The sequence below is a fragment of the Peromyscus maniculatus genome, chromosome 15 (genome assembly GCF_049852395.1).
Source record: "Peromyscus maniculatus bairdii isolate BWxNUB_F1_BW_parent chromosome 15, HU_Pman_BW_mat_3.1, whole genome shotgun sequence".
NCBI classification, from domain to species: Eukaryota; Metazoa; Chordata; class Mammalia; order Rodentia; family Cricetidae; genus Peromyscus; species Peromyscus maniculatus.
In genome coordinates, this window is record NC_134866.1 from 72,787,750 (window position 1) to 72,931,928 (window position 144,179).

General features: G+C 44.3%; 1 protein-coding gene across 3 annotated transcripts; it reads right to left on the reverse strand.

Moving 5' to 3' along the window:
• Window positions 1-828: 828 nt before the first annotated feature.
• On the reverse strand, window positions 829-94,250 carry Scamp1 (secretory carrier membrane protein 1). 3 transcript variants are annotated; one of them, XM_076552075.1, is made up of 9 exons: window positions 94,121-94,250; window positions 60,765-60,842; window positions 28,527-28,625; window positions 27,498-27,606; window positions 25,987-26,115; window positions 21,660-21,819; window positions 14,161-14,262; window positions 10,892-11,009; window positions 829-3,609 (listed from the first exon to the last, which is right to left on the reverse strand). In XM_076552075.1, exons 3-9 carry the CDS (start codon window positions 28,602-28,604, stop codon window positions 3,445-3,447), a joined length of 861 nt encoding a protein of 286 aa, XP_076408190.1. In that variant the 5' UTR covers window positions 28,605-28,625; window positions 60,765-60,842; window positions 94,121-94,250; the 3' UTR covers window positions 829-3,444. The 3 variants fall into 3 exon arrangements, with proteins under 3 accessions (XP_076408190.1, XP_076408189.1, XP_042117574.1); XM_076552074.1 differs by lacking the exon at window positions 94,121-94,250 and adding an exon at window positions 93,549-93,724; XM_042261640.2 differs by lacking the exons at window positions 60,765-60,842; window positions 94,121-94,250 and adding an exon at window positions 50,295-50,433.
• Between the last annotated feature and the right edge of the window lie 49,929 nt (window positions 94,251-144,179).

The following is a 144,179-nucleotide window of genomic DNA, read 5'->3' on the forward strand; positions in this document are numbered from 1 at the left end:
TACTAGGAAACTGTGAAAATCCAAACTTACTTTTTAAAATGAAAAATGGAAAATAGCGATTCTTATTTTAATTCAATGTATATTTCTCAAAATAAGATGCGCTGTGAACATGACTTTAGGTTAAACGTTACATCATCTTTAGTTTCCAGGTGAAAAATCCAGCACACAAAATAGAAGATCCATCCGTCACAGAACAGCAGCAGTAAGCGTGGTCAGGGAACAGAGCACAGGGTTAGCAGATCAATACAGTCCTGGTACAGAAGCACCCATCTGAACCCATGAAGACAATCCTAGGCCAAAAAGCTAAAGGACTTCTAGGTGATCTTGCCTACCTCAAAACAGTCATCATATTTAATGTAGTAAAGCTCACATTCAACAACCCATAGAGGTCTAATGCAATGGAGAAATTGCCAATGTGTATTGGGGAGGACTTTAAATCTTTTATACTGTGTTTAGCACATAATAAAATGGTGCAAAGATTGTTTTTAAAAATCAAATGTGAGGGTGCTTGATAGCTAGCTCAGCAGTTAGGAGCAGCAGCTCATAACTTCCAGAGGACCCAGGTTCAATTCCCAGCACCCACACGGCAGTTCACATGGGGTTTGCTTTAGACCTGAGACAATTCCTCTTCCTCCTCCTCAATAACTCCAGTTCCAAGGATCCGACACCCTCATACAGACATGCATGCAGGCAGAACACCAATGCACATGATAAAAATAAAATAAATTACTTTAAAAGAAACAAATGTGAAATATCTATATCAAAGCTACAAGTATAATTTCTGCCTTTCAACTGCTAATACAGTGTTTAAAATTATGCAAACAAACATCCAGTAAACATTATTTTATTTTATGACACTCTGCATTAATACAATAAATATACAAAACTTCCAAACCACTGAAAACATGCAACATGAGAGGGACATACGGAGGGCATTTACACAGAACCGTGACATTCGCCATGAGGGCAGCGCAGCATAACACACCAACAAAATACACAAACATCCCTAGAGAAAGAAACCAAGCCCCAAATCACAAATCACCAAGCAATGATTTTCCAGTGTTCAGACCCTAGTTTTAAATAAAATAGCCACCATTTAAAATCAAAACGGAAAAGTGACATGGATGCCTGTTCCACATGAAGTCACTTCATGGCTGTGGTGCCAGGTAACATTGGGATTCAACAGGAAACACTAACCATCTTTTACCGAATGAAACTGCACTACTGGCCGGCTGTTGAGAGAACAGTGAGCCAGGAATTTCAAGACACTTTCAACACTTGACCTAGCCGCGGGCAACGCTGTCATTTTGATGCGCCTTTGTGTTTTCAAACAACATAATCTCTTTCAGACTTGTATGAACCCAAACAACTGGATTGAACAGCTGCATTTTCCTCTTCATACACAAAAACATAATGTGCTGTAACTATTCTTTGCCATTTAATAATGCCACATCTAGGGACCTCTACAGAATGGAGAGGGAATGTTCCCATTTTTGAAGGAAAGTATTTTTTAAATCTCTGATGTATCCTTTATTTGCACTTCAAAGACAAATAAGCATGAATTTGAAAAATAAGTACATGGTATATATGTGTACTTTCATAGTCTTAGTGATTTCAGTGCCTATAAAATCCATCCTTGATAAAGCACTAGCTTCACCATGTCTCACTGAGACCTCAGGCTCTCAACTCCAACTGAGCTGGGTAAGAATGAAGGGAGATAACGCTAATCAGAAGTGTTCATAAAAAAACTTCAAATTCATATTCGGAATCCTACTTCCTTCTAAGGAAAAGAAGTATCTTCAGTAGTCAGTGAATTCCCAGTATCCCACAGACCTTCTTACTGTGGACATGTGGGCCAGTATCCCACAGACCTTCTTCATAAAGTCCAAGAACCATGCCCCAGCCTAGCACGAAACTCCCTGACTCCAGATTTAGGGAAAGAATAAAGTATCTCAACCATTTAAGCCATTTTTTAAAGATACCCTGTCTCGGCGGCCATCCTTGCTTAAAATCAACTTGGATAAATCACAATGTGTTATTCTGTAGTCTAAAACTAGTAAGACTTTCAAAATAAAAGAGTCTGACTTACAAATGTTCTTGAGACATTTAATCATTATTAAAAATGATTAAAAGTCTGAACCCACATCGGCCTGTGCTGCATAGTAACCATGCCAATATGATTATATTAATAATGAACACATTTAACTGGACTTGTACTTTCTTGCTTGGTGCGATGTTTTACATGTATTTAGTTTGTCTCAAAAAGTAAACGACAGACAGGGACATTAAAAAATCAAGTACATTAGAAGTGCTAGGGTCTTTTATTTTTAATGCAACTAAAAGTGAGAGGCTAAAAGAGAAATCCCTTAAATACTGTATGTTCTTTTTATTCAAGGGTTAGGCTAGCCTTTTATACCTGTGCCAAAATAACTCTCTCTCTCTCTCTCTCTCTCTCTCTCTCTCTCTCTCTCTCTCTCTCTCTCTCACACACACACACACACACACACACACACACAGCTGCCAAATACAATCCCAGTTCAATTAAAAAGATTAGCCAGAAGAATATACCAAAGTTTCCATACAGTAAAATTTTACTATATGAATACTGAAAATGAAGAGGGCAGAAAAGAATTATCACTATATTCTATTGCATCAATTCACTACCTTCTCTTTTGGATAATGCACTGCACATTATATTAAAGTCTTTATACTCCAGTAAATTTTTTACTTAAAAGAAACTATTACAGAAAATGATTTCTGATTCTATAAAGAGCCCCAGCTCCTACCACTATAAGCAGTACAGAACCCAAAATACTAATTCGTTTCACTTAAGAGACATGGTACCCATGCAAGATACAAGATTGTTATCAAAATATTAACTAGTCTAAAAATAAAATAAAAGAAGATAAAATATACATTATCTACTACAAAGCACACAGGCTCTTCACTGGTGACCGAACCTCATAGAAAGCAAGCCCATTTAAAAACACTCAAATCTTTGCTGGCCTCATTCCTGCAATATTAATAGAGAAAAAAAAAAAAAAAGAAACAAACGTGGTCTCATTTCCAATGTATAATCCTTATCTCTACTGACATTTTGAAGAACTACTGTGGTTAGTATCGGGTGCTTTTTAAATCTTAAGTCACATACTCATTTCAGTGTGTCACCACTGAAATAATCTGAGGAACACCATCCCCCAAAAATATGGAGAATATTTATTTAGCAGATAATAGTTTTCTTCTGTGAGGGGCGTGGAAATATTTAGAAACTATTAGGCAAAGTAATAAGACGAGGAAGTTTCTCTGGTTTTAGACCATGCACATGTGAATAGGAAATACCCATGCTGTGTGTACTGTGTGTTTCCAACATAAAAATATCTGTAGAATACAGTAACCGGAGAAAAAATACAGTCAAAAGGTAACAGTGCGCTGCTGCGAGGCTCTCTACATCTGGTTACCCTTGAAGGCATTCTGCGCCGCACTGGTTGCTGCAGTTGAAGCTGCATTTGCAGCCGCAGTCTGGACAGTCTTGTTGGACATCACTCCCGTTGCAAACTCTTGCTGGGCCTTCTCAAAGCTAGCACCTGTTGTGCGATACAGTCCATGGACCTGCAGAGGCAGACGTCAACGAGAGAGGTAAGCAGTAATCTATTTGTGCCCTGCCTGCCAGCTGAAGTTAATCCCACCGTCTCGCACAGTGTGAAGACCAGATGGAGGGCAGAGGGGAAATGGGAGAAGAAAAAGAAAACCATGTAATCAGCAAGAGAGATGAACAGAGTGGGATTAACAGCAGCGTAGTGCTTTCAAAGAGAGTAACTGCCACCTTTGCTATAACTAGACTACCCTTTATATACAATAGAATATCTTCACAAAGCATCTGCTTTAAAATGACAAGTTAATGACTTAGTGGGACTTATGCATCACCATTCTGAATCATATGCTTCCAACTCCACACTCCCCACAAATGAAAAGAACATCTGAAGATAAGACATTTCAGTATGTTTTAAAAATTAAAGCACTTAAAGCTTATTTTTTTACATAAACTTGGTTTTTAAAGTGAAATAACTTCAAAAAATTCTTTTGAAATGCAGAAAGTCCTTAGTAACTAGCATATTAATGTGGACATGAATATTTATGAACCAGTTCCCAAATTCCATAGAAAAGATAATGGAAAACAGGTTCCCAAATGAATACAAATTGTTTACTATCTGTTGCTTCAACATTAAATAATTTGAACTAATTCAGAAGTTAAGGAAAGGGCAGTGTCTGGAGGTTCTGATGGCTTTCTGCTGTTCATAGCTTGCTATGGGACTCCTTCAGAACATCTAACACTGTGGCCCTGAAACGCTAGCCAGAGCTTTCTAATAGTTCACTGCGGAAACAGAACATTTAACACAATTACAAACTATTGATAGGGCCAGGCGGTGGTGGTGCACACCTTTGATCCCTGCACTCCAGAGGTCTCAGAGGCAGGCAGATCCCTGAGTTCGGGGCCAGCCTGGTCTACAGAGTGAGTTCTAGGACAGCCAAGACTACACAGAGAAACTGTCTCAAAAATACCAAAGAAGAAGAAGAGGAGGAGGAAGAAGAAAAAGAAGAAAAGAAGGAGGAGGAGGAAGAAAAGGAGGAGGAGGAGGAAGAGAAGGAAGTAACACAGACATGTAAACATGGATAGAAATCTGGCCTATCTGTGGAAGCTAAGGGTTTCTGCCTATGACGCAGCTCAGGAGATAGAAATTCTTTCAGCATCCCAAATCTGGGCTAAGAAACACCAGCATGGCAGAAACCAAGGCACAATGAGCATCCAAAAACCAACACCGACCAACTCTAATTGTGTAAGATTTCAGAGTAATAACGAGTTCTCAACAGTACATTCATTTTCATCCAAACAAATACTGACAGTGTATTTAGCAAGGGGTGAAGGGAGGAAAAGCCTGGCCAAGCCACAGTCTAGGCGGGAATTACATACACAGACCTTCCCCAGGGCACGCACCATCATGAAGAGCCTGACCCCTAGTGGTGATACACTAGGGCTGCATACTCCAACAAGGGTTTTTGTTTGTTTTCTGGCTGTTTATTTTTGATAATTTGTTATTAGTTTTTAAGTCAGTGTTGAAGAATCAGTTGTTCTCGGGTCTCAGTTTACATCAGAGTTAGAGAAGATATGAGGACTGCTGATTGGTTCAAATTATAATTTAGTTTATACTACCATTTATTCAGGACATGATACAGAAAATCATTCATCTGAGCTCCTCACTTCATAGGTAAGAATGAGACAGCACCGACGGATGGGGAACACATAAAAGAGTCAACTAGTAACTTTAAATTATGAGTTGAAAAGTTAACTAAAATATCAGAGTATGCACAATGCTGACAAATACTTTGATCTTATTTGGGAAATAAACATTTATTTTGAATGCTTGCCATGTGAATATAAGCTTCATTATGCAACTGTCCCTTTCATAGAAAATAGTCAAAACAGCAGGGAAAGGAATTCCTGACTGCAGTTCGGAGCCTGCACGTGACTGTCTGATACGGCCACTGTGGAAGGAGAGCTTCCTCCATGCCCTGCCTCCCACTCTCTTCTCATGTTGGAGAGTTCTGGAGTGTTCTGCCCTTGGCCCGCTTCTGGCTCTATGCTTCTATAGGCTCTCTCAGGCTTCATCCACCTCAGGAAGCCAAACCTTCCCAATCTGAAAACCCAGTTTGAATTTCTTTGCTTACGTCTCCTTGTCTGTCTAGAAGTCTACCACACGTATTCATACTAGTACTTCAAACTCCCCACAAAACAGGAGATCACTTTGACCTCCACGCCTGCTCTTTTTACTTTATCTGGTGCATGTTGGGGTATGCCATCAGCACTCCTGAGGTCAGAGGACAAGTGCCAGGTCTCCTTCCGCTGGGTGAGTCCTGGGGTCAGTCACAAGTACCTCTGCCCACTGAACCATCTCACCAGCCCCAAACCTGTGCTTCCTAAGTGGCCCGTCCCCTAAAACATATCCTGGAGCAGAGTCCAGATCAAACGAGGCTAACCTTCTCATAATGGGTAACTCAGGCTACCATCTCTGTTGGCTTCCTGTCTTATTTTTAAGTCCTCCACCCTAGTCCACAAATCCTGTATCTACTTCAAGATAACTCTGCCCAAACTTGTCACATCAACCCAATTTCTCTGTGCCTCCTTTGTGAACCACCACTTTTTGGAGAAGATTAAAACTTTTTAACAAGGTCTAGTTTTCCAGGCCCTGCAGGATCTAAGGATACGGATGTGTTCAAGCTCATCTCTACCTTCCACCTAGTATTTTCTCTGCTTCAACCTATGCTCCAGCTGCTCCCCAGCCCATGCAAGCCCTTTCCAAACCCTTGACCTTGCCACATTGTATCCTCACAACTGGACCCTGCTTATCCTCTATGCCCCTCCCCCTTTCATCTTCCCTTATGCAGACGATGGTAATGATGGGCAGTCATCACTGTATCTCAGCTAAGGCTTGCTGGCACCTGTCTGTATCCCAGCTACCCTGAGGCTGGCAGGGAGGGGACAGCTAAAACCCAGGAATTGAGGCTAACTTAGATTATATAGCAAGAACTTAATTTTCAAAGCCAAACACTAAGAGAAAAACAAACCTAGACTCCCAAACCTTGGCTATGCATTCCCTAGGTCCCTACACTTCCTTCTGTGACAGCCACGAAATGACGGGATTGTGGTACACATTCTCTCAACCACAAGGTGAACCAAGGGCTCGTGCCTGGCATAGGGCTTGGCACTGTTACATGCCTGACCGCTGGTTTTACAGGAAAGAAGTGCACAGGATGCCACAAAGCCTCTACAAGACTCTAAACCTGCTGTGTTTCTAGTTTTAGACAACATACCCAACAGTAGGTGCTTGCCTAGAAAGGACGAAGCCCTGGGTGAAAACTGAGTGTGGCCATGCACACCTACAGTGCCAGCACTTGGTGGGGAACAGAAGGATTAAGCGTTCTTACAGGTCTGAAACAATAAAGGTATTATTAATGGTGGCTAGGCCAGAGTTCCCAATTATTAAACCAAATGAAGGTATTTTGTAGATGAGAACCCACTGTTAGTTAATATAAGTGCAGAGCATTCTAGATAATATTTATCTGACTAGACCTAAGAAAGGCGGGAAGTAGGGCTGGAGAGATGGCAGTTCAGAGTGCTTGTTGTCTTTCATGTCGGACAGCACCAGGGGATCTGATGCCCTCCACTGGCCTCTGTAGGCAACCCCCCCCCACACACACACACAAGGCTCCTCTAAGGAAGGAGCTCCGGCCTGCCCCTCTCAGTGCTTGTGACATTTTACTGTCAACTTAACACAACCCGGATCAGACTGGGCTGTGGCCATGCTGTAAGACACCGTGTTGACTGATGGTTGATATAAAGAAGGCCCAGCCCACTGTGGGCAGCACTATCCATAGGCAGGTGGCTCTGGGTTATATGAGAGAACTAGCTAACTTCGTACCTGTAATTTTGCTACTGTTATGAATAGTAATGTAAATATCTGATAGGCAAGGTTTCTGATATATGGCCCCGAAGGGGTCTCCACCCACACGTTGAGAACTGCTACTCTATGGTTTCTGCCTGAGCCCCTGGCCAAGCCTCCCTCAGCGGTGGACTGTGACCTGGAAGTACAAGCTGGAATAAGCCCCTTCTTCCGAGTGCTGTGGTCATGGTGCCTATCGTGGGACTGGAAAAGCAAACTCAAACCCCCTCTAAGAGTCTGCCCTCCACTTTGGACTCGCCCCAGCAGCCCTCACAACTAGATACGCCGGTCCCCGCCAGCAGTTCCCTCCTTCTGCTCTGTTCTCTGATGGGCTAAACCAAAACAGCAGACCCCCATCAGACTCAGTGTTAAAGGGTCAAGATTAAACAATACAAACCATGGTAATTGTGGGGGGGCTCTTGCAATTTACGTTACTTTATCCTCACGCCTCTCTGGTTTCATTCAGAAAGCATTTACGTGCCCACCCCACAGTAATCGTGCCCGTGACTGCTCGGTGTGAGGCTACGAATGAAGAAGGCACACAGGTCCCTGGGCACAGGCAGTCAGTGAACCCTCGGGCGGTTGGTTAGAGAACCCTGTCTGGGGCACAGCAGCACAGCAAGGCGTTCGTTTCAGAATGAGCTGCATGGTGCAAAGCCAGGTCCCTGGCCCTCTTGTTTGAGGCCGCTTACCAAACCAGGCACCATGTGAACCACGAGACCTTCATCCTGGCACATACCCCAGGCCCCTGAGATCCCGCGGAGAACAATAAAAACCCTAAGTTCCACAAGAAGACAGAGAACTGCCCCCAGACACATGGGTAACAAGCAAGACTGTGAAATGGTCGGGATGGTCTGAGCAAAGGCTTGAAAAGGCATGACTGGGTCTTCAAGCGGCAGAAAGGTGAAATCGCATGGCGCAGCAAACCGACAGGAAACGGCAGAGCAGTCCGAAGAGAGTGCAAGCCCTTCACCACGACCCACTCCTCAGCCCCAGTCCACACAGCGCGCTGCAAACGGCAGCCGTGACGGCAGCGGCTGCTGTCCTTCCATTAACGCGGAGAACATTCCAAATGTGCCGAAGCCAGGGAGGAGTGAGTGAACTGTAAAGGCTTTTCTGGTTGTCAGAGGTTAGGAACGGAAGTAAAAGAAAAAACAAACAGCAGCAGCAAAAGCCCACGTCCGTATTCTAAAAAGGCCACTGAGGGCAACCGAAGACAAGTCACCTTCAGAAGTCACCCAACAGCGGTGACAGCACTGACCGTGTAAACGGAACTGCAAAGGTCTCTTTTCCCATCTCAGGCCCACGCGTGCTCTCAGAGCTTCTACAAACAGCTTCGCTGACGGAAACTGTACACTACGTCACGCACCCCTGTACACTGTGCAGATGTCTGGGTTTGTACAAAACATGCTCTCTTCTAGTCCAAGACTCTCAGCCATCGAGGTGTGGGAGATGGAAGTGATGCCGGAAGGTGAAAGGCCTAAGCGAGCTAAGTACAGCTCAGGACAGGGAGCCAACTGCGTTCACAACCTTCACTGGCCGGACAGAGAAACGGGAGGGCGGAGCCTCGGAAGAACCTGCTCATAGAGGCCTGGGGAGTCAGTGTGTGACGGAGACCACAGCGGGGCAGGATGGACCTAAAACAGGCTGGGGAGTCAGTGTGTGTGTGACAGAGACCACAGTGGGGCGGGATGGACCTAAAACAGGCTGGGAGTCAGTGTGTGACAGAGACCACAGCCGGGCGGGATGGACCTAAAACAGGCTGGGGAGTCAGTGTGTGAGTGACGGAGACCACAGCGGTGCGGGATGGACATATAACAGGCTGGGGAGTCAGTGTGTGAGTGACGGGGACCACAGCGGTGCGGGATGGACATATAACAGGCTGGGGAGTCAGTGTGTGTGTGACGGGGACCACAGCGGTGCGGGATGGACATATAACAGGCTGGGGAGTCAGTGTGTGAGTGACGGAGACCACAGCGGTACGGGATGGACATATAACAGGCTGGGGAGTCAGTGTGTGTGTGACAGGGACCACAGCGGTACGGGATGGACATATAACAGGCTGGGGAGTCGGGGCTTCACAGAGTTTCAGCGGCCCCTATGCTTGGGGCAGAAAGTTCAAAGCTTCTAAGAGAAAAAGCAGCAGCAAAACCAGGAACTCGGACAGGAGGAGCAGAGCCAAGCACACGTCCCCGGACAGGAACGCAGCGGGCAAAAAGCTGACTTCAAGGGCAAAGCGCTCTTCAAGAGAATGGACAAAGTAGCCATTTCCTTTTTTCCTTTTTTTTTTTTTTTGGTTTTTCAAGACAGGGTTTCTCTGTGTAGCCTCGGCTGTTCTGGAACTAGCTCTGTAAACCAGGCTGGCCTCACACTCACAGAGACCCTCCTGCCTCGGCCTCCCCAGTGCTGGGATTAAAGGTGAGCACCACCACCAACTGGCCCAAAGTTATTTCTGTATTACTTGTACATGTTCTGAAACTACCAGGCAATATAAAGAAAATGGTGAAAGATATCTAATGCTTAAATAATTTAGTGTCTTTAAATTTTAAATATGGACAAAAAAATGTCCCTTGTGCAATAATTTCACCTGTATTCATTCACCAAGCTAATAAGCTTCATACTGAAAACAGCACACAAAGGTCCGATTTCAAAACCGACTTTGAGGCTCTAATTCACAATGAAGCTTTCACTGACTGTATTTAAAGTGCGTGCTCAGGAGCCTCATCCGACGTGCTTGGCACCAAAGACATTCTGGTTTCTGAATACTGCACACGTGTCATGAGATGCCCTCGGAAGGACTCAAGTCTAAACATAAAGTTCATCTTTTACACATACCGTCCGTATACATATGCCTCCGTGTAGTTAATGTGTTTGCCTTCCATAACTATAATCTATAATCTCTCTGTGGGATCAGGTAGGAATTTTCCTCGTATGGTACCAAGTCCATGCTCAAAAAGTTTCTTTCTTTTTTCTGTTTTTTGTTTTTTGTTTTTTGTTTTTTGTTTTTTGTTTTTCGAGACAGGGTTTCTCTGTGTAGCTTTGCGCCTTTCCTGGAACTCACTTGGTAGCCCAGGCTGGCCTCGAACTCACAGAGATCCGCCTGCCTCTGCCTCCCAAGTGCTGGGATTAAAGGCGTGCGCCACCACCACCCGGGTTCAAAAAGTTCTTATTGTTGAGCATATTGATGTCTAGATTTTCAAATCAGGGATGTTTTCACTTTTTATGTGAATCTTAAAATATGATACAAATTTTAATGTGTCTATATATAACCATAAACCCTAATCCTTGGAGAGCAAGCATGCAGAACCCCAGAAATGAGCTAGGGTCCCAATGGCCTAACAGCAGCACGGGCTGACGGGACCTGACATGGGGGTCGCTGTAACATGTCCACTTACTTTTTTAAACATGACGAGTGAGATAACTGCAGATGCTGTGAAGAGTGCTGCGATGATTATCATCATGATTCCAACTGGAATGTTCTTATTGAGACCAGTAAGGGATGAGATCCAACCACTGCGGAACAGCAGAAATGTAATCAGGCCACTAAGTTAATGCCCCTCTCAAAAACAACAACAGGGAACACAGGTCAGCACTCCTGGAGCCAGGCGATGTGAGCATTCTTTATATGGGATCATTTCTCAGCCTCCCATAGGAGGCTGCTTATTCCACAGCTAAGGGACTGACCTAGAGCTTCAGTGCCCAGGTCACACAGGGGAGAGCCTCAGTCTCAATCTGCCAGCAAACCCCACCCCTGAGCCCAAGAGTTCACCAGATTATTGTATTTTTAAATACTATATGTATTAAATATGTGGGCTCTTTATTATATTTTTAAATGCTCATTTTCAATTAAGGAAGAAAATATATGCAGACCACATTTCCAATAAGTGATTCATTTTTAGAATGCAGACTGAAATCTTACAGTTCAGCATTAAGGCTCAAATGTCACATGTGTGAGCACTGGGGCCCAGCAGGGGACAGTTTTGGAAGGTTGCAGACATCTTAGGAGCAGGAGGAAGTAGGTCCCAGGTCCCAGGCGCTGCAGGTTCATGACTCCTGGCTGCCTCCGGCCCCGTTCTCCACCTCCTCTTCAGCCATCCGTGGGAACCATGCTCTACGCTCTGGACTGACAGACCAAGGGGCTCCATGCTCTACCTTCCCTGCCAGATGGACTGAAATTCCCTGAAACCATGACCTATGACCTCAAAGAAATATTCCCTCCCTTAAAGTGCTTTTGGGCATTTTCTCACACTGATGAGAAAATACATCAGTCACATCAAAAACCAAAACAACAAAGCCGGGCGGTGGTGGCACATGCCTTTAATCCCAGCACTCGGGAGGCAGAGGCAGGCGGATCTCTGTGAGTTCAAGGCCAGCCTGGACTACCAAGTGAGTTCTAGGAAAGGCGCAAAGCTACACAAGAGAAACCCTGTCTCGAAAAACCAAAAAAAAAAAAAAAAAGAAAAAAACCAAAACAACAAAAAAGTACAACCCAACAAGTCATTTAGAAAATAGGCAAACCATGTGAGACATTTGAACAAGGGGACAGAACAATTAGGCAAATAAGCAATAAAAAGATGTCAACATATTAGTCATTAGGTAAAAGTAAATTCAAACCACACACACACACACACACACACACACACACACACACACACACGCCCCTATCAAAATGGCTAAGATAACAGATAGTGGTAATACCCACTGCACTGCTTCCAAGGATGTGGAGGCTGAATCTCTCACAACTGCTGGAGGGAATATAAAATAGAACATCCACTCTAGAAAGTTTGTCAATTTCTTTAAAAAGCTTAATATGTGATTTCTAAATGAATTAACAAATTATAACTATAGTATTAATCATAGGAATGAAAACTATATACCCATGAAAACCTGGCCCCAATGCTCATGGTGGTTTTATTTCTAATAGCTCTCAAACAGAAACAATTCAGGCATCCTTCAACTGGTAAGTGGTTAGGCAACTGTGGTACATCCATTCAAGAATAAAAAGATGGTTCTGGAAAGATGCTCAGTGATCAAGAGCACTGGTTGTTCTTCCAGAGGACCTGGCTTCAATTCCCAGCTCCTACATGGGAGTTCACAACCCTGTTAACTCTGGTCTCAAGGGTCTGATGCCCTCTTCTGGCCTCCATGGGCACTGCATTCACATGGTGCACAGACACAGACTCAGGCAAACATTCATACACAGAAATAAAAAATAAAATGCAAAAAATTAATAAAAAGAAATTAGGGCTACATGTAGCTGAGGGGAAAGCCAGCTACATGATTCCATTTATATAAGCATCTTATACTGTCGGAGTCACAGAAGTGACAAATAGCTTAGAAGATGCCAAGGGTGAAGGAGTGTGGCCATGTAAATAGCAACATGCATCTTTCAGTTCTGTCAACATCAGGGCCTTGTTTTTATAGTTTACTGTATTTTATGCTATTGGGAACACTGGGTGAAGGATGCCTGGGAATTCCCTATAGTCTTACAACATGTCAATCTATAATTACCCTCATTTTAATTATGATTAAAAATACCCAAAGTATACAAGGTACAGCTGAAAAGAGTATTTGTCCCCATTAGCAGACTCTGTGGTACCTAGGGACTGACTGCTAAGTTCGACTTTACATTCCTCCCTATGTTTATATTAAGAAGCTTGTGAAATTATTTCAACTTCTAAAGAAACACACACACACACACACACACACACACACACACACACACACACACCATTATAGCAGTGCATTTTTAAAACATTTAAAGCATTTTCTCTCCTTCACATGCAGACTAAGCACTATGTAAAATAATAATGAAAATAGCTTTTCCAAGAACTGAATCTGCCAGGAGCAGTCTGCCAGCCAGTCACCCACAGGCAGAGGCAGGGTACTAAAACTCAAGTGCTCACACACTCTAGCTCTGTGCTCACTGCAACTTCAGTTAAGGACACATGGCAAACAGCAATGCCATGCATGCCTGTGCATGTAGAAGCTGGAAGGAAGGCAGCTCACTATAAAGAAAGACAGGAGAGGCAAGTCTGTTAAAGACACATCCTCTTCCACCCACCCTCTCTCTCCCTTGAGGTTGTGCCCTCCATGGAGAAAGAAAATAACAGGTCTCGGTTACCATCTAGCCTGAACCCCAGATGTTCTTACTTCTACTAAATGAGTATCCCACCATGGTGAGAATAATTTTACTGTTCAAAGGCGTGTGTGCCTGTACATACACTCACTCTCACACATTTCCAAACACGTGTGTGTGTGTGTGTGTGTGTGTGTGTGTGTGTGTGTGTACACAACACAGCTTTACACTTAACCTGGACCCTTTCCCTTCAGATTCTTGAAGCTCCTCCCTCCCGACTCTGACTGCGTCCTCTCTCTGATCTCTTTAGTCTCCTTTACACAACTCCTTCCAGTGCCCATTGTACATGCTTTATTAAGATAGATACCTAGTGTGCTGGCTTTTTAATTGGGAGCCTAATGTTCGAAGAGAATAGCTTTTCCAAAGTTATGTTGTAGAGTGTTTTAAGTTGGTTTTTTTAAAGCACTTTTGTTTTTCTGTGTTTGCTTTTGCTAATCTGATTTTTTCTGTGTTTAACTCACGAGGATACACAAAATTTGTTACACAGATTTTAAATTAACAACTTAACAATAGTAAATAACTCACCAGTTTCCCCAGTTATGAAATCCTGCCGCCTGGAGCACATGTACAGCAAACTGACAAATGTACACGAAGAAGAACACAAAGAACCTGAAGGAACTGTCGCTCCTTTAAAAGAAAAGGGGAGAATGTCATTTTTTACATCATGCCCACAGCCACAAGAAGACTGACACCAAACCATCACCATCCCATGAAGACCCTCCACTCCAGCATCTCCCTGCAAACAGCCGTCACTATCCCATGAAGACCCTCCACTCCAGCATCTCCCTGCAAACAGCCGTCGCCATCCCATGAAGACCCTCCACTCCAGCATCTCCCTGCAAACAGCCGTCACCAACCCATGAAGACCCTCCACTCCAGCATCACCCTGCAAACAGCCGTCACCATCCAATGAAGACCCTCCACTCCAGCATCACCCTGCAGACAGCCGTCACCATCCCATGAAGACCCTCCACTCCAGCACCACCCTGCAAACAGCCGTCACTATCCCATGAAGACCCTCCACTCCAGCACCACCCTGCAAACAGCCGTCACCATCCCATGAAGACCCTCCACTCCAGCATCTCCCTGCAAACAGCCGTCACTATCCCATGAAGACCCTCCACTCCAGCATCACCCTGCAAACAGCCGTCACCATCCAATGAAGACCCTCCACTCCAGCATCTCCCTGCAAACAGCCGTCACCATCCCATGAGGACCCTCCACTCCAGCATCTCCCTGCAAACAGCCATCACTATCCCATGAAGACCCTCCACTCCAGCATCTCCCTGCAAACAGCCGTCACTATCCCATGAAGACCCTCCACTCCAGCATCTCCCTGCAAACAGCCATCACTATTCCATGAAGACCCTCCACTCCAGCATCACCCTGCAAACAGCCATCACTATCCCCACCTTACTCTGTTTAACTTCTAGCTACATCAGAATTCACCTTGACAGGAAATTCAGTTTTCTATTTTTAAAAAATGTTTTCCAGGGCTAGAGAGATGGCTCAGAGGTTAAGAGCACCGACTGCTCTTCCAGAGGTCCTGAGTTCAATTCCCAGCAACCACATGGTGGCTCACAACCATCTGTAATCAGATCTGGCGCCTTTTTCTGTATACATGATAAATAAATAAATCTTTTAAAAAAAATGTTTTCCTTGGTTTTGTGTATGGTTGTTTTGTCTGCATATATGTCTGTGCACCATGTGTGTGTAGTGCCCTTGGAAGCCAGAAGAGAGGATTGGATCCCCTGGGACTCAAGTTACAAATGGATTTGGGAGCTGGAAATCAAACATGGGTCCTGTGGAAGAGCAGTCGGTGCTCTTGACCACTGAACCATCTCTTTCAGGCCGAGTTGTCCTTTTTTAATGAACTACTTTGTAGAATTAGCACAACTACTGAAAACATACAATTTGTAAGTGTCGACGTGTATGTCTTTGGACTTCACCCCTTTGATACTAAGAACTTGTCTTAAGCTTCCTTCTCTCCCCGCTCTCCTCCCCTCCCTCCCCCAGTCTCCTGTCATCCTGGCTGGCTGCTTTGAGGATTACAATGCATGGGATGTGCGGTCCATTCTCTTTCTTGCCTGCTTCCTGCATTCAGCGGTTCTTCAGTCACCTGAGTGCAGGACTCCAGCTCCTCCCCTGTTGGGTACCGTTCACTGGTGGAGGGCAGGCAGGGTGCTGTGCCCAGCTTTTTGCTATTACAAATCATGCTGCTGGAAGTCTTCATAAAGACACAGACTTCCTTCTAAGGTGGGTAAATACCTCTAAGTGGAATGGCTAGTGTGTGTGGTAAATATACATTAACTGTTTTATAAGCTGCTCATTTTACACTCCTCCTGGCAGTGAATAAGTCTTTCAGGTCCTCTGCATCCCATTAACACTTGCTGTGGTCATGTTTACAATCCTAGCCATCCTAATTAACATGTGGGGCTGTACTAGTTATCTTCTTGTAAACTGGGCTGGGCTGACAGACATCTAGGAGAGATTAGTAAAGCAGACCTCTGAGACATTTCTAGAGAAATTAGATTGTGAGGGCTCTGAGCTAATGAACAGTTTAAGTCGGTCCTGGATTCAAGATCTGAGTGGACTGTTGGATTGAGAGGGGACAGAACTGTAGAAGGTGAGGCTTGTTTGGAGGAAGTAGGTCACTGGGCCTGGTGAGGGCGTTATCCTGCCTTTCCTGTTTCCGGTCTACTCTGCTTCCTGGCTGCTGGGATGCGGACTGCCCCCTCACACTCACCATCATTGAACCCAAACTGCCAAAACCAAAATCAGAACAAACCTTTCTCTTCCAATGCCGTCTGGCATTTTATTATATATTTATTATATTTATTAGCAACAAGAAAGCTAACAACACTTGACATGTTCTTAGTAAGGAATGCTGTTCAGAGACTGGTTATTTTATCCATAGATTTTTGTTTGACTGTGAAAATCCTGTTCTGGGGTTTTAACTAGATTTCTCCTCTTGTTCTTGACTTTTGAGAGTTTAAAAAAATATATATATTCTGGACAGACAAGGTACATGCTTGGCAAAGATCTTGCATCATGGGACTTGTCTTTTCAGTCTGTGCATATGTGTTCAGAAGCTGGGAGGGTCTGGGTGGTCCACGGTGTCAGGAAGATGTGAAGACATTTCCCATCTTTGGCCCTGCAGCTGCATCTCAGGCTCCGGTCAGTCTGGGGAGCCTCTAAGGACACTCCCCGAGGAGCCACAGAGTTCAGCCTTTACTTTTTCCATTGCTGACTTGAGTTTCAGTTTCCACTAGCTCAGTTGCTGCTCCCATGCCCATGGCTGGTTTCCTTCTTCGTTTTCTACAGACGGAGCACAGGGCCTACTGCATGGTAGACTGACCCTGCCGCTTTCTGTCCGACTCCTGACATGTCCTCTCCCACGTGTGTATGTGAGTAGGCTATAGAGTACAAGTCGCTAGTCCTTGATATTCTTTTTTTTTTAAAAGATTTATTTATTTACTTATTATGTATACAGCGTTCTGCCTGTGTGTATGCCTGCCTGCCAGAAGAGGGCACCAGATCTTATTACAGATGGTTCTGAGCCACCATAAGGTTGCTGGGAATTGAACTCAGGATCTCTGGAAGAACAGCCGGTGCTCTTAACCTCTGAGCCATCTCTCCAGCCCCAAGCCAGCTCTCCAGCCCAGTCCTTGATATTCTTAAGGCTCTACAATCTTTTTAAAGGTCATACAGACCAGAGTGTCAACACATTCCTACAGGTTATGCGCTCAGAGCTTCTGTACGTTCCTACCTGGAATAGTGTTGCTATTTCACGAAGGATCCAGGTAGTTCAGAGACCCCCTCACTGATTTAACTTACACTTGCATATTTACTTGTGTGATTTATTGTTTATCTCTTGAATAGTTGTATAAGTAATACATTTGATGTTATTACAAAGTTCTGTGCCAGCTAAGGGTGGGCAAAATGGATCCTGTTGCTCCAGTGGGTTTGGTAACTATTTCGAAAAGCAACACATTGTCCAGGAACAAAGAGGACTGTCAGGATTTCTTGGCAGAGCATATATTAGGACATGACAGTAACAAGATGGTTATAGTTTGGAGCAGCTGGAGCAGAGGGTGGGGATACACCCCCAGTCCTCCGGCCCACCCTGCATGGAGGATGAAGTCCATAGATGCACAAGCCACTGTACATTATTAGGACTTTTTCCTGTAGCAGATAACCCTCAAACCTTAGACGATCATCGGGTCTTGTCCCATAAATAAGCTTTACAGTAACGGAGGAGACAGAATATAGGGGAAAGATAGGAAATTGAGAAGCGGTCTAAGCCGGAGATACGACAGAAGTGAAGTGACCACCACTGTTGCAGCCAGCAGCAGGGAGCGTTTAAAGAAGGATCTGCAGGCCGGGAGCGGTGTGCACACCTTGAATCCCAGCCCTCAGGAGGCACTCTGAGTTCGAGGCCAGCCTGGGCTACAAAGCTTCAAGGACATCCAGGGCTACTCAGAGAAATACTGTCTCAACCTCCGCTCCAAAAGAGGATCTAAGTTAGAAGCAGGAAAAAAAAAATGAAGGTAGAAAATTGGTTTAGAATCCAAAGATTTCTTTCTTTCTTTCTTTCTTTCTTTCTTTCTTTCTTTCTTTCTTTCTTTCTTTCTTTCTTTCTTTCTTTCTTTCTTTCTTTTCTTTCTTTTCTTTCTTTTCTTTCTTTTCTTTCTTTTCTTTCTTTTCTTTCTTTTCTTTCTTTTCTTTCTTTCTTCCTTCCTTCCTTCCTTCCTTCCTTCCTTCCTTCCTTCCTTCCTTCCTTTCTTTCTTTCTTTTTGGTGTTTTCGAGACAGGGTTTCTCTGTGTAGCTTTGCACCTTTCCTGGATCTTGCTCTGTAGCCCAGGCTGGCCTTGAACTCATAGAGATCCACCTGCCTCTGCCTCCTGAGTGCTGGGATTAAAGGCGTGCACCACCACTACCCAGCAAAATCCAAAGACTTCTTGAGATTTAAGAGTTGTGTAGAGGAGGTAAGGTGTGTGTAGAGAAGCCAGTGAGAAGTGGGAGGTAGAGGTGAGAGTGAGAGATGGTTCTTTACTCTGTCTTCAAAGGGAAGCAGGAAGGTAGAGGGACTGCCACGAAAACACAGCCGCGAGGTGGCCCTGCTACAGGACGTGACTTCCTTATCGCAGGTCCTGCTCTACTCTCCGGTGTGCCTTTCAGTCTGTGCTTCCAAACTAGTCTGGTTCTCTCTAAAGTTACATACACTGGTTCAAAGTCATAGAACGGTGCGTGGGATTCTGCAGACAGTAATCCCCTGGCCTCATCACAGCCCTGCCACAGCTGCAGTCCCAGGCACCCGAGCGTCTCTCGGGTCCCTTTGGAGGCCACACCTGCTTAGGTGCCCCGCTGCTTCCTAACCCTGCGGGAACTGTGAGAGGTCTACCATGCCAGTAATGGAGACCCAGCTCTCCTTCAAATCGTGCCAGCTTCGGCCCCATCCCCGCAGTCTGACCCACATATCCTTGGGGTTAGCAGTCGTCCGGCTCACTTAACAGGCCGGACTGTGAGATTCCTGACTATAACGTACTATTCACAGCTGAAGCACAGTGATGTGCTGTTAACAGGATTCCTAGCTTGCATTTTGGTTTCCCTGGAGTTAGAAATTATCTTTTGTTGATGGCTTTTATACACACTTATCAGTACTTGACCACTAATTCTCTCCTTAATGTGTATAAAATCCTTTTTAACCTACTGAAATTAATTCTGCCAATTTTATCTCCAAGGAACTGTTTCTCTTAAAGCCTAACCAGCTGTCTTAGAGTTTCTCTTGCTGTGAAGAGACACTATGACCACAGCAACTCTCACAAGGAAAACATTTCATTGAGGCTCACTTGCAGATTCAGAGGCTCAGTCCATTATCATCGTGGTGGGGAGCGTGGCAGCGTGCAGGCAGACATCTTCATCAGAAGTAGACTGTGACACTGAGCGAACCTTAAGCAAAGAGACTTCAAAGCCCACCCCCACAATGACACGCTTCCTTCAGCAAGGCCACACCTCCCATATTGCCACTCCCTATGAGCTTGTGGGGGCCAAATACAAACTACCACACCAGCTTACACCTGCACTTCTGGAGCTGGGATGCAGGGAACCCGCCCACACAGAATACACCACTCCACCGTCTTCTAGTATCCTGTGCTGCTATTCAAAACTGATGTCATTCTGATTTATAAGTTACTCTAAAATAAGTTAAAGAAGTTTTCTACCTTATAGAGGGAAAAAACAAAGGGATGGAAAAATAGAAGGAAAAAAATGATTCCTCTTACTATATTAGCAAGAGTTTCATTTAAAAGATTAGAAACAAAGCAGAAAGAAATAATCAAAGATTGATACAATTTGATACAGTTAACTTTCTCCGAACTTAGGCTACACTGGGCAGAGTGTAAGATGTAAGACGGTCATGAAGATGAGCTCCTGGCTACAGCTCCTGAAGAGACTAACATGGCCAAGGGGATGAGTGGGGGAAATGGAAAGTTGGTTTCACATATAAAAGGGGTTATGACTCACCAGTTTAGAACAAAGGGGAAACAATCACATGGTCATGTCAACAGACACAGAAAAGCATCGAGAAAGCTCTAGCACCATTCATGATAAAAATTCCCACCAAGCTAAAAACAGAGTCCTCAAACCAACAATGGGGATATGCAAAACAAGTCTGCAGCTGAGCTGACATCACAGCTGATGCTGATTCCTTCCCCTAACACCGGAAACAAGATGGCCATCACCCCACCTTCCCTCTCACTATTCCAGAAACCGCAGCCCATTACTACGGCAACAGGAAGAGAGTAGCAGCGCAGAACGGTTAACGCTAAGCCGTCTGGAGGAAATGAGAAGCTATGCTACACGGGGTAACCTGGACCTCCGGGCTCAGGGGATGCTGCTGCCCACTCCTTCCCCTCAAGCAAGTGGGATGAAGAAGGGATGCGCCACCTGCCCTGGTCCAGTGTTCTCTTCTCAAAGCCACAGTCACACGGGGCTCCACAGAAAAGAACGGTTTCACGGTCACATCACAAGGCACACTAGGCACTTAGAGTCTAAACTGAAGGAGTTTGCCTAACTTTATTAACTAGCTATTCTAAAACTAAGCTAATGAACATTTTCCCCAATACCAATTAACATCCCACAGAACATTCACTTAGAAAATGCATTACCCAGAATGTTTAAATAGTGATTAATATTATGTAAAATAGTATTCTTCATTTTATAGCCCAAATAGGTTTTTAAATGTCACTGTCTTTGGAAAAACTAAGATGAATATACACTGAAAGTATCACCCGCTACTGAGTAAAAGTGTTTTGTATGTGTTCACCTTACCTGGATTTATCCTAAAATAAAGGCTGTAACAACCAGTTATAATTCATAACAATTTAGACATGTAAGGGAGAGAGGAGAAAACAGCAAAGATTTTCCTAAAGTCAGTTATGGTGCATGGCATAAAATGTTGCATGTTTAAATTTAAGAATGTTAATTTTCCTTTATTAACGTTCATGTCTGATTTTCAAATGAAACAATGAATATACAGGCAAGCTACAGTAGATGTTTCAGAAGGTATGCTATATTAACATTTTAATTTATATTATGTTTATATTTATTTTACTGGGGAAGGGGTGTGCTTGGCGTGGTGTCCACGTGGAGGGCAGAGGACGACCTGCAGGAACCAGTCCCTTCTTCTACTCTACTGGACCCCGGGTCAAACTCAGGACGCCGGGTTTGGCAGCCAGCACCGTTATCAACTGAGCCACCTCACGGGCTCCGATTTAAAAAAATAATGAAAATACACCAGCTTTCGCTTTGGGGTATAATACAGATGACTCATTTCATGGGGTGTCTGTTTGTGGCAGGGTCTTGCTCTGTAGGCCCAGCCTGATACAAACTATGTAGCCCAGGCTGGCCTAGAGCGATCCTCCTACTTCAGCCTCCCGGGTGCCGAGACTCCGGAGTGAGCCCCCGGCCACACACTCCCCAGGTTTTAAAGCACACGCATGAAATACGCGCCTACACTTACCTGAAAGCTCCGTACAGCGGTCTGTACCAACAGACAAATGAACAGGGGGTAAAAAGCAAGAACCACAGGATGCTCAGTCCAAAGTCAACTGCTCTTGAAGAATCGACACAGAACCAAGCCAGGCATCCGAAGATGTTTAGGAACAGCGTTACCGCGTGGACTGTGGGATCAGAAGACAGAATGGGCTGGTTACATCAAGTCACCATCGGACGAGAATTACAAATGAAAACACTTCTAAGACCATGTGTTCTTCCTGTGTTTCCATGGTGTGTTCTTCAAACACTGCCGTTTCTTACACGGGACTTTAGGAAAAACTCCTGCGGGTTACCTCTTCCTCCTAGGGCAGCTACATTTGCTAAATAAGCCCAACCCTTAGGGTTCGCTTTCCTGAGAAGACAATGGACCAAAGAAGAGAAGCAGTGCTTGTTAAAGACAAAAGCAAACAAACCAAACCCAGAGGTGGGGTCCTCAGAACACTATTTGTAAGGAGGGGACCACAGCCGAGAACTGGAGGACAATTAAAAAACAGTCGCAATTCTGTGACTTGGGGGGGGGGGTGTCTGTGAGGTCGGCTTCATCTTCAGGAGTGAGCTGGTTCTTTAATGGGGAATACTCTGATAGATTCACATTATTCCCCCCACCCCATAGAGGCACCACAGTGATCTCACCAGCAGCAAGACTTCCCTCTGCTGCTGGCATGCTGCGATCCCTGACAAACGGAAACCCCGGAATCTGAGTAACATCCAGCAACGCTGTGATTCGAAAGAGCCATGCTTACCAGTTATAACTTTTGTTTACATTTATTTTTATGCATTTGGATGTCTGCCTGCATACATGTATATGCACCATGTGTGTGCAGGGCACGTGGTGGCCTGAACTGGGGAGAGAGATGATGTGAGCCACCACTTGGGTGCCGAGAACTAGTCCTGGGTCCTCTACAAGAGCAGCAAAGCTCCTAACCCCGGAACCCTCTCTCCAGACCCCTACAGTTACAAGGTTTTTAAGTGATTCTGTAAAAATGTATTCATGAGTAGAATTTCATTATGGGAAATAAATTCCCATAAAATTAAAATACTGTAAAATGTATATAATCAATAAAAATGTCAACTATGACTTGGATTAGAAAAAATTAATTAAAAGATTATTAAATCTACTACAAACTCAATATAAATTAAAAACCAATTTCAAGTCTCTTTACAAATTAAAATAAAAAACTTATGGAGCAGGACAGAACCGCTCCCCCTGGGTGCCCTGGTGTGTTCTCATCTAAACACTACAGAAGTCAGCTATGGAGAAACAGCTCCAGGGCCTGGAAGCAAATCTGCTGTGGCCTTGGAGAGCTTTGATTTAAAATTCCTTTCCTTTCTGTCACAGAGGGAAAACTATCCTAATTACTCAATTACTACTAGGAGATTAATCCTCGGGAAAGCTGGCTTACTAATGAAATGCCTCAAAATCTCTTTTCCTCAAAATTAAGATTTTTGAGGGCTTAAAAACAGAACTAAAATTCCTGGGAAATGGGAAATTATTTTGTTGTTCTAAAGGACTCTGGCTGTCTTAAGTTTGGTGGTGGTGGTGGTGGTGGTGGTGGTGGTGTGTGTGTGTGTGTGTGTGTGTGTTTTAATGTTAGCACATTCTAACTTAAATTCTTCACAAGAATAATTTTTTAAAGTTTATTTTCTATTTCACTTACAGAAAATGAGGATATATGTAGTTAAATGTTTTAAAGCCCATAAAAATTCTTCAAAGGACAGAAAATATCAAGCTAACTTTCTGTGGTATGTTAGATTTTTTCCTAGATGTTTTTAAAGTGACCATGATCAGTGAGTCGCCATCTTGCGCTCAGTAAAAACCAGCTGTCTAGGGCACCTGGTGATGAAGCTGTCCACCTGTGCGGGGTTCAGGTAGCAGGCAAGGGCGATGTCCTCCACCATCTGTGCTGTTCATTTCAGTGTGTCTACGCTGGTGGATGCTGACTGAGTACAGGCCAAACACTGAACAAATCTCTAAGCCATTTTGTTCACAAGATTTGCAGGATAAGTTATACTTTTTTATGTGAAAACTTTATTTGCTTTAGAGGCAAATCTGGTACCAGGTGGCCTGAATTTGCAACTGCCAGTGCTATGTTATTCTTGATAAATATAATTACAAAAGGGATGGTTACAGGTGCACACATTTCCACTACCTGGTGGCTGGTGTCCACGCCTTTTTTTTTTTTTTCTTCTCTTAAATTCAAAAGCACATTCAAAAAGGTCAAGGTTCACTTCACAGTGACAATTCTAATTGCTTTGGTTCATTTGAAGTTTATATTACCTGCTTCCATTGAGGAACCTTTGAAAACACATCTTCATAGTATTCACTAAAATGGAAATCACTTCTTCATCTTGGTATTTTGTAGATGGCACACCAAAGAATCTAACCCTGGGCTTGAGAGCCCAGCTACCCAATAGCTGTCTAAGGTTGGACAGTGTTGGACAGGTACCCAATTCTCAAAGTTTTTGCTTCTCTAAGACTAAATAATGTAGCGCCTACTTGAGGATTTTCCTAAAGTCAGTTATGATGCAGGGCAAATGCCAGCTCTCACTATGATGATGAGGATCAAACCATCAAATTTCAGTCAGCCCTGAAATCCACACCAGGTCGATACTTTCCAAAGTACCCACTAATACAGTCTCTACTCTTCAAGTGTGGGCAAATTTCTGAACTGCTCATACTTCATTTCAAGCAACGCTTCTTTGAAACAGAACCCTGACTAGAATCTTGAGTCCATTTATAAAACAGACTGGCAAACTAAACAAGACTGAAAAAAACTGTAACTGCCCGCATTACTTCTGAGAGACTGAAAGTGATGCGTTCTGAAAACCAAACAAACTGACTTTGAACCGTCAGCTTCAGTTGTTAACAATGAATTTAAGTTAACCATCTTTCCCACCCCACCTCCGTTTACTAAATCTGCTGTCCAATTTTCTTTCTACCCCTTTACCATAAAAAATTTGTTAAGTTAAATAACTTATGCCTAAATTACTATGCCATTTTTAAAATTCATATATAAGAAACACAAAAGCATATATGACACGAAGAAATTTACTAACTAAATAAAACATTGAAACTGCTTAACATACACACATATATAATTATACCTTAAGTATCAAACACATATAGTACTACAGACAGCAAAGCCAAATCTCAACAAGAAACTAAGAGTCTGAATGTAATAGCCAGCTGGGTGTGGTGGTGCACACCTTTAGTCCCAGCACTAAGGAGGCAGACACAGGTAGATCTCTGAGTTCAAGGCCACAGTGGTCTATGTAGTAAATTCCTGGACAGCCAGGGCTACATAAAGAGACCCTATCTCAAAAAAAATTTTTTTTAAGTAATAGCCACTGTAATTTTTTGACTATGAGAGAAAATGTCCTTTTTTAAAACTATGACAAAAGTAATATCCATAAAAAACTGCTTCTCACATGCCAAGACGAAAAATGCTCCTAAGAGTCTGAAGAAAACGATCATATCCTCTTAGAGAAGGTGGGCCCTAAGGCCTCACTAAACAAACAGTAAAACCCACACTTTGATTGCCTACAAATTACCTACTACCCCATCTGTCCAGCCTTCCCTCCTGACAGAATGGCGTCAAACAGGGGTGAGACTATTTGAAATACAAATCAGTAAGTGGGAAGTCTGTGTACACAGAGCGAACCTTCAGCAGCTTGACATTCATTTAGTATCTCAGAGTTGTGATTATACTTAAAACACCATGCACATCCCCAGCTGAAAATACACTCTAGTGCTGTTTAATGAAACAGTCCTATATTAAGCAATTTCAAAAATAAAAGTATTCACAGCCACTTGAAAATGAAAGCACACTGTGCCCACAGTGATTTTTAAGGTGACAGTCACATTATAGTATGTCCTGTCTCTTTCTAAAACCAGCCATAGTGCTACATTTAACAGAATCTAAGTGCTACTCCTTTGCATAAAAGTAGTATGCATAATTTTGCCAAAACAAGTCATGCCTAGATAATGTTCCTCTAAGGAAAAGGATCTTTACAAAAATCCTACCCACGTGACAGACAAGATACCTTCTCAATCAGTCAGGGCTGGCATTCCACGTGCAGGCCTCTCTCACCCAAAGACTTGGATTGCTATCTGTTACATAGTTTTTGTATCTAAATATGATGTTCAACTCTGAAACTATGACTATTAAGATCTATATGAAAAGACAGTTAATATACATTTTAAAATATCACTTTCAAAAAGGTGTCTATCAATGAAAGTATTAACTCAGAATGCATTTATAGGTATATAAATACAATTTTTTGATACTCACACATCCATAAGTAGTACATAAGCTTTACTGTCTTTTGGAATTCTACAGGAATGTCTACAGAAAAATCTTGATAGAAACAAGGTCCCACAGGAAAATTGCTAGGAAGAGGTGGCCAATTATTTTTTCTCCCTGTAAGTTAAAAAAAGTTATTGCAACAAATACATTGTATTCTTCTTTTGTCTCAAAGTGCAGCGTGTTGTTTTGGTAGATGATACATAAAACACTAACACTGTTCCTCTCTGCACAACCTTGAAAGCCAAGCTCATGTTTTTTTAATATTTTTTCAGGCTAACATTTTAGAAACAATAAATGGTAAAATAATTTTCCATTGTCATATCGTACCATGTTTAACATGTCTATGTATAGGAGAACAAACCCAGAGACAAACCCTGAGAGCTGCCTAAAACAGATTTATCTCAGAGTCCCAGGCCTGGCTATGGCGGGGAAGACCATCCAGTCCTTAAGCTCCCAGCCATTCGCTGTCTGTGTGGAGTAAGAAACTTAACCTTCATTTCTTCAGAAAGTTAACGACTGGGTCGCACTTCCCAGGACGGTGCTGAAGATTTACTATTAATTAAAAGGTAAAAAGTACTACAATGTACTAGTACGCTGCAAAATTTAACTATTAAAGTCTGTCCCTTTGTTACTCTCTTTAGCAAAACATCTTTCATCTTTCACAGACGTAATCAGTGTCAGTCAGCACTAAGGAAACAAGAGACATTATCGTTAGTGATCTCTCTCTCTCTCTCCTATAGAGGCTATCTCTGATGGAAATGAGCAGGATAAACATGTCCTCGAGAGGCCCGAGTCCTAACCCTGGTGAGAGAGGGAAGAAATACTGAGTATTATTGCCATCCTTGTCTGGGGTTGTACTGCCATTCTAGCCACCCAGCAATGCCTCCCCTGACTCCCTCCTGCTCCTGAGGCTGCTGACTTTCCCTCACAGGGTCTTAGAATCATCTTTAGCACTCAGAGCCTGAACAGAGTCCTCAGCAAGTAATTAATCATACAAATACTTTCTTAACGTTTTCTGGCAAGTATGATGTACCTGTGAGGATAAGACCAAGAATCTGAACAGGTCAGAGTCCAAGGTGGGACACACTCAAAGGTTCCACTGAACTATTGAGAAGCCCACACCCATGCTCTCAGGTGACCTTCCTTTCTTCTAGGGCCTCTCACTCTACATTAAGATATTTCTTTTATGTCCTAGCTCTTTTTTGAAGAAAGAAAGAAAAGATTCGGTAGAGCCCAGTGCAGAATCAAAGGCTCCTGGCTTGAAATGGAGCAAACGTATCAGATCTGTGTCTCACTTTCTCTGTGAGGAAGCCAACACTCTTCTAGTCTATCAAAAGACTGTGCTATCGGGTAGGATCAGAGAGCTGAGGGATCAAGTAAGCCATCTGCTGTGTCTGACCTCTCTGCTAGAATCAGAAAACAAGGCAGAGGTTTATCACCAAACCCAGGGGCTCGGAGGAGGACAGGCATTTTCCTGCCAGCCCTTCGGATACTACCGTGCTGACTGAGGCTCTGCATCTCCCGTTCCCGGCGGTCGAGCTCTGCAGCCTTTCTCTCCAGCTCTTCTTGACGCTTGAGGAGTTCAGCTTGAGCCAAGGCATGTTCCTAAACCAGAGGACCGACACACACAGGTCACCGGACCGTGGAAATAGTCCACCATTCACAGGCCCGCTGAGAGCAACCTCGGTTAAACCCACTCTCAAAACACAAGAAGGCTATAGCTTTGGAAAAATACTAAAGAGATATTGATTCATTTTGCTCTTTTAGTTATGGAACCCCTCAGAGGCAATGCTGAGTCCACAGGAAAGAAGAAAACAAACAAAAACCCACCTCTCGTTAAGAATAGCCAGAGCCTGGGGACAGAGAGATAGCTCAGCAATTCAGCATGTGTGCTGTTCTTGCAGAGGACCTGGGTTCGGTTCCCAGCATCCACATCAGGCGGCTCATGACCACCTGTAACTCCAGCCTCCACAGGCACCTGCACTCATGTGCACACATCTGCACGTAGACACACAAGTAAATGGCATTGAAAACAATAAAAATCAGTCTTTTAAAGACAGAGTAGCTACAGTCTAGGTGAGCCTGTGTCTAGGAGAGTGAGAGTGGAGGTGAGGGAAGAGCTGAGGAGAGACGAACGGAATAAAGAACAACTGAATTAGCTTGGATAAACAGAGTCCAACGGAGCAGTAGGCTCCAGAAACACAAGAAGAGTTCAAAACATCTTAAATGCCCTGAGATGCTGAGGGGACAGGGATGTGCTCATGAAACTCTGCTCTCTAACTCCGTGTGTTAGAGCTGCCAGCTTTCATTTGCTGGTTTTCCTGGACATTTGCCATCTGCTGCTTCCTCATACTGCCCACTGAGTAGTCACTGAGCTCTCTCCCAGTCATATTTATTATCCTATTATTGCTACTGCAGTGATATTATGCACTGAATCAAGGGCAATAAAAATTACACTATATAAACTGTACATCAAGATGATATATGAACTTCCAGATCAATCTACACAGTTAACATGCACTAACCTTTGTGATCTGTGTGTAAGCTGGATGTTCCTCTGTTGGCTTCATTATTGCTGGCTGGGTGTTGGGTACATTAGGCATTTTCACACTGCCTGGTGGAGGCTAAAAAGGTAAAGACAAATTATGTAACACAAAGAGCCAACCTTTACTTACTTCAAAAGTATCACAGACAGCACAACCCCGAGACCTGCCTGTCTCATGGCCTCTCACGGCCGTGGGGTAAAACGCTGCTCAAGCTCTGCATTAAAACGTTTTACAATGCTCAGTAGTACACCACGAAAGAAACAGGGCATGACTGTTTCTTTACCGTAAAGCACAGACACCATCAGACTCAAGAACTACACAGAATAGTGGGGTAGAGAGCCATCTGCTTGTATTAGGGAGGCTAAGGCAGGAGCCCAAAGGCTCAGGAGCCTGAGGACAGAAGGAGATGAGAGGAAGGAAAAGAGAGAAAGGAGGAGGGCAGGAAGGGAGGGAGGGGGAGACATGAAGTTTACAGTCAGCTCTTCCCTCTTCAGACAGACACATGTCCATGGCCTGAAGACGTTACATTAGAACTGTGGTGGTATCATGTTTCCCAAAATATTGTGCACCCTAATAAACCTATCTGGGGTCAGAGAACAGAACAGCCACTAGATAGAGGCCAGAAAATGGTGGTACACACGCCTTTAATCCTAGCCTTCTGGAGGCATGGATTTCTGTGAGTTTAAAGCCACACTGGAAAGAGCCAGGCATGGTGACTCACACCTTTAACCCCAGGAAGTGAGCCTTTAATCCCAGGGAGTGATAGCAGAAAGGTATATAAGGCGTGAAGACCAGAAACTAGAAGCTTTTAGCTGGTTAAGCTTTTAGGCTTTGAGCATCACAGTTCAGCTGAGATCCATTTGGATGAGGACACAGAAGCTTCCAGTCTGAGGAAACAGATCAGCTGAGGAATTGGCAAGGTGAGGTGGCTGTGGCTTGTTCTGCTTCTCTGATCTTCCAGCATTCACATCAATATCTTGCTCCAGGTTTGTTTTTATTAATAAGACCTTTTAAAATTCATGCTACATCTGGCGCCCAACGTTTGTGGTATGAATTCATGAAAAAGCCGCTTGCCTGTGGCCTCATGGGCCCCAGCTCTGCCCCTAGCTACACTCAGCCAGTTGTGGTGGTGCATTCCCATAGGATTTGCTGAAGTAGGCAGAGGCAGGAGGATCCCCAGTTTGAGGCCAGCCTAGGAGGCTTGTTAAGGAGAAGCTTTGGCCGAGCCACAAACAATGGCGGTGGGATCATGGAGGCAGTGGCTGCTGCTCCGAGTTGCCAGCTCCTTCTCATCGTGTTGGTGACTGCAATGATGCTGCTACCTGGGACAAAGGGTTTACAGCTGCTTGTTCAGAGAAGAATTGCCAGGACCATTGTGTTACAAGAAAGCATCTGCAAAGGTCAGTTTGGAAAAGTTTGGCAAGACAAATGGTGTGAAGAAATTGCTGTGAAGATTTGCTCTTCTAAGGAAGAGCATTCATGGTCTAAGAGACATTTATCAGACTGTGAATGCTCCAAACCAGAGGAGACACACACAAAAAAAAAGAAAGAAAGAAAAAAGAAAAAAGAAAAAAAAAGTCTGCAGGGAACCATGACCACGCCTAACAGCGACTTTGAAATCTTCAAAAAGATGACAGGAGACCACAATGACGATTCCACATGGACTATGGTAAAGCCATTAAGCTGATTAACTGCTGCAGGCCTCAGGAATAAGAACTCAGCTGGTTATGGCAAAGTCACTACCTGGAGGGATCAAGGATTTCCTCCAGAGGAAGCCAAATTCCAAGGAGCTTTTGGTGTTACTTGGCTTGTTATATATCAGCTGTATTCTGTTATGAAAATCATGTGTGCCTTCATAGTTTTCCCAGTTGATTTTTCCCTAAGAAGGGCTAACAGTGTGGACTGATCACTCTCTGTACATACACATTCCAGGTATTTGGAGAACAGCCTCAGGAAAAGCTTTCTCTGGAATCAGATCTCTCCCTTGGCCACTTTCAAGGACTAGCAGTAATAACAATCCACATGCAAGTCTCCTGATTTAAGGTAAATTCCACAAGGAGATACCACCTAGGTCAGGTGGACGTTAAGTAATAGCTTTACACAATTTAGCTCAGACACTCCTTTCTTACATCCTTACTAACTTTATAGACCGCTAACTCCTTACCTAACCACCTCTAGGAATATTTAGATAACCTTCTGCACTGACAGCTATGATCAGCCAGAACCCCAGTTCAAGCCTCCCTGTAATTATCATCATTGGCAGCATCCGGCCAGGTCCATCCCCAGATGGAGGAGAGTACCTTATCAGAGATACCTCTGTACTCTCTAAGAACAGACTTAAGCATCCAGGCTACCCGTTTGAGAAGGCCTGGTGGATGTGCTAATTAAGCTTAACTTCCTCCTTTCCCAAACCTTACCTCCAGTTCCAGATCTCCCTTTAACTATCACCAGGGGCATCTAGCTGTACACAGGTTGCCTAGCGACTGAGCACACTTTCCCCCACCCTTCAGAAAAACAGCAGATAGCTTGGACAGATAGGAGCCATTGTTTTATTTTCTCCCATTGACCTAGCAACGTATAGATTCTTAACATTTTCTACTAATCACGTTTAAGACTATAGTTGAGCACCTAAGATCCCTCTTAGATATTACCCAAATTTAGCCTTTAGTTAATTCATTTCCCCATTGGTCACTTCCCTTTGGGGTTGCAAATGATAATTAATGGTTATTGCCTCTCAATGTGATTCTTATCACCCCTCAGTTTGACCCTGGAAGCCTGGCTTTATATACCATGACTTCCAGGGCACTGGGGGACAGGGAAGAGAAAGAATGGAAAAACTAGATGGGTAAGAACTTGAGAAAACAAACTGAGATGGGGAAGAACTAGGTTGAAGGGCTAGAAGAGAGTACTAGAGGAACGAGATGGAAGATGAGGAAGAGCCAGATGGGGAAGTCCTAGCTGGGTAAGAACAAGGTGAAAAGGACCTAGATGAGGCAGAATTAAGATGAGAGAATTAAGACAGAACTTAGAGGGAGCAATAGATAAGTATAGAGAGAAATCAGGCAAGAAAGGAGCTAGACATGAGAACAGAACTGAAGCTGTGTATAAAGGATGTTATGCCAGAGGAATTAAAGCAAGTGGACTATAGAGCTCAGTGTGTTGAGATTCTATTTCCTGAAAATAGTCCTCGCCGTTAGTAGTTCTCTCTCCTGAGCCCCTGGGATGTATAATATTAAGGCTGGTCCCTCTAATATTATACAAGAATTAACACCATGGAAAGATCAACTTTGGACTACAAACTGCTTAGCAATTTTGAGATGGCTAGCTGAGATGATCCAGCCTGACAGACTACTTGAACAAGGACTTGAAGCAAGCCCTGCACTTTCTCATTATGCAGCGACTGGACAAATGATACAGGACTTGACAATTAACCCCAAAATTTTCTTTTCAGGATTCCCTAAAGATGTCTTCACCCCCAGAAAACAGAAAGTAATTTTAAGAAAACGATGCCCACATTCCCAAGATGTAAGATGGGAAATTTTGGTTATTTAATAAGTTATTGATACTGTCGCTGTTTATGATGGTTGGTTACAAGTTGTTAATTGTTAATGGTCAAGAAAAAAGCTGAACAAGGGGATTAGATTCAGAGTTTTTGTTTAAAAAAGAAAAAAGAAAATATAGATATAAGGTAGATCACTGAATCTACTCTAAGAAAAAAGATAAAGAAATAAAAGAATAAATGGGTAGATCATTGAATCTACTCTAAAAAGAAAAAAGAGAAGATATAAAAATGACAAAAGGTGGATTATTGAATCTATTATGAAAAGAAAAAGAATATGGATATGATAAAGGGTCAATTATTGAATCTACTTTTTAAAAGGAACTACTTGTTTTAAATAGGTAAATAATGAAAACTTTTTGTCTGAGTTTATCAAATGTTACTGGACTGGACACTGTTAATATATATAATGGAGTTTTTCGTCTGAATCCATCAAATGTTAATGGACTAGACATCGTTAATGTAATTCTTGACTGTATATATATTGTATATACTTATTGGATATAGTTTTTCTTGTATTAGTTATAAGCTTTTTTAAATTTTAGACAAAAAAGGGGAAAGAAATGTGGTGGGATTGTGTTCCCCAAAATATTGTGCACCCTAATAAACTTATCTGGGGTCAGAGAACAGAACAGCCACTAGATACAGAGGCCAGAAAATGGTGGTACACACGCCTTTAATCCTAGCCTTCTGGAGGCATGGATTTCTGTGAGTTTAAAGCCACACTGGAAAGAGCCAGGCATGGTGACTCACACCTTTAATCCCAGGAAGTGAGCCTTTAATCTCAGGGAGTGATGGCAGAAAGCAGAAAGGTATATAAGGCGTGAAGACCAGAAACTAGAAGCTTTTAGCTGGTTAAGCTTTTAGGCTTTTAGCAGCAGTTCAGCTGAGATCCATTTGGATGAGGACACAGAAGCTTCCAGTCTGAGGAAACAGTATCAGCTGAGAAGTTGGCCAGGTGAGATAGCTGTGGCTTGTTCTGCTTCTCTGATCTTCCAGCATTCACACCAATACCTTGCTCCGGGTTTGTTTTTATTAATAAGACCTTTTAAAATTCATGCTACAAGAAGCCTGCAGCCAAACCTCACTAACAAGTCCACAAGTGACAAGACAGACATAGGTCCATCTATGAGGAGTTGGTAAACTACTACATAACACCTAGTGTGGACTTCAAAGAGAATGAGTCATCATCTTAGAAGAACGTGGAAAATGGTCAGTACAGAGCAGAACGATATCAGTCAAGATGAACACAGATCTATACAGCAACTCTCTTTTTTTTTTTTTTTTTTTTGGTTTTTTTTCGAGACAGGGTTTCTCTGTGTAGCTTTGCGCCTTTCCTGGAACTCACTTGGTAGCCCAGGCTGGCCTCGAACTCACAAAGATCCGCCTGCCTCTGCCTCCCAAGTGCTGGGATTAAAGGCGTGCGCCACCACCGCCCGGCTATATACAGCAACTCTTATCGAAGGAATTTTATATACTTCTCTAGTATTTGCCTCCCCCAACAGATACATCATACAGCACATTTTTCTTTTTGTTTTTGAGGCAGGGTCTCCTAATTAGCCCTGGCTGGGCTGGAATTGGCTTTAAACTCAGAGATCCGTCCGCCTCTGCTTTCCGGGTTATGCACCACCATAAAGGTATGCTCCACCATACCCTGCAATATTACTTTTTAAAGTTAAAAAGCAATCTGGGACCAGGTGTTATGGCACATGCCGGTATCCGCAGCCCTCAGGGGGCAGAAGAATTACTGTAAATTCAAAGATGGCCTGATCGACGAATTGAGGTCCCGGCTAGAGTGCCCTAGAGAGTGAGAGATTCTCTTGAAAGAGAACAGAACAAAACAGTGTGTGAGATCCTAGCACTCAGAAGGATCACAAGGTTGAGGCTAACCTGGGCTAAATACATAACATGGCATACAAGTGAGCGAGAGAACGGGAGCGCCAGAGCCAGCAGCTTGGCAGCACAATTCAGGACAACACAAAATCACCCTGGAACTCAACCAGCTAAAACCCTTACCAGCGCTCTGCTGCCTTAGACACCAAGCAGTGTGAGTGTAAGAAGTCCGGAGTGAGGGTGAGATGGGGCATGAGCCACAAGGCCGACATCCGAGTCAGAGGTACCGAGACAGGCCCTGCTCACAAACACCAGGATGTGCAAGCCACCTTCACTCACAGCTTCTTCCCACTTGCAGATGTTAGCTAACTCTCAACCCAGCTTTTGACAGAGTGTATCTTCGACTGCAGGACACGTGGCCACCTCATGCCAAGTGCAACTCTGGAGAAGACCTTTTGCCTAATTGCTATGACAACGGTTCCTAATTCTCCTACATCTTCACCTCTGATGCAAGAGCAGTAAAACAATAAGCCACTCTTGCAGGTGTGTATGTGAGTATATATACATGTGTGTGAGTGCCCATGGAGGCCAGAAGAGGGTGTGTGTATGTGAGTATATGGACACGTGTGTGAATGCCTATGGGGCCAGAAAAAGGTGTTAGATCTCTCAAAATGCAGTACAGGCATTTGTGAGCTACCCACACAGGTGTTGGGGTTCAAATTCTGGCCCTTATGACTGAGCAGCAAGTGGTCTTAACCACTGAGCCCTTCTCCAGACCAGGACTGCCATTCAGCCACATGGCAGACCATATATTTGTAGGGAACCATAGTATACAGTATCTAAAAGGCTAGTTCAGTGTTCATGTAAAGAATATGCCAAATGCACAGCTAAGACATCCTGACGGGCAGAGGGAAGAAAAGCTAAGGTCCAAGAAGAAGAGCTCTGCTGGGTGGCCATTCTCCAGTCTGCTGGGGTTTAGAGACAGAGGCTGGCACTGGTGTGCAGAGTAAGGCAAGCTTGCAGAGAGCCAGGGCAGCTGAAAGCAATACTCTCAGTCAATGAGGGACAAGAAAAAATAAAAACAAACCACACAGAAATGTGGGAATATTTACATGTACTGTGCTGACTCCTCAATACAGAAGGAGGGAAAAGAAAACATCCCTGAAAATCTCTGAGCATAAAGCTACCAAGTAAAGATCTGGGGCAGAATCCACACTATTCACCCATACAAACTATCCTATGGTTAAATTTTCACTACAGGGGATTCCATGCTTCCCCAAAGTAAAGGAATGTGCCTTATAATGAGGCTTCCTAGAATTCCCACAGAGTTCTAAGAAGTAACTGGGTCATGATTTAAGCATACAAAAAAAAAAAAAAAAAAGGTCACCCTTAGCCAGGACCAGAATTAAAAAAATTGTTTAAGACCTGAAGACACAGAAACAAACAAATACCAAATAAGGATGTTTAATAAATATGAGGTTAGTAAAAACTTAACTAGGGTAATGATGGTCAAAACTTATCAGATTGGTCTTTAGATAATTTGGGAAGCTGGAAATGCCTTGAGTGGATGTGTACAGGGTGGGTGAGTCCTGAGTGGATGTGTACAGGGTAGGTGAGTCCTGAGTGGATGTGTACAGGGTGGGTGAGCACTGAGTGGATGTGTACAGGGTGGGTGAGTCCCGAGTGGATGTGTACAGGGTGGGTGAGTCCTGAGTGGATGTGTACAGGGTGGGTGAGTCCTGAGTAGATGTGTACAGGGTGGGTGAGTCCTGAAGGAAGGGGCACTGATGACGTAGGCATGTTAAGGACCCAATGCCTCAGCCGATGGGAAGGGCGAAGCCTCTCCCGGATGAGGCTAGGGATGGAAAGCCTTCCTCTGGTGTTGTTCTGAAGACTGACCAATGTGTGAAAGAGCAGCAGCTGTAGCTGCCTCCTCCTCCATCCTCCCACTCCTCCTCCAGAGACTACCTCCCCTCTGGTCTTCACTCAGTGGACTAGCCCAGGTTACAGGCGGTTTCACAGCTGGTGCTCAGCCCATCAGCGTGAGCATGGCCCACATGACCCCAGCATCTCTGTACATTTGTCTGGGTGTCTGTTCTTTCTTCATCCCCTCGTGGCTGAGCTGTGCTGGACCTGGCAAAATGATACAGGTGGAATCTCTAGAACTTCCTTCAGTGAAAGGGTTAAGTATGACAGACAAGTTAGCTACTGACAATATGAAGATGAAGGCATAGCTAAGAAATGAACGTGGGTCAAGGAAGACACAGAACAGTGCAGAGAAACAAAAAACAGACTATAAGAATGGCTGTAAGCTTGAGGATGGGGCCCAGGGATCTGACAACTGCCACCCAGGGAGGAGACCAGAGAATAAGAGTCGGGTCCAAGCGGGATGAGAAGACAATGGACTTCACACTGAAAACTCCAAAACACAACCCGGGTGGGTTTTAAGAAAGTTCATAGAGACATCACATCAAAAGACCAAACTTAAAAATAAGGGAGAGGGGGGACATCCAGGGGTGGGAGAGACAATTCCTAAAGAAAGGAATGCCAGGGAGAATTGAAATACTTCCTGGCTGTAGACAGGGGAGCTCAGATACAGTGTGCCAAAGAGATCCGGGGCTCATGCAGAGGTGTGAGTCCAGCCTCATCTGAGCTAGCATCTGAGAACCGTTCAGGTCAAGGGCACTGCATCTTGGAACACTGAGTATCAGCAGGACTGAGAAGCATGGCCTCTCTGTTCTCTCCCATCTCTCTGCTCCCTGTAGCCAAGCTAGAAAAGTCCCCTCCCTCTGTGAAGTCCTGACTTCTGGGCCCACAAAGAGGCCCAGAAAGAGGAGAGCACTCAGAAAGGCCAAGAAACATCTCAACACCTGGCTGGGCTCCCACTAAGTAAGCCCTGCACCCCACTGTCCATGCTGCATCACAAAGGTCTCCCTGCGGTGTGGGGTCAACATTTCCGAAAGCTTCATGTGGCATAAACTTTGATTAAGTACATTACTGTGCTTCGCTCTTGGATTTTAACCTTGTCTCAGGAGTGCCAGCCATGAGAGAAAGAACTGTACCCACCACCTCCTCTAGAGCTTTCTACCGCAGCTCTCACTAAAGGAATTCCTGCCTGAGAAACAGAGAAAGGGAAGCCATGAGGAAAATCTGAGAGTCGAGAAAAGATCTCTCACAGTATCTCATCTTCACTTCGTATCCCACAAAACTCTAGATACAAAGGAACACTAGCCCGCCTGTATGGAAAGTGGGCGTCTAGAACAAGTGTGTGCCTAGTGGAAGGTGAGTTCTACCCTGGACAAACCACTGGCAGCCCTGGAAAACCTCAAGCACTAAGAAAATCATGTGAGCCAGGCAGTGGGGTGCAATGCCTTTCATCCCAGCACTCAGGAGGCAGAGGCTGGCAGATCTCGGTGAGTTCGAGGCCAGCCTGGTCTACAGAGTGAGCTCCAGGACAGCCAGAGCTATATAGAGAGACCTTGTCTTGAAAAAGAAAAAAAAGAAAAAAAGAAAAAGAACAAAAAAGAAAATGGCATGGTGCAGAGGCCAACAGAACACACTGGAAAGGACGAGAGGACGAGAACAGACAAGAGTGTCAAGCAGAACCACAGTCTGAAGGAGCAGGCTCTACATCCTTCTCCATGGCAGGTGAGAGTTCATCTCTGAGATACTTGTAATCATCTCTGGGAAAGTCAGGGGCTATCATTCTTTAATGCTTTAGGGCACTTTAGGGCTCTATATTTGCACATTCTGTGGGGATATTGAAAACTCAACAAGAACCAGTCAAAAAATTACAGAACGATCTACACTGACTCATTAGACTTAAGGACATTATAATAATCACAGTTACATAATTATAGATTGACTGTTCTATAATATATTGAGCTTTCTGCTCACTGGAAACCCCAAGGTCATTTCACACACAATAGATAACATACAAATTCTCTTCCTTCCAGGCATGAGAGATCTAGGGATTGTCTATGTCACATAAAAATTTACATCCTCCTAGGTGATAAGATCCTTTCGCTGAAGATGCTACCAACATGATCACAGGACATAACAAATCAAGCTGGAACTGGGCTGGAAGCTTCCTCCCGGCTAGCTAGCTCTCACAGTGCTGGTAAGTGCCACTCTGGGGGAGAAAAGTCATCTATGGTCTTATGGCTATGGACTCTGTGTGCTGACTTCCAGGAAAGATTCTGCACAAGCCTGGCCCCATCACCACCCTGCCATGGAATGGGAGAGCTCATGGGGCTCAACCACTCCCAGTAGCTGGTGGGAGGGAGAGACGCGTTCATCAGTGATACAGCCACTGGCAAGGCACACCCGCTCCTGTGCACAATCAATGTTCATGTTCCTATCAACAACCCTGATGAAACTCACTGGCCATGCACAAAAGATGTAACAGTAAAAAGAGGGCTAGCTGGGAAAAGGATGGAGATGATCAGGGCTGGGAGGAACATAAAAAAGGGTATTGAGGTAATGAGTGAAATGCATCATGTACACATATTGAAAATGTCATCATTAAATCCACTGGTATGAATAGTCAATATATAGAAATAAAACATTTAAAACTGTATGCTTTCCTTCCCTATGTACTTCTATAGTTTAATCTCTAATCCCAAAAGCAGCCCCATCCGTTTTCATGCTCAGGGTCTATGGAATGTTCTTTTGTCATTCATCATATGTTCTGGCTTCAGAAACCTTAGACACTTAGAAAATGTAGAGTCTAGGCCTCACCAGAGATGACCTAGGGATTGAAAGAGAAGGACTGTGCATTTCTAACTCCCAACATGTTGAACAACCTTAGTGATCCTTACACAAGCCAACTTGGATCTCCCGAGGCAGCGTCCATAACCCTATGGTACGCCTCCCAGCTGCCCCAAGGGATTCTGGACCTTTTTAGATCTCCCTCTTTCACAGGCAGCAGCTGACTGAAGCTATGCTTACATGGATTCCCTTGGTACTGAGAACAAGGCCATATGTACACACTACCTAAGAACCAGGACAGAGAGACAGAATTGTCACAATCAAAGGTGACACTCAAGGTTGTCCTGTGGCCTTCATGTGCATTTAAGAAAAACAATCACAGGACTCCCTTCTACATGCTTTTGCTCTACATTCCATCAAGGGAAGAGAGATGATTCTGGAACACACTAGAGAACTCTAGAACACCTGACTGGTGTCTACTCTGCTGACCTTTAACCCGGGGTGGGAGCTCCTGCTCCCACTCCAGCCATTCTGCCCCATCTGGAGAGATACTCAGGAACACGTGTAAAGTTCATAGCGCAGAGGAACAACTATAAAATAGAAAGCCTCAGTTGCTTACCACCAGGTGACTGGAAGCCAATTAACGGCAGTTCCTGTGACCAAGTATATCATGCCTGCCTGTCAAGAAAATATTATGAGAGAAACCAAAAACCAAAGTCAATTGGAAGAAACATCATACCACACCATCCAGTGGTGTTAGACCCATCAGGACAAGAATTTAAAGAACTAGGATTGATATTCTGAGGTCCTGAGGGGTAAAGTAGATGCCACAGGAGAACAAGTGCCCATGTAAGCACAGACGGAACTCCTAAGAGCTAAAAGGAATGCTTGTGTCCAATCCAGGAGAGCAGAAATGAAGAATGCCCGTGATGGGTTTATTGGTATGCTAGATAGAGGCTGAGGATTGAAAAACCTAAAAGAGGAGAGGGAGAGGAAAGGGGAGGAGGGAGAGGAAGAGGGGGAAGAGGAAGAAGGAGAGAGGGAGAGAGGGAGAAAGAGAGAGAAGGAGAGGAGAAAGGGAGTGGATGTGCAAAAACTGCAGGCCAGCCACACACTGAACTATGCAATGAATGCACCGGAGGGAAAATGGCCAAAGGGAACAGGTATTTGAAAGAAAAAAGGAACGACCGAGAATGTCTTCAAGTTAATGTCAGACATCAAACCAGGGAGCCCACACAATACTGAGAAAAATAATAACACTCTACATATACACAGACAAACTGTTTTCAAACTACAGAAAATCAGAAAGAAAAATAACCTGAAGGCCAGAGAAAGGACAAAAACCCAACTTCCCCAAGAGTAACAAAGATAAATATATCTTTTTTTTTTTTTTTTTTGGTTTTTCCGAGACAGGGTTTCTCTTGTGTAGCTTTGCGCCTTTCCTGGATCTCACTTGGTAGCCCAGGCTGGCCTCGAACTCACAGAGATCCGCCTGCCTCTGCCTCCCGAGTGCTGGGATTAAAGGCGTGCGCCACCACCGCCCGGCAAGATAAATATATCTTGAAGGCAGGCGGTGCCTCAGCAGTTAAGAGCACTGGCTACTCTTACAGAGGACCCGAGTTTGGTTCCCAGCACCAAACACACAAAGGTTGTGTGGCTCACAACCATCTCTGACTCCAGTTCCAGATGATCTGATACATTCTATGGACACCTGCAATATCAGCATGCATGTGGTACACAAACACATACATTTTTAAAAATAATATTTATATCTGACCTCTCAGAGACCAGATAAAAAAGTGTCATCAAAAATAATAAATTGAGGAGAAAATAAAGTCACAAGCCTAGACTCCTGTAGCCTGTGACACTATTGCTCAAAGTTGAAGAATATAAGGACTTCTCACACATACCAAGGTGCTTGTAGATGTGTCTCAGGAAAAAAGGGAAATAATGTGGGTCAGAATCTATGATCTACTGAGAGGAAGAAGATCTGAGGGCAAAGCCAAAACTTCTTTTTTACCTCATCAACTGACAGAAAACAGCTGGTTTAAAATGCCAACATCAGCATCTCTGAGTATGGGGTCATACGTATACACCTCATGCATGTCTATGTGTTTATATACTCTGAGTATGGGGTCATATGTATATACCTCCTGAATGTCTATGTGTTTATATACTCTGAGTATGGGGTCATATGTATATACCTCCTGAATGTCTATGTGTTTATATACTCTGAGTATGGGGTCATATGTATATACCTCCTGAATGTCTATGTGTTTATATACTCTGAGTATGGGGTCATATGTATACACCTCATGCATGTCTATGTGTTTATATACTCTGAGTATGGGGTCATATGTATACACCTCCTGAATGTCTATGTGTTTATATACTCTGAGTATGGGGTCATATGTATACAACTCATGCATGTCTATGTGTTTATATACTCTGAGTATGGGGTCATATGTATACACCTCATGCATGTCTATGTGTTTATATACTCCGAGTATGGGGTCATATGTATACACCTCCTGAATGTTTATATACACAAATACATTAGTGGGATGAATCACAGAAATAATGCACAGACCAAAGGGGGAACTATTGATCCTGTTATTATAAGGTATTTCCACTGCCCATGAAGAGAAAGTTATTTTGTGTGCATTTGGATTTAAGTGGATTTCCAAACTCTAAGAAGTTAAAAACAAGAAACATAACTGATTTGTTAAGAAAGAAGAGACAAATAGGTTTATACAAGATGCTTAATTAAAAATACCAAGAACCACAGACCAAAATGGAAGACAAATAGGAATCAGCATAAATAGAGGAGACATCAACCCAATACATCATTTCTTTGAATGCAATGGCTTAAATACACCAAGTAAAACAAAGAAATTTTCAAAATGGTTCAAAGGCCTAATGAAAGAACATCATCCACTGCTGCTGTCCTGCAAGATGAGAACTCAAACGAGCCAGCTACTAAAGAAGCCAATGCCAGTCAGTTCAAAGGACTAGCAATCCCAAGAGCCAAGCCCCACAGTAGCTGAACACAACAGGGAGTCCTCAGCTGCTGGACTGTGACTGAAAAGAAAGAGGACACTCTCTTGCACCACTGGTGACGACAAGAATGACCGTGCCCAGGGTAGCTAAGCACTGTAAGTGCCTTGATGCTGGACTACTCAAGAGGGGACTCAAAAGCAATTAAACCACAGCAAGATTAAAGAAAACAAAAACTCCAGTCAGCAGGTGAACGGACTATAACGGCACATTACTCTCAAGATGACTAGCATCCTAGCATCCTCACTGGGTACCAGAGGCAAGAGGGTAGCTTGTCCAGGCAGCTGAGCAGAAGCAAGTCCCTGTGACAGGCTCTATTTCTTCCATGTAAGTTCCTCTACATAGACACACTAGAAATATGTCTGCATAATACACACACACACACACACACACACACAACATTACTGGCAACACGAACCCTTCCCCCAGGCTCACTGATACTTAGTTCAGGAAGCAGCATCTTCAAGAGCTGTCAGCATACCTGGGAGGTGAGGAAGGACTCCTACACACAGGACGGATTGCAGAATAGCCCGAGGTTCATCAGGAAGCTATCCTTTTACAACTAAGCTCAAAATGGGCAAAAGGAAGCAAGGAACCCCAGAACAGAAGTAAACGCAATAGAAAAACTGCACATTCATATGGAAACTATAGATGTAATTAATTAAGCCATGGAAATACATAGTTTGTCATCTTTAGATGGCCTAACAACAGAGATGACTCAGAACTTTAAAAATAAAAGGAAATTACCAGATGCCAGAAAAATTAAGAGAATCATAGGACATTCCTATAAACAACTCTACTCCACCGACATTGGCTAACCTAGAGGAAAGGGACAAACACCTAGATCCACAGAACACACAAGACTGAGGCAGCAAGAAATAGAAAGCTTCAACAGATGATGATAAAGATGGAGAAATCATCCAGAACTTTCCAGCAAGGAGCAGCAAAGGACGAAGAATCCCACACCTGAGTCACCAAGCACTCAAGAGTTACAGGCTTTCTCTTCCTTGGTGGTTGGTTTGTTTTGAGACAAAGTCTCTCTATTTCCCAGGCCGACCCTGTGCCTCCCCCAGAGTGGGCCACCGGCCCAGACTGTCAGTATTCCTTGACATTTCCCGAAATTGAGCTACAGGGAATATTTACACACATTGTATGAAGCTAATTGGTACTTTGACACCCAAGACACCTTAAGAAAAGAAAAGCAGGAACAGGAGCCGGGGATCAGTGGTCAAGAGCTCAGTCATAGTTCTACTGCAGGGAGAAAACACGCGACCAGAGAAACCTGCAGGGGAGAGGGTTTATTTCAGCTTCCAGGGAAGCCAGGGCAGGAGCTGATGCAGAGGCCGTGGAGGGGTGCTGCTTACCGGCTCGCTCCCCAGGCTTGCTCAGCCTGCTTTCTTACACAGCCCAGGACCAGCTGCTGCCCTGGGTGGTCTCACCCACAGTAGGCCCAACCCCCCACATCACTCACTAATTAAGAAAATGCCCCACAGACTTGCTTACAGGCCAGTGTTATACAGGTGTTTTCTCAATTGTGTTCTCTCTTTGCAGATAACTCCAGCTTGTGTCAAGGTGACAAAAAACTAACCAGGACAAGCTCGTTCCATTCTTGTAAAGAACCAGAACTCAGTGGCCAGCACATGCTTAGCTGCTGACAATTACCTCAACAGCAGCTCCAGGGAAGCAGATGCTTCTTCTCTTCCAAGGGCACTGCACTCACATGTAAACACACATGCACACACACCATACACACACACACCATACACCCCATACACCTCCACCACACCACACACACCACAGATACACACATAAACATGCACATACACAACACACATACAACATACCACACACATACACACACAACACACACAGATAACACACACAACATACCACACAAACCACACAACACACGCTCACATAAAACACCACACATATACTACACACACCACTCACACAAATCACCACACACATAAACAACATACACAACACACACAAAACACAAAACCACACAGACAACACACACACAACACAAAACACATATACACAACCACTCACATAATACCACACACACAAGACACAGACAACACACATAACACACCACGTACACAGACAACACACACCATACACAGCCCACACATACACCCTACACCCCACATATTCCCACACATACCACACACGCAATACACACAAAACACACACCACATACACACAAATACTCACACAATACAACACACATACTATACAACACAACACATGGACAGCACTCAGACAACACACACACACCACACACACAAATCTTAATAATAAAAAAAACAACCCTAAAGAGAACCAAACTACAGGCCAAGCTATCTAAGGAGAATTTATGCAAAACCCTCAACAAGACACTAGCAAAGTTCAACAACATGTTTTCCAAAATTACACCTCATGACCAAATGGGATTTATCCTTGACCCATTAAGGCTGATTCACTACATAAAATAGTCAACATGACACATTGTGTCAACAGAACAGGAACCCACGTGACCATCTCAGTTGACACAGAAAACAAAAACTGTTGACAAACTCTACCATACTTTTTAGCAAAACCTCTCCATAGTTCATGCTGAAGGAAACCCCTTCACCATACACAAGACTGTTTGCAAAATCTCCACAGCATCCATGGGGAAAGCACAGGACAAGGGGGCCTAACTCCTGCTGCTTCTCTTCAGCACTAGAAGAACAATAAGAGCCATTAGATATGGGGGGGGGGAGCGCCTGACTATGGATCCAAATAAAAAACGTAAAATTACCCTTTATACAGACAGCAAGATCTGTATGCTGAAGCCACTATAAAACTACTAGAACCAGAAGAGGAACACAGTGCGGGTGTGGGTACAGTACCAACAGAGCCAGGAGCATCAACCTATCTGGAAAAGAAACCAAGACCATGATTCCATTTAGGATAGCATTAAGAAATAAAATATCTAGGAATAAACTGAATTAGAAAGGTGACGGTACGGCTTCGTGGAAACTATTCAGTTTACTTGCAGTTGTGGCAGAGGACAGGGGTGCTTGGAGGAGATGATGGGACACAAACCCGCTTCCTGTCACCTCTCAGCTGTGTGGTTTTGTTCCACTCCAAGGCCCCAGCATGATATACTGCCTTGCCAAGGCCCAAAGCAACAGGCCAACCAACTACAGCTGGACCCTCCAAGCTATGAGCCAAAAGAAAGCTTTTCTCAGTATACAGTGATCATCTTGGGTATGTGTTATAATGACAAAAAACTGATGCTACAAAACACTGATAAAAAAAATGGAAGAAAACACAATTGAAAAGATGAGCCCACACTCAAGGTTCATAATGATATTGTTAAAGTGTCCATCCTACCCAAAGCAGTACACAGTCCAATGTAAGCCCTATAAAATTCACTGACATTCTTCATAGAAGTGGAGAAAAACCCTGATGCTCACATAGAACAGCATAAATGGATTTAAAAAAAAATGGCAGTTTGCAATTATTTAGCTCTAAAAAAAACCAACACAATCTTGCCACTTGCCATATTAATAAGCCCACATGACATTATGCTAAGTGAAATAAGCCAGACACAGGAAGAAAACTATTGCATGATCTCATTTACATATAAAATGTAAAGAGAAAGTTCACAGGGAGTACAAAGTGGTGATTACAGAAGACGGGGAGACTAGGGTAGCAAAGGGGGAGATGCAGGCCAGAGAATACCAGGAAGTCAATTCACAAGGCACACAGTCTACTGTCGTGATATACAGCATGAAGACCTGGTAAAAACAAGCTGCGTGTGGAATGCCTGCTGAGTAGGTTTTAGCTGCTTTGCTACACAAAAAGAAGAGTAATTATATGAACAGATGGTTAATTTGCTTTACTATTTCACCATCCATATATATTTCATTAAATCATTTTGTAAACTTTAAATATATACATTAAAAATTAAACATACAGTTACTGGATGATCTAGCAATCACATCCCTTAGTGTTTACCTAAATGAGCTGAAAACTTTATGCTCATGGTAAAATCTACACAGATATTTATAGCACTTTTATTCATCCCAGTAGGGCCTTGGAAGTAAGCACTCTTTCTTCAGCAGGTGATGGATCCACACACCGAGTAGACCCAGAATAAAACAGTATGCAGTGTCAAAAAGAAACGAACCATCGAACTATGAAGACACGGAGGATCCTTAAACTCACACCTGGTGAAGAAGCCGATATGAGAAGGCTGCGTAATGCACAGTCCCAGTGGTGTGGTGACCGGTGGGACAGGCAAAGCTACACAAAGGTAAACAAAGAAAAGCGAAAACTGAAACACCAGTGGTTGCTGCTGAGGCCGGAACTGGGAGGAGCAAGGACGGGGCGGGTCAGGGCAGTGAAGCTCCGCTACAATTACAATGACGGCCCAGGTCAGGACAGTTACTCAAACCACGGCATGTACATACCCAGCCAGAGTTACATGTGTCAGGACAGGCTCAGTCACTGTGACCAACTGTGTCAATCTAGGGGTAAGTGGATCAGTAGACCATGTCTGTGTGGACAGGAGTCGGTGGGAATCTTGGCCCCTTCCTCTGTGAACCTAACACTGTTCTACAAAAACAAATGGCTGGTACTACTTGAGACTCATGCTAAGAGACGATGCCCACAGGCCTGACACTGCCTGGAGGGCCAGGAACAGAGACTGGACAGCCCAGAAACCTGAATAGAAGCAAACACAAGCGGGAAAAAGTCAATGAAATTGACTAAATATAATGACTAATTCCTATTGATACTTTCCTATATTCATAGACAGAAGCCTGGCATAATCGTCAGCAGAGAGGCTTCACCCAGCAACTGATGGGAACAGATGCCAAACATTAGGTGTAGCTCAGGGAATCCTGCAGAAGAGCCGGGGAAGGATTGTAGAACAAAATCAACTAACCTGGTCTCATAGAGACTGAATCGCCAGAGAACCTGCATGGGACTGACCTAGGCCCTCTACATATATGTTATGATTGTTAGCTTGGTCCTCCTGTGGGACTCCTAACAGTGGGAGCAGGGGCTATCTCTGACCCTGCTACCTGCTTTCAGGATCCTTTCCTCCTACTGGGTGTTTTGTCCATTCTTAATATGAGGGGATGTGCCCATTCTTATTGCAACTTGATATACCATGTTTGGTTGATATCCCTGGGATGCATGCCCTTTTCTGAAGGGAAACAGAGGAGGAAGAGATCTGGGGGGAAGGGAGGAGGTGAGGGTGAGGGACTGGGAGGGGAGAAGGGAGGGTAAACTGCTGTGGGATGTCCTGTATACTGTGAATATATGTTGCTATGATTGATTGATAAATAAAACGCTGATTGGCCAGTAGCCAGGCAGGAAGGATAGTGTAGGCGGGACAAGCAGGGAGGAGAATGCTGGGTAGAAGAAGGTGGAGTGAGGAGACGCTGCCAGCTGCTGTGATGAGTAGCAAGATGTAAGTTACCGTAAGCCACGAGACAAGTGGCGAGGTATAGATTAATAGAAATGGGTTAATTTAAGCTATAAGAACAGATAGTAAGAAGCCTGCCACGGCCATCCAGTTTGTAAGTGATATAAGTCTCTGTGTTTACTTGGGGGCCTCTAGTAGGAGAGATTTGTCCCAACTGCCGGCACCAGGACACAGGAAAACTTCAGCTACAGTAAACCGTGGTGGGGATGTAACATTTGAGAGAAGAATAAATAACTAAAAGTTAAGAAAACCAGAAGCGAAGCAGGGTTGGCGAGATGCTTACCAGTGCAGAGGACAGTGGTTCAGCTCCCAGCACTCATGTGCCTGCAACTCCAGCTCCAGGGACCTGACACCCTCTCTCCTGGCCTCCACAGGCACGCATGTGTGTGCATGACACACTGACACACACACACACACACACACACACACACACACACACACACACACACAAATAAATAAATAAATAAAAATAAAAAAAAAAAAGTAAAGCTAGTGAGAGTTCCCGAGCAGGAGACTGATGGGATCAACTCCTTTTTTTTGTTTTGTTTTGTTTTTTGAGACAGAGTTCTCTGTGTAGCTTTGGAGCCTGTCCTGGAACTCGCTTTTTCTCAAGGGATCACTCTGGGTACTGAGTTGAAAACAGACTGAAAAGCAATAGAAATAGATGGTGAGCAAATGTTTCTATCAAAGTGAGGGAAATGGGGAGACAGTTTCTAACCGCTCCCTTGAATGTAGCCTCAAGACAATATAGACTATAATGAGAGGAGAGAACACGGAGTGATGGAAAACCAGAAAGTGAACAGTAGGACTGACGTACTGGAGGTCCTAGAGGCCTGTGCCAGCAAGAGAAGTGACTGAAAGACAGGAGACAGTAGTCACAGACACATGAGCTCCAGTCACAGAGAAGCAATCCTAGAGCTAAGGTGCAGTCTGGTAGAACCCGAATCCTGCAGAAGAGTCCATAGCCCTCCTGATGTCTACCTATTTGGTATAAATACATTATTGTAAGGGGCTAGCTTCTCAGCAACACTGCCACTGTCTGCATGGGACCGTCCATCACAACCAGTCCTGTGGACTGCTGACATTCCCTCACAGAAGGGAATGAGAAGGTCATTAGGTCTGCCCTATAGTCCAGCCATTCCCCCCAGTCACCTGTGTGCAATTCTGCTCCAACTGCATGTGGCAGTGGAGTCTTGGGGAGGTGGTGGGGTATACACGCTGGGAAGATGGAGGAAGAGGGCCATGGAAGCTATCATCCGTGCTGGCTCAAGACTTACCAGTGCAACTGCCTTGGGGCCGCTCAGGCTCCTCCTGTCCATCATCCCTCACCTACGCTCTGTAAGAAAGCCCACTAAACTTACTGTCTCTCCTAGGTGACTGGTGATGGAATTGTACTTTGGTTCCTCACTAGGACCTTAGGAGCGGGTAAATGTTCACATCCCCCTTAGGGAAGGAATATTAGCAACAGTTGCTTTATAACTTTCTCAGGCCTATGACTGTAAAAGTTCACATAACCTCCTGCATATATAACATGTTATTTGGGGTGCTTTGAATTTATGTTTCCAGGCCATAGTCATTTATTATTTGGCTTAGAATAAACCACATTTTATTTGCCATTAAAAACAATCCTATTATGAGCTGGGTGTAGTGGATCACACCTTTAACCCCAGCACTCAGAAGGTAGAGGCAGACAAGATCTCTCAGTTCGAGGCCAGCATGGTCCACATAGTGAGTTCCAGTAGAGCCAGAGCTACTGAGACCCTGTCTCGGAAAAAACGAAAACAACAAAACTTTCACGGAGCTCGGCTATCACTCAATGGTAGAGTGCCTGGCTAGCCTGTGCAAGGCCTACACTCAGTTCCTAGTACCAAATAAATGTACACACAAAAACTGTAAATGTGCATGTTAGGAACCAGCTAGTGACTACCACATGAGGACAGAGCAAGAGATGCCACACAGGCACCAGGAGAGGGGCCCTCTTCAGATACTGAATCTGCCTGGATCTGCACCTTGGAATTTCCAGCCCCCAGAACTGTGAGCCATCAATTTCCGTTGTCTATAAATTATCTAGTGTAAGGCATTTGCCAAACATGCCCAGAGGATAACACATTATCCTCACAGTGTGGTTGTTTCCATGGCACAAAAGAGAAAAGGCACTCGAAAGAGAATGAAGGCCTTGAAAACAGGCGGGAACTTCTGTAGCCCACACAGACATTTAAAGAACGACACAAGAATACCAGAGAGGCAGAACAAAGGCTATGCAAAGAACTGTGAGGATTAAACATCAGCAGAGGAGAAATACCCAAGAATCTTGTGTTTCTCCTTGAGACTGACACAATGGGAGACTCAGGCAGCAGGTGCTGGGAGCAGGCAGGGATAGGTATCCTCGGGGCTCCACTTTGACCCCGAGATGAACAGGTAGGAGGAAGGCAGTTTTAGTCCTAACATACTATCTTATTCCCAGAGTGGCACTCAGACTCTAAAGTGAACCCTGATGATTCTCCAACACTGGTGTTCACATCTTTGAAGTAGAATCCTCTTCCCAAAAGCATTTGAGGGCCTTTAACAAGCTTCTGACCAATACAATACTAAAGCACAGTAATGGTGACAGATGCCACTCCTCTTGATTCCACAACAGTCTTTAAGAATTTATCTTAGCAGACTGGAGTAAGAGGCTCTGGAGATTGACAAAATGGTCATGTTGGGAGGTGCCCAGGTACCCCCTGGGAAATGCAAATGATATGTGTGCCCAGAGGTAAGGCACCAATTAATTACCTGAAAATTCCTAAGACTCTCAGTCATATATACCACTGAATATTATCTTAGCCAGTAACCTCAATTAACTTGACAGAGATTCTTCCTTAGCCAAACCCCTAGATAAAAATATAACATGGGGGCTGGAGAGATGGCTGACCAGTTCAGAGTACTTACTGCTCTTCAAGAGACCCAAATTTGGTTCCCAGTATCCACAAAGCAATTCATAACTGCCTGAAACTCCAGCTCCAAAGGATGATGCCCTCTTCTGGCACCTGTGGGTACCTGCACTCATATGCTCATAGCCACACACATACATATAATTAAAAGTCTTTTAAAAAACAGAACAAAACATGGACAATACCTTGAACATAGCTTATTTAGATTGAGTAGAGTTAGCTCTATTGAGCCCAGATTTCTGATCCACAGTAATCCATGTATTGCTTCATGCCACTGAGTTGGTGCTATTTCGTCAAACAATAGAAAGTCTGTGTGCATGACTGTGTGACCTGCTGAAAGGTGAGGATAACCTAGGGGACCCAGGCATTGTGATCACACAGTCTCTTGACTCCACTCAACAACAATGGAAGGCCAAGTGGGGGGTGGTCTCAGTAAGGTTTAAGCTTTGGTTTGTGGGGAGACAGCTTTGGCTAAAGCAAATGGCACTAGAATAAAAATTAGACTAGAATAAAAATCAAGACTAGAAGAAGTAACTTGGAACATGCTGGACTTCCTTCTCCATTTTTTCTATAACCTGAACAATGATATATAAGACAGACTAAGTTCAAGTCTGCCGGGCCCACATGTCATGCCTCTAAGTATAGAATACATAACCACTTCTAAGTAGGTGAGCCAATCTGACCTCTAAGAAAATAATAATGTAACTGTGTACAAAGTAGTCTGAAGTCAGACTTGTGGTGATATTGTGTTCCCCAAAATATTGTGCACCCTAATAAACTTATCTGGGGTCAGAGAACAGAACAGCCACTAGATATAGAGGCCAGAAAATGGTGGCACACTTGCCTTTAATCCTAGCCTTCTGAAGGCAGAGATCCATCCAGATCTCTGTAAGTTCAAAGCCATACTGGAAACAGCCAAGAATGGTGACTCACGCCTTTAATCCCAGGAAGTAATGGCAGAAAGCAGAAAGGTATATAAGGCATGAAAACCAGGAACTAGCCTGGTTAAGCTTTTAGGCTTCTGAGCAGCAGTTCAACTGAGATCCATTTGGATGAGGACTCAGAGGCTTCCAGTCTGAGGAAACAGGATCAGATGAGGAATCGGCAAGGTGAGGAAGCTTTGGCTTATTCTGCTGCTTCTTGTTCTTTCTCTTGTTCTTTGTCCACCTTTAACCCAATACCTGGCTCCGGGTTTGATTTTATTAATAAGAACCTTTTAAGATTCGTGCTACACAGACTAGAGACTTTGCATCCCTGGAAGGCTACTGGGCCACTTTGTAAGTTTCTGAACTAAGACAATTTGATTTCAGTTGAAAGAATAGACAGGTAAAGCTCTCCAGGAAGTGAGTGACAGGATGTGGCCACAGAATAGATATAGGAAAAGAAGCTATTTGAGCCCAAGAACGTTTGTACTTCTAACCACTAGGACACAGGTGAACAGAAGCACCAGTGTCATGAAATGAGACGAGAAACAAAGCCTGGGTCTAGAAAGGTGTGAGCTCCCGGGATGCCCGAACAGGGAGATGCAGAGATACAAGGAAATGCACAGCAAGGACAGATGGGTGTTAAGACAGAGAAAGGGCTTTCTCAGGGTTAGAAACAAAACCTGCTCTGTGCAATCATACAGTCAGTCCTGCAGCTAAAAGCTTTCCCTTGCTCTTCAGAAGAGACAGACAGAAGCTAGCTAACACAACCTTTTCCTCCTTGCTTCCTTCTAAGACATGAAGAAAAGGCAAAGGGGTTCAGATGCTTGTCCAAAGTTCCAGCTAATTAGTTCTCAGAGCTGGGCTAAAATGTAGTCTTCAGGCCCTCCAACTGCATGGCCTGTGTAGTGCACGTTAGAGGCAGTTCTTTCTTAGACAAGCCAATCATTCATGTCCTGTGTGGTTAGAGATGACCGCCTGGCAGGGTCCCTGAATACTACCAGGACTTGCAATCTCCTTCTCATGATTCTTCTTTCTGAATGTACAGATCTGTGAGAAAAACTGCACATGGTACAAGGACCAAACTAGAAGGAGCCAGACCAGCCCTCCATGAGGAATGGGAATGTGACAGCAAGTGTCTCCAAGGATTTCTACCACAGCCAGGGACACCAATCGCCAATGGCTACCATGAGTGCAAACCACTCTCCAATCGTGACCATTCCCTAGTTAGAGGGAGGCATTCCTGCTGCAACATCAGTTCTCAAGGATCAACTCGCTGCTCTAAGTGAACCTACCATACACAACATAATCTCCATAAGAAAATGCACCTTGTACCCAGCAACATAGATGATTTCATAACTCAAGGTGACCATATTTATAGCACATTTCAGCTCAGACTAGGCCTTTTTCCAGTGCTCAGTTCAATATGTGAATTATAAAAGTATTCACCTTTTCATTTTGTAGTCTTTAACTTCCTTAAAGTTTCCTTCTTTTGAGATTATAATTACATCATCCCCTCCCTTCCTACCCTTCAAACCCCCCTTGTACTTCTTGATTTCTTTCAAATTCATGGCCAAAGTGCTGGCTAGTGACAACTTAGAGACTAAAGTCATCAAAGAGGAGGGAGTCTTAATTAAGACAATGACTCCAGAAGGAGGTAGTGGTGCACGCCTTTAATTCCAGCACTCAGGAAGCAGAAATAGGCAGACCTCTGTGAGTTCAAGGCCAGCCTGGTCTACAGAGCAAGTTTCAGGGCAGCCAGGGCTACTACACAGAGAAACCTTATCTTGAAAAATGAATAAGCAAACAAACAAATGAGACTCCATAAGATCAGGCTGTAGGCAAGTCTGTAGGGCACTATCTTAATTAGTGATTGATGTGGGAGGGCCCAGACCACTGTGGATGGTGCAATTCCTAGGCTGGTGATCCTGGGTTCTATAATAAAGCAGGTTGAGCAAGCCATGAGGAGCAAGCCAGTAAGCAGTGCCCCTCCACAGCCTCTGCATCAGCTCCTGCCTCCAGGTTCCTGCTTTGACTTCCTTCAGTGATGAACAGCAATGCTGAAGTGTAAGCCTATAAATTCCTCCCCAAGTTGTTATGGTCATGGTGTGTCATCACAGCAATAGTAACCCTGACTAGGCAGCCTCTTTTTTCATTGTTGTTACACGCATGTGTGTGTATGTATACATACATCTCCGTTCTTAAGTACAACCTGCTCAGTCTCTGTAACGGCACATGTTTGTTAGGTTTTCAGGGTTGGCTGATGTCTGACACTAGATAGCCAGTTGGCATGCTCTTCCCTGCAGACTCTCTCTCCCACTCTGAGCATCTCTCCGAGTTGCCTGTAGATCTTTGTGTAGGGTTGAGGCCTCCTGGCTTCTCACTACCCACTTAGGCTTGTCTACTGCTGCTGTCCTTGTTTAGACAGTCATGTCAATGAGACTTTGTAGGTGGAGCTTCTGACATTCCTAGGGACACAGTCTCACAGCAAACTCCCTGATCCTCTGGCTCTGACAATCTTTCGATCCCCTGCTCTGAAATGTTCCCTGAGCCTTAGGTATGGGAGTTATTTTGTAGATGTATCCATTGGAACTGGGTTCCACAGAACAGGGCCTCACTGTGTATCCCTGGCTGGTCTGAACACCCTACACGGACAGACTAGCCTTGAACTCACACAGATCCACCTGCCTCTGCCTTCTGAGTGTTAGTACTAAAGGCATGCACCATCATGCCCTACTTAAAATCTTTAAGAATTTTTTATGTGTATGAGTAGTGGCGGGGGGCGGGGGGGGGGGGAGGTTACACCATGAGCCCTGTGCAGTGTTTAAATCTTAGCAAGGTATACACTCAGCCACCCTGCTGTAGAATCTGCCTACTAGACTTTGAGTAACTCAATATCTAGAAGGTTCCATTTCACAAATACCTTTCTAAAACAAATGTGAATACAACCAATCAACTAAAACACTGTTTGGACTCAAGACAAACACATCATTTAATTCAATTAGTCAAGGGTATTTAAATATTTATACAATCACTTTAAAAAGCTGTAATTTTATGGGGCTGGGGAGAGCTCAGTGGTTAAGGGCACTTGCTGCTCTTGCAAAGGACCTAGGCTTGGTTTCCTGTTCCCATAGAGCAGTGTTTAAGGTGGAAATGTGAGCCCTTGGGCGCCATTTATTGCTGGAGAGCTTTTCTCCAGGTTTCACCAATCCCCGCAGTCCCACAATCCACATATAAAATAATCACTCAGACAGTTATATTACTTATAAACTGTATGGCCGTGGCAGGCTTCTTGCTAACTGTTCTTATATCTTAAATTAACCCATTTCTATAAATCTATACCTTGTCACATGGCTGGTGGCTTACCGGCGTCTTTACATGTTGCTTGTCCTGGCGGTGGCTGCAGTGTCTCTCCCTCCTTCTTTCTGTTTTCCCAATTCTCCTCTCTCTTTGTCCCGCCTATACTTCCTGCCTGGTCACTGGCCATCAGTGTTTTATTTATATAGAGTGATATCCACAGCAGAGCAGCTCACGACTCTCAATACACTCCCATTCCAGGGACTCCGAGACCTCTTCTGCCCTCCACCACACTGCATGCACACGGTACAAGACATGCGTGCAAGCAAAACACCCATACACATAAAACAAATCTAAAATCATAAAAATAAAAATGCTGCACAAGCTGCCCCGGTTCTTTGATAACAATGATGTTCCTGGTTCTAAGGCAGTGTTCCTGCTCAGAAAATCCAGAATCACTTAATTTTAAACAGATTCTCATTATAGCCACCATCCTACTTACAGACGCCCAGTTTCAAATAGCCTTTCTGGGACTGTAGAGTCTCAATACCCAGGACCATAACTTACAATTTTATGTTTCATTTGTCCTGTATATATCTTCTTTGTATGTATGTGGAATTTTTAAAAATCCCATTTGGGTGACAAATTTTCCAAAGGCGAGGACTTCCAATCCTTAGTCATCTGTCTCTAAAGAGAATAGTGTGTGTGCTGGATAATTTTATGTCAACTTGATACTAGCTAAAGTCACCTGAGAGGAGGGAGCCGAAATTGAGAAAATGCCTCCATAACATCGGGCTATAGGCAAGCCTAAGAGCATTTTCTTAATTAGTGATCAGTGGGGGAGGGCCCAGTGGATGGTGCCATCCCTGGGCTGGTGGTCCTGGGTTCTATAAGAAAGCAGGCTGAGCAAGCCATAAGGAACAAGCCAGTAAGCAGCACCCTCCATGGCCTCTGCATCAGCTCCTGCCTCCAGGATCCTGCCCTGTTTGAGTTCTGGTCCTGACTTCGTCCAGTGATGAACAGCAATGTTAAAGTGTAAGCCAAATAAACCTTTCCTCCCTGACTTGCCTTTTGGGTCATGATGTTTCATCACAACAATAGTAATTCTAACTAAGAGAGGGTGAACAGCAAAAACTTTACAAAAAACAGATGAGTTTCTGCCACTTCCAAACTAGAAGGCCTGTGTTTCAGATAAAAAAAAAAAAAAAACCAAAAAAAAAAACCAACACCACTTTAAATACCTATTTGGAACATCACTATGAGAATTTTACATAAAGCAGATAACATGAGATTCACAACACAAAGCAGACACATGAAAGAGAATACTACCAATTAGAACAATCTAGGCCTGGCAAGATGGCTCTGTAGGGAAAGGTGCTTTCTGCTAAGCCTGAAGACCCAACTTTGATAAGTAGGATCTGACTCTGACAAGCTGTCCTCTGACTGTCAAGCACACACCAAAGTACACACACAATAAAATGTAATAAAAGTTTATAAGTAAGCTAAAGCCACTTCTTTGGGAAGGGTGAACATGTCAACTAATAAAGTTGTTCAAACAGAAAGTTTGTTATCATTCTACATCAACAAATGTGAAAGACCTCGGCAGCCATCTCCCTGCTCAGAAGTTACAGCAGAACCACAGAGTGACCACAGCAGTTTGCTCTCATTCATCAGACTAGACTACTGCACACTCGAAGACCTGTGACAAGGTAAATTACAGTGTCATAGGAAACCACCTGCCTTTTCCATCATCCAAATAATTACGTCCATGCCAATAAGCCTAACCCTGGACACAGATACCACCACTGAAGCAAAGGCTGATAAGAAAAGGCTTGAAATAAGATGGAATTATTTTGTTTCTTTTCTTTTCTTTTTAAGACAGGGTTTCTTTGTGTAGCCTTGCCTGTCCTAGAAATAGCTCTGTAGACCAGACTGGCCTCAAATTCACAGAGATCTGCCTGCCTCTGCCTCTCACATGCTGAGATTAAAGGTGTGTGTCCCAACACCACCCAGTTATAAAATGAAATTTTCATGCTCTTTTGTGGAGCTGAAAATAGAACCCAGTATCTCCCATACTGTGAAGAAACAGTGCCACTAAGCTAAACACCCAGCTCCCAATGTTCATTTTATTTGCATCTTTTACTAATCCACTATGTGAGGCATCCCCCTACATCTATTTAACCCATTCTCCAACTGTCTGGACAACCATTGAGTGCTCTACAAATCAGTTCAATTCTGGTACTGCCGCACCTTCCCCAGCAGGTGGATTTCAAAGGTTAAGAGTTCAATAGATGTCTGTCTCCACTTCAGATACTACTCCTAAGTTCCAAGCTACAGAGTGTAGAAGGAACCTTAAAAGTTCTTATTAATAAAATCAAACCTGAGGCGAGTTATTGGGGTCCATGCCGGTAGATCAGAGAGACAGAACAAGCTACAGCTATCTCACCTGGGCCGGATCCTCAGCTGGTCTTGTCTCCTCAGACTGGAGGCCTCTGAGTCCTCATCCGGAATGGGTCTCAGCTCAATTACTGCTCAAAAGCCTGAATGCTTAACCAGCCAAAATCTCCTAGTTTCTCGTCCTCACGCCTTATATATCTGTCTGCCTGCTTTCTACCACCACTCCCTGGGATTAAAGGCTGGCTTTCTGGGATTAAAGGCGTGTGTCACCATGCTTGGCTATTTCCAATGTGGCCTTGAACTCACAGAGATCCAGAGGGATTTCTATCTCTGGAATGCTAGGATTAAAGGTGTGAGTGCCACCATTTCCTAGCCTTTGTATCTAGTGGCTGTCTGTTCTCTGACCCCAGATAAATTTATTAGAGTACACAATATTTTGGGGAACACAATACCACCACAACAGAGTGTACTTTTGACTACCTAGTTATAAATGGGGGATTTTCCATGATTTCCCCTTCCTTGGATTTCATAATTTTCTGGAAGGAAAAAAATCACAGAACTAAAATACACACACACACACACACACACACACACACACACACACACACGTATATATTAGTTATTAATACTAGTTTGTTATAAAGGATACAATTAAGGACCAACCAATGGAAGAACTGCATAGTTAGACTATGGAGAAGTGGCCCAAATTCCCATGTTCTTTCTAGACCCACCACCCTTCAGGCACCTTGATGGGTGGACTCATTGCATAGGCATGATGGGGTACACCAGTGGCCACTGCAGTGATTAACTTAACCCAGTTCCTCTCTGCTCTAATTTGCTTCTCTGTTGCCACAATGAAACACTGACCAGAAAGCAAGCTGGGGAGAAAAGGGTTATTTACTTACTGCTGGTGCACCATCACAGGAAGCTAGGGCAGCAACCCATGGGAGCTCACAGAGGTTTCCTAGTGAGATCTGAGCTTGCTTTACCCATCAGGGTTGCATAAGGAGATGGAGTTAGTTTCCTTATGAATATAAGTTTCCAAAATAGTTCTACAGTTTCCTTTTGAATATAAGTTTGTAAGAAGTATAAATAATTATATGTTGAATGTGAGTTTGTGAAAAGTGTAATAAGTCTAAATGTTTAATGTAAGTTTGTAAAAAGTGTAAATATATATAGTGATAATAGTTCAGTTAAGAGATCTCTTCTAGATGTTTGCTAAGGTTTATAAAGTAGTCCTATAGAATGTAAGTTTGTAAGAAGTATAATTACATAGTCATGCTAGTTGTAACTATGTATAGTAATAGTCATACTAGAATTATGTTGATATTAATGAACCAGAGTTTGGTAAAGCTAAGGGAATCTTTAAGTTTGATGCAGTTTATTTGATGCAGTTTGCATCAAGAGTTTATTGATTTAAAAAAGGCTTGGCATACCTAAGTCTGTTATAAATATCTTAAGACCCATTCAAAAAAGAACAGTCCATCTTGGTCATCCTTTACTCCTTTACTGGGGTTGTGGCAGCCTAGGGATTGCTGGGTTGTTCAAACTACTTGCAAGCTCGTGAGTCAGAGTTGAGTTAAGCTCTCTACCCCCTCCTGCCAGAGGCTAGTGGTCAGAGATTGGCAACTTTCTTCTTGATAGCTTCCAACCTAAGCCAGAGTTTGATGGAAAGTATATCTCCATGACGGGTAAGGAAGATCAATCAAGGAGGACAACATAAGACAGACTCAGTCTATCTCAGGGGCTTAAGGGGCTCTTTAAAAAATTAAGGAGGGAACCTGTGGGAGCCCACAGAGTTTTCCTAATGAGATCGGAGCTTGCTTTACCCAGGATGGCTGCATAAGGGGGTGGACTGACCATGTGTGTGTTTACCAGGTGTTTGGAAGGGTCTGAACTTGGCTGTGCTAGGGGGAGGTCTTTTGCTCCACCCCTTGGCATTCCTTTAAAAAGCCCTTTAGTAGAGACAGAAGGGGCCGGTGGATTAGGATCCAGGCCTTCCCGAGGCTATCCTGTGTTTCTATCTGTCTCTCTTCCCCCTCTATATTTCTATCTAAATCTCTTATGCCTCACTCCTCAAGATTACCCTGGGGAAAAAAGGCGCCCCCCCACAAGAACCTGAAGCAGAAACTGAAGTAGTGACCTCAGAGGAAGGCTGTTTACTGCCTTGCTTCTAAGTTCACATTTCATTTGTTTGTTTTGAGACATGGTATCTCTATGTAGCCTTGGCTGGCCTTAAATTCACAAAGATCATTTGCTTCTGCCTTTCCAGTACTGGGATTGAAGGCATGCAGCACCAGGCTCCACTACCCTTTTTTAGACAGCCCAGGTCCAACTGACTAGAAACGGTGGCACCTACAGTGGGCTAGGCCCTACTGCATCAGTTAGCAATAAGGAAAGTGTCCCCTAGTCAGCCACAGGCCAATGTGACAGAGGCAATTCCTCAACTGAGGTTCCCTCTTCTCAGGGGACTCTAAGCTTATGTCAAGTTTACAGCTGAACCTAACTATGATACCTTCTGACCCTCTCCTGGAAGGCAAGCTTAAATGTCTGCCATCTAGCCATGCTTAGATGCTCTGGTGACAACTGCCCATCCTGAGGTATATGGGGGCCAAAGCCACCAGTCACCTCATTAGCACATATCAGACTCTCATCTGTCTAGAAATTCCACACATTTTAGGATCTGTATGCCCAGGACTGGGGACAAGGACCAAATAACATTTTCCTTTTTAATCACGACTTTGTACAAAGCTCTCCTCAAACTAGCAGGCCAATAAAAGAGACACTGAAGAAACTCCCAAGCAAAACCTACATCTTCACTATGAAAAATATCCACCAGGAAGAGGTGATCACCAGTTAAGGATCATTACAGGGTGGTGAAAATCCACATGCATAACTCAAGTATTCATGGGATAACTAAAACATTTCCAGAGTCACAAACATCTACAACTAGGGACCTGGTGAGTACAATGTCTAAGATATGAACACAAATTCAGGAGATAACATTATTTTATGGAGAGAGATACTTCAATAGTTTTAAAATCTGTGTCAAAATTATCAAAAAGACTTTAATAAAAAGCCCTAACTGTAACTGGTTATGACCTTAATGGACAGCAGAAGACAGTCCTTTATACTTTCTTAATGTGCATGCAGAGTAGAAGAATACCGTTCAGTGGAAATTTTCTCATAACCCTAAGCAACACTAAATTTTGAGAGGAAAAATATTCTTTCCTAGAGCACGTAGATTTCCTGAAGGAAACTGCTACAGAAGGCGAGTCCTGCTCAAAACACTCAAATGACTCAAGTGACAAGCAACTTACTTACAATATCACAGTAAGTTCCAGACACAATCCCCATCACAAGAAAGTGTCTCCCAGGGCTGGAGAGATAGCTCTGTGGTTAAGAGCACTGACTGCTCCTCCAGAGGACCTGGGTTCAATACCAAGCACTCACATGACAGCTCACAACTGTCTGTAACTCCAGTGTCAGGGGACCCGAAACTTCCCATGGCAAAACACTAATGCACATAAAATTTTTAAAAAGCCGGGAGGCGGTGGTGCACGCCTTTAATCCCTGCACTCGGGGAAGCAGAGGCAGATGGATCTCTGTGAGTTTGGGGCTAGCCTGGTCTACAAAGCGAGTTCCAAGAAAGATGCAAAAAAAAAAAAAAAAGCATCTCCCCACATTACCACAAAGACAATACAACATCAACATCAAGAGGCACACTCCTACTTCCCAATGTTTCACGTACTGTAGGGAGGCTCATAGAACACAGGTTAGCACTTTACTGAATGGAATAGGAAACCTGAGGAATATCTCTAGAACCGTCATGGTAATTTTGGGTTGGGTTACCACCAATGTCCTTTGCATAAAAGAAAAATAATCCTAACTTGCTGAATTCTAAATAACATATTCATTCACACAGCTTGTTTTACATTCACTTACCCTATCAGCTGAAAAGAAACATAATTAAAATATAATTCCCTATTTAATTTCCATTTAAACATTTAAAAGAAGTGCAAGGAAAAATACTCTTACCGTTCGAGAATCTGAGAAAGGGTTATATTCATCAAGGCCTGGTGGCACATTTCTGGTCACCTGTGTAACGGATGGGTCCTAGAATAAAATTTGAAAAAAAATATACATATATAGGTTATCTATTAAGACACAATTTTGATATTTACATGATATTTGCTTTATCTCAACCTTTGGTCACTCAGCAAAACAGTGCAAACTTACAGTACTGTCAAATGTATTCCACATTTCAACAAAGGTAATGTTTAAACCCACAGCCCTCACACCCTCATAGAAAAACAAATACAACTTGGGTTTGACGCAAGACAGCTGCTAGTCTGTCAATAACGACTGGAGCAGGTCCCTCTTACTGCCTAAGTCGCTCAGATTAAACCCACCATCTTTAAGACCTACCCAAGGGAGTGCATATCGCTTACCTCATGACACAGGGTCTCACTCTGTACTCCAGGCTGGCTTTGAACTCTGAGTGCTGGTCATTACATTCATAAGCCACCACACCTAGCTTCATGGTCTCCTTTTTATTTTTGTAATGTTTTACTATTTTGAGAGTAACTATCTACATCACTCCCATCCTCTCCCTCCAAACCCTCCCATGTTCTACCTCCCAAACACACGGTCTCTTCTTTATTATCATCACACATGTATGTGTACATGTTTATGTTTCTGTGTGTGTATGTGTGTGTGTGTGTGTATATATACACACAGGTATGTATATATACACATACATACACACATAGGTATATATAGAGAGATATATACACACACGTATACATAACCTACTGAGTCCATGTGCTCGTGTGTGTGTGTGTGTATGTGTGTGTGTGTGTGTGTGTGTATGTGTGTATGTGTGTGTCTCCAAGGCTGACCACCTGAAATCAGACAGTCTCTGTGGGAGCTCACCCCTGAAGGAAACTGACCCTCCCTCTCCGTGGTCACTGACCGCCTATGGCTCTTTTTCTAGGAGTGGGACAGTTCCCTTTTTAAAACAGCACCTTCAACAGTTGGGGACCTGCCACCCAGCTCCCAAATAAATAAACATAGAAACTTATTAGTACTGCCTGGCCAGCCTTAACTTGGTTTATTTATAGCCAGATTTTCTTAACTGAAATTATCCTGTCTTTCTTTTGCCTGGGCTTTTATCTTTCTCTATTCTGTATACCTTTCTTCTTTCTCCATGACTTACTGTATAGCTGGTGGCTGGTCCCTAGAGTCCTCCTCTCCTCCTCTTTCTTGCTCCTCGATCTTCTCCTCCCAGATTTCTCCTCCTATTTATACTCTCTGTCTGCCAGCCCCACCTGTCCTTTCTCCTGCCTTGCTATTGGCCGTTCAGCTCTTTATTAGACCAATCAGATGTTTTAGACAGGCACAGTAACACAGCTTCACAGAGATAAACAAATGCAACATAAAAGAATGCAGCACATCTTTGCATCATTAAACAAATGTTCCAGAGCATAAACAAATGTAACACATCTTAAATATTCCACAACATCTATGAGTTCAAGACCAGCCTGGTCTACATAGTGAATTCCAGGCTAGTGGGGTTAAATAATGAGACCCTGTCTCAAACAACAGCAACAACAATAAACATCAGGGTCTTTTGGTCAGCCAGGTGTGGTGGCACATGATTATAATTCAAAACTCAGGAAACCAAGACAGGAAAAATTCAGAGTTCAATGCTAGCCTGGTCTAAACAGGGACAGCCTGTAAGAAAAAGAAGGGAAAGGGAAGGCAGGGGCTAGGGAAGGAAGAATGGGGGAGAGAAAGGGAGGGTTAGGGAAGGAAGAATGGGGGAGGGGAAGGAAGGGATAGGGAAGGAAGAATGGGGGAGGGGAAGGAAGGGATAGGGAAGGAAGAATGGGGGAGGGGAAGGGAGGGACTAGGGAAGGAAGAATGGGGGAGGGGAAGGGAGGGGGAGGGAAGGAAGAATGGGGGAGGGGAAGGGAGGGGTAGGGAAGGAAGAATGGGGGGGAAGGGAGGGGTAGGGAAGGAAGAATGGGGGAGGGGAAGGGAGAGGTAGGAAAGGAAGAATGGGGGAGAGGAAGGGAGGGTTAGTGAAGGAAGAATGGGGGAGGGGAAGGAAGGGATAGGGAAGGAAGAATGGGAGAGGGGAAGGGAGGGACTAGGGAAGGAAGAATGGGGGAGGGGCAGGGGTAGGGAAGGAAGAATGGGGGAGGGGAAGGGAGGGACTAAGGAAGGAAGAATGGGGGAGGGGAAGGGAGGGTTAGGGAAGGAAGAATGGGGGAGGGGAAGGAAGGGATAGGGAAGGAAGAATGGGGGAGGGGAAGGGAGGGATAGGGAAGGAAGAATGGGGGAGGGGAAGGGAGGGGTAGGGAAGGAAGAATGGGGGAGAGGAAGGGAGGGTTAGTGAAGGAAGAATGGGGGAGGGGAAAGAAGGGATAGGGAAGGAAGAATGGGGGAGGGGAAGGGAGGGACTAGGGAAGGAAGAATGGGGGAGGGGCAGGGGTAGGGAAGGAAGAATGGGGGAGGGGAAGGGAGGGACTAAGGAAGGAAGAATGGGGGAGGGGAAGGGAGGGGTAGGGAAGGAAGAATGGGGGAGGGGAAGGGAGGGACTAAGGAAGGAAGAATGGGGGAGGGGAAGGGAGGGGTAGGGAAGGAAGAATGGGGGAGGGGAAGGGAGGGATAGGGAAGGAAGAATGGGGGAGGGGAAGGAAGGGGTTAGGGAAGGAAGAATGGGGGAGGGGAAGGGAGGGGTTAGGGAAGGAAGAATGGGGGAGGGCAATAAATCAAAGAAAAAGATGAGGGAGAAAAGGAAAGAGAGGGGAAGGAAGGGGAGGAAAGGGAAACAGAATGGGAAGGAGGGAGGAAGATAAGGAAAAGGGGAAGGGGAGGAGAGGTAAAGAGGAAGGAAAAGAAAAGGGAGGGAAGTGGGAAGGAGGGGGAGAAAGATGGGGAAGAGCGAGGAGGGGAAGGAAGATGGAGGGATGGGCAGAACAGCAAGAGTGCCACAGGGTCTCAGCTTCCCAAGGAGCACCTAGTATGACACCTGAGGGCACCGGCTGTCATCTAGGGGAGAAGCAGGATGTGGGAGAGGAGAGAAAGGGAGCTGGTGAGAGGCCACACTTTCAGCAAAGTCCTCCAGCGTCTCAGTCTCGGAATCAAATGCCAGTGAGGTACATGGTGCTTTGTCTCCACACCAGGATTGCTATCCAGCCACTGTTACTGCATATTGTTACTGTTTCCCTCCCAACAGCAGCAGGGGATGTGAACGTTTCCAAGCAAGGAGAGTCCTCATCAGGAAGGGCTCACATAAAACAAACTAAAATGGGGGAAAATAAGAACTAGAGGACACAGCCACCCCCCAAAATACACAAAACCCAACAAACAAACAAACAAACAAACACAGGAAGGAAGGAAGGGAGGGAGGGAGGGAGGGAGGGAGGGAGGGAGGGAGGAAGGAAGGAAGGAAGGAAGGAAGGAAGGAAGGAAGGAAGGAAGGAAGGAAGGAAGGCACTGCAACATTTCCACAACTCCATACTGAAACCAAAGATAATGAGACAGATGAAATGCCACAAAAGGAGCTCAGGGTCCTATTTTTAAAAAGATCAAGGACTACATAGGGGACTCATGTAAGTAGATGAAAAAAAAAATCAAGGTCTGAATAAGAAAGTAAGGTAGATAAAAAAAGGGGGGGCATTAATTCAAAAATGAGGAAAAATCAGCAAGGAAACAGATTCTGAAAAAGAACCGAGTTAAAAATGATGGGAATAAGAGTCCATCAGGCAAACAGAAAACATGGCAGGAAGCATCATCAACAAACAAAGACAGAAGAAGAAATGTCATCAGTGCAGAGGGACAGGCTTAAGGCAATGACACACTCAGATATACACAAAGACAAAATGTGAGCATGGACAAGGCCCCAAGGACTCTGAGGACAGTCAAGAAGCCAGGCCCGAGGAGAAGGACTAAGATAAATCTGAAGGCCACTCATTCCACAAAACCATTCCAAGACTTTCCCAGATGGAGAGGAGGAAATGGGTCCCAAACACAGGGGGCATTAGACTCCAAACAGACACCTCCAGAGAATGCCCAGCCATCCCACAGTCGACGTGTTGAAAACACAAGCAGAGAACCAATACTACAGACGAAAAAGGGTCTAAGGTGTAGCTCAGAGGGAGGAGGGCACTGCCCGCTCTGCACAGCTCAGGGAGAGGGCACTGCCCGCTCTGCACAGCTCAGAGGGAGGAGGGCACTGCCTGCTCTGCACAGCTGGGGGGGCACTGCCCGCTCTGCACAGCTCAGAGGGAGGGCACTGCCCACTCTGCACAGCTCAGAGGGAGGAGGGCACTGCCCGCTCTGCACAGCTCAGAGGGGGGGCACTGCCCGCTCTGCACAGCTCAGGGGGAGGGCACTGCCCGCTCTGCACAGCTCAGGGGGAGGGCACTGCCTGCTCTGCACAGCTGGGGGGGAGGGCACTGCCCGCTCTGCACAGCTCAGGGGAGGGCACTGCCCGCTCTGCACAGCTCAGAGGGAGGGCACTGCCCGCTCTGCACAGCTCAGGGGGAGGAGGGCACTGCCTGCTCTGCACAGCTGGGGGGGAGGGCACTGCCTGCTCTGCACAGCTGGGGGGGAGGGCACTGCCTGCTCTGCACAGCTCAGAGGGGGGGCACTGCCCGCTCTGCACAGCTCAGGGGGAGGGCACTGCCCGCTCTGCACAGCTCAGAGGGAGGGCACTGCCCGCTCTGCACAGCTCAGGGGGAGGGCACTGCCCGCTCTGCACAGCTCAGAGGGAGGGCACTGCCCGCTCTGCACAGCTGGGGGGGGAGGGCACTGCCCGCTCTGCACAGCTCAGAGGGAGGGCACCGCCCGCTCTGCACAGCTGGGGGGGAGGGCACTGCCCGCTCTGCACAGCTCAGAGGGGGGGCACTGCCCGCTCTGCACAGCTCAGAGGGGGGGCACTGCCCGCTCTGCACAGCTCAGAGGGGGGCACTGCCCGCTCTGCACAGCTCAGAGGGGGGGCACTGCCCGCTCTGCACAGCTCAGAGGGAGGAGGGCACTGCCCGCTCTGCACAGCTCAGAGGGAGGAGGGCACTGCCCGCTCTGCACAGCTCAGAGGGAGGAGGGCACTGCCCGCTCTGCACAGCTCAGAGGGAGGAGGGCACTGCCCGCTCTGCACAGCTCAGAGGGAGGAGGGCACTGCCTGCTCTGCACAGCTCAGAGGGAGGAGGGCACTGCCCGCTCTGCACAGCTCAGAGGGAGAGCACTGCCTGCTCTGCACAGCTCAGAGGGAGGAGGGCACTGCCCGCTCTGCACAGCTCACGGGGGGGCACTGCCCACTCTGCACAGCTCAGAGGGAGGAGGGCACTGCCTGCTCTGCACAGCTCAGAGGGAGGAGGGCACTGCCTGCTCTGCACAGCTGGGGGGGGGGGGCACTGCCTGCTCTGCACAGCTGGGGGGGGGCACTGCCTGCTCTGCACAGCACACTGGTTCAGCCTCCAGCATCTGAACTAAGATAAGCTTTAAGGGGAAAACACCAACACATCTACAAAGGCAAATGCACCCCATCCCCCATCAGCAACCCAAATCAGCACAAGAGCATGGGGCGTGCACTTGACCCCAAAAGTAAACAAATACCAATCAAGAGTGCGTCAGATAGCAAAGCCACCTTTTAGAAACGGATAGAGAGACCAGGACATTTCCAGACAGTTCAAACAGAAGCAACTTGTGACAACCAAGCTGCCACCGTGTATAAAATGTGATACACAGAAGACAAAGAGAGTCTTCATCACAAGAGCCAGGAAAGTATCAGTCTCGTGTGAGGAATAGATGACCAAAGGGACGGAGGAATGAGTCAGTCATGGTCAACAAGGAAACCAGCAAGCCCCTAGCACTAACAAGGTGGAACAGCGATCCAACAAAACCATCAACAAAACCGTAAGAAGCAGCACCCTCTTGATATCATCATCAGATGGAAACCTTAATTTATGCAGAGGAGATCTGACATGGTTAAAAACAAATGGAGGCGGGTCAGAGAGCCTGGTGGATAAAGGCATTTGGTGGCCTATGTTTGATTGATTCCTGGAAATCACAGAGAGGTAGGAGAGAGGACGAATGTCACACAAGGTTATCCTTTGACCTCCACATGCACAGCATGGCATGTGCGCTCACACACAAATAATAAATAAAAGTTTATAAACAAGATTCAATTATCTTGGTCTTAGCTAGAAGAATAAGACAAGATAAATAAAAGAACTCAAAGTATCCGTACCTATACTTAAAAGAGCCTGGGGCTGCACTAGAACATTTCTTAGGTCTGATAAATACTTTCAGCAATGTAACAAGATTAAAAAAAAATCAGTAGTATTTCTACTACCAGCAACAAATTTGCTAAGCAAATCATCTTAATGAAAATCTTATTCACAATGGCTTCAAAAACATAAAATACCCAGGAATAAACCTCACCAACGAGGTGAAAGGTCTCTATAATAAAAACTTGAAAACACTGAAGAATGAAATTAAAGAGGACCAGGCAATTGGACAGACCTCCCATGTGAAAGAGTAATATCAAAAATGATGTATCTATTCAATGCAATCTCCATCAAAATTCCAGGGACATTCACAGAACTAAAAAACAATCTTTTAAATTCACAAGGAAGGACAAGGGGTCCCGACACCATGGAAATCCTAAACAGAAGAAGTAATGTTGGATGAGTCATAATTCCTCATCTCAAATCATACTACACTAACAAAAACTCTGCGACTTCACAAAAGACATACAGCCAGCCAGCAGTGGGTATGATGGAGGTCCCGGGAAACAGCCGCACAGCTGTGGGCACCTCGTTTTTGAGAACACTGCCTTTCAGAAACACACGCTGGGAATGAGAGCTGCCTTGACAAGTGCTGCTGTTTGGGAAATGGAGTGGTCTTCACACCTTGCCCTTTTATGCAGAGGACAATTTGATTCAAATTGGATCAAAGACACTAACATAGACCCGAAACTTTGAAACAGGAGGGAAACACATGTAGAACACTTCAAGATTCAGGTACAGGCAAGGTATCTCTGTAAAAGATTATTAGCACAGAAAATAACATCAAGAATTGGCAAGGAGTTTCATGAAATAAGAGGTTTCTGCACAGCCAAGGAAACAGGTAGCAGAATGAGGGGGTAGATTTTCTCCCATAGGAAACTTTTGCTACCTACATCAGACAGTGGATTAAAATAAAAATGAAATACAACCCCCACAAATGAATCAATAAATGGGACCCTAATAACCCCCACAAATCATCCAATCAATAAATGGGGCCCCAATGAACTAAATGAAGGTGTTCAAAGCAGGAATACAAATGGCCAAGAAGTATTTTAACAAGTCTTCAGCATCCTTCATCACCAGGGAAATGCAAATTAAAACTGCTTGAGAGCACCTTGCTCCCCAGTCATAATGGCCACCATTAGAAAAACCCAATGTTAATAAATACTAAAGGCAAAGAGGGACGGACCCTCATCTGCTGCCGGTGAGAACGCAAACTGGCTCTGCCACTCTGGACAGGTCCCTCCAAAGACCTGAAAGCAGAACTACCAGAAGAGCCAGCCACACACCCATGTATGAACACAAGGACTCTGAGTCAACATCCACACATGTATTTGCATGTTCTCTTTTACTGCTGCAGTATTCACAGTGACAAGCTACAAAACCAACCTACACACCCATCAACTGATGAAGGAGAAGGAAAGTGTGATGGAGTTAAATTCAGCCATAAAGAAAATGAAATCACAACATTTGCAAGAAAATAGACAGAACTGGACATCATCATGTTATCAAAATAGGTAAGACACAAATACCTTATGTTTCTCTGATACATGAAATCTAGATTTAAATTTATATACATGTATATGTATATGCACATGTACAGCTTATGAATCTAGAGAGGGACCAGGAGATGGGGAAGACAACTCATGGAAGGGGCAGGAGGGGAGGAGGGTACAGAAGACATGTGGCATGAAAGCAAAGCGACATTCAGGGAGACAGGGACGGACCCACAGGAGAGGGTGTGGGAGAGGACAAACAAGGACACAGCAAATGTGTGAAAATGCTGTGACTGTGCCCTGTTTCGTGTAACCTAAAACGTAGTAAGAAATCCTTCAAAAAAGTAAAGAGAAAAGGCAGCGGGCCGTCTGGGTTTGCTGCATTTAACCAGACACGCCTGGTGATACTGCCTTCCTGAAGTATTGTAACTCCTAAACAGAAACACTCGGAGGAATTCTTCTGCAGTAACAACCAAAACCACTTCCTCAGAAGAGTAAAACTACGAAGATCATTCAGAAGTGTAGATGAAAAGGTATTTCACCCCTTCACCAGAGAAAACCAATGAAAAGCATACTGACAGAATTCTCACCTCCCACCTCTCGGCCAGAAACACCTCGTGAGCTTGGCATAGTCTCACCAAGCCACAAAGGAAGCAGGGATTCTCAGGCCCGGGTAATAGGAATAGAAATGGTCACTAACCGCTGCAATATGAGGCCGAGTCACATCTACATGGCCCATGTACACGATGAGGTCTGGACAGTTCTGAAAAGGGCTATGCAAACTGCTGTGACATGAGGGGAAAAGGGACAGTATAAGCAAAATGCTGATTTTGAGAAAGAAAGTAAAAATGATTATGTATGTTTTTCAAGAAAAAAATAACTCAAAAGTAGTATCAGTGATCCCCTAAAGGAGGAGGAAGGGACCCTCAGGGTCCCGGGCTCAGAAGCTGATTTCACTGTGCAGACCTCCTTTACAGCCTTTATTTTGGAGCCATGAAATATTTATCATTATTAGATAACAAAATCAGTTGAAAAACAAAAGGACAAGGGCAGAATATACCTCAGAAAGATGACTAATCTTTGATTGGAGACAGGGTATCACTGTGTAGCCCTGGCTAGACTACAATTCACTAAATGGATCAGCCTAGCTCTGTCCTAAGAGCTGGGATTAAAGACATGCACCACCACACCTGGCTTGGGTATGCTCATCTACCATTTCTGCCACTGGGGCTTCCCTGAATGCCACCGGAGTACAATGGCTTCTAACTCTGAGTTTTTGAATGTACATACCTAGTTTTTTCAACTTCTCCATAATTCACCTTTGTTGTTTTTGCTCTTTTGGGTCCCACCACCCAGCTCCCAAATAAATCACACATTAGAGGCTTATTCTTAATTATGAATGTTTGGCCTTAGCTTGGCTTGTTTCTTGCCAGCTTTTCTTAAATTACCCTGCCTGTCTTTTGCCTCTAGGCTTTTCCTGTTCTCTTACTTCTGTAAATCTTGCTCCATGGCTTGCTGTATAGCTGAGTGACTGGCCCCTGACAAGCTCCTCCTTCTCTGGCTACTTCCTCTATCCTCACAGATTATCTCCTTCTACATATTCTCTCTGCCTGCCAGCCCCACCTATCCTTTCTCCTGCCTTGCTATTGGCCGTTCAGATCTTTATTAGACCATCAGGTGTTTTAGACAGGCACAGTAACAGCTTCACAGAGTTAAACAAAATGCAACATAAACAAAAGTAACACAGCATAAAATAATATTCTACAACACACCTTAAATTCTTAAAAAGAAAAATCAAGCATATATATATAAATGTGTAACTTGTACCAAAGAGACTCAGGTAAAAAAATTCCTTCCAGGTACCTACTTTCAGTTGCTGACCAAAATGTACATGTTCCCTTCTACAATAATCCAGGTCAAAGTTGACTGGCAATCTGACAGAACTGTCTCGTGCAAACAAACTCCCCCAGCCTCTTTGGAACCTTCCCTAATGTAGTATTAATACCAAAGCAGCAGCCTGTGTGTAGGCTACAGCAGAAGGAGAAAGGAGACTCAATAAAAGATAAAGAACGCACAGCTCTCAATTACCACATAATTCATCTTTCCGACTTGTTTGGCTGGTTTTATACTTGCTTTGGAATGTTATTGTTTCTTTCCTCAGACAAGGTTTTACTAAGTTCTCCATCTAAGCTGCCCTCAAACTTGGGTCTGAGGGCCTCTTGCCCTCAGCTGCCAGACTTCTGGGACTGATTACAGGTATGTGCTACCAAGCCCAACTTCAGATTCATTTTAATAACCGTGAGTAGTGTAGAGACGCCCATAAAGTGGAAGCTTTACATAACAATGCTCTTTTAATGCCTGCTGTGTGGCCAGCACCTGCTCAGAGGACTCCGATGCCCAGACAGTCTGCTCAGAAACTGGATCAAGAACATGCTGGCCGTGGCAGAGCACGCCTTTAGTCCCAGCACTCCAGAAGCAGATGGTCTCTGAGTTCAAGGCCCAGCTGGTCCACACAGCTAGTTCAGTTCTGCCATGCCTACACAGTGAAACCCTGGATTTCAAAACAACTTTAGACTCTGGTAGTAATAATTAGGATCCTCCATACTTAGGGGAAGAAAATGCTTCCCTCAACATCATGAAAATGAAACTGTTTCCGTTGATGACATAGTTTCATCTGTGTCACTGGATCTCAAGCTTCAGCAAACACAGGAACCATCTAGGAAGGTTGTCATTAATAAAATCCAAACCAGTGACTGCTGCTCTGAGTGTCTGTCACCTGCTTCTGATTCAGTCAGTCACGGATGGAGACAGAGAACCGATTCCTAAAGAAGAACACTGTCCTCTTGACCAAAAGGAACACCCCAGCTTCTTATACGTTATTAACTCCACGTAACGACATACTCAGAGTTGAACCAGCACTGCACAGACTCTCAAGGCTGTTCCTTAACTGCTGAAGTAGAGCCAAAACTATTCCACCAAACCTCTGTGGATGCCACTTAACTTTAGTTAGTATTCACTTAAAAACCAAGTTGCAATATGAAAACAGGAGTTCCTGCCAGTCACAGGATTCTACACCTAATACAATTAGCTTTGTGGCGGGCGGTAGCGGTGTACACCTTCAATCCCAGCACTCAGGAGGCAGAGCCAGGTGGATCTCTGTGAGTTTGAGGCCAGCCTGGGCTACAGAGCGAGATCCAGGACAGGCACCAAAACTACACAGAGAAACCCTGTCTCAAAAACAAACAAACAAACAATTAGCTTTGTGATGTCTTGCCTTTCAGGGCAGTGTGCCTTCACTGTACACAATGCTGCTCGCCTGGGGTGCTTATTCCTCCAATGAGCCCCCCCCCCCACTCTCCAAAGCTCTCGCTTTCCTCAAAAGTCTCCTCTGACGGGCATTTGTTTTGGGCATCTCAGTGTCCTGTATCACCTGGAGGACCACAGTCTGGCAGAGTACTTCCTCTGGTTGCCAGTGGAGCTTGACCCAGCAGACAATCTCCCTGGCTGACAGCGCCAGGCACTGCTCCTTGTCTCTGTAGGTCATAAGTGGTCCAACATAAAAGCCGACACTGATGACTATTCACAGCCATGTACTGTGTGCCTCTAACACAGGACATGTCAACACTTGGGTACTGCTCTCAAGCAGGCAAGAGCATTAGAAAAGAGTCCAGTAGCCAAGCAGTGGCAGCACACGCCTTTAATCCCAGCACTGGGAGGCAGAGGCAGGTGGATCTCTGTGAGTTCGAGGCCAGTCTGGTCTACAGAGAGAGATCCAGGACAGGCACTAAAACTACACAGAGAAACCCTGTCCCAAAACACACACACACACACACACACACACACACACACACACACACACACACACACACACACCGAGCCCTGTCTTGAAACACCAAAAAAGAAGAGTCCAGACCTGGTCCTGACAACGCCTAGCTCTGCGCCCTTACTCAAGTCCCTAAGGAAATCTGACCGTCACTCTGCCCTGCTGTAGCCCTCACAGTGTCATGCTATGGACTTTGTTTGGGCTGTTTGGAAAGCGAGCTGACTGACTGCTCAGATCCCATTTAGAAAACAGGAACGTGATATAGCTGTAAGTTGCTCTGGTCCCACCCAGCCCTGCGCTCCCATGTTCTTCAGTCCTGCCTGGTCCCAAGGCCCTGCAGCTGCTCATGAAATAATCACTCAGAGGCTTAATATTAATTGCAGATTATATGACCTATGGCTCAGGCTCCTTACTAGCTCTTCTAACTTAACTCAACCCATAACTATTAATCTATGTATCGCCACTATTCCATGGCTTTGCGTCCCATTGCATGCTGCTCCTTGGACAGCGGTTTGGCATCTCCTCTGCCTCTCCTTTCTCCTCTCACTCTCTCTCTTGGATTTTCCTGCCTGGCTCCATCCTGCCCTACAATAGGCCAATGCAGCTTTATTTTTCAACCAATCAGAGCAACACATATTCACAGCATATAGAAAGACATCCCCCAGCAACTTGGAACAGAGCACTTCATGCTCGGTTTTCACCAGTGAAGGGGATCACACTGCTCATGTGCTGCTACATGCTAACACAATCCTTGCACATGAAAAGTGCTCAGTCATAACCTTGACTGCTAGCATTATCACCACAAAGGTAACAAAATAAAAGCTCTCCCCTTATTCACTGACAATTTCCTACAATATAGCATGTCTTAGGGAAATCAGCCAAATCGCCCACAACCACCTTCTGAGACAGACTACCAGCAGTAGTTCTTCGCTGAACTTTGGTGTTGTGTGAGCCTATTGCCTTAGCTACATGAGAAAAGAAGAGGCAGTCTCCTCCCCGCCAAATGAAACAATCTTTAGACCTAGATGTGAGGGTGCTTGGCAGGCCCAACTGAAGAGACTGTAGATTGAATAATTGCTCACCAATCCAACCAAATTCTATTTCTTAAGGAGACCGAACAGGAACCACAGACATGATCAATGAGTAAAGAACATCAAAAGCTGATGCCAGTCAAAGGAAGAGATGCTGTCGTAATAAAGTGACCACAGGGCTAGGGATGTGGCTCAGTGGGTAAGAGAACTGGCTGACCTGTAGAGACACAGGTTTGGTTCCCAGCACCTACACGGCAGCTCACAACCACACGCATCTTTAACTCTAGTTCCAGAGGATCCAGTGCCCTTTTCTGTCCTCCCCGGGCACTAGGCATGCACAAAGGGCTCTAACATACATGCAAACATTCATACACATAAAATAAGAATAAACATCTTCTAGGCAACCAAATGCAACCATCTTTAGTACTGGATGTGAAAGGAGATTTTTTTGTTTTTAATATTATTATTATAGGGCTGGAGAAATGGTTCCATGGTTAAGAGCAAACACTGCTTTTCTGGAAAACTGGAATTCAGTTCCCAGCATGCAGCTCACAACCACTTGCAACTCCAGCTCCAGGGAGTTCCAAACCCTAGGCCTCTGCCTGCACATACATGCACCTTCCCATACACAGGCAGCTGTAACAAAAAATTAATAGAAATAAATCTTCAAGTGACCAGAAAGGGAGCAGAGAGCAGCAGACAGGACCTCTGAGGGGAATTCCAATTGTATACAGTTGCCAATGACTCACCAGAGCAAAGAATGGGAAAGTGAGCGTGTCCCACTGCTCCAATGAGCAATGACACTTTCCCCAAAGTCTGCAGAAGAGCCTCAGAATGGAGGCAGAAGGTGGGGGCTGTGAGGGGAGGGGGGCAGCCATCAATCTCCACTTGAAATAGGGTAGCTCTACTTCTGTGGTTTATAAACGCTGAGTTCACTGAACATGGCTTACACTGCTTCAGGGAAAGGCATGGAGTATGGAGGATCAGGGACTCGGTAGCATCTTAAAACTGCCCCCTAGTCAGAGGCGGTTTTTATTATTGTTGTTGTTACCGTTATCATGGTATGGAGTGTTTGTATGAAGGTGCAACACCTGTGTGCCTGGTGCCTCCAGAGGCCAGGAGGGCATCAGATCCCCTGGAACTGGAGTTACAGACCGTGTGCACCGCCACATAGGTGCTGGGAATCAAACCCAGGTCCTCTGCAGGAGCAGGGAATGCTCTTACCCACTGAGCCTCTCTCCAGTGGAGACTGCATCTTTACAATTATAGACAGACGAGGACTGTGTGAGCTTCCCTCTCTCTCCTAAGACTCTATAATAAACTCTCATCACCTGAGGGGGTGCCTCTATGGCAGAAAACGAGAACAGATGGAACAAAATGTTTTCACCATTTTGCATCCCATTAAAACTCTCTAGAAAAAGTTAACTTCCATGAGTATATTTATACAAAATCTGCCCTGGTAGACTTTAATAAGCATGAATATCTATTGACTCCTAATATATATACTGATCCCCCAACATAATTACTGACCCACAGTTGCTTCTAATCACTGCTAGTTTCATGCCCATCACCCAATTTAGAGACTAAAAAAAGACAGGAAATACAGTATAACTCTATAGTCTTTTTATTCTCCAGTGTTGATATCCCCTGAAGTTTTTGTAACAATTTTGTAACAATTTGACAAAGCCTGCATGAGAAAAAAAATCCATCCTCCTCACATCTAAACTTCCTCTTTTCCTTTCTCAGAAACACACGACTAATTATTCTTGTATCTCACATGTTCAACTGCTTCCTCCCAGCTGGAGGCCTCACATCTGTATTCCAAGGATTGATCATCTTTAAAAGAGACATAAGCTAACAAAAACAAAAACACTGATTGCTTCAACCATGCTGGCCCTGAAAGTACACCACTGAGTAGTACACATCTTTTCCGCTACCCCTCATGATTCCCTGAAACCCCACACCAAGCTACAGTAGTTCTCGCTGTTCACAGCCTCCCTCCTCTCCGCTCTCCCACCCTCTGACCCCTCCCCTCAGGTCTGTTCTTCAGAACGAGCCGCACGAGCCTCTCCGCGCACAGCCTGTTCCCACCACGCCTCGAGATTTGATTGATATGAGCTGGAGAAACTTTTGGCATCTGAAAATTTTAAAATAATTGGAACTAAACACTTACTTACGGGCTAGAGGTGACAAAGATAAGGGGATCTTCAGCATTTACACAAATGACAGACAAGGGATGGAGACTCTGGTTTGTCACATCACCATTCTTTAATCACAGGCACCATAACTACAGTGAGCAAAGGCTGTTATGCTTGACGAAAGTTCTAGGAATCCCAAACTGAATCATTTTACAGGCTGAGGGATGGGGAGGGAAGGTAGGGGAAGTTGATCAGTTAATAATAATGGTACAAAAAAAAAACTGTTGCACATTCCTTAATGAATATTGAAAGTTTGTCTAAAATCCCAGACAGATTACCATGAACTCAAACCAAACAGAAGCCACCAGTACTTTCTGCTTCTGATAGGCTGTTGCCTCTCTCACAACTTTCCTGTTCTTTGTGACCCTGCTCTTCATATCTATAGCCAATGCAGACTCTATGTAAACAATCTGATAGAGTGCTTGCCTGGTATGCATAATGCCTTAGGGGTTCTACCCTACACACACACACACACACACACACACACACACACACACACAATCAATCAATGGGGAGGGGGTAAATGACAGAGCTTTTCTTCTCTAACTTTTCACTATAAAATGCCTTTGGCTTACACATAAGCCATGGGCATATTTCCAGCTGTACGCCTGGCCTCATACCTGGCTGCTGGCACGGCAGGAACTTGTCCTGGGACCCGCCCTTTGCTAGCCAGCATCTTTTATGTCAGACATCTCTGCTCTGGAGTCCGGGTTTAACACAGCACTGCTTTCATTCAGACCTGTGCTGTACTGTGGGGTGATCATTAGCCACACGCAGCTCTTGAGAAGTAACTGGTCCAACTGAGAGGTGCCGAAGGGATAACACACCAGATTCTCCCCTGCAGAGACAGCACTTGTTACAGCGGTTCCCTGTGACAGATCCAGTCAAAATTCTGTCGCCCCTGAGTTAACTTAGAAAAATTAGTGTCTGACTAAATGTCCCTGTCTGTGTACGAAGAGGTGAACTATGAGACTACAGAGGTGAACTGAGACTTTGCATTTAGCGCTGCAGGAGCTGCAGAGTAATCAATTCCTCACTTCCTCACTGTCATTTAAGACAGCCTAGGAGACACCTCAGAACATGTTGCTCCTGCAATGAAAAATGTGTTGTTTCCTTATTGAAATAAATATTATATTTCCCAGATGAATGGTGGATACTCTGATATCAGGGATCTCACTCATCTTTTTATCTCTAGCAACTATACAGGTATCTGGCTAGCCTTGGGCACTCCGTACAAGTTTGCACAGTCCCTTCCTCTTGTTCCACTTGGGTAGTAGTGACCTTGAGGAAAGAAGCAGAAAGCATGGGCGTTTTTACCCTGATGCTGTTGCAGTGTGCACCCATAGCTCTGTAACTAGGAAGACTGAAGCCCAGAGGCTTCATCTCATGTCAGATGGTTAATTAAAAACTGAGCATATATATACACTTTGTTTGTCATTGCCAGAATGTGCCACTGAATCCATACAAGTCATGTTAACTGTGACTGAAACCGCAGAGACTGGCGAAGGGATTTCCAATGATGATGCACTGGCCAATGGGAGCAGATGTCACTGAGGTAAAGGGGTTTTGTCACTCAAAAAAAAAAAAAAAAAAAAAAAAAAAAAAAAGACAGGGTTTCCTTATGCAGCTCTGGCTGTCCTGGAACCCTCTCTGTAAACCAGGCTGGCCTCTGCTTCGTGAGTGCTAGGACTAAAGGTGTTGAGCCACCATATCCAGCAGCCACCATTCCAAATTTGACAGCCTATTTTGCAGCACCGTATGTAAATGACCTGAACTTCCATCAAAACAGACAGTACTGTCTAGAGCCAGGCCAAACGAGCACTTGGGGTCTCAGCTACTCGGGAGGCTGAGTGGCCCCGGAGTTCAGGCCAATTTGACCAGCACAGCACAACCCTATCATAAAAAGAAATAAAAGGAGAGGGGTGGAATAGAAAGGATGTCTAAACCTACATCAAAAGCAAACCAATTACTTCTTATGGAAATAAGTAGCTCAGTAACTGTTTATACAGCATCAAATGTCTGTCAGTTGCAGTGAAGCCTTCAGAAGTATTTTAAAGGTGTTTGTTTGTTTATTTATATGTATGTTTGGTTGAGTTTGGGGGTGTTTTGTTTTGGTTTGTTTAGTTTTGGTTTGGTTTGGTTTTTAGGGTTTCTCTGTATAGCCCTGGCTGTCCTGGAACTCTGTAGACCAGGTTAGCCTCGAACTCACAGAGATCTACCTGCCTCTGCCTCTCAAGTGTTGAGATTAAAGGCATGGGCTACCACAGTCCAGCTCTTTGTATGTGCACCACGTGCAGACTTGTACATGCCCTCACGGGTCAGAAGAGAGTGTCAGATCTCCTGGAACCAGAGTTACTGACAGTTGTGAGTCACCATGTGGATGCTGGGAATCCAAACCAGGTCCTCTGCAAGAGCAGCAAGTGTTCTAAACCACTGAGCATCTTTCCAGGCCCGTCATTTGAGGCAGGTACTCACCCTGCAGCCTAAGCTAGCTATCCTGGAACTCCCAGTGGCACGCTATCTCAGCCTCCCAAGCACTGGGATTACAGGCACGATCCACACATGGCCTAAACACTTTACAAAGTCATTTTAAATATACAGTGAGCATCTCTATAATATAAACAGCTAACTCACAATGAATCAAAGCCCTAGTGCACACATTCAAACTATAAAACACAAGAGAATGTAGACACTTCATTACACTGGGTTAAGCAATAATTTCTTATCTCTGACAGCAAAGTACAAAAAAACAAAGAAAAAAATGAAAGATCACTGGACTTCACCAAAATTCTTAAAATTCATGTTGCAAATGCCATCAAATTTGAAAAAAAGAAAAGAGAAAAGAAAATGAAAGGAATGAAAAGAAAGGAAGGAAGGAAGGAAGGAAGGAAGGAAGGAAGGAAGGAAGGAAGGAAATATATTGAACTGGGGGAAATGTTGCCAATCATTGATATGATCTGTGCCTGTGTGTCTAGAATATATAAAGAACTCACACATTTCCACAATTAAAAGAACACAGGCATGGGATCTTAATGGACATTCTTCAAGAAGGTAAATAAACAGCAGTAGACAAGGACCTGAGAAAATGCCTAGCATCATCAGGCATCAGGGAAATACAAGCAAAGGTTATGATCACTGCACAACTTCTAGACATAAAAAGACAAGCATTGCCAAGGATACAGAAAAAACTAGAATCCTCCTTCTCTACTACAGATAATAACGATGCAACCATTTCAAAAAAAAAAAAAAAAATTTGGTAGTTACTCTGTGACCTAGAATACTTACTCCTAGATACATACCAAACAGCATGAAGGCATGTATCCAATGTGGAGAAAAATATTCACAATCCACAGCAGCATTGTTCATAAAAATACTGTATTTATGAATAGACAAGCAATAAAACTACATAACCCAGCATTGCTTGGCAGTGAGTAGAAATAATGCCTGCCTTGGGCGGGGGAGATAACTCTGTCTTGCTGCACTTACACGGAGACCTGAGGGTATGTTTGACCCTAAGCTGACCCAGTGGGCACACCTGCAATCCCTGTGCTGTGGACGTGGACACAGGAAACCCCTGAGGCTTGCCGGAGAGCCAGCCTAGGCAAACTGGTCAGTCTCGGGCTATCAAGGCCTAGTCTCAAAAAACAAGGTGAATGGCTTGTACTAATTATCCACAAATATCTAAGGTTGTTCTCTGGCTTCCACAAACACACGTACACACTTGTATGCATACCTCCGCACATGTACTTGTACACATTATACACATTTGTGTTCTTGTACATACCACACGCACACCAAAGAAAAGTAGAAAAGTCTTGATCTATACCACAACATGGATAAACCATCAATACATCATGTTAAGGAAAGAAACCAGTCATGCAAGAGTTCAGAGTTCATTATTCCATCCATATGAAATGTCCAGAGAGTGTACCAGTGGCCACCTGGACCTGGCAGGCTTGGGAGAAATACAAAGTGACTGGTACAAGACATAGGCTTCTTTTTGGAGTGATGAAAATTTTTGTAATGTACGTAAGTGACCCCTATACAACTGCAAGTATGTTAAAACAGTCAGGTTTGCCTTTGAAATGCCTTAGAATTACATTTCAAGGTTGGTTTGACAGGTTTTTCTTTTTGGGTTTGTTTTTGGGGGTACAGAGAGAGACAGAGACAAAATGACAGCAGAGACAGACAGAGAATAGGAGCTGATATCAGAGATGATATTTTGTGGAAGAAATATAGCCAGCCAGTTAGCTACAGATCTTTATAATGTGAACCCCTCAGTGCCCCATTAAAGAAATAGATGTGCTCATTAGAAAGCCAGTGAAGGGAGGGAAGGATGGGGTTGGCAATAAGGGACAACACTAGCCCCCAATTTGAACACTTAATTAGTACAGGTTTCAGCAGTCTACTACATAAAATCACCAAAGTTCTTCTAAATTCTGAGAAACTGGGTAGCAAATGGAGTTAGGTGCCCCCAGATTCATGCTGAAGCACACAGACAAGAAAAGGGCTGGCCACAGAACAGGAAAACACTGGGTCACATGTCTGTTCCTGTGACACCTTTCGCTGTGACAGTGACTGAACTCTTCAGTATGGAGAGAGAACAGCAGAGCCTTCCCATGCAAGCACCCTCTGTGGTACTCACCTGTTAAAGAAATGTGTTTTCTCATGCATAATGGCTCCCTGTCAAAATTAACAGTGTTCTGTCACTGTCTTTTCATCTACTAAATACGGTAAAATTCCGAGCTTACTTCCTACCCTCATACCTTCCTACCCTCATACCTGGGGAACCACTGGAATGCTTTCCAGACTATTTTTATATATCAATGTAATATGCAGCCTCTTACACTGGGCCCCTTTCACTTAGCATAATGTGTTTAAGGACCCAATAAATGTGGCAAGCAGAGATATGCGAAGGGGTTTTACAAGTTCTTAATAGCTTCCTCATATTCTATTCAATCAACTTTTTAACTGTAATTTTTCCTCTTGGGTATAAGTATATGATTCATGTAACGGTTTCATCTAAATTAACCGATAGTTAAGCTCCAGGTCCAGTACAGAGAACCCTAGCACCGCCCACCTTGACCATTCCCTACCACAATGTATCCATGGGGGCAATTGCAAAACCAGGATTTATCTCCTGCTGGCCTCCCATGACTTTGAGGGTAATCATAACTTTAAAAATCTATTCATGCAAATGTAATGGAAAGAGCACAGGATGTTCTTTTCAAAAACCTGTAACATTAAACAGCCAAGATCATGACTCCTGTCAGTAAATCCTCCATCCCGAGGTAAATTGTCACAAAGGGAAAAAGCTTGCCTTCCTTCCTCTCAGCTCACGTCGTGCCACATAATAGCTTCTAAAATCCCTAAAGCTTTGCAAGGCAACCAATAATTTACATGTTTGTCTTCACTGCCATTTCTGTTACTACCAAAAAGTTTAAAAGTTAATAAATATTAGAGAATGCCTAGAAAAGAAGCAATTTGCGGTTAGGCAAGAAATAATCACATGTTGCAACCAAAGATAATCTTGCACTCTTATTTTCTTCATCTGATACCTTAAGACACTCCATCTTTATGTTAAAAAGAACGATAACAAGTCTAGGAATATCAATAACACATTCTGAGGGTAGAAATTCAAGTAGTGTGTCTAAGGTACCTAAGCAACTTGGTTCTTACCCAGGACCAAGAAGACAAATGTCTTCAAAGTTTCATCTATTCATTCCCTCAAGTTCCCCTAATACCAGGCTTATGAATGTACACAGTTCAAAGTACATTCTCTTATAAAATCAACTATAAATGCCTAACTTCCCAAGACATAAATCTAAAAATTTCCATTAAAAAAATAATTAAATAAAAAAGTCATCCATTGCACTTGTATTAAGCTTAGGGTGTTAATTTGCATTTTATAATTGCTACACTTATAAGAAATTCACTAAAATCCAATGGTATTTAAGATGTCAAAATTAGGACTATATAAACCACAAATCAGTTTAAAACAAGTGATGAAAAACACTGTCAAACAATGATCCCATTGCAGCTAGCATCCTGTCCCCAGCACCCACTGGTGACTTGTCCCCTGTCACCTAAAACGTCCAGTTTGTCACCACTTAGCATTTGTTCCAAAAGTCCATGAGGATCATCACTGCCATTAGAGGATTCTTGAAGGTAAATGCAGCCACTCGGAATATATGCAGCTTCCCCGGCTCACTTCTCTGGGGAAAAGTGGGAACATCCAGTGTGTACTAGTATAAGATGTTTCCATGCTGTGCCTTAGTTTCACTGTTTGCACCCACAAATCTTGATTAACATATAACCGGAAGTGTAGCACAGTAGCTTGGCCCTGGCTTTGATTCCCAGCAGCACACACAAGAAGTGAATCTTGTACATACTAAAACCACCTATATTCAAGTATCTGATTTGAAGGGGTGAACCACCTCGCAACCAGTTGGTCAGGTGGGTCCCTGAAGCTCCCAAAGCAATACAGGCTGTCTGCCGCTGCTGTTGGTCGCCCACAAGAACTAACAGCACAGCCCTAGTGCTGAAGAGAAGGCATGGTGCGATCACAGGACAAAAACAAACAAACAAACAAACAAACAAACACAAAAGGCTGGAACTGAGCCGGAAGTCTACAACTGTCACCAATGGTCTTAAGAAGCTATGGGCCCTACTGATGAGCCAGGCAAGACCCGTCCACTGGTGCATTAGTGGAGTTTGTGGTAACCAGTCACTTTCTGACTGGATCTGAGGCCGGCTGCTCAGGAGGGAAAACATACCAGGCCTTGTGAATTCGGTCAACAGCCCATGGTTAAGGACGCCAGAGGCCCTAATGGGAAATCTACTGCTGTTGTCTGCTAACTGATGTGAACAATCCTGTGTACCGCACAGACCAGTGCTGGCTCCCGCCTTCACTGGGGAGGCTCATTTTTGCAGGTGATTACTTCAGAGACTCCTAACTGGTCCAAGTGCTGAGAAGGGCCGTGCCCCCCTCTCTGAGGACACAAACGCAATGAGCGGTTGCTGGGGGAGGGCGACTCTCTCTCCTCAGCACTGGTAAGGTGCCCAGGGTCCTGTACACAGTCCGCACCCATGCTCTTATAAGCAGCACTTACTGAACTCAGAAGGTCACAAGGAAGAAAGGGGGAGGGGAGAGGAGGAGAGGGAGAGGGGGGACAGACAGACAAGAGATAACAATGAAGGGGAACCCCCAGGAAGAAAAAGGGAGCAGCAGGAGTTGGGGGAGAGGACAAGAAAGGATTATAAGGGCATGCCAATATAATCAAAACGCATGAAAATGTGTAAAAATGTCCTAATAAAACCCATTGCTAGGTATAATTAATATATGCTAATAAAAAATTTTAAAACACAAATATCTGATTGTGTTTTTCTTTTTCTCTTTTTTTCCCTTCATTTTCCGAGACAGGGTTTCTCTGTGTAGTTTTGGTGCCTGTTCTGGATCTCACTCTGTAGACCAGGCTGGCCTCGAACTCACAGAGATCCACCTGGCTCTGCCTCCCGAGTGCTGGGATTAAAGGCGTGCGCCGCCGCCGCCACCACCACCTGGCTGTATTTCTTATTCTTAAAAGTAAAATTACCAGTTCATCAGTAACAGTAACATACATGCACACACGCGCACACACGCACACACACGCACGCACACACGCATGCACGCACGTCACCTTTGTGCTGCGAGCTCACCAGCACCCCATGCTGGACCCCACTGATGCTGGAAATGCATAACACTTCATAGGCTATGCTCTGACTCTATGAGCTCCAGCAGTACAGTGTTCCAGCTTCTAAGAAAAAATGTACTCCTTAATTTATCTATAGTCTACCGAGCAAACGGAAGCTTTTCTTTTAAGGGAGTGTTTAAGGAAAAGGTTATCTGTCAAGGTGGTAACAGTGATATAAAATTCATAATGACAATTGAGAAGCAGGTAAAAACCCGCTGTCCGGGTTTAAGTGTTGACATATGCGGAGAGGCAGAGGCAGGCCTAACACTGGTGCCGTCACATTGAGAAGCTGGGCAAGAAAAACACCCTCTGGAGATGCCAGGTGACTCCGGCATCTTTGCAGGAAACATGAGGCTTTTGTAGATAAAGTATTTATTCTCCTTTGTAAGAACAGACAGTAGGAAAGGGCTCCGGGGTGTTTAGCCAGGTGCCACTATCACTGGACAAAGAACAGCCTTTTCAGCAAGTGGCAGGGAACAACCGATGTCCAAACACCAAAGGATGAGTTTGGCCCTTACCTCACACTGTACATAAAAATGAACTAAAAGTGAATCTTGAAGCTAATGCATGTGCTAGATAGACCTATGAAATTCTTAAGGGAAAACGTAAGGGTAAAACCTTCTCACCTTAGATTTGGCCATGATTTTTTTAGATATGACACCAAAACACCAACAACTAAAATCAATGTAGTGGTACACCTGTAATCACACCGCCTGTGAGGTGGAGATAAGGGGATCATGAGGGCCAAGCCAGCCTTGGCTACAAATAAAGTTGAAAATATGTCAGAGACTATATAAAAGTTGAAAATAGGGGAGGGGGTGGGAGGGGGGAGAATAGGGGAACCCGTGGCTGATATGTAGAACTGAATGGTATTATAAAATAAAATAAATAAAATTTTAAAAAAAAGTTAAAAATAATAAAAACTGAACTTTATCAAGATAAGAAGCTGATGTGCGCACGCACGCACGAATGCATGAGTATGTCTGAGTGTGTGTGCTGAGGACCAAACCCAGAGCTCACAGACCAAAAAAGCGAGGGCTCCAGCAAGCAGAGCCCCGCTGCCATTTCTACGCTTGAAGCTCAAAGGACAGCCAGAAAATCAAAATGGGAGAAAATGTTTCCAAGACAAATAACTGATCAAGAACTCATATCTAGAATATACTTTAAATCTCTTAGAGCTACCTCAGTTTAAAAACAGCTAAATAGCCCAATCTCAAAAGAGACAGAGTGTGTGAACAGACACTTCTCCAAAGACACACAATGGCTAATATGTACACAAAACCATCCCCAACACTAGGTGACTACGAATCAAAACCACAAGTCTCAAGACAGCCATAGTGGTGCAGGCCTGGAATCCCCAGCACTCCAGAGCCTGGAGCAGGATTAATAGCTAAGACGGCTAAATTCAAAACCAGACAGTCAGAAGCATTGCCACCACACGGGGAAATATGCATCCCCCGGCAGCCATGGTGGAAAATGGTTTCACAGTTCCTCTGACGAGAGTTGCCATATGACCTGAGGACATGCCCAAGTGATCTAAAAAGAAGCATTCAAATGAAAGTCTGTACGAGTACAGCAGCATTATTCAGAACAGCCAAAAGAGGAGGAAAACAGCCCAAGTGTCCAACAGCTGATGAACTGACATTATTTGGGGAACAGGGCGAGGGCCAGCTATGGCGTGAACCAGGCCCTTGTGCATGCTAAGCAGGAGCTCTCCCATGGAGATCCACCAGCTCCAAAGTCTCCATTCTTAAACAGACCCAGCGCCAAGGGCCACGGAGGTGACTCTGGCTTGTTCCCTGGGCAGCTGTGACACAGGAAAGGGAACAGCACTTTGACCCCAGCACAGATGTGAAATCAGAAACAGTGGCGAGCGAGCCCACCTCCACGGGACAGCGACAGCCAGTGAAAGTGGTGAGTGCATTTGTTCCAAGGTCAAACCCATCCCTTCCTACTTTACAGTCCACACTCACTCCCCTGGTAACTTAAAGACATAAACTTTGGATCTGCACTATTCCAATATAATATTAAAGTTACATATAAATACAGCTTTTATTCACCATAGTTTTGAAAAAAAAAAAGAGTCATGTTGCATTTACTGTTCGTCAATTTTCACTGAAATAAACAGATGCCAAGGGAGGGATGTTTAAAACACACAAAAAGGACACAAGCTTTCGGAGACACTGGCTTCTCCAACATCCTTGTAGTTCAGGAGCAGCTTGACTGCATATCAGGAAGTCTAAATGATCCTCAGAAGCCCCAGAGACGGCTCCTACTGAAGGGCTTCACTCGGCCAAGTACCCTGATAAGCTCAGTCATGTGAGGCCAACGTCACTCAGCAGCGGCCTTGATTAGGCAACTGTATTATGAACAACTATTGGGGCCAGCTCGTTCATCAGGAGCTGCGCTCAGAGCATAGCAGTCTCCAAGAACGGGAAGCCTCTTCTGCTCACACGACCAGTGTCAACCCCAATATCTACTGGGGTAGAACATCAGAGAAGGTGTGAGCTCACAAAATGCTATGGTTACAGACATGGAGCATCTACAGAGTCTCAAAGTGCAGACGGCTCAGACACAGAAATCTCTCCCTTAGCATCTCTACAGACCATCCAGCCTCTGCCAGAATAATCCCATCGAGTGTTGGAAGACCTACTTCTACAAAAAGCATTGCCAGGCTGTGCTCACTGATTAAATAATCTCTGTGTTGGGACAAAGTCCACCTTGATGCAGAAAGCCAATAAGCCTTGGATTCTTTATCTAAAGCAACAAATAATAAGTTTGTTCACTTAAGCAAGCAAGAGACGTCAAGTACCTGATTGCTGCTTACTTCCCTTAGCCTGCGGTCAGTCGATTACATGCTCACAGAGCGCTTTGGGGCTGCCTTTGACTTGCTTCTGACCCAGGTCCTTCCTAGCTGCTCTCACTGGACACACACATCACTGTGTTCAAACCACTCTGACCATGTACTTGGTTAATGAAAACAGTAACTAAGTGATTACCGCGAGCAAAAGATTGCGGGATTATTAATTGTTTAGAATTGTCCCTCATCTCATTAATCCAATACATGGATTTTAACAACTGTATCAAAGTGGTGGTTTGTCACAATAAGGAACAAGGAGGGGCTGGGACAGGATCTCAGTGGTACAGCACGGGTCAAAGGGATGCCCTGACTTCAGATGCCCAGAATCCGTGGAAGGCCAGGGACAGCACATGGATCTGTAATCCCAGTGCTTCTACAGCAGGACTGGGGTGACACAGGGGAACCCCTGGACACTGATGTGCACAGCAGTGAGCAACATGCAACTGTCACCAAGGAGGTGGAGAGCAAGGACCCACAGCGAAGGTTGTCCTCTGACCTCCACACAATGATGTGGCACATCCTGTCCACCGATATTCACACAGACATCATTTGTACACACTCTCAAACATACAAAGAATGGAACCATTAAATGTATTGAATATGCATCCCGGGCTACAAAATATTAACCATATTTAAGCATGTTTAATATTAATAAATCATATTATTTAATAATAATATTGGCTGAAGAACAATTTCACGTTTTGTCCCCAATCATCACCTCCAGCATGACTGTTGTTAAAGCCATGAGCCTGTTCTGGTTTGCTTTCCTGCTGCTACAACACAACAGCCTGGCCAAAACCACTCAGGGAGGAAAGTGTGGAAGTGTAACTTACATGGCACAGCCCATCATCAAGGGAAACCAAGGTAGGAACTCCAGCAGGAACCTGAAGACAGGAACTGACGAAGTAGAGACCGCAGGAAAACACTCCTCACTGGCCTGCTTCCTCGGGGAGCCTCAGCCACCTTCCTTACAGAACCCAGCACCACCTGCTCAGGGTGGGGGCTGCCCACAGGGGGCTGGGGTCTCCTACACGAATTGGCAATTAGAAAATGCCCCAAAGATCTGCTCCCAGGCCAATCAGATTGAGGCAACTCCTCAAATGAGGTTCTCTTTGAAGGCATGTTAAACTGACAACTGGCACTAACTGTGGCAGATCCCTCAGTAAAACTGTGCCTGAATACTGGTTTTACAGGCATGGCAGCTGCTCACTGCACCCCAGTGAGTGTCCACTGGCCTGGAAATGCCCAACTGGACTGAAGCATTTCTAAGCAGGGCTGATCCTGAACACCTGACACTAATGAGCATCCAAGCACAGGTTTGCCTCAAGCCAATTAGAGATGTTTTTAAGGCATGGTTTGGACTTGAATAATACTAATGAAAATCATTAAGAGCCTGAACCAGCGACTGGAAGGAGGAGTTCCTTCAAAATGAGACAGGCTCCTGGCCTCCAGTGTTCACCAGGGGAAAAGACCTCTTGAGGAGGCGCACTGAAAACCAGAACAAAGTAGAGCTCGGTCTGAAGCAAGGAACCCGCTCCTCCTCCTCTGCACAGGGATGCTACCAGGTACCGACTGCTGAATGCCGCCCACTCTTCCTCCATTTTAATGGCAGTCTACCTCAAGCCTTCACCGCTGCCTCACCACTTTACGCCTGGCACAGCTTTTCAGTTCACAGGTCTCTGTCAGAACAGGCAGCCATTCTTGTGAAGAAATGGAGTCCAATCCTCAACTCGCCTCTTTTTTAAAATCTAGGATGACTTGTGGCTTATTTTGACCATCGGGAGGAGCGGCATATGACCCCCAAAACCCTTAAAGCTTCGGCTCTCACTCTCCTTCCACACTGCTGCTGCCTTTGAGTTTGCAAAGTGCAGGCTGCGCCCAGCAAAGATAGCACACGGGGAAAAAACACCCTAACACCTGCCTGCACTCACTCAAGCTGTCAGATAACTGAAGGCACATTAAAAAAAAAAAAAAAAAAAAGCAAAAAGCCAGCAACTCTAGCTCAAACATCAGGATCATCAGCAAGCAACTGTGTTTGGACATTGTTCATACTAAATGGATCACTGAGACAGTGGTAAATAATGCTGCGTTTTAATGGGCAGCGCCTAACTCAAATACAATCAATAGCTAAATACGTGCTTCTTAAAAGTGCTAACGGGGGACAATAGAGCGTGGATTCAGGCAGTTGACAAGGATGAATCACTGTGTCCCTAAGTAAGACTGAAAGATAAAGGTTTCAAAACGTAACTATTACAGAAAAAAACACTGGAGCCTTTTCCTAATGCTATCCAGTCTCTAGACTCTGGATTTAAATGCGTGGAGGACAGAGATCACCTCCCTGTAGACGGCACTGTAAAAAGAGACAGGACAGATGACACTGTCCCCGTTACAAAATGAGCACGAGCGGCCCTGGAATCGGAATGTTTCTATCTCCCCACACACCCACCCACGATGGGTTACAGCCCAAAGCCGAGGTGATACCGCCACAAGGAAGAGCCCTTCAAAGGTGGCTAAGTCACAGGGCTGCAGCCTCCCCGCCTGAATTAATGCCCTTATGTGAGAGGACCCAGGGAGTTCCCATGTGAGACTCTCTGATGTGCAGTCTATAGAATTACTGATTCAGATGCAACACTGTGTTTGTTAGTGCCTCCTCTTGGACTTTCCAGCTTCTGGAACCATGAGCAATAACCCCTTGTTTATAAACAATCCAGTGTGATACATTTCATCATGGCTGTCTGAATACTGATTAGCAAGCTTGAATTATGGCAAACAGTGACAAAATTCTTTTCCAGAGGTCTTCCTAAAACCCCAGGCTGGCCGCAAAGTCATGATTTTCCAGTCTTTCCCACCCAAGAGAAGGGATGGCAGCTGTGGGCTACCCCACCAGGTTCAAGCAAATTCTTAAGATGCCACTACAATTATGCTAAGTAAGAAGTTAGACAGGTGAGATACTACTTTGCAGGCTGCTTTTAAAAGATGACAGAGTCAGAGAACAGGACATATCTCTGGAAGGGAGTGTTTGCTCAACATATGCTCAAGGCCTTAGGCCCATCCTCTGACTGCAATAAAAGAAAAAAACCAGAAAAGATGCCAGTAGTGCTGGGAGATTCTGCAAGGCATCATAAATCACACTGCATCTAAACTATGTATTTGCTTCTACACACACATACCGGAAATAAAATTTAATTTATAAATTAGGTACTGTAAGACATCGACAACTAATAAAATAGATCATCACACATGCTATAAAACTTACGAACTATTTCTGGGAACTAGAGAGATGGCTCAGTAGATAATAAAGTGCTTGCCGAGCAAGCATGAAAACCTGAATTCAGATCCTGACCGCTCCCATAAACAGCCAGGCATGCTGCCACACTGGAGGGGCGGAGGCAGAAGACCCCTGGGGCTCGTGGCCAGCTATCTAGCCAATTATCAGGTCCAGGGTCAGTGAGAGACCCTCCAAACATAAGACAGCTCAGCCTGCAAACGTACTTACCACATGAACCTGAGCACCTAAGTTGGATCCCTGTAACCCATGCAAACATGAAAGGAGAAAGCCAGAGCTGTCCCCTGGCCACCACACATACACCATCACGTGTGCACACATGCATACAAGGGTGCTTGCTGTGCAAACCCAGGGCCTGAGCTTGATCCCCAGGAATCCACAGGAAGTGGAAGAAGAAAACTGACTCCCCAGATGCGCCCTCTGACCTCCGCTCGCACACTGCAATGCTGGCATCCCACTCCCATACACACAATAATCATCAGTCTTTAGAAAGAACCAAGCATAGGCCGGGCGGTGGTGGCGCACGCCTTTAATCCCAGCACTCGGGAGGCAGAGCCAGGCGAATCTCTGTGAGTTCGAGACCAGCCTGGGCTACCAAGTGAGTTCCAGGAAAAGGCGCAAAGCTACACAGAGAAACCCTGTCTCGAAAAACAAACAAACAAAAAAAGAACCAAGCATAGACAGCTACCAACAACAGACTAGGAATCTGGACACACAGTCCGACAGCAATCTACATGTGGGAACAGTCAACCTGTCCCCTCTGCTTTTTCTTCCATAGATGAGATTTGACGGATTATATCTGAGGACGGATACTTCCAAGCTCTGAATTCTGAGTCTCCTTGTGTTCTGAAGATGAATTCATTTCAATGTTATTTCCGTGATTTATCTAATTCAATTACATTAAGATACAAAAACATACGAGAAGGCCTAACGATATCTGGTCCCCTATTAACATCCCCCTCCTATGAACAACTGGCGCTCCCTCCAGCATTTAATCGTTGGTGTTTAGATCAACTGGGGGGGGGGGTGTCTATTCTGGCCTCTACTGGTTATTAAAGCCGCCTCCTACTTCACAGGCATGCCTGCCCTCGGCATCAAACCAAGGCCCACGAAATTAGAGATCTGCTTCAGATCTGCTGGATAAATGAAAACTGAACAGAGTAAGGGACATTTCGCAACTGTTCGAAAGCTACACGTTGAGTATGTAAAAAATATTTTTCCTTTATTTTACTTTTGGGGGCAGGGTCTCCCAGTTTTAGCCATGCTGGCCTCAAACTTGTAGTAATCCTCCTGCCTCTACTTCTTGGGTGTTGGGATTCGGGCATTAAAGCCATTTTAACAACTCCTAAGCGGAGTTTGAGAAATTTCCCAAAACTAGTATTTTGTTTTGGACCGCCATAGAGTTTTGATTACTTCAGCTTTCTTATGCACACTAAAGGACACTGAAATTTCATAACGCCATTCACTAGGCCTACCATAACCACTGGAATAAAGCGGGTGCTCAAAGAAGACATATGAACTGAATTCAGCGAAGAATTTTACCACGGTCAACAGAATGAAGTAAGCCACTGTGCTTCTGTCATCGAAGGCGATTCTATTCTGAAATGATTTTTCATGGCTCAAATGAAGAAGTTCACAAAAGTGTCCTGACACTACAGTGCAGGGAAAGAAACCCTGAGAAACAACATCCATGAGGTGTGATGAGAAAGGTCTGGAAATCCAATGGTCAGGAGTTCAAGGCCAGTTTTTGCTTCATGAGTTTCAAAAGCCAAACACACACAAAGCAACATCAAGCAGGAGATAACTAAGGACTGTGGGTAACAAATGTCAAAAACAAGATTTAAAAAGAAAAGTGACCACCGGGCGGTGGTGGCGCACGCCTTTAACCCCAGCACCTGGGAGGCAGAGGCAGGAGGATCTCTGTGAGTTCGAGGCCAGCCTGGGCTACCAAGTGAGCTCCAGGAAAGGCGCAAAGCTACACAGAGAAACCCTGTCTCGAAAAACAAAAGAAAAACAAACCAAAAAAAAAGAAAAAGAAAAAGAAAAGTGACCATAAGGAAACAGTAAGAATTCTGGGAACTTTGTAAATAAGGGTATGAAAAAAAACTATTTCAAAAGTTGCTTCCACATAAAATGAAGCCAAAGCAGCAGATATAAGGGTTACTTTGAGACACAGGAGAGTGGCTAGTAAAAATGGAACAAATGATAGAGTCAGGGACACTGACAGTGGTGTGCAGCCCACACACACACACACACACACACACACACACACACACACACACACAAATGAAGAAACATGGCAGAACAGAAGTCAACAAAACCTTCCTTAGATGTCAATTACCCCCTTTAAAGCATTTTATGGACTTGAATCATTGTTCTGAATGCATCTACTTACAGAAAACGTTAATCATTTTCTACCATGATTAATACTTGAAAACTATTTTGTGTTTAGAATTATCACAGCAACCTTGCGCCTGGCAGAAGAGGAAGGAGTCCTGGCAACATTACATGTCACAAAACAGCGGTCTGTGATAAGAAGCCAGGATCTCGCCCTAACAAGAGACTAATAGGAAAGGAACCGGGAAATGGGTGACCAGATGTAAAATCAACAGCCGCGTGGGCAGATGCGTAATAAACAGTATCGATGAATTATCAGAGCTAGGAGAAGCAAATGGGTTCTTAATGTTTCACCTTTAAATGTTTTTAAATGACACTCAATTGGCAAATTATGAAATGTTTCGTTGGGATATCTGTAATTTAAGAGCAGCCCAATTTTTCACTACACAGAGGTGAGCCCAATACTAAATAAAACAAAGCTTCAGGTGCGGTGGGGGTGGGGGAGCCCGGAACTTCCTTTCAAATGCGCCTGAGTGGTTTATCCAATCACAGCATTTGGGAGGCTGAGGCAGGAGGGTAGAAAGCTCAAGTCCGGCTACACTACACAGGGAGACCCTGACTCAAAGCAATGAACAACAAATACCGGAGCAAATGAATGAGAGAGGAGGGGCTTGGAAAGGGACGGTCAACGGGACAATGGCAAGTTTTCTCTATAAGCGGGATCACTTCATTAAAATAATCCTTCATGAAGTCATGAGGTCAAACCATCATCAGAACAGGGGTGGCTTTTTCCTTCAATAATGCCGGTAAGCCACAAAAGGACTAAAAAGAGGGAAACCCAACAGGCCAGAGGCCGCACTTGGGTGGCCACAAATTAGTTCCTATTTCACATTTGTGACTGCCAATTAAAGTTTGCACCGCATACGGTCAGGAAGATTAAGAAACGACTAACCACGCTAACAGTTGGAAGAAATTGCCTTGCTATGTACGCCTCACAGTCATTAAGAGACCCAAAGTACTTTTCAAGGCAGAGTTCGGTCGCGGCATTAATCTGAGGGCAGAGGACCAAGATCCAAACGGCCTGCCTGGCCATTTCTGTGCCAAGCCCGTCGGAGGCTGGGGATCATGTCTACTCCAAGAGGGAAAGCAACTCACGTGAGGAACGGAATCCTCAAACAGCCGGGGTGACGCACTCCCCGCTTGGAACATGGCCCAGGGTCCACCTCGCTAACAGCAGCTAGGTGGGGAGATGCCCGCGCACACTATTGTTTCCAGATGTTTATTTATTTTTAACTTCTGTTTGATGCCAGTTCCCCGAAGCTGGGCCCGGTGGGGAAGAGGCCCTCGGGCAGCGCCACTGGTGGCTCCGGGCGCAACCGAATTTCGATCATTAAAACACCCCCTTTATCTTTTTATCGCAGCGTCCCTGTACCCGCGCCTCTCACCGGTACACTTCTGCCATCACCGCACGCAGCACCGGTGCCAGGTCCCCATGACAACCCCAGCCCGGGCGCCCCGGCCTCCGGGCCCCCGCCCCGCGGCCCGCCGTGCCGGCCGGCCGGAGTAGTGGCGGCCACACCTGCCCGGCTCGGCTGCGGGCCGGACTCCCGGTCCCCGCGGGTCCGGGGCCCGGCGCGACCCTCTCCAGGTTGGTGGCGGAGCCGGTGACGCTGCGACCCGAGCGAGACCCTCCGGGCAGGGCCTCCGCGGCCACCGCGACGCCCAGCGCGGGCTTAGGGCCGCGGCCCGGCGCTCACCTTGAACGGATTGTTGAGATCTGGATCGGCAAACGGGTTGCTGTCAAAATCCGACATCGCCCCGGCACTGCGCGTCACCCACCCGAGCCCGGCGCCGAGACACAGACGAGGCGAGGCCGCCGCCCCCCTGCGCGCTCACGTCGCCGCCGCCGCCGCCGCCGCCGCCGCGCCGCGCAGATCCGGGTGCAGCTCGCGGGCCACCTCGCCGGCCGTGCCACTGAGCATGCCCGGTGCGGCGGCGGCCCGCGGCGCCCAGCCATCCGGCCGTCCCTTCCCGTCTGGATCGGCGCTCCGGGCTCTGCCTCCGACCGAAGGGCGAGCGCAGGCGGAGGGCAGGTTCCAGGCCCGCGGTCCCGGGGACCCACCTAGCGCGGCTTGGGGAAGGGGAGGTGCTCGGTGGAGGGAGGATGGTGCGCGCGGGTCGCACGTGGCAACGGGGGGGGAGGCAACACCTGGAGAGCGAGTTGCAGAGGTGGAGAAACATCTGCTCTAGGTGCCAAAGAGGACAGCCCCCCCCCCAAGAGCGGAGGAGGTGGGGGTCCTAAAGCAATTGAAAACACCCTGGCCCCCACCTGGGAAGCCCAGCCAGTCCCTCCAGTCCCTGGGTTACTGCGAAGCCACGGAGAGCGGCTTCGCGCTGAGGATCCGGACTGGCTCCAAGAAAAGGCAAGATTCAGTGCCGGGCCCTTGCCTTCATCCTCCCTCCCCACTCGTAATCGCTGGGGGCGTGGGGAGGCGGAGCAGGTGGCGGAGTCAAGCGATCAAGGCCCTCAAGTTAATGATAGTGGGAGAGAAATTGTTGACTTTTATTTTCAGGCATTTGGATTGCAGAATACACACCTACCTCTTGGCTTTTGCCTGTTTTCTTCCCAGTGCCGGGAATGACTGTCGAAAAAACGGTTCTTGTAAATGACGGACACATTCTATCAGTCATTGCTCTTTGCGCCACCCCGGAACTTGTTGAGAAGGCATGGCTTTCCCAACTCTAACCTTCCTTCCATTCTTAACGGAACGGCGCTTGGATGAAGCTGTGAAAACCCAGATTTTTTTTTTAAAGTGGGGGCCTAAGAACTGGGAGAACCTAGATTTAATTATCCGTAGCTTTTTGAGGGCCTTGCACTATGCAAAGTCACCTCGGCAATAATAACTTTTCTTCGATGTGAAAGAATCACACACACATACACACACACACACACACACACACACACACTCACACACACAGAGTCATCTCAGCAATAATAACTTTTCTTCGATGTGAAAGAATCACACACACACACACACACACACACACACCTTGCTGTAATCTGGTAGAATCCAGGTTGGGATGACAAAGCAGCTGCTTCCACCCAGACAACTAACAGCACCAACTAATTAGGAAGCAGGCACCCAACAGTGATCCCCACAAGGTGGGAAGACTCTAGATTGGGGGAGGGGGGGAACAATCTGTTCGGCTCACAATCAGATCCTCAGCAGCTGCCCCGTACCTGGTTTCTGACTCAGTGTCAACACCTGTTGAAATCCAAGCTCAATTTTGATAGTTATATTGTGCTGCTGTGTTAGAGGCTAAAGAATAAACATGAAATACCGTGTAAAACGTGTCCTGCATGTCTTCAGAGCCAAGCAAATAAATACTGGCTGGATGTGTGTAAACAGCAAGGCCCCTGCTCTGTGGCTTGTCTTGCCTCTCCTGAGCTCAGTATCTATTATACTTATCTTCCATATTCCAAGGCAATAAGGATCAGCTGAGCGTGCACTGCAGGGTGGAAATTTCCAACTGTGCTCTCTTTTTAGCTAAAGATGCACTCTGTACAAAAGTCTAAGATTTCACTGCTCCAGTCCTTGGAATATCTAGGCAGTCACCCACGTCTGCACGGCTCCCAACCCAGGGTTTTACTTTAAGAGTTCTCAGGTAGGGGCCCAGCATCTGCATTGTAAAAAATGTTAAATGCCTTTATTTAAACATGTTATTGTATAGAAATGCCTAAAAGAAGGTTAATAATGTAATTATGGGAGGTTATAATTTGTTTCCTAGCACTGTGATAAAAATACCCTGGCAAAAGCGATCTTAATGGAAAAGGGGTTTTATTTGGCTTGCATTTTTAAGATATAGTCTGTTATTTCCGGGAAGTCAAGGCAGGAACTGGAAGCAGCGAGTGACCCAAATATCCACTATGGGCTGTGTCTTCCCACATCAATACATAACCAAGCCACTCCTGCCCAACATGCCTATGGGCTGAACTAATCTAGACAATCCCTCCCGTAGCCTCTCCTAACAAGTGTTATGTCAGACTGATAAATAAAGCAAACTGGCACATGGATTGGGCTTGTTTTTTTGTTTTTTTTTTTTGTTGTTGTTGTTGTTTTTACTTTTTAAAAATTATTTATTCTAATTAATTTATTTTGTTATGTACAGTGGTGTTTGGCCCGCATGTATGTCTGTGTGAGGGTGTCAGATACCCTGGAACTGGAGTTATAGACAGTTGTGAGCTGCCATATAGGTGCTGGAAATTGAACCTGGGTCCTCTGGAAGAGCAGTCAGTGCTCTTAACTGCTGAACCATCTCTCCAGCTCCTTGTTTTCAGTTTTTAAAGAAAAATGTATATCTTCTTTTAGCAACCTTGTATTCTCATTTTTCTTTTCTTTTCTTTTCTTTTTACGAGACAGGGTCAATATTCTTATAATAGTATTATCTATATTCAGATACTATCCCTGTCACACAACCCTGCAAACACAGAGATCTCATGCTGTCTTGACAGTGTAGAATCAGGGTATTAGCCATATTTTCCTCCAGCTTGTTCTCCTCACTGATACACGTGGAGGGTTTCTAAGCAAGATGTATATTGTCAAGGAGACAGCCTAGGTTTTCTTCACCAAGACACAGAAATATTATCACTTTTTATATGCACTGTCATGATAGAGGGGGAGGGTCTCAGAAGCAAGCCTAATGGAAGCCCTCCAAATTAACTGTGATTCTAGAGCATTAGTTCTTAAAACGGCAAAACTCAACTATGTATCTAGAGCATTAGTTCTTAAAACTGCAAGACTCAGCGTATTTCTAGCTTCCCCCACCCAGGTGATCCTGACAATGCTGATGTGCTGAACGCTTCAAGAGCAGGCATGTTAGGACAGTCAAGCCTGTGGGCTGGGAGGGACCTTGTTCATTCATTAGTTGTCGTGAAACTGGAGTTCTAGGACATGGGAAGACCCTTAGCCTTTCTCATGGCCGATGAAGGAAACGAATCTAGACAAGTGTAGTAATTTAGTGATGAAATTTAGTAATTTTGGTGATGGAGGAATTGGGGAACAGGAAACAGACTTCTTTTTCTAGGATCTGCCTCCTAAATTGGGCAGGCTAAAAAAATGAAGAGTCAAAATTGGTTTCAGGTCTCAGCTCTTCCATACATCAGCCATTTGTGACCTTGATTGTAGCAGTTTGCCTTTCCCATCTGAGTTCCCAAGACTTAATTGACCACCAGTCAACAATTCTTCCTTTCTTTTGCGGGGAGAGGGTGGCCTGAGTTTCCTATGGCCCAGTTTGGTCTCATCATATAACCAAGAACGTCCTTGAACTCCTGAGCAGCTTCATCCACCTCCCAAGTGCTAGGATGACTGGTTGGCACCACCACACCCCGTTTAACAAGTATTTCTTGAACACTACTAAGAGGCAAGCTGTGTTCTAGATACTGTGGATAACACAGTTTCCCAGATAGAAGAGTGGCCAGCGAGATGGCTCGGCCGATAAAGGTACTTGCCACACAAGCCTGGCACCCTGAGTCCAGTCCCTAGAACCCACTGAAAAGTGGGAGAAGAGAACCAACTCCTCAAGGCATATATGATTGCCCATCATGAGAGATGATGGCATGAGAGAGACAGAGAATAAGAATAATAAAACAAAATAAAATCACTACACACACACACACACACACACACACACACACACACACACACACAAACTAGCATGCACACAATAAATAAAGAAATAAATGTCATGATTTTTTTTTTAAAGGAGGGCATCACTGAGAGTACCCACTCAGAACAAATGGAACGGTACTCATTTCTCTTCTTGGGCCCTATTTGCATTTTTTTTTCTCCTTGAGCTGCTGAAAAATCTGCCTTTCAGAAATTTCCTCAGAGTGACAGTCTCTCCCTGCCTTTACCTTTCCACACAAAGGTATGCAATCACCCCCCATCGCCCCCACCGCCACCCCAGAGTCTGCCATGGTTCTACCAAAGCACGTGTATACATGTAGAGGTCAAAGGACAGTCTTCGGGAGTTGGTCCTCTTTTCCCACCATATGGGTCCCAAGGATTAAATGCAGGTCATCAGCCTTGGTGACAGGCAAATCTACCTGCTGAGCCATCTCACTGGCCCCTATTCCCAGCTTTTACCAGGCCTGTAGAACTGGAGTGGCATTATTTCGAAAAGCATATATAAACCAGCTGTTTGACTTTGGAACTAGTGTATATTTTGTTTGTTTTGTGCGTATGAGTATTTTTAGGCATGTATGTATATGTGCACCATGTTTGTGCTTGGAGCCCAGGGAGGCCAGGAAAAAAGTGTTGAGTCCCCTGGAACTGGAGTTAGAGATGTTTGTAAGCTGTCATGTGGGTATTGGGAACCAAGCTGGTCCTCTACAAGAGCAGCAAGTGCTCTTAACAGCTGAGCCATCTTTCCAGTTCCTTCTTTATTTATTTGTTTGTTTACTTATTCGTTTATTGAGATAAGATCTCACTACATAACCCTGGCTGGCCTGGAAATCCCTATGTAGACCAGGCTAGCTTCAAACTGAGAGATCTCTCTGCCACCTGAGTGCTGGGATTAAAGGTGTGTACCATCATACTTGAACTTGTTTTTTTTAACAGATCCTTTGCTTGTAGGCAGAGTTTTCCTGTGCCATGGCTGCTTCTCAAATAATCAACTTGGAGACTCAATATTAATTACAAATGTTCGGCTCACAGCTCAGGCTTGTTACTAGCTAACTCTTACATTTAAATTAACCCATATTTCTTATCTATGCTTTGCCACATGGCTTGGTACCTTTTCTCAGTACAGCATGCCCATCTTGCTTTCTCTGTGTCTGTCAGTGACTCTCTGACTCCACCTTTCTTCATCCCAGTAAACTCAATTTGATTGTCCCACCTAATTTTATCCTGCCTTTCTATAGGCCAATCAGCTTCCTTATTAACGAATGAGAATAATGCATATTCACATTGTACAGAGGATTATTCCGCAGTGTCTGGTCTCCCTTTTTCACACAGAAAAGCCAACCAGTAGTCAAGAATAGAATTTATCATTATTTAGGTCTGGCTCCTTCTCTGTGCTTCCTGTGTTCCAGGAAGCTTCCTCATCTAACTCTCTATTTCACCAACAAATTCTATAAAATACTGTCAGGATATTTACTTCCCTGCCCAGAGATGATATCTTCATTTTGTATCTCCCCCATTGGACCACAGCCCCTTGAAAGCAGGAGTGGCATGGTTTTTCATCACTCTGTCTCCATCATCTGGCACAATGCTACCAAGAGTGGGTAGATGGGAGGGAGGGGAGAGAAGAAAGAGGGAAGAAGGGACAGAGGGAGGACAGAGGAGAGAGCCACAGTTCCATCTTCGCTGCCATTATGGAAATGCCTTTTGTGTAGCTATCCCATTGCAAATATTCTTAATTAGGATTGTGTCCTTGCCCAACAGCTTTCCCAGTCTTGGTGACTATGAGCAAGGTAACAAGTTCACCCCCAGCTCTTAAAGGCCTTCCTGATGTGGCCTCGATCTGTGCTTCCAGCCTCATGCCTGTCTATGTGCATCTACCTCCCCTTATCCTGATTTCCTCTTCCTCCTCCTCCTCTTCTTCTTCTTTCTCCTCCTCTCTTTTTTCTTCTTTTTTTTTTTCAAACTCAAGGTCTTGGAGTCTAGCCCAACAGAGGATCATAAAAGCCGTTGAAGGGGCAATACCAGCACATTTCAAAAAAAAAAAAAATCTAAGCATATGTTTTACAATAAACATAAGTTCACAAAACTTGTTCCAGTTGTGTGTTTGTGGGTGTCACACGTAAAATTTGTTTCTCATGTGGGCCCTGCTCCAAACTGAAAGCTTCTCATTGATAGATTGATGCTTTATTTCATTATTGCTGCTGTTTTTTTTTTTTAATTCCCAGTACTCATTACAGTATCTGGCAAAACAATTATTTTATTTGTCAAATGAATTAGACTGAATGAAAGGCATTTTGGAATTGAAGACTGTGTGGAATCTGCCAACAGCACATAAACAAGGCTTGCCTCCATCACCACAGCATCACACCGCTGGCATGGGCTCTGAATGGCAAGGTCATGCTGTCCCCTCCTGACTGGCACATGAATCCATATAGAACAACGCTGGGTTAATTTCTTGCCAGAGTTAAGAAGAGCCAATGACACACTCTTGGACCTGTGGACTAAATGAACCTCCTTTCTTTACAAATAATATAACCTTGGGCATTCTCTTACAGCAGTGGAAAACAGACCAAAATAGCTGCCTTCTAGTTGGTGTGTTCTCGGTCAAGCTAGTCATCTTCCTACTCGGCAGTCTGTTCTCCTCTCCGTCACCGCCTATTATGGTTTGGCCATGAAGTATCCTCTAAAGCAGAAGACTTGGTCCTTATAAGGAGCATTCACCCATGGGCCTTTGGGGAAATGAATGGACTGAGAGGCACTCTTCCTTCATTGGTATTTTGTTGATGGATTCAGATTATGAAAGGGCTATTGGGAGCTGATAAAACTGTGGGAGATGTGACCCAGCTGGAGAAGTGGATCACTGCAGGCCACTCCCTTCTTGTCTGTCACACTCTCTGGTTCTTACACACCATGAAATACATGACGTCACTCCAAAGCATCCTCTATGCCCTGATGGTCCGCTTCATAGAGACCCTCCGCAATGAAACCTGCGGACCATGGACTGAGACTCTGAGTCAAAACTGGTTTTCCTCCTTTTAATTTTTTTCAGTTATTTGTAATAATGGCCACTAAATATCCATCTCTCTCACTTTGTTCAATGCGGTAGCCTCTTAACTAGTGTCCAGGTTCTGCCCTTGTCCCCTAACACTTATTGTCAAGACAGTGACAAGTGGTTTCATGTAAAAATCTCGATTATGCCATGTCCCTCAACCACTGTGACCCCCTCTAGATCACAGCAAACACTGGCTGATTAGCCTGGAGAGATGGCTCGGTAGTTCAAATGGGTTTTTGTACAAGAGTGAGAACCAGAGTTTGCATCCCCAGAACCCACAAGACTGCCCAGCAAGCTCAGCAGTCCAGCCCTGGAATGAGAAGACCGGGATCCCCAGAGCAAGTTGGCTAGCAAAACTAGCCGTGTTGGCAAGCTATGGGTTTGACTGAGAGATCCTGCTTTAGTGAAAGTGTAGGAATGCCACCTAAACCTGTGCAGCTTTGGGACTGACCTGACTGGGGTGATGGGAAATGAAGAAATGACAGATATACTTAGAGAAAGGCTGTAATGGGTGGGCTCTGGGTTCAGATGGAGATGCACCAGCAGCCCAGACACTCAACAGGTTTGTTATATATGACTGAGGGAGGAAGCAGGTCTTCGCTGATCTTGGTAGGGATCTTTGCAGGGGAGCAGCCTTGGGCTGTTGTCATCCAGGAGGAGGAAACTGTGGTTGACACTTTCTGCACACATTGTCAATATGCTCATATCAAAAAATGCACATTGACTCAGGACTTCATCTGCTCCCCATAGAAGAGAGAGAAAGGATGATTCCCAACACTAACCCCAGACCTCATGCACATGCACCCACAGATTGTGCAACCCCTCCCTACACACACACACACACACACACACACACACACACACACACACACACACACACAACATACACATGTAGGCAGAAGTTTCTGTCCTACAAGCACTCTCAAGTAACTACACAGAGGCTTAATATTGATTATAAATGCTCGGTCAATAGCTCAAGCTTGTTTCTAGCTAACTCTTACATTTTAAATTAACTCATATGTCTTATCTATGTTTTGTCATGTGGCTTGGTACCTTTTCTCATTATGGCATGCCCATCTTGCTTCTCTCTGTGTCTGTTTGTGATTTCAGACTCTGCCCTTCCTCTTCCCAGCATCCTCTTAGTCTGGCTCTCCTGCCCAATCTCTTCCTGCCCAGTTATAGACCAATCAGTTATTTATTAACCAATGAGAGTAATACATATTCACAGTGTACAGAAGGATTATGCCACAGCATACACATCATACACAAACACAAAAATATGGGAGATAGCATCCTTACAGTGGGTCTTGCAAGGTTCTATGGGGTCTGGGCCCTATCACCCAATAATTTTATTTCCTATTGGTCTTCTGAGATCTTCCTGGCCCAGCTGCCCTGATCTCTTCATGATGTGGCATCTACTCCGAGCATGGTATGGGTCAATAAGTACAAAAACAGCACTCAGTCCACTCAAGCTGTCCTAACAAAACACCTCATGTTAGGTTATTTATAAACAACAGGACTTCCTGCTCACAATTCCAGAGGCCCAGAAGTCTAAGATCAAGGAATCTGTGAGTTTAGACTCTGTTGAGGTGTTCTGCTTTGTAGATGTTTCTATTTTGTTTTGTTTGGGGATTGTGTTGTTTTGATTTTTGATCTTTTGGTCCAGGATCTCAGGTAGCCCAGGCTGGCCTCAAACCTAATACACAAACAAGGGTGACCTTGAACTTCTGATCTTCCTTCCTCCACTTCCATAAAGCTGGGATCACAGGCATGCCATCACTGCACCAGGTTTATGCAATGCTGAGGATCGAGTCCATGATTTTCGGCGTGTGGGACAAGCATTCTACACCAAGAGAGCTATGTCCGCAGCCCTCTGCTCTGGGGATGGTGCCTTCTTGCTGCACTTTTGTTTTGTTTTCACAGATTAGAGAGTCTTAAGATCTGCCCTCATGACTTCTTTGTCTCCTAATGTTCCATTTCTCAAAGTGAATACATTGAGAATGGTTTCGACACGTGAGCTTTGAGGGACACCGTAGCACCAACCACAGAGCTCACTGTATTTTCTAGACTGGTTTGCATAAACATTTTATGGCGACGATATCCCTGTCTTGCACAACAGACGTTATTGGCATCTGTGTACATAAATGCGTGTATACTGTATTAGTCAAGAAATTAATTAATTTCTCTAGAGGGACAGAACATCTTTATGTAGGGTGGGAGCGCTTCTTAGACCGGCTTACAGGCTGTGGTCAGCTAGTCCAGCAATGGATGCTTACCAACAGAAGGTCCAGAAATCCAGTAGTTGTTCAGTCCATGAGGCTGGGTGTCTCAACTGGTCTCCAGTACATACCAGAATCCCCAAGAAGTCGGCTCTAATGCCAGTGAAGGAATGGACTTGCCAGCAAGAGCGAGAGCCAGCAGACAAAGAGCGAAAGCTTCCTTCTTCCTTGTTCTTTATGTAGGCTGCCATCAGAAGGTGTGGCCCAGATTAAAGGTGGATCTTCACACCTCAAAAGATCCAGATTAAAAGTGAATCTTCCCCTTCCAAATGATTTAACTTAAAAAAAAAATCCCTCACAGGTATACTCAGCTACTTGGGTTTTAGTTAATTCCAGATGTAGTCAAGCTGACAACCAAGAATGGCCGTCACGTATGCTTACACATAAATATTAAAGAGTCATTTGACTAATGATCATATTTAGCATATTTTAAGGTTTATACATGTCACGGTCTTTGGATTCCAGTTATTGCAGTATTTAGACTGTATTGCATGCTCCATTTTACTTAGATGTAGAGAGTCAGAAATGAGGATTATGGACATTTTTATCTAAGTATTTTTATTCAGTTTCAGAAACTGCATTTTGTTTTTTTTAATAAACTAGAAGTTATATAATCATACTTTATATTCCTTACTATAACTGCAATGTCATTTTTAAAATCTTTAAAGTAAGGGTGGCTTACAATTCTGAAAGTGTGAATTAGGTATAATTCTTCAGGGAACTTCATAAGACAGAAAATTATCAAGAAACCGAACTCATCTACTGATTTCCCAAAAGATATACTCCCAAATCTGATTCTTTTTTAAGGGGGGAAAAAATGGATACTTTCAGGTTCTCCCTACTGATGAATGCTCAGAATTTAAAAAGAGAAATCAGTGTGTTTCTTTAGCATGGCCATTGTCTTCCCTATCTCACTGGAGGAGAGACGAGAGACAGCTAACATTCCTTCACTGTTTGGAATGTGGTCAGCACTCAGGAACTGGGGCCTCACAGGACGGTTTCTCCTAGAACCATGTGCTTTGAGGAGGTGAGTATTATTGGCTTCATTTTAGAAATGGGAAAATGGGAAGACAGGAAAGCAAAGTAAAGCTGGGTTATTTTTAGAATTCTGAGAAAAGGAGGCTGCATCTGTGGAATTTTGTACTGCTTGTTCTTACATTCCTCATTAATGGTTTGTTTGGCTGTTTGTTCATTTTGAGAGAAGGTATCATGGAGCCCAGGATGGCCTCAGGTTCACCAAAGGATGAGCAGTACCTGGGCCAGCTGCTACCATTTCCCTATATTCATGCCTCAGGAAAACCCACCACTCTGCCTACCTCTTGGCATGGTTTTAGTCCCCTGTTCACATTCTCAGTACCTGGTACAACATCACACACAGGGTAGACAATAAGTGATTCCTGAACAGGTGGATGGACACATGGACAAATGAACACATAGAGTTAAAAATTAGAGCAAGTTTGTCTGTGTGTGACAGAGAAAGAGAGACAAACAGACAGAGAGAGATAGAGAGAGAGAATGTATGCATGTATAGGTATGCTTTGCTGGGTACACTCAGCTCTGTGTGTGTGTGTGTGTGTGTGTGTGTCTGTCTGTCTGTCTGTCTGTCCAGGAATTGACATTGGGTATGTTTCTGTGTGTGTATGTGTGTGTGTGTGTGTGTGTGTGTGTGTGTGTGTGTGTGTGTGTGTGTGTCTGCCTGTCATCTGTCTGTCTGTTCAGCAATCTATTTTGGGTATGTTTCTGTGTGTGTGTATGTGTGTCTGTCTGTCTGGGAATCGATTTTGGGTATGTTTCTCTCTGTGTGTTTGTGTGTGTGTGTGTGTCTGTCTGTCTGTCTGTCTAGGGATCAACTTTGGGTATGTTTCTATGTGTGGGTGTATGTCTGTCTGTCCAGGAATTGACATTGGGTAAGTTTCTGTGTGTGTGCGCGCACACACGTGCGCCTGTCTGTCTGTCTGCCTGCCTGCCTCTCTGTCTGTCTGTCTGCCTGCCTGCCTGTCTGTTCAGTGATCAATTTTGGGTATGTTTCTGAGTGTATGTGTGTGTGTGTGCGTGTGCGCCTGTCTGTCCAGAGATCGACTTTGGATATGTTTCTGAGTGTGTGTGTGTGTGTGTGTGTGTGTGTGTGTGTGTCTGTCTGTGCTGTTGATATCGCTCTGTATAAATAAAACACTGATTGGCCAGTAGCCAGGCAGGAAGTATAGATGAGACAAGCAGAGAAGAGAATTCTGGGAACAGGAAGGCTGAGGCAGGGAGAGACTGCCAGACGTTGCCATGAGTACCAACATGTAAGATGCTGGGTAAGCCACGAGCCATGTGGCAAGGTATAGATTTATAGAAATGGATTAATTTAAGATATAAGAACTAGATAACAAGAAGCCTGCCATGGCCATACAGTTTGTAAGCAATATAAGTCTCTGTATGTTTACTCAGTTGGGTCTGAGCAACTGCAGGACCGGCAGGTGAGAGAGATTTGTCCTGACCGTGGGCCAGGCAGGACTGGAGAAACCTTCAGCTACATGTCTGTCTGTCCAGGAATTGACATTGGGTATGTTTCTGTGTGTGTGTGTGTGTGTGTGTGTGTGTGTGTGTGTGTGTGTCTGTCTGTCTGTCCAGGAATTGACTTTGGTTATGTTTGTGTGTGTGTCTGTCTGTCTGTCTGTCTGTCCAGGAATTGACTTTGGTTATGTTTCTGAGTGTGTGTGTGTGTGTGTGTGTGTTTGTGTATGTGTGTGTATCTGTCTGCCTGCCTGTCCAGGCATCGACTTTGGATATGTTCCTCTATTGCGCCTGGTCTTTCTTAGGGCGTCTACTGTGATAAACAGGATGACGAAAGGCAGCTTTGTGAAGAGTTTATCATCTTACAGCTTGCACATCATCTAGGGAAGTCAGGAACCCAAGATGGGAGCCCGGAAGCAGGAAGTTTACTGGCTTGCACCTCATGTTTTGCTCAGTTTGCTTTCTTATACAGCCCACAACTACCTGCCCAGGAGTGGCACCATCCAAAATGAGCTGGGCCCTCACACACCAATCACTGATTAAGAAAATACCCCACAGACTATCCTACAGGGCAGTCATATGGAGGCATTTTCTCAGTTAAGATTCCCTCTTTCCAGTTATGTCTAAGTTTGTGCCACATTAAAAAACAAAACAAAAAAACAAAAACAAAAACAAAAAACAACCACTTCCCTGTTGGAGCCCACTAGGTTTCCTAGCGGCTGTACCCAGCAGGACTGCATAAGAGGTTGATTAGACCACGAACCTGGGTACCGGGTGTCTGAGATGGTCTACACTTGACTGTAACTAGCAAGGGGGAGGTCTTTTGCTCCACCCCTTGGCATTGTTATAAATAGACTTTGGAATAAAGTTCTGGGCAGGTGGATAAGGATCCAGGCCCATCCAAGTCTATCCTGTGTTTCTCTCTGTTTCTCTCCCCTCTTTATTTCTACCTAAGTCTCTTGTCCCTCATTCCTCAAGAGTCCCTGGGGTAAATAAATGTGGAGGCTGATCCACCACACTCCCGATCTTATTTATTTCATTTTTTGAAATAGGGTCTCTCAGTGAGCCTGGAGCTCACTGTTTGACTAAACTGTCTGGCTCTTAGACTCCAGGCATCTGTCTGACTCGGCTCCCAAGGCATGCACAAATATCCAACTTCTTAACAAGTACTGGGAGTCTGACCTCAGCTCGTCACGTTCATGCAGCAAGTACTTTACCCAGCGAGGCCTCTTCCCAGTATTAAAATTAAATTTTCTTTCACATAAGATTACTACTCACCCGTCAGGTTTTCTAATTTCTTTTTATGACCTGTCTGACTAATTGTAGTTTTAACCATGTATTCTGAATTTTGTCACGTAGTAGTATATCTTCAGAGAATACATAGAAGTTATAGTAAAAGTTTCTTAAAGTTCTTATAAATTCTGTACAGAAAATAAAGTCATGAAATAATTTCTCTTCCCCTTGCTTTCTTTGCTACTAACTTGCTCCAGAAAACACACCCAGAAGATTAGCAATTAGAAATTAAGAGGGAAAATTTTATCCAGAGGTTCCAGAGAAATTAACCACATTTTCACACGGGCATTAGACAGGTTTTCTGATGAAAAAGTAATTTATTCCACAAATAGTTTTAGAAGATAAACTCAGTGGAGATTTAGTGACGTGAGACTTCAAGATGGATGTTAACACAAAAAAATAATTCAGTTCGATAATTCCTAACTAGCTCGTCTCAGAACATTAGCTGAAGTTGAGAGCTCGGACAGCTTCCAAGATGTCAGAGCAGCTGTAGACAGGCTCGCCAGAACATCACTTTAGGGGAGCCCAACAGCATCATGGGAGGGACCACGGGAGATGCAGACAGCCTGGAAGGGAGTTCTAGACTTGAAGCCACCAAGAAACAAGAAACTCTTGGCTTCTCTCACAGGCGACGTAGCTGATAGAAAGAGTTCAGTCAAAGTGGGGGGCCGAAAGCTCAGGCTTGCTCTTGTGTGCCACACCGGGGTCCAAGAGCGAGGGCAGCTCTTAGTGCCTTGTGATCGCATCCGCATCCAGATGGCTTCCGGTCAGGCCCTCAAAACCGCAAGCCAAATTCCCAGGGAGAGAAAAGCTGCAGCGGAGAGGAAGTTAGCTAAAGAAAAGAGCTGTGGTCACGGGGCCCCGGGAGGAATTGAGACCGGAGAGCTGTGCCTGGGGTGGAGAGAGCCTTCACTTTCGAGCAGATAACTCTGCCACTCTCCGGAGAGTGGAAGGGGTACAGCTGCTCCTGTGGGGACCACGGTAGGTAAGAGAAGAGAGTGGGAATCCGACAACCACCAAAGAGGAGCCTTAACCGCCCGAGAAGACGGGCATCCAGACTATCAGCCAAGAGGCAGAGCTGAGAAGAAAACCACACTTTGCAGTCTGTGGTCATCAGCATCCAGAGGCACGCTGCCCTGCTCTGCCACGTGACTACCCATCCCTCCCCAAACCTGCTGCTCTCACCCGCTCTGGGGAACAACAACACTTGCAGTTGCTTTCTGGAATCTTCATTTCGCTAAACATGCAAATGAAGCCTGGTGTGGTGGTGCTTCTGGAAGAGGCATCAGCGAGAGCTTCCCTGGAGCCTGGCGGTCCAAAGTCAGCCTGGGCAACATACAGAGACCCTGGCTAGATAAATAGATAGACAATAGTTTAGTTTTTTGAAACACACACACACACACACACACACACACACACACACACACACACGAGACAGTATTGAATATTTCTTGGTGTTTGTCAAGGTAGAGGCAATTATAAAGTTATTTGACTTGAATATTAAATCTCATTCCTATGTAATGAACTGCAGATGTTTTACAACAAAATCGACAGACAGCAATTAGATGGATGGCTCCGCAGCATGCTATCAGGTTCATTAATTGAGAAATATCAGACTGACAGTCTGGAGTATTACTCCAACAAGCCAGAATATTTTTTGAGGAAACATACAAAAACTGCACACAGCCAAGTGATTAAACCAATAATAATTTCAATGATATTTTAGGACTTATAGAAAGTGTGGAATATGGAAAACGTGTAATACTGAAGGGGGAAAAATCGGGACAAGAGAAGTGGCAGTCACTGCTGAAAGACATTCTCATGCAGAGGTGTGGGGTGTGTGTGTGTGTGTGTGTGTGAGAGAGAGAGAGAGAGAGAGAGAGAGAGAGAGAGAGAGAGAGAGAGAGAGAGAGAGTTCTTTATCAGACATTGAGTTGAAAAATCTAGAATAAACCACTCTTCTGTCTCTGGCTCAAGGAAGTTTCTGCCTTAGCCTGTAAACCATGCTTCCCCTCCCATATGGTATGAAACAGGTATGTTAAATTTCAGAGATTAGAGCTGGACATGGTGACACACACCTGTAATCTGAGCACTAGGAGACAGAGGCAGGAGGATTACTACAAATTCGAGACCAACCAGGGCTACAGAGTAAGAGCTGTCTTAAATGAAACAAAAACATACAAAAACAAAAAACAAAAAACCAACCAACCAACAAACAGAATGGTGTGCTTGGCAGTTACTTTTTTTGCTAAGCAAAACTTAACAAAAAACAAAAAGAAAAAAGTTTAAAAGAAAAAGGTATAGGAGACTTTGTACATTTGTACACTTGATCCTTTTAGACACTAGAATCATCTACTTATGATAAGTGTAGGAATGAGCATTACTATTTTCCTGGCATTGTTCTTTGAAATGTATGTCTTGTTTTTGATTCAACAGGTTCAGAACACTTCAGAATGGCAATCCCTGTCATACCTTTCAGGAATGTCTTTAATTGAGGTGTGAGCTGGCCAAGCCGGAAAGGTCAAGCATGATGCAGTTTAGCTGGCTTGGTAGGACTGTGTCACGTGGTATTGATTGACTCAGAGACCGAGTCAGGCCATCAATCAGCTGCTAAATCGGGCCTACAGGATGAAACTCCAGTGTAAAACTGGACGTCAAAACTCAAGTGATATCCCTGGGTAGCGATACCCCAAGGGTATGGTCCCATACCGGAGCGGCAGGTCAGTGGGTCAGTCTTTCCATGGGAAGAGATCCTGAAGGCTCATCATTAGAATCCTTCCAGACTGCCCTGTTTGTCCCCTCTTTTGCCTGATAGAGACCCATGGCATGTCCCTGTTATAAGTAGTAACCAGAACATAATAGCTGTCAGGAAATTCAATAAAATGTAGCAAGCTGGGTGGCGGTGGCACACGCCTTTAATCCCAGCCACTCGGGAGGCAGAGGCAGGCGGGATCTCTGTGAGTTCAAGGCCAGCCTGGTCTACAGAGCGAGATCCAGGACAGGCACCAAAACTACACAGAGAAACCCTGTCTCGAAAAATTAAAATAAATAAATACATAAATAAATAAACAAATGTAGCAAATTATCAAACCTCATTTCTTGGGAATCACCCCTAACTTGCAGGTAGTGTCAGAAGTGAGATCAGTCATGGGCAAACAGTGTGGCCAAATCTGGTCTGTCAGTCATAGTTTGCCAACCTCTACTCTTGCTCGTTAATGTATCTGTGTGTGCAACAATCATGCTTGTGTTCATAGCTACCATAGTCCACCAATCAAAAAGGATCTGTATACATATACATATGTGTATGTATAACAGGGTAAATAAACATTCAATGACAAAGTTGATGTTAGAGACACACACATGTATGTGTATATGTGGATATGTAGATATGCACGCATAGGAAATTAGTATGTGCACACTCCTAGGCTGCCCATTTCCATTTGTATTTTTAATGCCTTTGAAGAGCTCTAACATTCTGCCAATCAACTCAAGTTTCCCACAGTGCTATTTAGAAAGCAAATCGCCCCATCGGCACATGATTAGGACTATTCAATAGCATAATAAGAATCCTGTCATACTAAAACATTTTTAAAAGCTCTTAGAAAATACTGCAGAATTTTCCTAGGAATAAGAAGGAATTTGTACCTTTGTCCCATAGAAAAAGAAACTCCAAATATTTGTTTTAATGTATAAATATTTGGCTACATGTCTTAATGGGTAGCATGTCCTTCCAATCTTGTCAATGAGACCTGAATGATAGAAAACTGTTAGGAGCGCTACCCTAACCACCCCCCAGAGGCTCCAACTCTAAGCCCCAAAGCTGGGCTGAATTTATACCCTCTTCTGAGACAGCTTGAGTTTAGACGTGACCTGACTGGGGTGGCGAAGGAATGAAGACGGACAGACACACAAACACATGGACAGAAAAGCTGGGGTCAGGGGAGGCATGTGCTCTATGGAGACACAGCAGCACAGTCCAGAATCTCACTCCATTTATTTGATGCCTCTTGATACAGCTCATCGCACTAGGGGTTAAGTCTCAGGCTGTCAACATGGGGGCGGGGGGGGGGGGGGGGGAGAAAGGTGTGGTTGATAGTTTCTGCATACACTGGTTTTAGCGAAAGGTCAACCATTCCTAACCTCTGTACTTGGACCAGAGGAAGGCATTGCCATTTCCCTGAGCCTGACCTGGGAAGGCTTTGCCATTCCTGTGGGTCTGAGACACTGGGTGCTTCACACGATTGTACTTGTGTCGATAATACATTCACTCAGGACTTCATCCACTCCCCACATACTGCCTCACAGTGGGGCAAATATTTCAATATAGTTAGCCCTGGGGAGCACACTCAGGACATAGTTAAGCCAATAGTCACTCTCTCTCTCTATATATATATATATCCCAAATCTACCCATGTATCCCACCCCTTCACCAGTTTTGTCTCCTGGACTATTATGAGGCAATTGTTTTAAATCAGCAGTAATGCCTACCTGTATTTCAGCTATTGACAGGCATATGCTCTCCACACAGCCATGGTGTCCACTCACCTTTGTGACAACTCCCACTAGCCTGACCCCAGGGGAAGAGGTGGGACAGGAAACCACACCTACTCTGTTCCATCTGTGAGCACAGGCCCATTCCATCCCCCGTTCCCCACAACAGAGATAACATTTGCTTCACTGAGTACTTGAAAAATACTTTTTCTTCTTCAATTCTCATATATGTAGGTGTGTGTGTGTGTGTGTGTGTGTGTGTGTGTGTGTGTGTGTGTGTGTGTTACACATGTGAGCATATGCATGTTTTCATGTTGGGGGTGGCAGGGCATGGGTAGGTCTGAGGTTTGTGACAGGCAGGAATCATTCTTAATCACTCTTCTACTTATCCAATATGGCAGAGTTTCAATCAAACTCCGAAGTCATCATCTCCAGTGACGCTCACTAGCCAGCTTGTTCTGTGGGTCCCCTGCCCTGACTTGTGTGGCTGGAAACATAGCCAGTGCACACACTTGTGAAGCATGTGCTTGACATTGAGCCGTAGCCTGTCTCCTGCATGAAAAATATTACAGGGGCACTGGAACATATAAAAAGAAGAACTATAAAGTGGGAATGGACACGTTTGCTCGGGACCCAATCAGCTCTTGCCAGGCACAGAGAATTTCTTAGAACTCATTCTCCTCTCTAGACTTTACAACGCCACAGATGGCCAAGGTCATCCGATCTTCCACAGCCCTGTACAGAGCGGAAGAGAAACTGAGAATGGAGTCCTCTGCCCCCCAGCCCAAGCCTTCCCTGTTTCTTTCTCTGGGAATTAATCAAAGTTCTACCACTCCTTTCAGAAAAGATTTCTCCACCTTTGTCCCCAGGAACCCCACTACAGACTTTAACCACCCAGCTCAGAGTAGGCTACAGCAATCCAGGACACTTTGACTTGAGACTTTCTTCCTTCAGTGTGCACTGGGAGGAAATTGGATCTACATATTTCCTGTGGCATGGTCCAGTCTCATGATTTCCTGTGGGAAAATAACTGAATAAAAAGCCATCTCTCAGAAACAATTCTTTCTGAGTCAGCAGGAAGGTTCCCCATTTTGTTCTGTAGCAACCTCATTCCAGAAAGAACAATGCAATGTAGACTGCTAAACAAAGTCTGATAACTCAACCAGAAACCCAATGTCAATACAATGGCCAAGTGTTGTTAATAACATGACAAAGTCTGATAACTCAACCAGAAACCCCGTGTACATGCAATGGCCAAGTATTGTTAATAACATGACTTTCAAAGTTTACAAAGGGCAGAAGAGTTGGCCCAGCAGTTAAAAGCATTTGCTCTACTTGGAGGAGACCTGTTCCCAGCACCCACATGGTAGCTCATCACTATCCTGGACTCCAGTTCTAGGGAATCTGGCCTCCATGGGCACTAAAGCACCTACATGGTACACAGACCTACATGCAGGCAAAACACTCACACACATAAAATAAAAATAAACAAATCTTAAAAAATAAATAAATAAAAGTTGTCAAAAGAAACCATACCTAGAACAAACCTGTATGACTCTAGGCTGAAGGATAAGTTCCAGTTCCCACAAATGTACACACTACTCGCGGCCATCCCTAGTGGTTTCAGACTTCAGCGGGTCCTCCCCCTCTCCCCCTGAACACTCCCCCCAACCTCAGCCAAGGCACAGATTACACTGATGTGTGGTACAGCTGTTGAGTCTAGGCTGAGCAGATTCTCTGCTGGTTTAGATGTCCAGAAAGTCAGTTAATTCTTCAGGGTCCAAACTCCAGACACCCCGTGAAAACCTGGTCTTGTTTTCTCTTCAAATACCACATGCCTCTCTCTCTCCTGGGCAATATTTTATTTCTATTTTTTCTACAGTAGAAGTACACTTCCACCTTCGAGTTGTCTGAAAATACAAACACATCAATATTGCAGAAGTTATGCAAACAACAAAAAAAAAGGTGAATGGAGCCAAAATACCACAAAGTAGAGATTATTGAGTATTAACCATTGTTATCTTATGAAAACAATTACAGCAGCATGGAGTGAGGCCTGAGATATGGTCTATTTTATCTATTGAGGAGTTACTTTAGCCATAGTATATGTATTTAATAACATTTATGGAAAACCATGATCAAGACCAAAATTATATAAAAATTTAAAACATATTTTAGGGTTTACAAATTATCTCTCTTCTAATGAATTAGTGTCTATAGCTTTTATTAATCTTAAGATTATTTTACAATTGTTTTCAGAGATTCTTTTTAAAAATATTTTATTAATTGTATTTTGAAAATATTCACCTCCCCTCTCCAAATGCCTCCCGCCACCACTCTCTCCATCCTTCCACACCTGTGAGTTTCCTTTCTTTCTTTCTTTTTTCTTCCATCAAGTCCAACTAGTGTTGGGAATGATGTCCACCCTGGGATGTTGTCAACTTACCAGGGTCACATCATTAAAGAAAGTTAACTTGTCCTCTCTCATCAGCTAGCACATGCCAACAGATGCTCAGCAAGGGTAAGGCTTCATAACCACCTGCCCCCTGTGGTGGTTCGTGTGTGAATGGCCACTGTAGGTTCAAATATTTAATGTTTGGTCCCAGTTGATGGGACTATTTGGGAAGGATGTGAAGGTAAGGCCTTGTTGGAGGAGATGTGTTGTTGGTCTTTTTTTTTTTTTTTAACTCTTTGCTCTTTGGGGGCCTGCCACCCAGCCCCCAAATAAATACACGGAGACTTATCCTTACTTATGAATGTTGGCCCTTAGCTTGTCTTGTTTCTAGCCAGCTTTTCTTAAATCATCCCATCTACCTTTTGTCTCTGGGCTTTTGCCTTTCTCTATTTCTGTATTTCTTTCCTTCTTACTCTGTGTCTGGCTGTGTGGCTGTGTGGCTGTGTGGCTGTGTGGCTGTGTGGCTGGCCCCTGGCATCCTCTTCTCCTCCTCTTCTTGTTCCTCCTCTTCTTTTCCTCCTTCTATTTATTCTCCCTGCCTGGCAGCCTTGCCCATCCCTCTTCTCCCTTGCTATTGACCGTTCAGCTCTTTAGTAGACCAATCAGATGTTTTAGACAGGAAAAGTAACACAGCTTCACAGAGTTAAACAAATGCAACATAAAAGAATGCAACACATCCTTGCATCATTAAACAAATGTTCCACAGCATAAAAGAATGTAACACATCTTCAACTAATATTCCACAACAGAGATGTGTCTCTGGGGGCAGGCTTTGAGGCTTCAAAAGCCCACACTACTCCTTGTGCTTAGATCAAGATGTGAGCTCTCAGCTGCTGCTCCAGCACCATGCCTGCCTGCCTGCCTGCCTGCCTGCCTGCCGCCATGCTCCCCACCACGAAGGTCATGGAATCTAACCCTCCAAAACTGTAAGTTGCCAATAAACTCTTCCTTCTGTAAGTTGCCTTGGCCATGACGTCTTATCACAGCAATAGAAAATAACTAATACACCTCTCACACTGGAATGTCTTCTGGCTTGAGCCTGTCCAGGTCCTGGGTGTGCTGTCACAGTCACTGGGAGCCCATACTGCAACTGCCCTGTTGTGCTGGGAAACATTGTTTCCTTGATGTTATCCACTCTGGGGCTCTTACAGTCTTTCCACTCCCTATTCTTTGAAGAACCCTGAGCCTTTGGGGAGAAGGATGATGTGTATGTCCATTCAGGGCTGAGCACCCCACAATCTCTGATTCAGAGATTCTTAAGATGGATACTACTTTAAAATTTTGTTTTTGATGAGGGATTGTGAAGAAGTGAGGGAGACTGCTTGCTGTGAAAGCAAGAGGATCTGAGTTCGAATCACTAATCACTAACAACCACATAAAAACCAAGCATGGGGGTAGACAGGCCCGGCGGCGGAGACAAGCAGATGCAGGTAGGCCCGTAGCGGCGGCCCACATAGGTAGACAGCCCCCGGCAGCGGTGGCTGACAGGGACATACAGGCCCGGCAGCAGCCCACAGAGATAGACAGGCCCGGCGATGGAAACAAGCAGACGCAGGTAGGTCCCGCAGCGGCGGCCTGCAGAGGTAAACAGGCCTGGCAGAGGCAGTCAGGCCCGAAGTGGAGGCAGGCAGGTACAGCAGGCGGTGGCAGAAACACAGTCCCAATAAAGACCAGAAACAGAGCTATTACCCGCTGAAGAGCTAGTGAAAACAAACTCTTAATCAAAAGCTTGGAACAGGGACGCCTCTAACCCCAACACCCGGGGAAGAAGCTATCTCCGTGGGACAGAACCAGAACGAATCTGAACACTCCGTCTGAGGACAACCCAGGGCCCAGCGGCTGATCCTGCAAAACCCAACAACTAGGAGGTGTTGGTGAGACTACCCCGCTCAGCTGAAATCCATCCAGGAGAGGATTCAGATGCCTACAGTTTGAAGTCTGAAGAAACAAGATCAGCTGTGGAGTTGAAGAATGAACAAAATGTGACCTGGGAACACAGAAGAAGAAGCTGCCCAGCCACCAAACTAGATCACCAGAATCATAAGTATATACTTCACCGACTGAGATCAGCTGCCCCTGAAGAAACAGCCCAATAGCACCAATTTAACCAAGAACTCCTACTAAACCAAGACTAAAAATTAGAACAAGAGAGGCACTCTCAGACACAGACACCACCTGCACCGAGCAGAGGAAGAGATGAGTAGAGGCCAGTGCAAAAATACAGGCAACAACATAAAGACCTACATGGCAACATCAGAATGTAGTGATTCTACACCTGCAAGACCTGAATATACCAAGACAGAAGAAACAGAAGAAATCAACCCTAAAAATGACTTTAGGAAGATGATAGAGGCCCTTAAAGAAGAAATAAAACATGCCCTCAAAGAGGAAATAAAATCTTTCCTTAAAGAGGAAATAAAAAACTACCTTAAAGAGGAAATTAAAACTTCCCTTAAAGAGGAAATGAAAAACTTCCCTTAAAGAGGAAATGGAAAAACTCCAATAAAGAGGAAATAAAAAACTCCCTTAAAGAAATGGAAGAAAAAACGAACAGAAAATGGCAAGAAATCAAAGAAAGCCAAGAAAAAAAAACAATTAAACAGATGAAAGAAACATTCCAAGATCTGAAAAATGAATTTGAGACAATAAAGAAAACACATGCTGAGGGAATGCTGGAAATAGAAATCCTGACTAAATGAACAGGAAATACCGAAACAAGCATAACCAACCAATTGCAAGAGATGGAACAGAGAATCTCTGACACTGAAGACACAATAGAGAAAATAGATTCATCAGTCAAAGAAAACACTAAAGACAAAAAAGGCATAACATAAAACGTCCAGGAAATTTGGGACACCATGAAAAGACCAAACCTAAGAATAATAGGGATAGAAGAAGGAGAAGAATACCAACTCAAAGGCACAGAAAATATATTCAACAAAATCATAGAAGAAAACTTTCCTAACCTAAAGAAAGAAATACCTATGAAGATACAAGAAGCTTACAGAACACCGAATAGGTTAGATCCAAAAAAAAGTCCCCTCACCACATAATAATCAAAACACTAAACACACAGAACAAAGAAAAAATATTAAGAGCCGCAAAGGAAAAAGACCAAGTAACATATAAAGGTAAACCCATCAGAATAACACCAGACTTCTCAATAGAGACTATGAAAGCTAGAAGATCATGGACAAATCTCATGCAGACACTAAGAGACCACGGATGCCAACCCAGACTATTATACCCAGCAAAACTCTCAATGTCACCATAGGCAGAGTAAACAAAATATTCCAGGATAAAACCAGATTTAATCAATACCTGTCCACAAACCCAGCCATACAGAAAGCACTAGAAGGGAAAATTCAACCCAAAGAAGCTAAACACATCCATGAAAAATCAAGCAATAGATAATCCCACACCAACATATACCAAAGAAGGACAACACAACACAACCACAAAAATAACAGGAATTAACAATCACTGGTCATTGATATCCATCAATATCAATGGTCTCAACTTACCTATAAAAAGACACATGCTAACAGAATGGATAAGAAAACAGGACCCATCCATCTGCTGCATACAAGAAACACACTTTAACTTCAAAGACAGACACTACCTCCGAGAAAAGGGCTGGGAAAAGGCTTTCCAAGCAAATGGACCTAAGAAACAAGCTGGTGTAGCTATCCTAATATCTAATAAAATGGACTTCAAACTAAAATCAATCAAAAGAGATCAGGATGGACATTACATATTGATCACGGGAAAAATCCACCAAGAGGAAGTCTCGACTCTAAACATTTATGCTCCAAATACAAAAGCACCCACATTCATAAAAGAAACATTACTAAAGTTTAAAATGCACATCAAACCCCACACATTAGTAGTGGGAGATTTTAACACACCACTCTCACCAAAAGACAGATCTACCAGACTGAAACTTAACAAAGAAATAAAGTACCTAACAGATGCTATGACTCAAATGGACTTAATAGATATCTACAGAACATTCCATCCTAACACAAAAGAATATACCTTCTTCTCAGCACCCCATGGAACCTTCTAAAAAATTGACCACATGCTTGGACACAAAACAAATCTCAACAGATACAAAAAAATTGGAATAACCTTATGTATCTTATCAGACCACCATGCCTTAAAGTTAGACCTCAACAACAACAAAAATTATAGAAAACCCACAAACTCATGGACACTGAATAATGCCCACCTGAAACATCAATGGGTCAAGGAAGAAATAAAGACAGAAATTAAAGAGTTCCTAGAATTCAATGAAAATGAAAGTACAACATACCCAAACTTATGGGACACTATGAAAGCAGTGCTAAGAGGAAAATTCATAGCTCTAAATGCACACATAAAGAAGATGGAGCAATCCCATACCAATGAATTAACAGCACAACTGAAAGCTCTAGAACAAAAAGAAACAAACTCACCCAGGAGAAATAGACGCCAGGAAATAATCAAATTGAGGGCTGAAATCAACGAAATAGAAAACAAGAGAACAATACAAAAAAATCAATGAAACAAAGAGTTGGTTCTTTGAAAAAAATCAACAAGATAGACAAATCTACCAGGGAACTCCTACAGCTGATAAACTCCTTCAGTAAAGTGGCAGGATACAAGATTAACTCAAAAAAATCAGTAGCCCTCCTATACACAAATGATAAAAGGGCTGAGAAAGAAGTCAGAGAAACATCACCCTTTATAATAGCCACAAATAATATAAAATACCTTGGAATAACACTAAACAAGTGAAGGACGTTTTTGATAAGAACTTTAAATCTCTAAAGAAAGAAATTGAAGAAGATATCAGAAAATGGAAGGATCTCCCATGCTCATGGATAGGTAGGATTAACATAGTAAAAATGGCAATCTTACCAAAAGCAATCTACAGATTCAATGCAATCCCCATCAAAATCCTAACACAAATCTTCACAGACTTGGAAAGAAAAATACTCAACTTCATATGGAAAAACAAAAGACCCAGGATAGTTAAAAGAATCCTATACGATAAAGCAATCTTTGAAGGCATCACCATCCCTGACTTCAAACTCTACTATAGAACTATAGTAATAAAAACAGCTTCGTATTGGCATAAAAACCGACATGTGGACCAATGGAATCGAATTGAAGACCCTGACATTAATCCATGCACATATGAACACCTAGTTTTTGACAAAGGAGCCGAAACTATACAATGGAAAAAAGAAAGTATCTTCAACAAATGGTGCTGGCATAACTGGATCTCAATATGTAAAAGATTACAAGTAGATCCATATTGGGGAAAAATATAAAGGCCACTCCATGTAGTTAAAAGGAAGATTTATTTAGTGGATGACTTACAAATGAAGGAATGGATAGGTTGTGTGTGGGGGGGTCTGGGGAAGGTGTATCGCAATCCAGCGGTGTTCTCTGGAGCTCTGCACAATCAACCTCCACCGTCCAGGGTCCAGGCGCAGAGAGCGCACCCTGAGAGAGCGCTGGCCCATCCAGCTCTCGGGTTTCCAGCGCCTCCCCTCGCCCCGCCTCGTAGGCATGACAGTTGCCAGAGTCTCAATGGGGGTTGGAACTTCCAGATCCAAGCTGGAATGGCTACCCACTACAGGCAAATGGATGGAACTAGAAAAAATCATCCTGAGTGAGGTAACCCAAACCCAGAAAGACAGTCATGGTATGTACTCACTCATAAGTGGATTCTAGATATAAAATAAAGAACAATCAGACCACAACCCATAGAACCATGGAGGCTATATATATATAGCATGGAGGTCCCTAGGATGACTGTGGCTTATAATAAATTTCGATTTTACTCAATTATTGAAAAAAATAGCCAAATGAATGGAAACACATGAACTATGAACCAAAGACTGAGGGGCCCCCAGCTGGATCAGGCCCTCTGAATAGGTGAGACAGTTGATTGGCTTGATCAGTTTGGGAGGCAACTAGGCAGTGGGACCAAGTCCTGTGCTCATTGCATGAGTTGGCTGTTTGAAACCTGGAGCTTATGCAGGGACACTTGGCTCAGTATGGGAGGAAGGGACCGGACCTGCCTGGACTGAGTCTACCAGGTTGATCGCAGTCCTCGGGGAGGATTTGCCCTGGAGGAGGTGGGAATGGGGGGTGTGGTAGGGGTAAGGGGAGGGTGTGGGAGGGGGGAGAATAGGGGAACCCGTGGCTGATATGTAGAACTGAATGGAATTGTAAAATAAAATAAAAAATAAAAACAAAAAAAACAAAAAAAACCAAGCATGGCCACACATGCCTGCAGCCTCTGAACTGGAGCATGGAGAAAGGTGGAGAAATTAGAGGGAGGGAAAAAAGAAAAGCCTTTGATTTCTCATTAATTCTGCCTGTATCTCACTGTAGTTTCCCTTTCATAAAAGATGTATTTCTATATATAGAAATGCAATCAGAATAAAAAACAACAAAAGCAAATCATTAAACCCTCTGTAGCTCCTTATCAGGTGGCTCCATCAATGATGTTAACTTGTAGGAGACGCACGTTCAGACGTTTTATTTTCTTTTTTAAATTTTTTTAGATTTATTTTGATTATTTTGTGTGGATGAGTGTTTTATGTGCATGTACATCTGTGCATCAAATGTGTGCCTGGTGTATGAGGAGGCAGAGAGTTTCCATGTGGATGCTGGAAACTGAACCTTGGTCCTTTGCAAGGACAACATGAGCTCTTAACCACTGAGCCAACTTTCTGGCCCAGAATTTTTGTTTTTTTAAGTTGTGAAGATCAACTGTCCAAACCTCCACATGGAAAAGACTTAGTGCTTGGCACTGAGTAAGCAATCTTGAGTCTTTTTTGTTGTTTTGTTTGCTTGTTTGTTTATTTCCTGAGAAGGTTTTGCCCAAAGGCTCCTTCTCCACTAGGGTTCTGGACATGTGGTGGCAGTATTTAACAGAGGTGTGAATTCAATCTATTTAGGATATTATTCTCCCAGAATTCTGTGCCAGATCCGATAAAGCCTCTTGGACCTTCCTCTGCCCAGCCAGCTCCCTTCCCTTACCTTTCACAAGCATTTATTCCCTAGTAAATCATCTCGCCCCAGAGCTCTGCCTCTGCTTTAGCTTCCAGAGAATGTGACCTGTTGTACCGACATTTTCTTTTGCTTTTATATGTGAGGGTTAAGACTGAGGCCAAGCCTCCTCTGTCTACAAAGAAAATTCACAAATACTTATGTTTTCTAGAAAAACAAGAATGCCAATTTACATATTCATTTCCAAGACAACACAGTATTAAATATGACAACCAGTTTACACCCTGTCAAGGATTAATGGTTGCTTTCCAGGTCACAGCAATGATCTCTGTGGTTTCATATGTCTATTAAGAGTTAAAGCCAATAGGAAGGAAAGCAACCTGCCACCCTCAACCTCCTGGGCTTTATTTACTTCTAAGTAACGGTTTACTGGAACATGGCTACCCTCGCTTGTTTACCTGTTATCTGTAGCATAAATCCTAAATGGTCTTTTAATAATAATAATAATAATAATAATAATAATAATAATAATAAACCCAGAGCCAGATATTGAGGTAAATGCTGAAAGATCAGAGAGACAAAGAGTAAGACACTAGAGAAACTTCTCACCACTACGGAATCCTCAGGCTGAATGGAAGGTGAGATCATATCTCCACGAATTCTCTGACTGCATGCCTCTGAGTCCTCAGCCAAAAGGCTCTAGTTCCTGTCTCCTCACACTTTATATACCTTTCTCCACCCAGCCATTTCACTTCCTTCCTAGTGCTGGGATTAAAGGCCTGTGTGCTTCCCAAATACAAGTAGCAAAGGCATGAGATCTCAAGTGCTGGGATAAAAGTCATGTGATTCCCATGTACTGGGATTAAAGGTGTGTGCTACCACTGCCTGGCTCAGTTTTTCTCCTAGACTGAATCAATCTCACGTAGTCCAGGGTGGCTTTAAACTCACAGAGATCCAGACAGAGCTTTGCCTCCTGAGTGCTAGGATTGAAGGTGTGTGCCACCACTGTCTGGCCTCTATGTCTAATCTAGTGGCTGGCTCTGTCCTCTGATCCTCAGGCAAGCTTTATTTGATACACACTACATCACCACACTTGTCCATATCTGCTTCTACCCTACCACAGCAGAACTGAGCAGTTACAAGACAAACAACACAGCCTGAAAACTTGAAACATCCTTGCAATAACTCATCAAGGGTGGTTTTAGGGTGCAGAATACTATTCTGCTTTTCTAGTCAACTGCAGGGAGAGGAACTATCTTAGAACTGAGGAGCTGTCTTCAAGTTAGAACATATCTTAGTTAGACCATGAAGAACTGTCTTCATGCTGTGAAGAGACACCATGACCACAGCAATTCTTACCAAAAAAAAAAAAAAAAAAAAAACATTTAATGAGGTGGCTTACAGTTTCAGAGGTTTAATCCATTATGATCGCAGTGGGACATGGCGGCGTACAGGCAGACATGATGCTGGAGAAGGAGCTGAGAGTTCTACATCTTGATCTTCAGGCAGCAGAAGGAGTCTGCCACACTGGGAAGCTTGAGCACATATGAGACCTCAAAACCCGCCTTCACCGTGACACACCTCCTCCAACAAGGCCATACCTCCTAGTAGTGCCACTCCCTATGGGTCAAACATGCAAACACATGAGGCCGTGAGGGACATTGGACTACCACAGCAACAGTTAGAATTGTCTCCAGTTTTCAAAAGCCAAGTCCTGGGGTTCCATTAATTGGCTCTGAGGAGAAAATGACAAAACCAAGGCCATTAGGAGCAGAGAAAGAAAAGTAGGATCATTAAGAAGCAAGCTGTGACTGATTCTATCATAACTTTTGTGGCAAAAGAAAATTGAAGACAAACAGCATAGATGATAGAGCCCGGTGACTGCCTTCAGATCCTCTTTGGGATGTGCGGAGGTGGAGACACCAGCAGAGTGAAATTCTCTAGGTTCATGAGATCCTGAGAAAAGGACCCTATGCAGACTTATGCCGGAGCCATATCGGGGCCCAGAAGCCTCTTAACCCACGAGGCTGCAACTCAACAAGCTTCGTCACCCGGGCTCTGCGTCTCAGCCCCCTTGCCTCCGAAATTCTTACTCCCTTCATTTTACAGTGCCTCATGGACAAGAGAATATAAAGTTTTCAGTTTGGACCACGGCCACGAACCACAGGAAGAGGAACTCAGGGCAGGCAGCACCTTCTGGGATCTCTGCCTCAGAAACTTCTGACCTCAAATGCTGTCTTCAACCGCTGTCCCTTGTAGGTTCCCAAGCTCCCTGGGCTGCTTAGGACCTGGTGACCTGCACTCACAATGGTCCTCTACAGTACAGGCAAAAGAAATCAGAAGTGGCCTTTATTCCTTTCTTCCTTTAGCAGGTACTACAGCCAAGCTACAGGCAAACTACAGCCTGACTGTCTACCCAGGGCTTTGGAATCTTTAAAAATCATATGCAGAGATGTCCCTGCCCCTTGTCCTGAGACTATCAGGAGCAACTGTGCTCTGGTGTGAGCAAAGCAGTTTTCCAGAAACCACATCTTATGAGTGTGTGTTCTGTCCATGAAATAGTTAGAAAATACAAGCAGCCAGCAATTGGCCACATGACCCATGCCCTTGGGTGCTATGTGATAGCTCCCTGGCACTGTCCCTTTGGCTCCTTGGAAAGAGTGCTTAGCCACCATTTATAATGATTACATTTTTAAAACCTTATACCTTTATTTCCTCAAACCTATTTATATACCAGTAAAAGGAGCTGCAATACGACAGCACGTTTTCATTCGCTCCCAGCCCTACATAATAATTTACCATTGGAAACAGCAATTATTTGATCAAGCAGTAACAGCTGCAAACACAGCATTCCCTCTGAGCCATTAAGGGAACGCTCCCTGCTGTCAAGGCAGATGTTGAGCTCTGAATATTAAGCTCTCTGTTTGCTGGTGCAAGAAGCGGGGAGATGAGCAGCCTGGATGCTGGGCCCGGAGGTGGGCTGGCCCTTCTGCTGGGTGCTCCAGTGATGGAGACGGAGTGCTTGCCAGTCATCGCCTGCCTTTGGCCCTGCTCTTCCCAGACCTCCTGCTCTCACTTTAGTAAATTCTCAAAAGCCAATTGTCTCATCTGAGCTGGACTGTCCATGTCTGTCATTCTAGAAAATTCCAGACTTAGAAAAATCAAAGGATCAATATTATTTGGTATGAGTGGTCCCAGCTTCTTTTCCTGTGCTGATGACCTCAGCAACAATCTAGAGTTGTCCCTCTTTAGGTATTTTCCCACTTACCTTTTCTTTGGAAGTGGGGTGGGGTGAGGGCTTATGAGAGACAGGGATGAGCAGGAAGTCAACAGCTGTCAGCACTGGGCTGTGGTAGTAATTTGGGGTGAGGGGTTGATGGGGAACAGAGAGACATTTCAGGAGTAGTTACTTTCCATTAAAAAAAATTACTGAGAATGGCTGCGATGTAGAGAGAGGATTGTTTAATACGTCAGCATTGCCCCATGAAGATTATATGAATTAGGATGATAGAACAAAAGGTACTATTTTAAAACTGGGGGGCGGGGGTGAGATGAGTAGGAGTGTGGGCACTACTGTTCACATCTCTCAAAATAGCCAGTTGTTGACAATAAATATGATCAGAATGTGGGGTTCTTTATACAGACACAAGGAGGGGCCTCAGTAGTTAAGTGCTGCTGTGCATGCACGGGAAACTGAGTTCAGACCCCCCCCCCAGCACCCACGTAAAACCCCAAGCAATGTACACACACGTGACATCAACACCAGGGAAGTGGAGACAGGGGAATCCATGAGTTTCACTGGAAGGCCCGTTTAGCCAAATTGGCAAGCTCTAGGTTCTGTGGGAGACTGTCTCCAACAGGAGGGCGGAGCGCAAATGTGGAAGATAACAAACATTGTCCTATTGCCTTTGTGCCTGCGTGCACACAGGTAAACATGCCCCACCCCAGTACAGGGAGTCCAGATGTTTAGCATTGCAGCATATTTGAACTCTTTACAAAACAATATATCTTGTGGTAGAAAACTTTTTTTGAAGTTCAACAGCTCCCCCCATGTCTTTCCAATTTCCCCTTCTTATGTCTAATTCCAAGAAGTCTAAGCATAAGAAGCATGACCCACATTGCTAGACCTGCCAGCTCCCACTATTATGCACCCCCTCTTTGTTACCATGTGTTCCTTCTACGGCAGCTTTATGACGACGCCGGTGACAGTGAAACATTCAAACAGACATCTGGTCAACCCGAGATGCTTTTTACACACACATCATAAAAATGAGACAATGGACCAAGGCACCGCTATCTGTCCAAAATGCAGCACAGAGAGATCTAGAGAAATTGCAGCAATAACCACTGTGTCTAAAGAAAAAACAAACACGAGGTGAGAGAACAAACGGTCCAGGGAGGAGAGAAATGGAACATCAGGGAACCGTATGACTTCCATGAAAATTACCCTCGTAATTAAAAAGGAGAAATTACTAACCAAATGAACTATCAACTGGAAACACATACAAATGACCTTCCTTCCCCCTCAGATCTCTATTCTATAGAAGAGGAACCATGATGCTTTCCAGATTAAATAACATCAGAAGGTTAAAAGATACTGCATAGCCAAGTTCAGGTTCTCAATGCAAGGGTGTGATTATTTAAGAAAAGGGGTGTAATTAGTAACTGTCACTTTGAAATTATCACATGCATGGCTCGGAATCCATTGTTCCATGCATTCACATTCTATGCATTCAATATATTATTTTCAGGAAATAATGTTGATGTGTGTAAAAATTAAGCAGAAATAGATAAATACCCTCAATTTTCCTTTTTTCCTGTATTTTGGGAAGCAACCCCAGGATCCACCTTTGTTAAGTAATCACACTCTCACTGAGCTACATCCCCAGCGCTGGGCTAAGCAAGCACTCTGTTTCACTGTTACAATGGCAACGTAATATTACCATTACAGGTCTCTCTGGAGTGGTTCTGTGCCTGTGCGGTAGCCACAGTCAGTAGACCCGGGGACAGTGGAGGAGGACAATGATGTTGCAGCCTTCCTCCCTGCCACATGTTTATTTCACATGCTGATTGTGTGGCCCTGTGGAGGCTCCCCTGGTTCTCACTCTCTGTCCTACTGTCCTGCCTCAATACTTCTAACAAGACACAGTTCCAGTCGATGGCACTTCCTTGTGTAACACCAGGATGTAGTCTCCTTGATGAAGGAGATTATGTCCTGTTTGATTTACAGTCCTAGCCAAGATCAGTTTCCGGCTAAGAATTGGTGGGCATCCAGATGATTGGGCACGTGTGTAGTGGGTAGCTATTCCAGCTTTGATCTGGAAGTTCCAACCCCCATTGAGACTCTGGCAACTGTCACGCCTATGAGGCAGGGCCAGGGGAGGCGTCTGGAGACCCGAGACCTGGATGGGCGAGCGCTCTCTCTGTTCCTGGACCCTAGACGGTGGAGGTTGACTGAGCAGAGCTTCAGAGAACACCGCTGGACTACGATACACCTTCCCCAGACCCCCACAATCTACCTATCCCTTCATTTGTAAGTCACCCACTAAATAAATCTTCCTTTTAACTATGTGGAGTGGCCTTAATAATTTCACCAATACACATGAATTAATGCACAGATAGAGTTGGATTCTCATCAGGAAAGTATGATTTTGAAAATACAAGATAATTCCAACATAAGACTCCCCCCACCCCGATTTTGTCACAGTAACTATGCATAGCATGGGAGTTGTTGCTGTAGGAACACAACAGCCCTCATGTCCAAGGGAATAAGAGAGTTTATTCTGGAGTCAAATTTGAATGACTATGGCCTAGGAAACGCCGAGTGGCGTCACTCAGGTTGTGTTTCCACATGGAAGCAGTTTCATGAAGTTTTATAGTAGCAAAGAACGTCATAAATCAAGGCAAGTTTAAAATACACGGGTGGGTACATTAAAAAGGTAATACAGTAAGATGGGGAATCCTCTCCTACAGGCCTCAGATGCTATCTGATGACATTCTTAATTTGGGGGTTGGTGGAAGTTAGTGGTCTGCTAAGCTGATAGATTCCAAAGGGTTTTTATCTATTAGTCATAGGACTTTAGTTCTGACACAGAGGTGGGTGAGGAATCATTTATTCAGGGGTTAACGCTACTGCGAGATGAGGTACTTAGCCCCTAGACCTGCAACATTCCAACCTCTCCACATCACTGTGGTTCTAACCAGGCAGTCAACCCTCACAGGTGCAGCAATTCTCCAGGAATTCTCATTCACAGAACAAGCATTCTGTGTTGACTGTAATCCTCAACTGTAACAACTCGGAAGGCCAACCCTCCACTGAACCTCAAGGATGACATTAAGTAGGAGCTCTTGAGGGACATACTCCCCAGACAGTGTCCACTAGTGATTGGCATGTAGCCTTTGTGCCATTTATCGCTGTTCCCACCACCCTAGGACACAGCTACCACCCCCCTGCACCGTCATGCCCACAAAGTTACTCTGAACTTGCAATACAAACGCTTTTATTATTAAGTAGCTAAAAGCCTATTTTCTTGCTTTTTGTTTTTGTTTTGTTTGTTTGTGTGTGTAACAGGGTCCTGTGCTGTTGTTCCCTTTGGGGGAGGGGGCCAAGTAGGCACAAACTCCTGGAGAATGTCGAAACAAGCTCAGGTTGCTCAGGCAGATGCAAGCCTTAGATACCCTCCACCCCACCTGGGGGGAGGTCTGATGAATATGCATCTGCTGGTGTGACATGGCTGCCTCTCATTGGTCCAGGTCATCTCCAGATCACGTCTCAGCTGCTGTTGCTAAGGCCCTTAGGCACACCCAGGTTGGCCCTCAGAAAGTATCTTTTACTGGATTGGACTGGCTGGCCCTCAAGCCTGTGAGGGGTGAGTCATTCCACCTGTACGCTTGTTTTTCATGACAGGATTTCTCTGTGTAACAGACCAGGCTGACCTGGACAGCCAGAGGAAAACAAACAAAAAAGGAAACCTGAACTTGAGGTTGCCTGGACAATTCTGTCACACACACACACACACACACACACACACACACACACAAACACACACACACACAAACACACACACACACACACACACACACAAAAGTAGGAGATAATATAGATCACGTATACTTTTCTTCTTACTGTGAACTTCATAACATGGGAAGGTTAAAATATATGTAGCTGGGGTGCATAAACAAATTTTAGTTGTTGCTTTTTGTGGGGTAGCGGTAAACTGAGGCAGGGGCTTGCCGTTCATCTCCATACTTTATCTGGAAGGGGTCATACAATGGGAAGCCTGGCTTCCAACACTGTCTTCAATGTTAGTTTCTTCTTCCTTTTTTTGTCTTTTTGTTAGTTTTTTTTTTTGGGGGGGGGGTTGTTGTTGTTGCTGTTGATTTTTTTTTTTTGAAACAGGGTTTCTCTGTGTATCCCTTACTTTCCTGGAACTCACTTGGTAGACCAGGCTGGCCTTGAACTCAGAGATCTGCCTGCCTCAGCCTCCTGAGTGCTGGGATTAGAGGCGTGCACCACCACCACCTGGCTCAGTGTTAGTTTCTTTACTTTGTTTTGTTTTTGCCTTTTTTTTTTTTTTTTTTTTTTTTGGTTTTTTCAAGACAGGGTTTCTCTGTGTAGCTTTGCGCCTTTCCTGGAGCTCACTTGGTAGCCCAGGCTGGCCTCGAACTCACAGAGATCCGCCTGCCTCTGCCTCCCGAGTGCTGGGATTAAAGGCGTGCGCCACCACGCCCGGCTTGTTTTTGCCTTTTTAAGAGCGACTATGCAGAGGTTTTCCTCTAGGGCCAGTCCCAGGGTGACAGAGTGGGACAATCACTGATGGTCACCTCCTGGGCACCCTCAAGGAAAGTCAGACTTAGAAGCAACTCTTGGATGAATCTTTTCCCCGCCACTTTGGGGCTCTGGGGGAGAAGCTAGACAAAGTATTATCACTCCATGCAGAAGGAGCTAGTCCCTATCAACACTGAATGATTAACCCTCTTTTTTCAATAAGGTTTATTATGATGTTTTCTTTACAAAATATTGTTGTCCAATGAAATTTTCTTCCCCGAAGCCCTCCTGCATTAATATAAGATTCTAGTGAAAATGAAAAATACAGGGCCCACCATTCAAAAGTTATTCAGATTTCATTTTGTTTTGTTTCTGGTACAGAGTCTCAAGTATCCTAGCTGGCCTTGAACTCCTGATCCTCCTGTTTCCACCCCCCAGTGCACCGCCACACTCACTCATTTATGAAGTGCTGAGGATTGAACTCAGGGATTTATGCATGCCAGAGAAGCACACTACCAACAGAATTACACTCCCAGTCCCCAAATTACTACAACGTTCAAGACAGCAACAGCAAGGCATGTGGTGATATTTTGTTTGTGACCTAACAAATAAAGCTTGCCCGAAGATCAGAGTGTGGAGCTAAGCCACTAGTTAGCCATAGAGGCCAGGCAGTGGTGGTGCACACCTTTAATCCCAGCATTCGAGAGGCAAAGGCAAACAGATCTCTGGAGTTCAGTCTAAAGAGAAACAGAGCCAGGCAGTGGTGGCACACACCTTTGATCCCAACCCTTGGGATCTCACGCCTTTAATCCCAAAACTAAAGAGGTGGAGACAGGAAGTGATATGGCTGGGCGGAGAGAGAAATATAAGGCAGGAGGAGATAGGAGGTCAGTCTCTTTCAGTCTGAGAAGTTGGTGTGGTAAGAGGTGGTAGCTGTGGCTTGCTCTTCTGTCTCTCTGATCTCTCAGTATTTACCCCTATATCCGACTCTGGGTTTTTATTATTAAGACAAATTAGGATTCACACTACAAAGACATTGAACCAAATACAGGCCCCTCATGCTACAAAGGCATTAAACCAAACATGGGCCTCTCTAAGCTTAGGTCACATACTCCCAAAGCTGGTCCTACCAGCAATGATGGGAACATACTAGATGCAATGTCCAATACGGTAGCCACCGGTCACATGTAGGTATTGAAAACTTGAAATATGGCTTGTAATAGTGAAACTGAATTTTTTTCTCATTTTAATTGAAATATCACATTCTGTTAGTGACAATCATGTCAAACAGTATACACTGAACAGACTATATACTGTTGTGAGCATATCTTTTAATCTTGCTTGTTTTAGTTTTGTCCTGTATGAAACAGGTGCACATACCTAAAAGGATTGTTGTAATAATTAGTCAGTCAACTAATATAAAGTTCTTATAATTTAGTCAGTCAACTAATATAAAGTTCTTATAATAGTGCCTGGTGTGGAATGATTGTTTACCTTTAACACTTATAATAATAAAACTCAACTTTTTCACATAATCACTCTTCTAGAATAAATTCAGTAAATTATGGTGTCTTAGTTGGGGTTTTATTGCTGTGAAAACACATGACCATGGCAACTCTTACAAAGGGAAACATTTAATTGTGGTGACTTACAGTTTTAGAGGTTTAGTCCAGTATCATTGTGGTGGAACATGGTGGTGTGCATGCAGACATGGTGCTGGAGAAGGAGCTGAGAGTTCTACATCTTGACCCACAGGCAACAGGAAGTGGTCTGGGGCATTGGGTGTGGCTTGAGCATAAGAGACCTCAAATCCCACCCTCCACAGTGACATACTTCCTCCAACCAGGCCACACGTATTCCAACAAAGCTGTACCTCCTAATAGTGCCACTTCCTATGAGTTTATGGGGCCAATTACATTCAAACTACCACTATCCTATTAAACTTGCCAAATACTAGTATGACCATGGGCATATATTAAATTTTACGGTAGGTTTAGAGAAAGGTTCAAGAATATTGGTAACTGGAAATGATTCAAAGGATGCAGGAAAGTACAAAGCAAAAGTGGAAATGCCTTCCACACACATACCAGGTCTCTTCCTTTTAATGGATATAGAATTTCCAGATAAAATACAAGACGCTCCATTAGAATGGAAATTAAAATAAACAGTGGATTTTTTGTATGTATTCATGTATGTGCAGATACAGGTTTGTACACATGCAAGTGAAGGCCAAGTCATTAATCTTCCATGTCATTCTTTAGGGAGCTGCAACAGTGTTTTTTGAGGCAAGGTCTCTCACCAGTCTGGAACTTAACCAGCAGTGTAGGCTAGGGGACAATGAAGTCCCAGGGTTCCACTTGGCTCTGCCTCCACAGTACTGGGATTACAGGTGGTGGATTGCCACACCCAGCTGTTTTGTTTTTGTTTTTTGTTTTGTTTTTGTTTTTTGTTTTTTTTGTTTTTGTTTTGTTTTGTTTTTTAATCTGAGTTCTAGGAATCTAGCTCAGGTCCTCAAACTTCAAGGCAAACACTTTACTGACTTAATGAGCTGCTTTCCCAGCTACCAATGAAGAATGTCTTAGTATAAAGAGGTTCTACATGTCACATGGAACATCTACTAAAATATTGTTAGCAAAATAACTGTATTGGTATTTTTCTGAACTTAGCCAGATTGGCTTGATTCTTAATCATTGAAGACTTGGTACAAGAGTTAGGGTTTCTCTCTCTCTCTCTCTCTCTCTCTCTCTCTCTCTCTCTCTCTGGTTTTTGAAGACAGGATTTCTCTGTAGAACTGGCTGTCTTGGAATTCTCTCTGTAGATCAGGATGGCCTCGAACTCATGGAGATCTGCCTGCCTCTGCCTCCCAAATGCTCAGATTAAAGGCATGGGCTACCATGCCCAACTCATTCCTCTCTCTATTAAGTAGTATTATACTAAGAACAGGCACATGATGTTTCTGAAATGGATGCTGGAGGATGTGGTGGTTCTAGTTTGGCATGCTTTAAGCATTTTTGAAATTCGGAGGTATTTTTAAAAATTATTTTATGCACTTGGGTGTTTTCTTTCATGAACTGGCCTTAGAAGCCAGAAGAGGGTGTCCGCTCCCCTGGGACTAGAGTTATAGATGGTTGTGAACCATCTCACCTGGTTGCTGGGCATCAAGCTTCTGGCCTCACAGCCATCAGTGCTGTGGCCTCTTGAAGCCTTTATGCAGTTGGATTCCAAGGTCATAGAAATTTAATCTATGAGTGAATAATAACATAGATTTTGGATCAGATTGTCCCAGAGGTTTCACATGGAGTAGTGTTAGGAGCACAGTGAACATACTCAGACATTTGGGGTTACACTCCCGTCATCAGCTAGCTGGATGACCTTGGGCAAGGTGCTTGACCTCTGAAGTTTTGCTGTCTTCATCTGTTCAATGGGAGTAATTATAAACCACACCCCATAGGCTGCTGGGAAAATTAACGAGATGGCATCCTCAATGTTCCTAGAACGGAGTCTGGCAAATGGTCATGCTTCAGAAATGTGGCCCTCAATGCTATTCTAGTTCCATCTTCCGTGGTTCCTATGGTCCTGAACAACCTCCCTAAGACTCAGGGATGGAAAACCTCAGATCTAGGCAGAGAAAAAGCCACTAGAAAGACATACATAGGTGGGAAACACAGCTCAACTGTGAAGGCACATATCTGCTCAGAAATTAATTTCACTGGCGGTTCGTCAGAAATTGCATTTCAACTGTTTACTTTTAAAGTCTAGAGCCGAGAAAGTATTGCTACTGGGAACTGGCCTGGCCATACATTCTTGGCAGGCAGCCTGGCCATTGATGTCAGCTCGGGATTCTCATCAGAATCTGGTTCTCTCCCCAGAAAAGCGGGCATGTTTGCCATCCAAGTTATTATACAGATGGAGGATTAATCTTCGGTGACGGAAGGAGCTGCCTGAATAAATGTATTTAAAGAATGAATCCAGTTCAGATGGTCTATTTTCGACTAGAAGAAAAAGAGCTACAAGCCATTAACTTAACTCTGGAAAAACATCAGATGCGAGGAAATTGTTGTGTAAATCAGTAATTTGGAGAGGCTCTGGCCTTTTGTTTGGTTTTTCAAAAGCCCAGATTGATTCGAAGGCTAAAAATTCAGCTTCTATTTTCTTTTTATGGCTCTTGGTTCATTTTCTGCAGAGGTTCAATTTGTTGCCAAAGAGATTCATCGCTAATTTGAATAATTATACACTAAACTGGAGGGGAGCAACGAAATTGGGGTTGATTGAGAGGGCTGGAGACAAGGCAAATTCAGTCCTGGTCCGAGGAATGATAGATTCCTACTTAGCAAAACATGGCAGTTACCAAGCAGCATTTTCAATTGATTTAGGTTTTTTTTTTTAAATAGAAAATAGGAAAAAGAAAAAAAAAAGCTTAATTTCACTCATGAGAATAACAAATTAAAACTACAGCATGATCCTACTTTTTTATTAGTTGGACAAAACTCTAAAAAAATTGAAAAGCCTGTGAAGAACATGCCCTCTTTCATTTGTTCGTGGGAGTGTAAATCGGTACAAAATATGAGAAAAATTGAACAAAATCCAGGAAATTACAAACGGAAAGTCCATATGACCTTTGATCCAGTCACCTCATTTCCGGAATCTTTTTGTTTGTTTGTTTTTTGTTTTTTGAGACAGGGTTTCTCTGTGTAGCTTTGGTGCCTTTTCTGGAACTCACTTGGTAGCCCAGGCTGGCCTCGAACTCACAGAGATCTGCCTGGCTCTGCCTCCCGAGTGCTGGGATTAAAGGCGTGCACCACCACCTCCCGGCTCATTTCCGGAATCTTAGCCTACACTTAAAAGTGAACAAGAGTCAATACTCAGGGTGCACAACAGTGCCCTCTTGTCTCCACCCCAGGCAGCGTGGGCTTCTGAAAGAGAAGACTCCAGCATCAGCCAAGAGTTCACTGAGAGCTAGGGGTTGAGACACAGGATACATATAGCATTTAGAAGAAGAATGGGGGCTGGGATGACCTGGGTTTGGGCTGGGATGACCTAGATCTAGGCAAGCGCCGGCTTGTATGTGTCTTCTGCCTGCTGTACAGCAGGGGGAGCACTTCTCGGAAAGGATCAATGCTTTTCTCAGAAGCCCATTTTACCCCGAACCCAGTGTGTTACAGGTAGGTGTATAAAAAGCAAGAATGCATATGGAGCTTAAGTGGCCCTAAAAAGTTAGAGGTTCGCTAGTGGGGGAGATAACAGCACTGTGCTTGCTCCCCAGGGCAGCTGCTCTGATCGGATCCAGCTGACATTGGCCAGTACCAGACCCAGCATCCTTTGCGTCTTATTTTGGGGTCACTAAGCTGGTTCCTCTGGAGTGGACCACCGCCACTATCTTTGTATCTTGAGCGCCATCATACCACTACCTTTGTCTTTACATTCCCTTACAGAACCTTGAGCGGACTTAACCACTGTTCTTTTTAATTTCCTAAAAATTATTATTATTTTAATGTATGTGTATATGTACGGGTGTTATGCCTGCATGTGTGTGTGCACCATGTGTATGCCTGGTGCCCGTAGAGGCCAGAAGAGGGCATTGGATCCCCCAGAATTGGACTTAGAGATGGTTGTGAGAATCTATGTGAGAGCTAGGAATCAAACCCTGGTCTTCTGCAAGAGCAGCCTGTGCCCATCACCACTGATGATCTCTCCAGCCCTGTGTGCTAATTTTTTTTGTGTGTGACTATGTCTTTGGTTTTCTTAGGCATATGCCTAGGAGTAGAATTTTGGATCATATAGTGACTCTTTGCTTAACTAGAAGTTTATTTCTTACAGCAGTATTTCATCTGCAAAACTATAATGTAAAGATCAATGTGTTCATGGATACAGGACCCGTAAGATGAATTATGCCACATCCAGACGATGAAGTGTTTCGTGCCCTTAAAAACAGGGAATTCAGCTGTCCCATGAAGAGACTTTTAAGAAATATTAGCAGAGAGAAGAAACAATGAAGAAGGGTTTGTACCCTGTTTAATATAAGGTGAGCATGAAGACTCTAAGCAGGTACACAAAATCAGAGAATTTAGGAACAAAGGGGCAAGAGAATCATGTGTTATATTTCTAGTTTTTTTCCTGTTTCTATCTGTTACCTATCTACCATCTATCCATATGTATATGTATGTGTGCATGTATATGTATGTATCTATATATGTGTGTATCTATCTATATGTGTGTGTGTCTATGTATGTGTGCATATGTTTGTGTCTGTGTGTGTTTGTACCACACCACACTTCATGGTAAGAGAGCACTATTTTAATGGAGCACTTAAATGATATTTGTCATGTAAAATATGGCTCATTGTCTTATTAATTGTTCTATTACTGTGAAGAGACACTAAGACCAAGGCAACCCTTATAAAAGAAAGTATTTAATTGGAGGCTTGCTTACAGTTGAAGGGGGTTGGTCCATGATGGTCGTGGTGGGAAGCAGACAGGCATGGTGCTGGAGCTGTGGCTGAGAGCTTTACATCCTGGTCTTCAGGCAGCAGAGAGGGAAAGATGCTGAGACTGGTGTGAGCTTTTGAGGCTTCAAATCCACCCCCTAGAGACACTTCAACAAGTCACGCCTACTAATCTTTCCCAAACAGTTCCACTAAGTGGGGAATCAAGCATTCAAACATATGAGCCTATGGGGGACATTCCCATTCAAACAGCCTCACTCAAATAAAACTCTAAATTTGTATCCAAAAATCTAGGTCCACGAGACAAGTCTGTGTCATCACAGAGTCAGTCCTTTCTAAAAACTTTGGAGCGTGGAGCATCGGTATCTCCATGTCAAGGGGTACTTGCTAGAAGGCCAACTGAATAAAACTCTCTACATCTTCCGCTGGGACCCTGAAGGATGTGAAGGTCCTAGGCATTTTTATATACACTAATATTTGAAAACTTTGGTCTGGTAAAGTAAAAAGACTTTTTTTTTAAAGCAGCAGTTAGTATGATCCTGGGTATATATATATCCAAAAGGAATCCCAGAAGGCACATAAGGGACATGCTTATATTTTGCTTGTATTTCCATGTTTACTGAAGCATTATTCATAACAGTCAATTTGTAAAGCCAGCCTACCAGGTATCTATCGACAGATTGCTAGAGAAATAAACCATCACACACACACACACACACACACACACACACACACACACACACACACACGAGTATTATTAGTCAGCCATAAAAAGAATGAAAATATGTCTTTTTCTGGAAGATGGATGGAACCGGAGATCATTCTATTAAGGAAATAAGGCAGACTTTTAATGTTTTCTCTCCTATGTGGAATCTAGGTTTTAAAATAATGCAAGAAAGGTGTTAATTTGTAGGAGGCGTATTAGCAGGGTGGGGACAAGGAAAGATGATAAGGCCGAATATGATCAAAGCATTATACATTGTATACATGTATAAAAATGTCCTAATAAAATCCATTATTTTATATAATTAATAAATAATGGGGTTGAGGACGTAGATCAGTTGTAGATCATTTGCCTAACATGCCCAAGACCTTAAATTCAATCGCTAGCACTGTAAAAAGCAACAAGTAGATGATAATCAAACATTAAAACAATAAATCAACAGGTAATACTTGAGGAGCTTATTTATATTATTTCCTGAATCTTTTCTGTTTTTGTTTTTGAGACAGGGTTTTCCTGTATAGCCCTGGCTGTCCTGGAACTCACTGGGTAGATCAGGCTAGCCTTGAACTCACAGATATCCACCTGCCTCTGCCTCCCAAATGCTGAGATGTGCCACCACCACCTGGCCTTATTTCCTGAGTCTTTTCAATGAGAGAACTCGACTAGCTAATTATTCTTCTTAAAACATATAAGTTTGACTGAAAATTGAAGAAAACTACCCGGGAACTGTAGGCAAATCTTATTAATAAAAAACTCGGTGCCAACTATTGGGGTAAATTCTGAAAGATCAGAGAGACAGAACAAGCCACAACTAACCACACCTCACCAACTTCTCTGCCAATCCTGTTTCCTCAAACTGGAAGCCACTGAGTCCTCACCCGAATGGATCTCAGCTGAACTATTGCTAATGTCTAAAAGCTTAAAAGCCTCTAGTTCCTGGTTCTCACGCCTTCTATACCTTTCTGCTTCCTGCCATCACTTCCTGGGATTAAAGGCATGTGTCACCATGCCTGGCTATTTCCAGTGTGGCCTTGAACTCACAGAGATCCAGATGGATCTCTGCCTCCCAAGTGATAGGATTAAAGGTGTGTGTGTGTCACCATTTTCTGGCCTCTATGTCTGTCTAGTGGCTGTTCTGTTCTCTGACCCTAGATAAGTTTATTAGGGTGCACAATATATTGGGGGATACAATACCACCACAGGGAACCTTTTTCAGTGAGGAGACATAAGCACAGGAAAACAGACTGTTCAAGTGAAGACTTGAAAGCATTCCTTTCAATTCTGAGCCCCCTCTATTTTCAATATCAGGCTGCCTCTATTTTGCCACCAACAGCAGCTTTTCCATAACATTGCCTCTCAGGCTTCAGACTTGATTGGTCCACATCAGCTGATCTTACTGGGACCAATGTTCATAATGTATTGTGATGGTTTTAATGAGTACACCCCTTGGCCCCCATCCTAAGCTCATATGTTTGAATGCATGGTCCTCAAGTGGTAGAACTGTTTGGGAAGGATTAGGAGGTGTGGCCTAGTTGAAGGAGGTGTGCCACTGGGGGTGGGCTTTTAGGTTTCAAAAGCCCACTCCAGGCCCAGTCTCTTTCTTTCTGCTTCCTGCTTTGGGCCAGATGTAAAGCACTCAGATACTGCTTGAGGTGCCTTCCTGCCCGCTGCTGTGTTCCCCACCATGATGGTTATGTACTCTAGTCCTTTGAATTGCAAGCACCCCATAAACTCTTTCTTCTATTAATTGTCTTGGTCATGTTGTATCATCACAGCAATAGAAAAGTAGCTAAGAAAAGCATACCCATTACACATGGCGGAGTGAGTGTGGGAACCCAAGCTGGGAAACTGTTTCAACCTTTATGACTCAGAGTAACAGCCTTTGAAAAGGTTGTATAATTCGTGTGTGTGTGTGTGTGTGTGTGTGTGTGTGTGTGTGTGTGTGTGTTTGAGAGTGCATGTGAGGTCAAAGAAAGGACAATTTATGGGAGTCAGTTCTCTCCTTTTATCATGTGGTTCCCAAGGAATAAACTCAGATCCTTAGGCTTGGCAGCAAGTACCATTACTTGTTGAACTATCCTGATAGTCCATAACTAGAAGCCTTTAAAAAAAATAACATAGGTAATTGTAAATACCCAGTAACTTGTTTGAAATTAACTGTGGAGAGAGATAAAGTTGGAGCCAGGGAATGATTTAGAGATAAGTTAGAATTTAAACTAAATTTTATAAAACAGACATCAAAGAAGCTTTACAGTGTCAGGGAGTGGGAATCAATTTGAATTCCAAAAAAAAATATTGAGCATAATACACTGTGTCAAACAGAGGGCTCGAAGAGATGGCAGTGTGTTTCACATGAATGTAAAAGAAGTCCTGGAACAGGAAGACCAGAATTAGTGTGTTACTTCTGTAATGTCAATAGACAACATCAGAATATGCTCTTCTCCCTCCTACCTGGCATCTACCCTCAAGGCCATCTGTTACCCAAAGTGTCTGGTAGACCCACAGCATTACATCTGCACTATGGAAAGCAAGGGAGAGTGCTGGGAGAGGGGGGTTCCGTCAACACTTCCACCTTAAATTACATGTTCCTCGCTTCCTAGTCACGTGCTCATCCTTAGCTGCAAGAGAAGCTAAAAAGTAGCATCAGCTATGCAGTGGGCTTAGCTAAAAATCCAGCGTTCTGTTGCAATAAGGAAGGAGAGAATGGGGATTCGATTGGAAAAATAAAAGGCCCTACTACACTGTGATATTAGGAAGTGGATATTACATGTAGGAGAGCTGGGTGTAACAACAGAAGCGAGACTTGGGATGGAGCCCTACAACTTACGAGTCACGAGACCTTGGAAAAGTAGTAAAACACTTTTTAATCAGTATTCATCTAAACATAAAAAGGATTTGTTAACAAGTTAAAATGTGTGTAAAGAGCCTGTGGTGGTAGAGGTGTTCAGGACTGTCATTTTTCTTGTGGTTTGTTGTTTAATGACTCATGTGCATGCATGCATGTGGCGGGGGGTGGGGGGGCATGTGTGTGTGATGTATGTGTGTTTGTACAGGTATGTATGGAAATCAGAGGAGTGTAGTGGGTGGCTGTTCCAGCTTTGCCCTGGAAGTACTACCCCCATTGAGGCTTCCAGTAATTGTCATGCCTATGAGGCGGAGGTGGGAGGGTAGGGGGAGGCGGGGGAGAGGGGGCGCAAGAGAGGAGCCCTTAAGACCCAAGATCTGGATGATGGCAGGCTCTCTTAGTTCCTGGACCCTGGATGCTGGAGGTAGACAGAGCAGAGTTCTCCAGAGAATACTGCTGGATTGCACTATACCTTTCCCAGACCCTGTAACCTATCCCTTCACTTGTAAGTTACCCCACAAAATAAACCTCCCTTTTAACTACGTGGAGTTGCCTTAATACTTCCACCAATATAGGAGAATATCGTATGTCTTTCTCTCTCTCTCCCCCTCTCTCCCTCCCTCTCTCTCCCTTTTTACCTTAAGACAGAAGCTTACTGAACCTGATTGCCATTCTGGGTAGCCAACAAGCTGCATCTCAGAATGCTGGGGTGACAGGCACTTGCAGCCATGTCTGCATTTTATGCTGGTGCTGAGGATTCAAACTCAGGTCCTCATGTTTAAGCAATCTCCCTGAATTTGGTGATTTTTTTTTAAAAAGAATACTTTTTTCTTTATTGAAAGATTTTTTTCAAATTTATTTTTTATGTGTATAAAATATTTTTATATTGTGGGTGTGTTGCCTGCATGTCAGTGTGCCATGTGTGTGCTGTGTCCTCAGAGGCCGGAAAAGGACAGCAGATCCCTGGGGACTGGAGTTGTAAGTGGGGGTTGTAAGCCATCATGTGCGCACTGGGAATTGAACCTGGGTGCTCTTCACTGCTGAGCCATCTTTCCCGCCCTCAAAGGAATTTTTAACCTATTGTATAAGAGAAAGAATAAAATAGCCCTGATAAAAGTTAACAAAATTACAAATTCATTGTTTTTCAACTTCACAAATATAAATGTCTAACACAAATGTCTGCAATGTTATCTTGAATTACAAAATAAAGTAGTGGTTTATTTTAGTATTTATTTTTTGGCAACATTTTAAGCACATAATCTATAGATGTGAACAGATTTTGAATCAAATTCCATTCCCTTTCAACTTACCTGTCCAAGTAAAGGAGATTTGCCTGTTACCTGTGATTTTCAGAATGAAATTTCCAAGATGTAATCTTTTGAGAAACTATACAATAAATCCCAAGAGAGCACACTACTTTAGATTAAAATAAATGTGTGTTGGGGGGAGACGTATCGCTAATTTATCTCTTTATTTGATGGAAGTGTGGGGGTGCCAAGAGCAAATTCAACTTTTTCTATTAGAAGTTTCGAAGAGGACACACTGAGCTGTAGAGAAGTCCCCGTTGTAATGAGTTTTCACACCTGTCTCCCCTCGGTGAGCCGACTAGTCAAGCTGCTGACTTTTCCATGGGGTTTCTGCCGCCATGGCTCCCCTCTGTAGATTTGCTTCATATGAATTCATTTCTGAAAATGAAAGAGGACAGGGGAGAAAAGGAATGTTAAAGCAATGACAAAATCTGTGCTTTTTATTGGATTTAACTTATCATAAGCCAGATTTAATTTTCTCTCCTGGGTTGTGATGTCTATCATGGTGGGTTTTATGAAGGGAAGAATTAATCTTAGATTCTCCACACTAAAGTAAATTCAGATATTGTAAAGTCTAGCTGTCCTTCTGAAGCAGGAAACCATCTCCAGGTGATTATTCACCCAGGCCCTGACCTCTTTCTCAGCCCAGGACACCTGCTGTGATGAGCCTTTGGTATATTGAGAATTGTGGTGATGTTATTGTGTACCCCAATAAAGCTTACCTGGGGATCAGAGGACAGGGACAGCCACTAAATTAGATGTAGAGGTCAGGCAGTGGTGGCACATACCTTTAATCCTATCATTCAGGAGGCAGAGATCCGTCTGGATCTCTGTGAGTTCAAGGCCACACTGGGCTAATGAGAGAAAAAGAACCAGGTAGTGGTGACACATGCCTTTAATCCCAGGAAGTAATATGGCAGGACACAGAAAGGTATAGAAGGCGTGAGGAAACAGGAACTCGCTCTCTTTAGGCTGAGGATTTCGTAGAGGTAAGCTAGTGGCTGGCTGTTCTGCTTCTCTGATCCACAGGTAAGCTTTATTGGGGTACACAATATATCAACACAGAGAATTAGAAAGCTCATTGCTGAATCTAAGGCTCCCTGCTATATAATACACAAAAGGCTAATCCCTTTCTATCAGGAAGCCTTTAAAAATCTTGAAAGACATGATAGTTTTGTTGCCCGAGATCTCCAAACCTGACTGAAGATATGTAATGCTTGTTTTCCTAACCTTTATTCTAGAGCCCTTCACTTTCCAGGTAGCTTCTCAGATAATCATACCCATAGCTGCTTCTCTTTCGCTTAGCATACCGTATCTCACTGTTCTTTGGGTATCAATATGATAGAGCCATTATATTACTTATTGTCTTAGTCGCTGTGAAGAGACACCATGATCACAGCAACTCTTATAAAGAAAATATTTAATTGGGGTGGCTCACTTACAGTTTCAGAGGTTTAGTCCATTATCATCATGGCAGGGAGCATGGCTGACTTTAGGCAGGCATGGTGCTGGAGCTGAGAGTACAACATCTTGCAGGCAACAGGAAGTTGACTGTCACACTGAGTGAAGCTTGAGCCAAGGAGACCTCAAAGCCAGCCCAACAGTGACACACTTCCTCCAACAAGGCCATACCTGCTAATAGTGTGTTATGCCCAGTTCACAGGGACCCCCCAGAGACCACCATGGAGACCTAATCCCATATGTAAAAAGCAAAGAGCCTTTATTACCTTCAACCTCTGGGGCTTGGTTTCTCTGTCTGTCCGACTCAGCAGTGAATGAAGGAGCTGGCAGGCTTCTTGGGAAAGGTAACTTTCAGGGAGTTATGGACTTGCAAAGTGGTGAAATTGTTATGCCCAGATCATGGGGACCCCCAAAAGACCACCACAGAGATGGAAATCCTGCATGTAAAAGCAAAGAGCCTTTATTTTCAAGCTCAGAGCTTGGAGTCTCTGTCCAATGCAGCGGTGAGAGCAGAGAGCCCTGAGCTCAGGTGGGGTGGGGTTTTTTATCATAGCAGAGGGGAGGGGATTTCCAGGGTTCAGGACCCTGATTGGCTGACATTTGTCTAAGGGTACAGGGGATGTTTGGAATGTCAGGTATTTCCCCTTAGATGTGGGCCCTCCCTGTGTGGGGTCAGCTTATGGATTTTCCTGGGTCCAGGCGTTGCCTGCCAGAAGCAGTGTCTGGACCTCTAGGCCTGTCATGGCAGCTGTGTGGTCAAGCTGTTTTGGGGTCCCTCCACAAGTGCCACTCCCTTTGGGGGCCACTTTCTTTCAAACCACACACTTACTTCATTTGGATAATTTATTTACAGGTCAGCCAGGTTTTTATGGCCACCCCTCTCTCTTCCTCTCAGAAAACCTTGTCCCTAATTGGTCAACACATCGGGCAACCCATTGGGCTTCCCAGGATGGGTCTGACCTGCCCAGTGTAGGTCATTCTGTGGGATATCATCCACCTGTCTCTAGTCCCACTCTTCATCACCTCTCTGACTGGAGAGGATGGATGTGGACTTTTGTGCCCTCTGGCCTCCCATTGAGTTTGTCACTTAAAGAGTGCCTTAGACCTTTTTGTGGCTGAAATAAAACACCATAACCATGAGCAGCGTGGGGAGGAAAAGGTTTATTTTACTTTATAGCTTATAATCCTTCACTGAGGGAAGTCAGGGAGGAAACCTGTAAGCAAGAACAGGAGCAGAGGCCGTGGAGGTTGCTAGCTTGCCCAGTCTGCTTTCTCATAGCACCCAGGACTGACAGCTGAAGGTTGGAACCACTCACCGTGAGTTAGGCCCTCGCGCATCCATCACTGATTAGGAAAATGTACTACAGACTTGCCTGCAGGCCAACATTATGGAGGCATTTTTCTTAACTGAGAGTCCCTCTTTCCAAATTACTTCAGCTTGTGTCAAGCTGACATAAAGCTACCCAGCACAAAGAGTCGTGGAAGGAAAGGGAGGGAGAGAGGGCCACGAGGGCGGAGCATTCATTTCTCTAGCTTCCTCTTTTGAGTTTGCCCCAGGCTGACTGTTTCATCTGACATTAGGTATATCATGGTTCATCCCTAGTCTACGTTATGCCCAGACCATGTGGACCCCCAAAAGACCTCCACAGAGACTGAATCCTATATCTAAAAGCAAAGAGCCTTTATTTCAAGCTCAGAGCTTGGACTCTCTGTCCGATACAGTACTGAGAGCAGAGAGCCCTAAGCTCGGGCAGAGTAGGGTTTTTATCACAGCAGAGGTTTGAGTGGGGGGATTTCCAGGACCCTGATTGACTGACATTTGTCTAGGAGTATAGGGAATGTTTGGGATGTCAGTTATTTCCCCTTAAATGCTGGCCCTCCCTGGGTGGGGTCAGCTCATGGCTTCTCCTGGATCCTGGTGTAGTCTGCCAGTAAACCTATGGTGATACTTTATTTGTGCTGAAATGTGATTTTATTTGTATGTTAATAAATTAAGTTGCCTGGGGGTTCAGAGCTAATAGCAAGCCATTTAGCAGAAGTCTGGCAGTGGTAGCACACGCCCTTAATCCCGATCACATGACAGGCAGAATCTCTGTGTGTTCAAGGACACAGCCAGCATGGAGATATTCGCTTTCATTTCAATACCAACCATAGAGACCTGGAGGTCTGTATAGACAGGCAGTGATGAGGAGGTCATGTGGTTGGGTTTACAACCCATGAGAAGGCAGAACAGAAAGTCAATAAAAGATAGACACACAGGAAGTAGCTCTCTTTCTCAGGGGAAGGATGACAGCGACAGCAAGGGGTAAGAAGGAGGACTTAACTCTCTGCTGCTGCTCGATCTCTGGGCTTTTAACTCTGCATTTGGCTCTGTGTTTTTTTATTTACTAAGACTGTTCAGAATTACATCTATATAAGCCTGTCATAGAAGCTGTATCTGGGCCTCTAAGTCTGTCATGGCAGCTGTGTGGTTAAGCTGTTTTGCCCCTCCCCCATTCTACATGTATCTCACTTCTTCTAGGTTCTTATCTTCTCCTCTCTCTTTCTCTCTCTCTCTTTCTCCTCATACCCTTTCAGGCTAAGGAAAAGAAAATGTGGGGTTCCTGGTGCTATACTGTGATTCTCTATAGCCCAACCTCTTCTTTGAAAATAAATTCTGAGTGACTTTATTTGGGGGTGCACTCTTTTTTCTATTGTGACCCTGCTAAGACCTTCTTCTCAGGACTTCTTAGATATTTACGCTCAGCTGTCCCTGTGAGCTCACTCTTGCTCTCCCTAATGTGGTTGTGCACAGCCCTTCACTAAATGCCTCAACACCACCTGCTTCTCAGGCAGGAAAACTTACTTCCCTTCCACAGTACATTTTTAGTGTAGACTTAACAAATCACATAAGAGCTTTCAGGATGAATAGCGATGGGAACTGGTGTCAGGTGCAGGCGGAGCTCACCGAGTTCATGAGTCCAAGCCAGGCAAAAACCTAGTCAGAGAAGCCATTTTGGAGCCAGTATTAACTAAACTGAGTTTGGATGTGGAAAAAGCATCGCCAAGATTTGAGATGATGCACTGCTCATGTGGGG

Coding starts and splice junctions, on each gene's coding strand:
- Scamp1 (XM_076552074.1), bottom strand. CDS start 93,605: ATGTCGGATTTTGACAGCAACCCGTTTGCCGATCCAGATCTCAACAAT. Junction 27,607..28,526: donor CTTACACACAGATCACAAAG/GTTAGTGCATGT, acceptor CCTCTGGTTTAG/GAACATGCCTTGGCTCAAGC. Junction 21,820..25,986: donor TATGTACTACTTATGGATGT/GTGAGTATCAAA, acceptor CTGATCCCACAG/TCCACGCGGTAACGCTGTTC.